Source organism: Biomphalaria glabrata, chromosome 6 (assembly GCF_947242115.1).
Source record: "Biomphalaria glabrata chromosome 6, xgBioGlab47.1, whole genome shotgun sequence".
Classification (NCBI taxonomy): Eukaryota; Metazoa; Mollusca; class Gastropoda; family Planorbidae; genus Biomphalaria; species Biomphalaria glabrata.
The window spans coordinates 54,090,834-54,235,012 of record NC_074716.1 but is presented as its reverse complement, the minus strand read 5'-3'; the positions used below and the strand labels follow the sequence as shown (position 1 = coordinate 54,235,012).

The window sequence follows — 144,179 nt, the reverse complement described above, 5'->3', positions numbered from 1 at the left end:
TATTTAGTAGTTTTAGTCAATTCATTTTCTGCATACAATAATTTATTAACTGCAGGAACATCAAGTACAACCTTTTTATAGCTTAAAACTTTGATGAAGCAGAGACATATAATAGATTCTAGTCTTAAGACTTATTATTGAGATCTATGTCTAAATTGACAAATTATAGATCTAAAAGCATTAGCATAATGAACTCTAGAAAAAAACAACATCCTAATCCATACCCTCCCTGACCAAAAAGTAAATAGACTGTAGGCCTAGTGTACTGTACATGTGTAGTCAATGATACTACAAGACTACCCTGTTTTTTTTTTTTCATTGCACGTTATGCAATTGTGTTTGCTTAATGTTGATTGGTCAAACAAGAAAATAACACACTGGCCCATGTTTAGTGAAAATAACATACTGGCCCATGTTTAGTCAAGCATGTTCGTAGATCTATCTTTACACTGAAATTTGTACACACCCTTCCTGCCCAAAAAGTAAACAGACAGTGATTTTGACAACCTGATCAGATAGACATAGACACATGTAGGCCTAGTGTACTGCAGTGTGCAGCCCATAGTGACAAGACCACCCCGTGTTTTTTTCTATGCACACTTTTAACGGTTATGCAATAGTGTTTTTGAGTGGTCAGACAAGAAAATAACACTCCAAAATTTTGTTTCTATATCTTTCGTTACTAGATCTAAATCTGAAATTCTAAATCTGTTATTTAATGAGATTTTAAACTTTACCGGTATAATAATAAGTTAACATAATTTTTTTTGTAAAAGTACCAGGTAAAGGTTTTAATTCAAGGCAAATATACAAGCACACATATTTATTTAGACATCTTTTTTTTTTAATTTTATTGTGCATTAACGTTTATGTAAGAAACATCTTCCTCAATACTGATTTTATTATGCTCTACAATGTTAAAAGAATTAGTTCAAGCCGCAGGCATAGAGTCGAATGATTATAGATAAGTCTAGATCCCCCCCCCCCCCCCAAAGTTATGAAAAGGTTTGTATGGTATGATTAATCTTCTTTAGTTTAGTTTAACTACATTTTGAAATTCATGATAAACTTTTAGTTTAACTACTTTTTGTTAGTTGAAACTTAGTTTTAGTTTAACTTTTTAAATTTAGTTTAGTTCCCATCACTAAGTACTGACCTTTCAAATTAAAGCTTTTGAAGTGTAAGTATGATTGGAGCCCAAGTCCTTAACCTTTAACATTTCTTCTTTTCTTTTACTTGAGTGTTCTTCAGAATAATGTCTGGAGTAGATGCCAAGTTCCTAGACAAGAAATAACCCAAAATTTTATTGCATGCCTTAATCCAGAAATACTGTTGTACAGTAGAGAGAATTACAGCTTTAAAGTAACTGACTTGTGTTGACAAAACTCAAAAAACTAACCTTTTCTTAAAAAAAAAAATCAAACAAATTAGTTGATTTGTCCCAACAAAATGACTTCAAAAAAAGAAAAATGACTTACTACAAACAAACAAACTAAAGCTCCAGTTTTGTTTCACCTCTGTATCCTACTGTTTATGACTCCATCATCACCTAAATAAGAACAAATTTGTGTTAGAGATCAAGTCAAATTAATTTTGGATATATGGACTTAGTAACAACTTAATTTTTTTATTTTCAAATAATTCTTAAAAAACAACAACATATGTACATGGAAATATAGTTGTTCATTACTGATTTAAACTGTATTCATAACACATTTTCAAATTAGTGCAAGCTGTTCCATGCACCCATGGCATTTGTTTTGTGCAGTCTGTTATTTAAGATCTCAAAAACTAAGACCACAATTAAAGAACTCATTCAAGATTCTATACTCTGTGTTTGACATGCTCTGTCAATGACCACATTCCCCGCCCAGCCCTGCCCCCACTCCAATATACAGTAAACATATGTAAAACACATTTCCTCACAGATTAAAACATTATTATTATTATGGTAAGAATAGTTTAATCATGAGAAGGAAAAAATTAATCTCTTTCTGTTTGCAACACTAATTCCTAATATCTACAGTACAAACATTACTGCTTATTGTACCTGGTTTGAAGTGACTGATGAGCTTCTTCCTAAATAAAATGAAAAGACTGTTGAAGGAACTTGAAATCAGCTCCTTTCAAGATGTCTGCTGCCTCATTCACCATCTTCAGCAGGAAAAACATAATTATGAATAATAACAAAATATTATTTTATGAGCTTTTACCACATACAGAAATAAAAAAAAAGATGAATAATAAAGAAACAACTCCCTATTCCAACTGTGTACTTACATCTTTGGACTGTGTCTGGGAAATAGCAGCACTTAAAAACTGGATCAAATGTGACCTTAATCTTTTAGCAGCAATAGAACTATTGACCTTGATTTGTTCTCTTAATCTAAAATCAACAAAGACAAAACAAAAGATTAGAAAATGACTTCATTGAAAGTGCATACTAATCAATAGACAGTATTTCAATGAAAGTGTGTGAATCTTTAATAATAAGAGATTTTAGAGCTACTTCACAAAGGATTTAGGTTTGTGGATAGAAAATAAAAATCATTTTGTAGCTTGACCTACTTTACAACTAGTTTTAATTTCACTAACATGTAAACATTCATCCACTTACTTATCAATCTGTTGGAAGCAGGAAGGAATGACCAACACAATACCAGGGACTTCACTTTCTATTCCATCTAAAATTTTGATATGAAACACACAGAAGATGAGATAGTATTAACAGTTTAGGCCAAGATTTCACTTAGGCTGTTATATTTATAAGAAGACTATATTGATACTTAATCGCTAATGAATTAGATTTATACTGAAAAAAATTACAAAAATTACCTTCCATCTTTCAGCATCAGAATTTTCCAAAATCTTGACAAAGTCCCCTTTTGCTAATGACACCTGAATGTATAAGAAACAAAAATCTTTACTATTAATCCCAACAAATACAACCACATTAAGAAGACTTAGCTACAACTAATCATTAATTAAACCTGCTCTGGTACCATGGTATCTAAGTGACAGCAAACCTTTTTGGAACATTTTTTTTTATATTACAATTAAAATATTTCATTCCACACAATTCCTTATGAGGCTTTCCAAATTTAAATATTGTCTGGTTATTTATTATTTAGGTCTTTGGTTGAACTTTATTTCAAGCATTTTAAAACTGTGACTATGATATGATGTTGGTACACATGGACCAGGGACAAGTCCTAACACAAGATATATGGATAAGCTCCCAACTATTTCATGAACAAACAGGAACAATACAATTATTGCACCTAACTTTTACTGACAATTTAAAATCAAGGAAACTCAATTTGGAATGATGAAAAAGAACAAGATCTTTGATAAGAACAATTGTATGTTTAAATGAGAATAATATTTTTATTTTTGTTTCAAAAACAGACTGACTTTTAATTGGGAATGAAGAAATAAGGACAACCTGCACCCATTAAACCCCTGTTACATAAGATCTGAACGAAGTGGTCATCTCCTTTCCATTAGGACTAAAACAGAAAGATTTAAAAATTCCTTTATCCCACTTTCGGTCGGAGTGTTACAAGATCAGCTGTCGTCATCAAGAAGTACATAGAAGTCAAATTCATAAAGCGCTGTGTTTCGTGTGTGAATGTTGTTCGAATTTTTCATCTATAATGTTATTGTACAGTAGTTACGCTGATGTTGTCAACTGTAAACTGAATTTCCATTTGATTGGATCAATAAAATTATCTTATCTTATAATAAAAGTGTATTACTACAAAGAAAAAAATTTGTTTAACACATGAAAATAAATCTTTGAACAGTGGCTAAATCATTGTGTCTTTTAGGGAATGGCTGATAATGCTGCTAACAAGGAATTTCTTGTAGAACTTCAAAGAATGTACAAAAGATAAATGATAAAGACATAATTGGCCCTAGCTTTGATCACTCTTGTGCCATTTAACAGTTTAAGTGCATCAAAGGTCATAAGACTTCAAACAAGTCCTTTGTAGCTGTAGAATTTTCATTGTACAAGATCAGGTTGATATTAGCAACTATCTGGTTAACCATTGAAAAAATCGTCAATTCAATGATGATAACTGGCTTTAGTTTATAGACACAGCTATACAGAACAAATTATAGATGCAACTTTGACAATTTGGTTCTCCTCCAGAATAATAAAGATTCATACAAGGAAACTGAATGAAAAAGTCCCATGGCAAACTCACATGTTTGTGCTGATATTGGACAAGAGCTCTAGCCTTCAAATTCCAACTGGGTGAATATCTCAACTTTGCTCTGTGAGAAGATCTAACTAGCCCTGATAGTCCAACAATTGTTTATTAACTGAAAAAAAAAAATTATTAGCAAAAGAATTATTTTCCTATTTGTGCATCAGCATCTGACACTTTCTTTCTTTATATTTATTAAACCTTCTCTAGTGCTGTAAAAAACCTGTACAATTTTGCTAAAGAGTAATCTTAACATGAAATATGTTGCTCTGAATATAAAAAAAAGTAATTAAAAAAAGGACATAATCTTGAACTACAATATGAAAAAAAAAAATTGTGTTTTGTTTATGATATATAATCTAAATCTAAACAAAGCTGAATGATAAATAATCTTACTCTGAAATGTTTTAACATGACATCAGGATCTGAAGTCTTGACTTGAGCTCTAACTGTTGAACTGTACATCCAAAGCAAGAATGAAAGCATGTCTTCTTCCAGGTGGCAAACAGCATGGTCGAACTTTGAGAACATTAGAATAGAAAAGTCTAATCATTAAGGTACTTCTATCAGAACATCTTGGTAGAACATTCAGAGCATTAGAATAGAAAAGTCTAATCATTAAGGTACTTCTATCAGAACATCTTGGTAGAACATTCAGAGCATTAGAATAGAAAAGTCTAATCATTAAGGTACTTCTATCAGAACATCTTGGTAGAACATTCAGAGCATTAGAATAGAAATGTCTTATCATTAAGGTACTTCTATCAGAACATCATGGTAGAACTTACAGAACATTAGAATAGAAATGTCTAATCATAAAGGTACTTCTATCAGAACATCATGGTAGAACTTACAGAACATTATAGTAGAAATGCCTAATCATTAAGGTACTTCTATCAGAACATCATGGTACAACATTCAGAACATTAGAGTAGAAATGTCTTATCATTATACTACATCTACAAAAACATCATGGTCAAAATATCAGAGCATCTTGGTACAATTAAGATGCAATTATTGTAGACATAGACCTGGTTTCATGTATGTCTTACTGATTGTACTAAGATGTTTGATTTAGTATTAAAATTGGCATGCAATTTTGGTTTTCTGCCTGTATTAAACTGTCATCTCGTTGTCCACTTCTACAGCTATTGACACTTTGGTTAACTACTCAAACTTTAGTGTCAGTTTCATTTACTTCTTTTGTAATAATGTTTCACTTGGTCTACTGCTTCTAATTAGATTTCACTTTAGTTTTCTGCATTTTCCAATGACCAGTTTTGAGCCCAGCTCATTTCATAATATTGCATTTTAAATGTTTCTTTTACCATATTTATTTTCTATTTCTCTGGTTCTATATAAGATGAAAGTCTTGAAATACTTATTTTTATTTTTAATCTATGTTGGCTGGGTGAAAATTTACTACACAATTATTTACTGAGAATCAATAACTTTTGATTCTAGCTAGCAATTTCTAATACACAAACTTTCACAAAGGAAAAGGAATAATATTTACCTGATGATAGTTAGCAGTATTTTCACTATGAATGCCTAAATATTCATTGACTGTTTGAATCCAAGACCAACTCTTATGCTTCGCTGAGACACAGTTCTAATTAGAACAGAAAGAAATTGTAAACAAATTGTCTTCTTTTTAAACACATTTTGACAGAGTAGCAAATATTATTTATTTGTAGGAACTGTTCTTTAAAGTTTTCCTCTAAGAACAATGGTATACTGACTTTCTTCATGCCTATAATCACTGGTATATAGATTTGTTATCCTAGAATGTATCTTGCACTAGACCTATTGTGACCCTTTGCTTATTTAATTCTATACATAAATTTTTTTTATAATTTAATAAATATTTATACTTACTTTATGAATTTTGGACTGAGCTGGAACATCTTGTCCTCTGTAAACACTGTCAAATACTAGTGGTCTTTGACTTAGATACAAAGCTCTGGCTTCAATATCTGACTCAACATTCTAGCGCAGAGTGAAAAAAAAAGGATTTATAGCATAAAACAGGTAAGTTGAAACAAAAAGGATTTACTTCAGTTTCTGCAGACTTAGTGTTCTGACACAAACACTGCACCTCAAGTAAGCATTAATGGCCAACCACTAGAAATTGTTGATCACTTTTGTTACCTTGGCTCCATCATATCCAACAACACTCTACTGGATAAAGACATAAACAACAGGATAGCCAAGGCAATGGCCACCATGTCACGGTTGCAGAAAAGAGTCTGGGACAACATATTGCTAACTAGCAGTACTAAAGCCCTAGTCTACCGGACCTGTGTGTTGAGCACCTTGCTATACGGAAGTGAAACATGGTCAACCTACTCATGGCAGGAAAAAAAGCTGATTGTCTTCCACCTACGATGCCTAAGGCGGATCTTTAAAATAAGGTGGCAAGATAAGATAACCAATGAGGAAGTGCTACATAGAGCAGGATGCCAGGACATCCGCTCTGTTATCAGCAGCAGACGCCTTGGCTGGCTTGGCCACGTTCGTAGAATGCCAGTAGGTCGACTTCCACAGGACATCCTGTATGGCGATCTAATAGAAGGCAGGAGAGCCACTGGTCGCCCACTTTTACGTTATACGGATGTATGCAAACGTGACATGAAGCTCTTCAAAATCGACACTGGCAACTGGGAAGAGGTGGCACTGGACAGATCCACATGGAGAGAGAGCATAAAGGAAGGGTCACAGATTGCAGATGTCATACACAACAGAAGCAGAAAGAAGGGTGAAAATGCAACGGCGCCTGATGATTATATATGCCCAACCTGCGATCGCAGCTGTGTATCAAGGATTGGCCTCTTTAGTCACACAAGAAGTTGCAAAGGGAAAAGATCGTCTCTCGAGACGTAAAATGCCACAGAGTGTTCTGACACTGAAAATGTGTAGTATGTAATTTTTTTTCCTAATAACTTTAAAAAATCCCAGAAAATGTTCATTTTTTTAACTCTTTAAATATTATCCTGCCTATTTTAATGAGTATAATGAATAGAAGGTGCTTATTTAAATAATGAAGTTGGTATCTAACCATGGATAATAAGTTATCAATAGCTAGTGATATTACAACATAGATGGCTATTTATAGTATTTTGACAGTAAGCAAACAGTATTGTAAATAAGGCAACTTGTACTATTGTGGTTTAGAGAGTAATCTTATAATAAGTGTGACAAAGATATGCAAGATAAAAATGTTATAAGTTGCAAGAAATATTGTTGTGGATGAAGCTTGTGTGTCTACATCCTTTAACATCTCAATAGATGATCTTTTCCCTTTGCAACTACTCATGTGCCTTAAGAGGCCAGTCCTAAATCCTAGATACACATCTGCAGTCACAGGCTTGGTATTTTTGATCACTAAACATTGCATCATACTCAACTGTGATCCAGGTCATTTCTGTTATGCTTGCTTTCCATGAGGGTCTATCCTGTGCTTTTGCTTTTTTTCTCCATGCTATTGGTGTTGATTTTGAAAAGCTTCATATGGAGCAGAGTGAAAAAACAACACCATGGATTTATGGAATAAAACTGTTAAGTTGAAAAAGTGTTCTATAAGATGAACCTTTGTCTTTATGACTGAAGGAGGCCAAGAATCATTTAAAAATGGAATAGAGAAGCTCTACAGCCCTCTATTTGATATGGACTAACCTCTCCATTACTGAGGAAAAATCTGCGCATAAAATGTGTGATTGCTGGGCTTTCCAACATCAGCACTCATCTCTCTTTCATGCTGACCAGATACTGATGTATCTTGTATTATTATAACATCACTGTTGATATCATGATGTAGGTAACTTTCAATATAATTACATCAATAGCTGATAATGTTATATTTTAGTAACATTAATAGCTGAAGTTATAAAATGTAGCTAAAATTATTGAATGATGTAAGTTGCTGATGATGTTGAGGCATCAAGAGCTAATGATATTATAACATTTATAAAGTTACTTGCTAAAATTGGTCTTCCAAGTATCTTTACAATCCTCAGACAACGACGTCTGAGCTGGCTTGATCATGTCTGCAGGACAATCATATACCAAGTGTTAATTTTATGGACAACTCACGACAGGTTCAAGATGAACTGATGGTCCCCACCCTTTGACATGTTGATGTAATCAAACAGGACCTCAAAGCAGTGGACAATGATGTTGACAACAGGAAACACAAGGCCCTACACCACACTAAGTAAAGAGATGGTGACCAAGAAAGGTATGGACAGCGAAAAAGATTTGCCTCAGTTCTGGAAAAAAAAAGCATGCCTAATGTCACCTTAACCTGGGACACATGTGGAAAGGAACATCTCTCTACAGCCACATTAATGAAAAAGTGTTCTGTGAAATGAATTATTAAAAGAGGTCCACTAGTAGATCCAAATGCGTTGAGCTAGTAATATTAAGAAGTAGAAGTAGCTGAGTGGTAAAGCACTTAGCTATCTGAACCAGGGGTCCCGGGTTCAAATCCTGTCAAAGACTCGAATTTCTAATTTTGGGATCTTTGGGTTTAGCGGTTGGTTGTTGTGCTGGCCTCATGACACCCTATTTAACCATGGGCCAGAGAAACAGATGAATTTTACATCATCAGCCCCATGGTCTGAAAGGGGAACTTTTTTTTTTTAATAATTATGTCAATTGGCTATGAAAACAATTTTATTCACATGACTGATGGGCCAATACATTTGAAGTAACTCTTTTTAAAGGGATCTGCTTAATATAATAAAGCAATCATAAAAACTGCTTATCTATTGTATCAATGAACAAAACTATACTTGCATACACTGACCTTTGGTGAGCATCAGCTGAGGCTTGTGCAGCCCACATAATTACCAATGAAAATACTTTTTTGCAGCTGTATGTGATGAATTTCATTCCCAGCATGCCTTCTATACGACTGCTGCCATGGCTCACCTGGTGTGGCATTGGAAGTAAGAAACTAATTAGATTATTCCAAGTCTTATAGAGTTTTATATTCTGGTGTTAGAGAGACACATTACAAATGTTAAATCAATTTCAGAATGAAATGTTTGTTAATCTTCATCTGCCGAGAGAGACAATATTTCTTTTCCAAGCTGCATTCCTTCATCACATTTACCTATCCCTTAGCATGTTAGACCATTGGGGCACCACAAAGATGTTGACCATCTTTCTACTTAGTTCCTTAGCTTTAGATTTTTTAAAAACATGGGATGCCCAAACATTATTGCCTCTCTATTGATCTTAACAAATGCCAAGCTTTACATTAGGCACCCACCCTATCCAGCAGCTGCCCAAAGAAATGACATAGTTGGTAGTTTAACTAGATACAGTTTTGATGAATGCCAGAAACAAAGAAAAATCTAGAATGAATAGTGCAATGCAATGAAAAATTGTTTTTAAAAACTTTTAAATTATTTGTTATATGTAGGGTTCTTGAGTTTATAAGGCTCATTTTGTCACCATTTTGTTCTAGAGTTATTTTAAAAGGAAGTTGAAAACTAAAACAGTCATAACTTAGGAATGTTTTAAAGTCAACTTACTGCTGAAAGTGTACCAGCAATAATACAAGTGTGGACAGTCCAGGATACAGACAGTTGTTGGCTAACAAAGCAAAGCTGAACTCATCTAACCTAACCCTAACCCATCTTTACGCACAATATGATCGGTGAAGTACAAACTTTGATGTCAAAATGTAAATATATTAATAACATTAATGATATTCTAACTCTATTTGAGTAAGGGCCTAAGAGTTTGGCCTGAACTGTGTGAAATTTGAACCAATCACTTGGCAGCCTCATCCGGGGGCTTCTTGTCCCAGCATTCAAATCTTTTTTTCCCAATTTATTGTTTTCAGAGCGTTAGTCTCCCCTTAAGTCATTATTTAGTTGAAGCTAACAAACTTAAGTTTATACCAAAAAGTAAAGCATTAAATGTATGTTAAGTTCCCCTTGCAGACCTTGCGGTCTATGTGGTAGATGTTGTTTCTGTGGCCCATGGTTAATGAGGGTGTCATGTGGCCAACACAATGATCAACCACCTTTACAATTCCCTAACTAAAGTCAGGTACCCATTAGAACTCTTTGAATCCTGAATTATTTTCCACATTTAGATGGAATTAATTTTTTTTTGCCATTCGGGGTGAAAAGAATGCTTTGATTAGACTTTTATAAATTTTTTGTTTATAATATAGCACAAAGCAATTATAATAAAACAAAAATTATTTTTATATTAATGTTTGAAAATTAAAAATAAACATTTACAGACTGCAAAAAAAGCCTCTAGGATCTAGATCTAGAGCAATATAATAAAAAATAAATATTTACCAACAAGTTTCAGATGAAATTTTATTGCCGGCATGGAAGAGGTAAAGATACTGACGACAGTCCGGTGCAAAGTCTTTCACATCCCAGGATCTTAAAATGGTATGACGATCCTTAAAATACAAATAAAAACTCCATGAGTCACAAACATCACAATTTTTGTTTATCTTTTAGCTCACTTGGTTACCTAAACTAGTCTATATCAATATACTTTTTATAAAGCTTTTATCAAGTCTGACTGACTTTTTGATAAAAATTGTGTACATGTTATTCTCCCACTTCCCATACTCAGATCAAGTTGAAACATAGCACTATTATTCATTGTCCTTAACAAAACATAATTAACCAAAGAGTTAAATGATTATTGGCTACATGTAATTTTAATTGGGGAAAAGTAAAGGCGGTTGGTCATTGTGCTGGCCACATGACACCCTCACTTACAATAGGCCACAGAAACAGATGACCTTTATATCATCTGTCCTATAGACCACAAGGTCTGAAAGGGAAACTTTCCTTTTGTATGTGTTGTTACAAACTGACAGGAGAAAGGATGAAAGGCGGAACACTGGCGCCTCAAAACCAGTTTAGCTTCGTGTTGATAGGGCACGTCAGCCTAAATAACGCAACCCATCTAGGAGAAGGAAAACTCTCCAAACCTCCACTCTGTGGCGATACTCCCCCGTGTGGGTATCGGGGCTTGGAAATGACCAAGAGAAATAAATAACCCCACTGCCTTTCCACTTGCATTTCACTAAGTGAATAATAGTGGACCTTCCCCCCCTCTAGGTGCTTGTTGACGGAGGTCTGGATTGCACTACACCAGACAGAGGTCCTTGTCTCACTACATTCTAATACTAGATATAAATCCATCATGAAGTGTTTTTTTTCTGGATCTGGTGAATGTGATATCGTGAAGGGGCCAGGATGTGACGATTCCACAGGGCATACCCAGGGCACAGTCCACTTTAAGCTTTCTACTGCAGAAAAGTTCCATTTGGAGAGCTCTATGGATGGCGGAGAATGGACCATTGGCCAACCCCACCTTGTCCCATGGATATTCCGGTTACAGTCTTCAGACCTAGATGTTTCCTTTTATGTCAGTATTGGAGAAAATTGCCAAGACCGAAAACTCCCTTAAAATGCGGGGACTATATATATTTATAGATTTTTAAAAAGCCTGAGGAAACAGCCAGCCTACACTAAATGCCAACGAATTTAACGAAAAATCCATACGAGCTCAGACGTCGCCTCGTAAAAGGTCTGCGCATGGCAGTTTCTTCCAGGACTGCCTGTGATAAGTCAGCTACTGAGCAGCAAACACCTAAACCTTTTGCAACTCAACATCTTAGGCCTACAAAACAAGACAACACATACTCAAGAAGCATGATATACACATAGCGCTATTGCAAGAAACACTACTGCCCAAGAAAAAAATAAACATCACAGGCTACACACAGTACAGATTCCTTTGCACCAAATGTCAGGGAATTATGACCCTCATAAGAAACAACACACAAGCCACAGTAAAACAAATACAGAACAATACAGACATCGACACGCAGGAAATACTTCTTTGGAGAGGAGGAACAACATCAAAAACTACTATTGCCCACCATCATCAACAGCAGAAATAGACATACAACTACCACACTACACAAGGACAATAATAGCTGGCAACATCAATGCACACACACCTTCCCTAGGCTACCCACACTACAACAAGCGTGGCAAAGAAATATAGGATGTAACAAATGCCTCTAACCTACAACTTCTGCAAAACAAAACTTCACCTCCAACTTTCCTCCACAGAGCACACAACACAACTAGCAGACCTGACCTAACTTTTATCTCTACAGACATTACCAACTCTTCTAAAATAACAGTACTTGAAGACATAGGTAGTGACCACAGGCCTATACTCCTCAATATTGGAATGCCAGGTAGATACCAATCCAACAAAACAACTAGATGGAACTATAAAAAAGCTAACTGGGCAGCTTTTTCACAAGAAACAGACACAAGACTATCAAGCATAATTGAGACAGACGTCAATTCAACCTACACAACTATAGTCTCCAACATCTTACAAGCAGCAAAAAAACACATCCCTCAAGGCCAACTTAAGAAATACAAACCTTTTTGGACACCTGAATTAGATAAATTAGAAAAAGAAAGAAACATGGCCAGGAAGACTATAGAAAAAAAAACTACTAGAGAGAAGAAGACAACGTACAACAAATTGACAGGGCTTATAAGATACAAAATTAAAACAGAAAAAAAGAAAAAGTGGACCACAACATGCGAACAACTAGATCTAAACAAGGATGGTCGAAAGGCCTGGACCCTTCTGCACCGGTTAACAGGAAAGAAACAAATAACAAACCCCCAACCTATAAAAGGCACTGACGACATAATAACAGAAAACCTTAAAAAGGCTGAAACCTTCAATAAATATTTTGCCAGCATTAACAAGTCAAAGCCAAGAAAACAACTGGACCAGGCCTTCAGTAATATCTTAAAGAAAGAAGAAAAAGCTCCAACAGTCAACTGTCAGATCTTTGACACTCCCTTCACCCTACATGAGCTCAATACTGCCCTCAAGCCTCAAGTCAAGAAAATCCCCTGGAAACGATAAAATAACAAATGAAATGATTCAGGGACTAGGACCACAGGCCCAAAACTGTATACTTAACTTTATCAACCAAACATGGAAAACTGGAGACATACCACAGGAATGGAGAACCGCAAACATAATACCCATTTTAAAGAAAAATAAACCACCTGGAGACTCAAAAAGTTATAGACCAATTTCTCTAACATCCAACACTGGTAAAATGGCAGAAAAAATGATCAATAACCGACTTTATTGGTGGCTAGAAAGTACTTGCTCACTCCACAATGCACAAGCTGGCTTTAGGAAAGTAGAACAGAAGACCACCTCTTTCGTTTTATCCAGGACGCAGAAGAAGGGTTTCATGAAAACAAGCACACTACAGCAGTATTTATAGATTTGCAGCAAGCCTATGATAGAGCGTGGAGAAAAGGTCTATTTTTGAAGATGAAAAAAATGGGCATCCATGGAAAAATGTACAGCTGGATCAGGGCATTCTTAAAAAACAGAACCATCCAAACCCAATTCGAAGGTGCCATCTCTAGTAAAAAAAGTTTGGAAGAAGGACTACACAAGGTTCAGCCCTTAGCTGCACTCTCTTTCTAATCTTCATGAATGACCTCCCGGACCTCATTTCGGTCAATAAGGCACTTTATGCAGACGACCTTTTAATTTGGACTACAGAGAAATATCCAGTGCTGACTAGATCCAAACTAAATAGAGCCCTCACAACTATCTCCACATATTCAAAATTATGGAAGATGGAAATAAACAAAGAAAAGTCAGTTTATTCAATCTTTAGCAACAGCAACAAAACAGCAAAAAGAAACTACATCCTAAAAATAGACTTTCAGCCAATAAATAAAGAAGAAAATCCAACATATCTTGGTGTAAAACTAGACCAAAGACTGTCTCTAAAACACTTTATGGCAGATTTAATAGAAAAGGCATCACTAAGATTAAACATAATAAAACACCTAGAAGGAACATCCTGGGGAGCTGATAAGAAAACCTTAAGACAGTTATACACTGGATATGTCAGATCTGAAATGGATAACTGTCTCTCCATACAAGTAGCTGCCAACAAAACCTATCAATCATCATTAGATACAATCCAAAACCAAGCCTTGCGGCTAATTAGTGGAGGTATGAGAACTACTCCCACAGCAGCCTGAGAAATAGACTCCAATATTGAACCTCTTAAGTTAAGGCGCAACAGAGCAGCATTAGAAGCTATTGAGAGATACAGAAGGTTGGAGGAAATATAGGAAAAACAACCAAAAAAGCAAAAGACTCTGAATTAACTTACTGATGAACTAGCCCTAAAACACCACCTACCCAATAACAGAGAAAAAATTACCAGGTTTTCAAACATTACGCCTGGACTAAACTACAAACAACCAACCATCAAAATACATTTACTAAATAACACCTTAACAAAGAATTAAATCCACTGAAGCTCAAAGTAGGCACGCTTGAAACAATCGAAAGCTATAAAAAAACAGCTTTCCATATTTATACAGACGGATCGGCTTTCAAAGCTACCATCAGTGCTGGTCTTGGTGCCTTCCTGGTCTTCCCTAAAAATAAACACTTTGAGATAAGCACACCCTGTGGCGAATACTGCTCAAACTTCCAAGGCAAAATTGAGGCAATTACCATAGCACTTCAGACAGTGGAAAACAAATTATATGAAGGAGTGCAACCACCATCAGATATTGTTGTCTTTACAGACTCCCAATCTACTCTGCAAGCACTTAACAGCAGCACCTCAAACATCCCAAGAGAGTTGACAACACTCATTGTGATAATCCACCAGATGATATCAAAATTAAATATCAATATCACACTACAGTGGATCCCTGGACACATTGACATCATGGGAAATGAAAAGGCAGATAAGCTATCAAAGGCGTTACCTCACCCTAAGGTCAATGTTAGTCAACAATCACAAAGAGGAGTGGCTCAACCAATGGGCATCAGGAAACACAGGCAGAGCCATGTACAGAGAAATGACTACGCCTAACAAACTGGACAGTATTAACTTCCTCCCCCGCAAAGAACAATCTACAATCTTCCAACTAAGAACAGGACACACACTACTATTAAATTACCACCTGAACAAAATAAACTCCATACAACTACCCCTTTGCAGACACTGCGCCCACCCCTTTGAAACCGTAAACCATATCCTCTTTGAATGCCCCTCCCTAATCCACCTTAGGCAGACCCTACTTCCACTACAGCCCAACATAACCAACACCCTGTATGGCAGTGCTGAACAACTGAAGAAAACGGCACACTTTTTTTCCTTGGCACAGTCTACAAAAGAGCTCACAGCAATAAAGCTGGCTAGAAGAAGAAGAAGAATGTGAAAAGTGAAATAGAACTAACAGTATTGAGATATGTGCCTGTAAATGTGCAGCTATTTAATAAGCTTTGTTTATTTTTTTATTTTGCTTGTTACATTTCTTTCTTATTAGAGGCTCAATGTATTGAGAAACTATATTGTGATCTTATATTTCTGTATTACAACATTGTTTCTTTATAAAATCAACTTGTCAGGATGTAACCTTATAAAATGAGAGCTTTAATTCATTCTTCTTCAAGCCACATTTATGTTGCTGACTTTTAGGCTCTTTAGCTGCCCACTTTTCCTCATTTAGACCTTGTGATCTATAAGACAGATGATGTATAGGTCATCTGTTTATGTGGCCCACAGTTAATGAGGGTATCATGTGGCCAGCACAATGACCAATGGCCTTTACATTTCCCCAACTATTTCCAGGTACCCATTACAGTTTTGTGGACTCAGGAGCGCCCTTAAAATCCTGAAATTAAAAACCCAGTCATCACTCGGATTCAAACTCGAGACCCCTCAGTTTGAAAGCCAAGTGCTTTACCACTTAGTCACCACAACCTGTCCCATAGAAAAAAATGTGCTGTTTACTTTTTAGCTGTTCTACACTGCCATACAGTCTTGGTTATTTTGTGGTAATTGGTTCTGTCTGCGATGAATTAACTTCTGTGAAATTTCCTTTATTAATTCACTTTTTGTGTTTATTATATTTCTAAGTAAAAAGGGAAAATGGTGTCAGATCATGTCTCAGTGGTTCAAGTGTAGTTACATAAATAATTTAGTGTTCTTGCTACAAGTCTGGAGCATAAAATTGAAAAAATTTCAGAAACTCAATAAAGTCTCATACAAACTAGAAAATCTTGATGAATTTTATTTTTATTTAATGTACATAATCCAGCTCAGGCTTTAGAACAGCCACAAAAACAGTGTTTCTTGTTTTAAGCACCAAAGAGTTCTTCTTCATCATTCTCATTGTTATGTTGGAGTGTTCATATGACTAGACCAATACATGAGATGAACTGTGCAGTGGTTTCCAAATCAGGGAGCTCTCCATATAGTTTTCTTTCTATTGGGGCGATTTGGGGCCAATGTCTTATACGGGCCTCTTGGTAGAGAGAGCAGTTTTGGAGGACGTGGTCGGCATTTTCTGGTGATACTCCACATGGGCAGATTTCACTGGTTCCAATTTTGAGCTTCCGGAACATGTGTTGTCGCATTCTGTTGTGTCCGGTCCTGAGTTGAAAGATTATATGTTGGTCTTGTCGGGATAGCTTATAGTAATCGTCATCTTTCTTGTGATTTGGATGAGAGCTCGTCCATTTCTCATTTATTTTGTCTACAATTAATTTCTTCATTTCTTCTGGATAGAGTGCAGAGTTTACTTGTGAGTTTGTTCTCCCACTCTTGAAGAGTGTGTCAGCCTTAGGTAGCCAACACAAACGTACTTAGCCTCTGGACCATGCTTCCCAACATATGTCAAGATCTGTAAGTCTGTTAATAAGAGTAATACTATGTGTACAGAAACAATCAATCTTTTGATCAACACAAACTCGACAGACCCAGATTAGACATATTATTGATCTAAATCAGACAATATAAATAATAATAACAATTGCTAGAGTTCTTAATGTCAAACGTGAAAAAGCTAATGAAAACATTGCTGCTTATGTAATGTGTCTAGAAGAAAGTGGAACTCTTGTTGTCAAGTTCTTGAGTTAGATGTGTTCTGTTGAGCAGTGTTTACAGAAGGCCTGTTAGAGAGAATCAGAATTACAATATACAAAACCAAACAAATATTTTTTTTTCCAATTAATATCGAGAGAAGATTCTCCCGACAGAATAATAATTGTTTTGCCATTTCTTCACTAAACATTGTGTAGGTTGATGCTATGTGTTCAAATTAATCCAAGTAATTTTCAAGAGTTTCCTCTTTGATGCTAAAGTTATGGAATTTGGAGATGTTTGTTGGGTCGATATATTAGGGTTTACTTTGACTGCTTCTACTTTTGCTAATTCTATCCATTCCTCACTTTCTTTTTGTTTGGTTTCTAATTGTTTTTGTTTGAGTTCTAAGTCTTTTAATTCTTTTTGATGAGCTCGTTGAGCTGCTCTTTCATCTCTTTCTCTTATTCCCCTATATCTGTTTCTAGTTTATCCCTCTCTTTCTTTTCAGCTTTTCTAATTCTAATTCAATAAATTGTGAGAAATTAGTGGAGGGATCAACAAAGGCTATGGCACCTTACCCGAAAATAAAGGCAGCTATCCAGAGAGATGAAAGGGGCAGTCCCCCAGAAGGTTGTGCGCAGGGCTAACTACTTTGTCATATAAAAAACAAATACTGTCCTGAAAGCTTCTACTCACAAGAAAACCTGGACAGATCTCAAAGGAAAACAGCCTTGGCCTGGAAAAGACATGATTTTTGTTTTGCAACATGGAACGTGCAAAGCCTTTATAGAGCAGGTGCGCTAGCCCAACTTACTGAAGTGTTAAAGAAATAAAGGATACCTCTTGTAGCCATACAGGAAACCAGGTGGAAAAACATTCTCAGTACTAAGGAGTATACTATATTTTATAGTGGTGGAAGCATTAACTTAGGTACAGGTTTTGCTGTAAAAAGAAAATGGCAGGTAATGTCATTGGACTTAAACCTGTAAGTGATAGACTCTGCTCACTACGTTTGAGAGGAAAATTCTTCAACATATTATTCATCAATGTCCATACCCCTACTGAAGATGCAGATGATAACACAAAAGAAGCCTTCTATGATGGACTGGAAAGAATTTATGATGAAGCACCAAAGCATAACATCAAAATAAATCCTAGGAGATTTTAATGCAAAAATTGGAAAAGAACCAGCATACAGGCCAACAATTGGCAAAGAAAGCTTACATGAATAGTCCAACAATAATGGCATAAGATTAGTGAGACATTAATAGTTATTCCAAGAATAATTTGTACAAAAAAATCTAAATCTATATTACATAGATCTACGATTTAATGTACTAAAAGAGGAGAGAGAGAGAGAGAGAGAGAGAGAGAGAGAGAGAGAGGGCAGTGACCGGGCGCGCTCTGCGCGCGAGCAGGTGAGGTCACGTCAGTACGTCATCATACGTGCGGATAGACAGCTGCCAAATAATTGACCTGAAAAACTAGGGTCCTGCGATGTAAAGTTTTACCGGAATGTCTATCTGCAACACTAAATTTTAACATGAGAGTATTCACAAGGTAACCTGGATCTCACTCGATTTAACACCCAGAATCAAATAGATCATATACTCATAGATAAGAGACATGGATCGGATATGCTAGATCAAAAGTGTGCAAATTACGGCCCACAGGCCACATGAGACCCGCCTAACTGTTTTATGCGACCTGCGCATACCTACAGAAATTAGGTGAGCTCATAGATTATACATATAAAGAATGCAAATATATAAAAAATAACTAATTTTAAATATCTATATAAATTATTGAAATTTCTGATTCTTATCAGTTATGATGAAGAGGTGAAAGAAATAGTCTCTACACATCATTCTAAAAAGCCTAAACTAAACCTAGCGTAAATTCTTATTATTTGCAATATTTTAAAGATCCAGTCAAAGATTGAAACTCAGAGAAGTACTTGAAGATTTGGAAATAAAACATTCCAATGATCGGTACCACAGTAGTGTCCGCTGGCTTAACATGGACAAGATATTGAGTAGAATATTGGATCTCAAGGAAGAAATTGTTACGTTCCTTGAAGGACATTGACTATGACTTTGCTACTAATATTTCTAATGAAGAGTGGAAGACTCAAACTTTTTTTTTCTTCGGAGGTATTGCACATGAAATGTATGTGCATGCTAAATCTTTTCAAACAAAACTTTCCCATTTTTCCAGGCAAGCAAGTGAAAACAGATTTTGACATTTTCCTTTGCTGAAAGGTAAAACTATTTCTAGTAAGACGGTTTAATTATTTGAATTATTTGATTGTGGAATGGGCTGAATACTTTTGAGGGGACAATGGAGAATATGAACTGCCACATTGGAGGACCAGATCCCTTAGTGAACCAACACTCATTGAAACATCAGAAATAATTAGGACCACAAAGAATCACAAAGCACCAGGAGAGGACCAAATTACAGCACAACTAATTAAATATGGAGGAGAACACTTAGATTCCCAAATACACAGACTAATATCAAGAATTTGGGAAGAAGAAGTAATACCAACAGAATGGGAAATAGCTCTTATAATCCCAATACACAAAAAAAGGATCCAAGCTAAAGTGCTGCAATTACAGAGGAATCTCTCTACTAAATGTGACTTCTAAGATCCTGTCTAGGCTTATAACTAAGAGGCTAGGAAAATACTCAGAAGAAATCTTAGGTGACTAGTAATCTGATTTCAGATCAGATAGATCCACAACTGTGGGTCCACAACCAACAGGCACGATATACAGCTAACCTCTACAATACCTTGCTTATGCCGATGACATTGCCTTATTGGGTAAAGAAACGTCTGACATTGCTAGTTTTTTCACACAACTAGAAGAAGCATCTCGACCAGCAGGACTTGAGGTCAATGACAGTAAACTTGAGTAAACCCAAGTACCCAAATATCACGTCATATAATTTAGATTATTTTAGATTAGATCTAGATCTAGTTGCCTTCCAATCTCCCCTTTCACTAGATCTATTCTAACATATATTCAATACTGGATCTACTCATGATCTAGCATCAATTTTTTTATTCATTTTCACTACTAAAAAAAATTGGTCTCAAATTTGTCAAATGTTAATGAGACAAATTCAACAAATTTATACAAATTGCTACCCAATTTGCTACTAGAAACTCTAGACCTAGATTAGTCTAGTTAACTCTAGTTCTAGATTTTTTCTAGATCTAGACTCTACTGTAGTACTGTCTCTACTGTAACTATCTAGATTCTAGTTTGTCTAGATTACTCGTCTCTAGAAACTCTAGAATACTCTAGATCTAGTACTAGTATAGTCTAGTCGTCTAGGTCTAGTCTAGATCTTGAATCTTCATCTAGTCTATCTCTATAGTCTATATATATATAATTTATTTCGTAGAGTTATTTATTATATAGTAATATACTTATTATATAGATCTAGATCTACTCTATAACTCTACTACTAACTAGATTCTCTAGATCTAGTTACTAGTAGTACTACTAGTAACTAGTAGTACTAGATCTAGTAGTAGTACTAGATCTAGTCACTAATGATAGAGTCTAGATCTTGAATCTTCATCTAGTCTATCTCTATAGTCTATAATTTATTTCGTAGAGTTATTTATTATATAGTAATATACTTATTATATAGATCTAGATCTACTCTATAACTCTACTACTAACTAGATCTAACTAGTAGTACTAGATCTAGTAGTAGTACTAGATCTAGATGTAGTCACTAACTAATCAAAATCACTAGTGTCTAGTCACGTCTAGTGACTTAAGTGACTAGTCTACTACTTCACTAGTACTTACTACTAGAATTACTTACCCCAATCATTATTTATATCCATATTCTACAGCTGAAACATTAATATTCCCATTAGAATCTTATTCATAAGCCTAAATATGTTTCATTTTGAAGGCTTTCAAAAAATCCATTCCAACATGCTGAAGAGATGAGATAATCATAAGCCATGATAAGCACCTAAAAATAGCTTCACTATCGCTCTTCTAGGTCAGAGTTAGTAAAGGTATAAATCGTTATTTAAAAACTAGCAGTGCGTGCGTAAACGAAACAACCCAAAATCGGCGACTAATCGGCGCCTTCGACATAGCGGTCACGCTCTAGTTGTCTACCTACAGTGAAGTCCAGAAGGGCGTAGGCGCCATTATCCCATTGGTGGTTAGAAAGGCTTTTATCTAACTACCAGTCCTGGACGTAGGGCTCTTCACCTCTGTCCTGTCTGAGGCAGGGGCGTAGCTAGGAATTTTTCATCGATTGGGGGCCCTGGGGGCTTGGCCTCTTTGGGGGCCCCTGCAGTTGCTTAATATTAAACTTTCAATGTAAAAAACACTCATTAGGGGGCCCCCCTCAAGTGGGGACCCGGGGGGATTTTGAAATGCTCCCCCCTCCTACCCCCACTTTAGCTACGCCACTGGTCTGAGGGCTCCCAACGGTAGACGGCCATATCGATTGACTGGGCCAGACCGGACCTAGACGTGTACACAGCGCACCGTCCCCGTTCCTGGGCCCCACTCGCTACAAGTGGCCGAGAACAGTGCTAACTTGGGGAGCTTGTCTCATATTCCTATACTGTAACCGCCACTGTTCCGTGCAAGGACCGCCACTCCAGCTAACGAGACACTGATGACGGCCCCCTTGTGGAACGGCGTGACGGACTTTTTGGACATTCGCAACTATAAATTTCAATATTGTAAAAGGAAAGTTTCCCTTTCAGACCTTGCGATCTATGGGGCAGATGATGTTAAGGTCATCTGTTTCTATGGCCAACTTTTAACGAGCAGGGTGTCATGTGGCCAGCACAACGACCAACCGCCTTTACTTTCCCAAATTAAGTCAGGTCACCATTAGATTTGGGTGGACCGAAATTCAAAATCCCAGTCTTCACAAAGCCGAGCGCTTAACCAATATGCCACCGCGCCCCCTCCCCAGTACAAATTTGTTAATTTTTTTTGTTATTGATTCATTTATTTTCTTCGCCAAAGAATAATTGTGCTAAAGTTTCAACTTGATCCAAGAATGGGAATGGGAGAAATGACGTGTTCAAACTTTTTACCAGACAGACAAGATTTGGTATACGCTTTGTAAAAAAACAGGTCTATTGTGTAAGTGATGTGGAATTTTTTTAAAAGTTTCGGACACTTCTTTCGAAATGAAGATCATTCATTCCAGGCCAAACCTCATGCGTGACGTCGGGGGATGACGTCATTGACGACGAGCATTGAAGTGCATATCACTCGAACAGGCGGCCACCAGGGGCGTAGCTAGGAATTTTTCATCGTTGGGGGGCCCAGGGCTTGACCTCTTTTGAGGCCTCCGCATTTTGCGTAATATTTTTTTTTATATAAAAAAACACACTAATTTGGTTGCCCTCCAAATTGGGGGGGGGGGGGTCGTGGGAATTTTCAAATACTCCCCCTCCCCATCCCCAATTGTTTTTACAAAGCTTATATCAACTCTGTCTGTCTGGTCAAAAAGTTTGTAGTTTTTTTTTTTTCTAAAAGTATTTTTTTTTTTAATTTTCTTGTTCATATATTAATTTTTAAGCGATGGGAATTTCAAGTCACTGTCCACTGAAAGAAAACCTAGATAAAAGTCAGCGCTATTGTGTTTCTAGTGCAATGTTTCCCAAACTTTTTCCTTAAAGGAACACTTCGCACGTTCTGAGTATTTAGCGAAACTTTTCGCTTATTTTTTTTTTCATTTGGTAGCCTTAATATGGATTGTGTATGTGTGTGTGTTTATATTGTTACGATCTTCTCTATCAGGCCTTTTGCAAACACTGCCAACAACACAACACATCTAAAACAACTTGACTACAAAAGCTTCAATAAACAAAGTGGCGGTTTAATGACAAATTACATCAACAACAGGCAATAAACACAATTGGCTACACTAACTGAAATGCTTTTCTTCACAACAGAACTGCCTAACTAATCCCTACAAGTCTCTCTAGCTCGCACAGCTACATCGTAGAGGACTCTCAAGGTACTGCACAGTCTTTCTCTTGCTGTCTTGGACTCAACTGTCTTTCTTTACACACGAGTCTCTCCCCCGTAAAGGCTATCTGTCACATGACCTCAGCACAGGTCATACTTGCGTGCACTAGCCCTTGACCTGTGTGATTGGCATGAGTAATGTATGTCAGTAGGCCGCACACACATTAACCCTTTCAGTCCGCCACTAAAGTTACTACAATATGGTGACGGTGGGAAGAGTTTAGCGGTTGTCCCTAATTAACATGCGTAACTAGATTAACACATGTATTTGATTGATAAGGACGTAATTATATTTTTGAGAAACGTCTGTAATTCATAAGATAAAATAAGAAGTATTCTTATAGCAACCCAATTCATTATAGTAGAAGTAAATAAGAGATTGTTACGTAAGACTTTGGTCCTTTTTATAAGATGTCCGGCTAGATTAGGGTCACTTTATACATGCAAGCCCAAGGAGCACAGAAAGAAGGACAAAGCCTTCAAAAGGAGGACAATGAAAATAAAACTTAAAAAAAAAAAGTTTTGCAACTTAGTTAATGAAACGTGTCATTCAATCTTAAATTGCAAAACAACTCATAGGTAGCCTACCCATTTCAGACCTTGCTATTGATAGGGAGGGGTAGATGACGTTAAAGCTCATCTATTTCAATGGCCGACTGTTTCAACGAGGGTTTTATATGACCAATACAACGGTCAACCGCCTTTACCTTCCCCAACTAATGTTAAGCACCCATTAGAGTTGGTTGGACTCAGCAGGGGCGTCCTAGGAATCCACGTAGAATGCAATTTTTCTGTTCTCTAAATGATTTGTGTAGTTCTGGTCACACACATGATTATATTTCACACCTATCTCCCATTCAATTCATCATTTGAGAGTGAGTTTATATGTGATTAAAGCAGAAGATATAAAGCAGTGGTTCCCAAACTTTTTTGTCTCGTAGACCCCTTGCCATTTTTTTCTGGTTTTCAGTAGATCCATTGCTTAACTTGCAAATTTTTTGCAAATTCATAAACATTTTTAAAAAATAATTTCTAAATGTTGTTAGTTGAAGAGTGAAAATTGTAAAACTACATATGAAGTCATATAGAACTATTGCTGGCTGCCTGGTCGTGCGGTTTGCGCGCTGGACTGTCGATCAAACCCTGCCCACTCCCATCCCTCGTCTTCCTGCGGTAGGTTTGGCTTACTTAGACTTAGACTTAGGTCCTCCCGCGCCGTTCGGCGCATTGGGCGGCAAGCTGTCTCCATAATGATCTGTCACTGGCAATGTCTGAAGCCTCTTCCCATCTGGTGTCCACTGTTCTGAGGTCCTCCATGAAGGTGTGTCGCCAGGTAATACGAGGACGTCCCTGTTTGCGCTTTCCTCGTTTTGGCTTCCATGTTATCGCAACTCTTGGTGTGCGTAATTCATTTTGACGTAGAACATGTCCCGCAAACCTCATGCGACGCTCAGTCACAACCTCACTAAGTGTTCGACTCCCAGTTCGGCAAAGGATTTCCTTGTTTGAGATCCGGTCTGTGTAACTGACTCCCAAAATCCGTCTCAGCCATCTCTGTTGAGCCACATTTAGTCTTTTCTCAATTTTGACAGATGACTTCCACGTCTCACATGCATATGTAGCAGTTGGAATGACGATTGTGTTGAGAAGGTGTATTTTTGTCTCGAGTCCAATGGCTTGGCTAGTCCAAATAGGCTGCAGCCTTTGGAAAATGCTCCCTGCCTTTCCTATTCGGCACGCTACATCATGGTAAGCATCTCCATCATTTGTTATGATGCTGCCAAGGTACGTGAACTTGTCCAACTCTTCAAGCTTTGACTCGCCAAGTCTGACGGGGACACCCTTTGCCTTATATCCCACTCGCATAATTTTAGTCTTATCCAAGTTTATGCGGAGGCCAATTTTGGGTGCCTCTCTGTCTAGGCTCTCCGTCATTTCTTGAATGCATTTATTTGTAGCCCCGAGTAGTGCAACATCATCAGCAAAGTCCAAGTCCGTCAATCGGAGTTGTTCATGCCATGGAATACCAAAGGCAGTCTGGTTCATTGCTCTCCTCATTATGTAGTCGATGGCTAGGAGGAAAAGGAAGGGAGATAAGATGCACCCCTGTCTCACACCTGTCTCGATTGTAAAAAACTCTGTTGTTCCCTCTTCTGTTTTAATGCAGCAACTAGACTGACTGTAAAGGTGTCGTAGGATCTGGACGAATTTTTCTGGTATACCGTATTCTCTAACTATTTTCCATAGTGATTCTCGGTGGACACTATCAAACGCTTTTTTGAAGTCCACGAAACTGATCGTTAGCCGTTGTTGGTACTCAAAACTTTGTTCTATGATATTTCGTAAAACGAAAATCTGCTCTGTACATGATCTGCCTCTTCGGAAACCTGCTTGTTCTTCTCTGAGCCTTTCATCTACAGACTGTTGAAGCCGTCTCAACAAAACAGTGCTGAAAACTTTGCCTGGGACAGAGAGGAGAGTAATGCCCCTCCAGTTGTTACAGTCTGCCAAGTTGCCCTTTTTTGGAAGCTTTACAATCACTCCCTTTTGCCAGTCCTCTGGGACTTTTGAAGTTCGCCAACAGAGATTTAAGAGATCAGTCATTCTGTTAACAATGCACTGTCCCCCATATTTTAGCATTTCTGCTGATATCATGTCTAGTCCTGGTGCTTTGTTATTCTTTAGCACTGCAATGGCCATGGTAACCTCCTCAGCAGTTATTGGGTCTGTCTTGACCTTGAGATCATTGTCTGGAGAGGGGTCCTTGAATATGTAAGTTATGTCTGGCGACAGTTGGTTAAGGGTCTCTTTAAAGTGCTCTACCCATCTTGCATCCTGTTCTTCTTTCGTTAACAAAGTTTTGCCTTGCTTGTCTTTTATTGGTGCCCCATGTCCACTCTTTGCTCCAGTGAGATCTCGGACAATACGATGGAGGGTTTTTGTGTCATTTCTGCTTGCAGCTGCTTGTGCCTCTTGTCCCTTCTGCTCAATCCAGTCCCGTTTATCTTGCCGACAGCTTCTCTTTACTTTCAGATCTGCTTCCCTATAGGCTTCTTCCGCTAGGCTGCGATCCTGTGTTTCATTTTTCTGATCTCGTCTACGTTTGGCCTCTTCAACTCTCAAGAAACATCCGAAACATATAAAACAAACATTTATATTGAAATTTAAACCAATTAAAATAACAATTTATATGTATTGCTGGAATCACTAAACACACTGGAAATGTGTTTTTTTTTTTAAGGCTTATCCTCCGTTGCTATGAATATAATGTTTCATATAGGAATTTGTTGTTCTATGAAGTAGTCCTTCCAACATTAAATATTAATTAGTTAATTTTCTTGAAATATCATTGTAAAAGGTTTCGCAAAGAGCAGTTTCTTATGTATTTCTTGATTTTCACGTGTGGCACAAATATTGAATCTGCGGAACTGTTTTCATTAACCTTGGTTTGCTACCCACCTAGCAGACGGAAAACAGAACTCAAACCTTTGCTGCCTTGCACCTATACCCAAACGTGGGAAAGGTTTTGTGGGTCACCCTGTGGAAAAATAAGGAGACGGCGTAGGCGACCATTAGGCAGTTTGTAGCACACAGCGCTACACTATATCAAACCTGTATAGGCCTACCAGTGGTTTGGACTTCTTTGGTGTGAGGAAATGTTTCAATCAGGTTTTTCGTAATAGTGGCAAGCCCTAATCACACTGCACACGTGCGTCGGTATGACTTCCCCCTCCCCTGCATTTTGATAAAATAATTGATGGTATTACTGCAATTGGGGGGGGGGGGTTCTTGTAGTCTCCTTTGTTCAAATGTTCAGTGTGTTCACGTGTTATTAGTGTGTTGGCAATCTTCTGTTAGTTTTTTTTCTCTTCTTGTTCATGTTAATAAAATGGAATTGTATCTTAAACATTTTTGGTTGTAATGGGGTTGTTCCGAATCTCGATCTACTTTTCAAAAAGTCACGCTGTGGCGTGTTTACAGAGGCTAGGCCTTGTTATTTCCATTACTTTTCAACTGCTAATATCATAATATATAACATGCTAAAGTCAACTGAATAAATGTATGAATAGTTCAATTATTTTAAGCGTATTAAAGAAGGAACAACTGCTGCTACAATTAGTTTTTTTTTTGTGTGGTATATCTCAATGTCACTTTACCATTGAGATGTAGGCAGTATAAGCCAACTAGCCTCTGTCAAAAGTACTGATGCAACAAACGATAGCATATTTGGTCTAAACACAGTTAATCTATTTGAATGGAAGTTCTTTTTTTTTAATTTTATTTTATTTATTTAAATTTTTTGTGAAATCTATATCCAATAAATCCAGAAATACGATGTTTACAAACGATCTTGCAAGATAAAAAAAAAGGCTGGTTGTAAACTACACACACACACACACAAAACACACAAATATATATATATATATATATATATATATATATATATATATATATATATTCGCGTGTGTGTGTGTGTGTTTTTCCGGTCCTATCCCCCTTTTTTTTTATAAACTTCAGCTATTAGTTCAACTTATGTATTTCATATACCGATAGTTCCTGATATATTATGCATATCAATGACATAATAAGAATTATTAAAATGTGTGTTGTATAGGCCTACATGTATTAGGCCCTATTATGTTTTTTAAGAAATTCAGTAAGTTACTTTATACGAAATGTTACAGCAAAGTTTAAAAAATGCGTAGACGAAATAGATCTAAAGACATTGTAGGCCTACTTGGCAAGTAACAATGAAAGGATGGGGTAAGACAAATTTGGCCTGTGTTGTAGTCGATCTATAATTATCCTTGACCTTCAGATGTGCTATTTATTCGCTAGACAATCAACCCTATTATGCACAAGGAGACGGCAGTCTTTTCATCATTACAGTTACAGCAACTAGTCGACATATCGAGACACCGACTACACGATAGACTAGGCCTATCTGACCAATCCAACACAAACTAATGGTCAACTCTCCACCGTTTAGCGATCTAGCCTGTTTATTTTAAGGCAGAAAGGGATGGGTGTGGGTGAAAGTGTTACTGTTTTTTTTTCTAGGTTTGATCACCTGAATGCTCTGAGCATATAGCTTTAGTAATGTCAGTGTATGACCTATATGACCTATAGACCAACGCTTCCGAACCATCTGTCAATTGTTTAACTATCTTTTTAAGTGAAATTATAAAATGATGTATATCTTAGATTTTCCTATTATTAAAATATTAACAAATTATAGTTTGGCGCTAATTAATTAATTAAAAATTAAAACCACTAAATATTGTCATAAAACGCTTCAGGTTCCCACTCTAAACAAACAACAACTAAGTACGGGGTGAGATGTAAACAACCACGACGTGACTAGGAAGAAACACCCCATTAGATCATAAGTGATACTATGGTCTATCATCATTATCATCTTTCCTTTGCGTTCCTCATGGAACCTAGGGCCTCAGTAAAAGCACACCACATCCACGGTCTCTTGCTAGTTTTTGATTGGCTTCCCAGCTCTTCCCGGTCCTCTCGGCTTCATCTAGTACACTGCGTCGCCACGACTTTTTTGGTCTTCCTCTACGTCTTATGCCTTGGGGGTTCCACTCTTAAAGCCTGTCTAGCTCTGTTGTTGGTATCTTTTGTAAGGCTGTGACCAATCCATCTCCACTTTATTTCTAAGATCTGCATATCTTAATTTCTCTGTCAACCAATCTCACACAGGTGTTTTTTTTTTTATTTTGTCGTACAGGTATATTTTTAAGATATTTCTCAGACATCTGTTGATGAAGATCAGTACATTTTTTTGGTTGATGCTTCAGTTGTTCTCCAAACATGGTTTATAGTCTATACTACTCTATACCATATATACAATTGCATTTTGTGTTTTCCAAACACTGTCAAAGCCTGTTACCGTTTGTTCAGAAGAGTGGTCATTCCGACGTGACAAACTAGCTATTGATCTGCACTGTCCACAGGTTGTGACGTTGCAGGTCAGTGTTGAGGCTTTTTATAACGAATGGCCTCGGTCATTCTCGAAGTTGAGAGAAGTAAAAAATTATATAACAAGTTCTAGGACACAGAGCAGGTTGACTTCACTTGCTGTTCTATCCATGAGCGATGTTCTGTTGTCACAGATAAATAAATAAAATACTGTAGACATTAATTATAACAATAATACTAACAGAAACTTTGTGTTTATACAAGTAGACATAGAAGACTTTCCTTTTTTTTTATTTCGTAATATCCTTTCCAGTACTTTCTCACAAAAACATTCACAACAAACATTGACGTAATATAAACATATTAGCACAAGCGAAAAACAGCAAACGTTTAGAAATAGATTCACTGGTTTCTGAATTATTTCATTAGAAGACCAAAAGAAAAAAAAGTAAATAAATGTTAGATTGATCTAATATTAATTGATAGACATTAAAATAAACATCGCTAATTATCAATGTAAACTAGTTTTAATTAACTAGATTGGTTAGATTTATTATTACACACAAGATAGATGGCTGCTCGGTCATGTTCTATGCGCTCCACACTGTCGTCTAGACTAGCGGTTCTCAGCCTTTTAAGCTCGGTGACCCCTTTTTACAATTCCTCACTTTGCCGCGACCCCTCCCCCCTTACACACACACAGCAATAGAAGAGTAGACAATAACAATCCATATTTTCGATGGTCTTAAGCGACCCCTGGCAAGTCGTCAATCGACCCCCAAAGGGGTCGCGATCCACAGGTTGAGAACCCCTGGTCTAGACGATCTTGGTCTCGAATCCTGAGACCACCAATCCCCCAGCCGTCACGCGTGAGACCATGACCTCCGTGATTCCATATCGAAGGTGCGGGGAGACAGAATTCCAGTAGTGAAGTTTCAACTTGATCAGAAAATAGGTGCTGGAGTAATAACGTGTTCAGATTTTTTTCCAGACGGACAGAGTCAATTTAAGTTTTGTAAAAAGCCTCTCCACTAGTACAGTATGTCGGGAGAGAGGGGTGTAAGATGTGAGACTGTGTGCAAGTTGTTTTTTATTGTGAGACATGAGAATTGTGTTGTTAACATTTTTTTTATTCAGGGGAGACTATGTGTGTTGGGCCAGAAGTTCGAGTGCTAAGCTGGTCTTTGTTAGGAGCGGGATTCTGTTTGTTTATAAAGAAGTGGTTCTCAAACTGGGTTTTTTTTTTGTTAGGAGCGGGATTCTGTTTGTTTATAAAGAAGTGGTTCTCAAACTGTGGTCCACATACGACCGTGGGGAGGTCCGAAAAAAAAAAAAGAAAATAGTTAACAATTAAAATAATTTCTTCGCTGATAGCCAGTTAATTCGATCGGATAATTCGAATAATAATCGACTCGCCCATCTCTATTGTTTATTGTCTTTTACGAACTATTTTATGACGACCTAGGCAACAGATTTGAAGACACTCTTCACCTGATATACCCTATTGGACTCTATTGAACTCTTTAGCGCGTAGACAAACTCTAGATCCCAATAACAGATTGTAGTGTAACTGAGTTGATTTTCTGCGTGCGTCCAGCGTGTCTGAAGGTCATGGCCATTGTGTATGTGTGTATAGACTGCATCAGTGGTATGCTAGACGTGCTGGTGTCATTCACTGTTTACTGTAGTCTAATTTTGTCGAATAAAGCCATGTTATTGGTATTCTAGTCGTTATCATTTCATTACACAGATCAATCCATACTAATGCAGGAGCAGCTAATTGAGATATCAACACACACACACAATAAAAACACACACACAAAAAGAGGAACTTACAACCAATGTTTGAACAATGATATGAAAGATTCTGGTTTCAAAAATAATTCCAATTTTATACCCTGCATTATGGATCTTTGTACAAAGTTGTTGGCTGATTTCCCGTCTTTTATTTGGATACATTGCCGCCAAGAATCTCATGACATTTAAAAAAAAAAGGACTTGAAATTTGCGGTTGCTATTTATAAAAACATTGACCCGGACACAAATACACTCCTAAAATCTCGTGACAGTTATCCAAGTATTTATTTTAAAACTTACTTTTAACAAAAGTTACAATTTCATAAATCAATCCTTCCCCTTTACTTTTTTTTTTCTACATTTTAAAAATTATCTTACTATGTAGTTCTGTAGCTTTGTCACTTTGAGATTCGAGGGCAAATTTTGACTATTCAAAGGAGTCCCCGGATCAAAAAAGTTTGAGAATCTCTGTTATAGAGTATGAAAGGGATATTATTTTTTCTCTTTTATTTAGTTTGGTTCTTGTTACTGGTAATGATTAGGTCTGTTGACAAATTGTTATACTTTAAAATATTATTACATAAATTGCAATATTAGCCTAGGCGCCCGAGTACTATGTGTGTATGGGTGTATTTACTATCTTGTTATCGGTTTTAATGAGATAGGCCTACTTGTATATGTGAATCGGCTGATCTGTAACTAAATCTAAGTGTGTACTCCATTGGGGAGTGTTGATATAGTCGTCGTTCACATTCAAGCAATCTAGAATGGTCAACCCATGTACCATCTCTTTCACATTTATATGTACTAACCGCTATCAGAATCCTACTCTTTATCCAGTGTGTTGTTGCATTCACCCACACTAAGCCATTTGTCTACACAATACACTCAGCCCATCCGCATCTAAACACACGCTTTAAGGACCAGCACCCGAATTGCTCTTTCTTTTTAAAAGATGAAACGAAGTTAAAATAAAAACATTTGTAATACATGAAATGTCATTTGGCTTGGTTAATAACAAAACATGGATTGATATACATGGCTCCTTCTGTCTCGTAAGACAATGGATGCGCCCAGATGAGTCACTGGCTTTGGTTACGTCTTGAGACGTGGCAGAATCTGGAGTGGCTGATCAAGCCAATTCTGGATCGGCAGAGTTTGCCACAGTTCGAGCATTTATATTCATCTGTCCTAGGGCTCACTGACAGGGCAGCTTTCTTTTTCTTTCTCTTGACCGATGCAGCTTCATTTCTTGTGCATTCAGCAAAGTTCGTACCAGCACGTACACTCTGTTTCCATGCTGTCCGGTCTTGGGCTATCTCTTCCCACATACTTTGGTCGATGCCCATGGCTCTCATGTCTCACTTGCAGACATCTCTGTAAGTTAGTCTTGGGCTATCTCTTCCCACATACTTTGGTCGATGCCCATGGCTCTCATGTCTCGCTTGCAGACATCTCTGTAAGTTAGTCTTGGGCTATCTCTTCCCACATACTTTGGTCGATGCCCATGGCTCTCATGTCTCGCTTGCAGACATCTCTGTAAGTTAGTCTTGGGCTATCTCTTCCCACATACTTTGGTCGATGCCCATGGCTCTCATGTCTCGCTTGCAGACATCTCTGTAAGTTAGTCTTGGGCTATCTCCTCCCACATACTTTGGTCGATGCCCGTGGCTCTCATGTCTCGCTTGCAGACATCTCTGTAAGTTAGTCTTGGGCTATCTCCTCCCACATACTTTGGTCGATGCCCGTGGCACTCATGTCTCGCTTGCAGACATCTCTGTAAGTTAGTCTTGGGCTATCTCTTCCCACATAATTTGGTCGATGCCCGTGGCTCTCATGTCTCGCTTGCAGACATCTCTGTAAGTTAGTCTTGGGCTATCTCTTCCCACATACTTTGGTCGATGCCCATGGCTCTCATGTCTCGCTTGCAGACATCTCTGTAAGTTAGTCTTGGGCTATCTCTTCCCACATACTTTGGTCGATGCCCATGGCTCTCATGTCTCGCTTGCAGACATCTCTGTAAGTTAGTCTTGGGCTATCTCTTCCCACATACTTTGGTCGATGCCCATGGCTCTCATGTCTCGCTTGCAGACATCTCTGTAAGTTAGTCTTGGGCTATCTCCTCCCACATACTTTGGTCGATGCCCATGGCTCTCATGTCTCGCTTGCAGACATCTCTGTAAGTTAGTCTTGGGCTATCTCTTCCCACATACTTTGGTCGATGCCCGTGGCTCTCATGTCTCGCTTGCAGACATCTCTGTAAGTTAGTCTTGGGCTATCTCTTCCCACATACTTTGGTCGATGCCCATGGCTCTCATGTCTCGCTTGCAGACATCTCTGTAAGTTAGTCTTGGGCGGCCCTTGGGTCTGGCTCCCTCTGCTAGCTCAGCGTACATGATGTCTTTAGGGATTTTTCCATCTGGCATGCGAGTGGATCTGGCATGGATTGATAACTATACAAAAATATTACGTTTTTTTTTTCTTCACTTGAAAAAGAAAATGACTTGCTCCACCTCCCCCATTTAGTCAAGAGCTCGCACCTCCTATCGCGAGCTCCGAATTTACGGCTGTGCTACACAAACTCACAAATATGTATATATTTTTTTTAAAACTAAAATTACACATTGAGTCACTATCTCTTCTGTAGAGGTCTAGTAGCAAGGTAATGTAGGTGTTATCCCCTGGAGTTACACATGAACAGGGCTAACGTAACACTAACGATTAACATGGCCAGGGGAAATGTCCCTTTAATGGGTGTGTGTGTGTGGACAATGAAAACTCTGGTTGGACCGTTATAATTTTTAAAAATATAATAATCTTACAATTAAACATTGCTTTTGAAGTTTTATTTTTAATACATGTTGTGGGAAATTACCGCAAGTATTCAAGAGTTGTATACATAAGAAACCATAAACATAATCTTTTGAGGAAATATAATTTACAGTGAAATCACAGATTTAATTACAAAATAATATTTGGACCGTTAAATTGAAGCATTTAACAAATAACCCTTATATTTTAATGTTTCCAGTGATATATAAATAAAATATAAATACAATTTTTAAGTAAATAATTTTATGTTAAGTCAAATTTTCGAGAAATTCTGGCTGTCATCCAATGGTCTGTAAAGAGAAAGTAGCAATGTTAAATTAGTCTAGTTCTTGAAATATTGATAGTAAAATTACGTTTATTTTATAGTTAAGTTGTTTTCAGTTCGTTTACATCGGTTATAAACTGAACAGCTTGCCAGTAGAGATCACAATAAAATAAGAAGACGTGTATTTCTATTGTAGACTGTGTGACTTAGAAGTAGTCATACACACCGCTTAGTTAAGCAGCTCGAGGTCATTCTTAATATGCATCAGGAAATTGTTTTTTCGAAGGATTTAAAATTTGAGTCGAATAGAATGGACCTCACTTCCCAATCGTAAACAAACAACATTTAGCCACGTGATAATATTGATAAAATATTGAAAAAACTGTCAGCCTGTGTGTATTACGTAAGTTGTATAGAAGAGATAGAGAATCACGTGGCTAAATATTGTTTGTTTACGATTGGCGAATAAGGTCCATTCCTTTAACTGAGCGCCCTAAGTTAGTTTGGAAACATTCTCATACACATGTATTCCCTTTGCCCATTCCATTATTCTATAAATGAGATTGGACCCTAGTGCACTAAGCATGTTATAACATTAAAAACGCGCAATGCAAAATTTTTTGTGAAGGTCTTTATAGAATAGTAATAGACATACTAAACAGTAGTAAGGGACGAGTCGATTATTTTTGAAGTTATCCTATTGTATAAACTGGTTTTTAGAGAAGAATTTATTTTAATTGTATAGTTTTTATCTTTGTATGGAACTTCTTTCGTCACGTGGAACCTTGAGATCCCGGGAATACAGTATGAAAAACACTGAGTTAAGTGTTATGTGAAATAACAATGCTTGACTAGTCACCTTTTTTGAAGTTTAATGTACAGCAACACAGCTAGTTTCTAAATGCTAGCCACGCGAGCGAAACTCGTGCACTAAAATCCTAGCCTATAGCACATAATAATAAAAACACGACCCAAAATACACGTGTCGACATGGCGACTTGAAACATTTGACCGTATAGGATCATCACACACATGCGCATAAACACAAATACAAACACACACACAGATACGAACAAATGAAATTATTTCTTATGAACAAAATCATGTTTTGGTTCTATGATGAACTAAGAGAGACAGAACAAAAATTGATAATTGAAGAGACCAAGCAGTACACGTGCCCTAGACTGTTGAACCGCTGGGATACAACACATGATCTGTCGACCATCTTTCTCCATTCCTCTCTATCTTTTGCCTTGGCTAGAATCTTTTTCAATTACAGGCCCGTCCATTCATTTACGTTGTCTTCCCAGAGTCTCATCGCTTTCTCTATCTGCTTTTTTCTTTTTTCCTGGTACTGTTTAATAAAGGAAGGTCTTTGCAAGAAATGGGACCTTGTGATATGGCCATAAAGTTTAGTTTGAGTTGTTGTTTTTTTTACAGTTGTAAGCAGGTTGTCTTGGGGTCCAATCGCCGTTGTGATCCTAATTCTTATCGGTTCTTTTGTGATGCTGTCTTTGTATGAGATGCCTAGGATCCTTGTATATTAAATGTTTACCATCTCAATTTCATTGATAGGAGCTTCCTCTCTAGTTCCGCAGTCAGCGTCCAAGATTCACACACATAAGAATGTGGCAGTGACCAGGGAGCGTGTCGGTCTGAATTTTTTTTGTTGAGGGCTATGCCTTTGTCTTTTTAAGTTGTTTCGCGTTTTTCAGATGCAGCTGCCATTTTTCTCCACATTTCTTCACATTCCCATATTAACATTCTTATCTTCACAATTTCATTTCCACATTCTTATATTCACATTCTCATATTAACATTCTTGTCTCCATTTTTTCATCTCTACATTCTTATCTTTGCTTTCTAGTCTTCACTCTACATTCGATGTTTTAGTTTTTAATACATGTAATAAAATGTGATTGAAAAGTTATTAACTTTTAATTTAATGTATCAACTGAACAAAATAAATAAGTATTTTAAAATCATTAATAATGCAATGCAATGCAACGCGCACTCTATTCAAACTCTTTCAGCATCCATTGGGATTCGCGTAGGCTACCACACTTTGGAAAAACTGTGTTAGAAGAGACAATTTGCTGGTCGAGTCTAAATGAAACATTGAGGAATGTGTATGACCATTTCAAAAAGTGTAACAATTACAAAGTTGTTTTTTTTTTTTTAGGGAGAGATCGTTGACCTTAACACCCTGTAGACTAGACACGTTAGTCACGTGATTTAACTTTTATTACACTGTGCTAAATGAGGGAAATAGGAAAGATGATGACATTGACCTAATTCGTGTTGGGGTGGGAAAGTATCACATAACAAGAAAAAATCACTTTAAAAAAAATAAAGCTTATATTTAGAATAAGTGTATCAATTGTTTTGTATTAGTCATGTAATCCAATTTGTAATAGATCTAGATTTTTCTAGACTAATAATAATAATAATTCTAAGCGATTAGAAATATATGTGAGAATTACGTGTGCAGGCTTTTTACCAGCAGACAGAGTTGATATAATCTTTAAAAAAAAAAAAAGAGTTGACCTTCCATCTTTTAACAAAGACATCCAAGTGGCTACACATTTTTTTCAAATAAATTTACTAATATCTAAATCTGCAAGCAATAAAATATATGTTTGAGAAAATATCTATCAGCATTTAAGAAGGCCTTTTGTGTGTCTATGACATTCGACAAATATAATATAATAATACAATAGATCTATAATTTTCATTTGGGGAGAGTTCTATTTTTAGAGTTCGAACCAAGTTTCTTAAATTTTGTTAACAGAGTATGACGTAGATAAATCAAAAGAGACTCAATCGGATAGGGAATTATCTAATTGGGAACAAGAAAAGGCGATAAAAATGGCATGTGTTAAATGAAAAGGGCTTTTGTTTGACTTATTGTTATAAAACTTTTTTTTGCTGTTGGTGTACTTGGTGATGGTCTTGGCTACCACACTGACAGCGTGCTTGGCCAACTCACCAGGAAGGAGGAGACGGGCCGCAGTCTGGATCTCAGAGATGTGATGGTGATGTGTTTGTTGTGGTGCGCCAAAGAGGTCATTGAGTTCATGAGGAGATATCATTTTTTATTGCTTCACTCTTACGGTGTCTGTTTAGCTTTGACACGGCCTAGTCCATAACTATATGACAGTCACTGGTACAGTTATATTTGTAAGGTGGTCCTTTCGAAGTAAGCCTATTTAAGAACGGAGGCCCCTTTGATTGAAGAACTATTCAAAATAGTGGTGACAACCACTGCTTGGTAGACGTCATTTATTTGTAGGCAGCATGAGTGAAAGAGGTACTTGCAAGACGATTATCAACTTCTTTAATGCATTGGTTCAGCAGTTACCTTCACATTTGTATTTAGCTTATTTATGGGCGACATGTAGCTTCTTTAATGCTACAAAGGAATACAAGACCTAGCTACCCCACCTAAATGTCATTGAATTACTTCCTAAAACATGGGATCTATTTTATTTTTAGAATGCACTTTTCTTAAATGAAACGAAAAAAAAAGACATCACAACTAAATTCAATCATTTCTAGTTTATTAGCTTACAGGCCTATTAGTTTATAACAAGTCAAGTTCAATGCCTAGAAACCCATCATTTATTAATGATTGTCTTTAGAATAATCATAAAAGATTTTAAAACCATATACACACATCACACAATACATAATAACCATTTGCAGCACTAATTGACAACAAAAACAACTGAATCATAGTCCTACAAATAACAAGAAATAAAATGATTGTAGGAATCAGGAGAACACAAAAGAGTTCTACTGTCAATGTACAAGTGTTTGAATGGATTAGTAACAATTATGAATAATAATGTAATATAATATATACAAAACTGTTTTTTGTTTGTTTTAATGTACTAATCACACAGCAAATTTAAAACTTACTCAACAAGAAAGGCTTTAGCAAAAAAAAAAAAAAAAAGCCAAAGAGTGCTACCAAATATAATTTGTAAAAAATAAGTATTAAACAGATGTTCACTCAGCTTGTTTGGTTTCTTCAGACTTATAAAATGAGAAGCAAGACAAACTAAATGTAAATAAAACAAACCAAAAAGCAAACATAAAAAAAAAATTAATTAGAGGTCCACAGAGGACATTTTTGTCCCCCCCCCCCCTTTCCCCTAAAATTTTAACAACAGTAGTAGATATGGCAAAAAAACCCAATTGTTTCATGATTTTCCTGTCATTAATGTTTTGTATATTTGAGAGTGCAAAAGTCAAACAAAAGCATCAAATAACATGAACTCTTTTCAATAAGAGGTAGAATCAAGGTGATAGTCCAGCCAGCGAAACCAATGTTTTGATGAAGCAAGTTTTATCCAGCAAAACTTGAGTTTGTCTAATGAATGGAATAGTGACAAAACTATGTGGCCAAATTAAACAATTATAATCTGGGCATGTATACAAATGTCACTGGTAAACCTTAAGACCAGTTCCAGACAAACGAAGCAATGTGTGTGTTAAAATAAATAAAAGGATCTATACAAAGAAATAAACACTTACAAATGTATGAAAGAAGAGTAATAAGACACAGAAAAACTGACATAAAAAAATTCATTAGTAAAAATCAATAAGATATTGTAATATACAATATTTAACTTTTTTTTTTTTTTTCAGGTTATGTAGTAATAAATGTTTCTATGACAAAATTTTTTTTTTTTCAGATTGAGAATAATTCAATTTAGAGATGATGACAATGAAAATTGATCTATTAAAAAAACAAAACAAATTTAAGTCTCAACAAAAAATATTTTTTTTTGTAGGACCGAATGCTGTATTTCTAATAACTAGAGGGCACCCCCCCCCCTCCCCGAAAAGAAAACTTGAATCTATTTTTTTCTTTCTGTTCTATCAACATTTTAAAAAGCCTACAAGTTTGTTTTTTTTGGCCTATCAAAAGTTGGTCAGGAAATAAAATCATGCATTGCTTAAGAAAAATGTGGACAAAACTCTCAAGGAATGATTTAGATCAGCGCTGCCCAACCTTTTCCAGCCTGAAGGCTGAATTTCTAATACAGGTCATGGGCCACATTTAAAAACAAAATGAAATTTGCCTCTGCAGTTTGATTATGCACTATGAGCAGAAGCTTCAAAAGCCAAACAGCACTGCACCATGGGCCCTATGCTGGGTATCACTATTTTGGATTTTGGATGCATACATGCTTTTAGGAATGCAAAAATAGACTTGAAAAAATGTGCATCTATTTTTATTCTTGTCTCGGAATGACAATAGTAGTTACCATGTTATAAGATACATAAAAAAACAACTTTTTTAAAAACGTGATATGTTAATTTTAAATTATTTTTGATATTTTAAAGATTTGATAAGATATTGTCATTAAATAAATAAACTTGAGCTAAACAAATAAATGTAAAATAAGCAAAGATGAAAATGAGGAGAAAAGAAGCAAAGAAAACTGCCAATGAAATCATTGTTTGTAGTTATTTAAGAGAACTCTTCCCCTCTTGAAAACATGCACTGGCTGAAAATCCCTTTCATATTGGCTGTTAGCAATAGTCATCAATAAATACTATTTTCCTGTGCTTTAGCTTATTACCAATATGCAATAGTTCCTTGTACATTGGCTAAGCCAATATAGCTACACTAAGTGCAGCAATCGGCCACGCAAACCTTGAATGCAATCAGGTTTTGAAAATGAGTCATCTTAAAGTTCAAAGGAAATTAAAGGAAATGCTCATTTTTTTTTAAAGAGACAAAAGTTCCTAGTGGCTGGCTAATCAAACAGAGCTCCCAATAAGCAAACAACGCCCAAGTGGACTTATTAGATATTTGAAATACAAACTACTGCACCTGGTTAAAATTCATACTGATGAATTCACTCAGTTTAATTTTTATTGTGTGTTTTGAGATCAAACACACACACACATAAAAAGTTGACTATTTTCAATAAAAAGAAAACCATAAAAACAACAAACAAACAAGCAGCTCTATAATCACAATTGAAACTTGTAACCAACTTTTGAAGAAGCCTATCACTAACTTCATCTTTTAACATACAGTATTTATGATTAACAGGTTACCTTTGTAAAGAGAAAGTAGGCCTCAATTTTGGTAGACATTTATGTTTTTCAAATACAATAATAACAAACTGTCTGTTTGTTATGTCAGCATTGAAATAAAGGTTTGGCACCACTGAACTCTTTCAAGTCTAATCAATAAAGGTTAGGCTTCAGTGATACTTTGTTGACACTCTTTCAAGTAGAAGCAGAAACTTTTGAATTCACTCAAGAACCTGAAGCTACAACAAATGGCTTTTATTTCTCCAAGGAAAATTTGATGCACATTTTTGAACTAAGTTTAATACTGATAGATAAAAATATGTATAATTGTCTTTTTTTTTATAATAGAAGAAATAGAAAAATCAAGATTTTACTAACATCCTACAAGATTGGCTAACATCTCATTCTACCAAGAAGCAATTATTTCATAGAATTTGACTATTAGTTTTTGACAATCTTCTTAGCATTTCAAACTGTGGTCAGGCCTAGATGTACATGTGGATGGTAACTTCTTCGCTGTGTCTTGAGTATTCTAACAATTAATTTCAACTAACCAAATGAACACAGAGGCAATGCCAACAATATAATGAGACAATCAAGTGTGTTGGCGGTTCAAACATTTAATCTAATAATGAAGGGAATCTGTCTGTCATCGCTGTCACTAACCAAATAATTAAGTCCAAAACTTCTTGATAAACAAAACTTGACTGTCTCCAAAGACACTAGCATTATGAACTGTTTTCATTTCATATCGAACTCTTTTGTTTTTACTATGACATTATTGTCATTATATAAAACTTACTCAAAATACACAAAACAAAAAAAAACTTAACTTTTATCTGCCTCATTTGATATTGTAAACAAGTGAAGCCTAACAAATTCCTTTGACATATCACTATAGAAGTAGTGAATTCAGCACTAAATGTTAAGACATAACAAAGAGCTTAGCAATAAAATACTCATGAGGGGAGAATGCCATAAAATTTGTGCTGATGTCAGAAATAGATGATTCTAAATCAAAGGAAAATATCACATTCCATAGCTTAAATGTAAACAAGAAAAGGAAGATAATCCAAAAGTAAAGAAAGAGAAAAAAAAGTGAACAAAGAGAGAAAATAAATATCTTTGTTTAGAAGTATCAGTCAATGCCTTTAGACAATAGAAGGAAGTTAGTGTATAAAAAAAGTTTGGTCTCATTTGGTCTCACTTTTAAAACAAAGTGCAATGAGAGACAAAAACACTCATGCAATTTCAGACAGCCATTCACACGACTGTTGAATGTATAATTTGTGACATCTTGCTAATGTTGTAAGACTTGATACAACTAACAATTTGTGTTATTTTTGAACAAAATGACTAGTATTAAAATGTTGTTGATGTTATAATCTATTTCTGCTGTTGGAGCTGATCTCTGAAGATTTGGTATTAATAATTACCAGACATATTAAGAAATTATTTCAGAAGTGAAGCCATTTAATAAATGACATATTGAATAGGATTCCCTAAGATGAAAGAAGTAATAAAACTACATAGTGGGGAAAGTGACTATAGAGATGGCCTACTTATAGATAGGTCAATCACAATGAATTGAAGCTAGACTGGGTTTAGCATAAGGAAATAAATCATTACTAGTTTACTGCTTGATTTAAACAAATGGCAAAACAGCGTAAATGGTAGTCTATCCAACTTGATGGATGTCCAAACAAAACATTGTAAATGGTTGTCTAACCATTTGTATCGATGTCCGAATGATGTTTATCTAGCACAGTTCACTGAACACACTAATTGTAAGTGATAGAACTGATGACTTCTGTCTGGAGGAAATAGAACTAAGAGAAAAACTACTACCAGTGCGTACTAGTTTCTAGAGATCTGGTTTTGTGTATAGTTGATGAGACAGTCATGTCAGAGCATTCATCAGAACTTGAACTAGTTTCTGTATCACATTTCTAAAATGAAATAAAAATATAGTGAGTAAGTGAAGCAGAATTAGAGTTACTTAGAGCTAATAGTGAATAATAAAAAATATTTGAAATTATTCATACTTTTTATATACAGCTATTTGACTGCAGAATTACTTAATTTTTTCCACGTTTACAGAGACAGCAGCTCATACATTATAGACCTCCCCCACCCCGCTGATGATGGGGCAGATAATGAAAAAAAAAACTACACTTGAATTGACTGGCAGAAGAGACAGATGTGATTAAATATCCACTGTTGAATCTGCATAACATGTAGTTCGCAATCTCAGAGTTTTCTTGAATCAACTGTATCTTTTGACCCACACATAATTCAGTTCTGTAAGCATCTCTGTCTGCAGCTGCACATATTGGGCAAGATTCTACCATATTTGACAAGTGTGTCAACAAAAAAGCTTGCTTTGGCATTCATACTTTTCTGGCTTAACTAATAAAATGCAATGCCAGCATGTAAAACTGATAAGTTGCAGTGAATTCAGAAACAAAACAACATGAGATTCTGTACACTCTAGAATACACTTGATTGGCTTTCTGTGAGTACAAGATCAACTACAGGGTGGCCATACTTTGTCATTTTTGAATTTAGAACAAAGATATGCTCTTGTACCTTAGTGAACTGATCACTCCATGTGACCCTCTAAGAGCCTTGCTTTGGGCTAAACACTTCTAGTTTTGCCAAGTTTCTTCCTCAAAAGTTGAGGGTTTTTTTTTCAGTGCATGCAAGCATTGACCTTAGACAAGCAACATGCTTCATTACACTCAAAAAGAAAATTTTGACTTGTCTGCTCAAACCTTTTAAAAAATTGGTTTGTCAATTTTAACTTTTTTCTTTAAGCCATGTTATCACAACACCTTGAGCCTACATTATGTGTGTTAACAGCGCTATAGAAATTGAAGATTTTTTTTTTCAAATGATTTTGTTCTACTAGATGCGCGTCTTTCATGCAATAGATAAACCTTGGAGGTGTGAGGCCCCTAAAACCACAAGGCCCTTGGCAGTCACCCACACTTTGAACCATGCTGGGGCAGATGATATAAAGGTCGCCTTGTTTCTATGACAGATGGTTAACAAGTGTGTTAAGTGGCCAGCACAATGACCAACTGTCTTCTGTTTAGAAGCCAAACACTCACTCTGCCACCATGCCCCCCAACCTATACTTTAGCCCTCTTAATTTTCTTTTCTATAACGAGGCAGTGTTTGCTTTTAAACTCTCTAATTAGTTGCATGAATGTTTTCCTTCTTTTCCCCACATTTCTTCTATTTTCTTTTGAGCAGTACGCTACAACAGACATAGCTGTACATCTTTTTAAGGAAAGTTTTCATGAAAGAGAAGTACAGATGGCACAAGTTAGTATACCCCAACCTTTCACATTTTAACATGTGCTTTTACTTGAGGAAAAATATGCAGTATATGTTCCAGGCCATTTCAGTGTAGCCTCTTGATGTTCAGAGATAATGCCTCTTTCTATTTTATTTAGTTTTTCAAATGTATTTATCAACAACTGGTTGGAGTGGAAAGCAGGGCTGCCTGGTCATGTGGTATGCGCCCTGGACAGTTATTCCAATAATCACTGGTTCAAACTTTGCCCGGTGCCATACCCCATCATCCTGCAGGAGGTTTGGAAAATAATCTTCAAATTTGAAGGTACATCCGAAACAAACAAAACTAATAGTTCCTACTTACTTCAAATATTCTGTCAGGGGAGTTGACTTTATTCCTCATCTTCCTGACAGTCTTCTCCCTGTCGGACAACCCATCAGGTATATTTGTAAACTTTGTCAACTCTGCTTGTAAATTTTCTGCACTACCCGTAGACAACAAGCCATTATCACCACTGCCATCTTGATGACCAGAGCGATTGCTAGTCATGTCCTCCTCAGACACCTTCAGAACTGAGAGTTGAGTGAGACTGATGACAGGGAGGGTGGCTACTTGATTCATCATCCTCACTAACGTCTCCTACTTCTTCTGAGCATGAATCTTCAGAGTGCTGTGGGGACAGTTCAAAATGGTGTGATCAAAACATACAGTTGTCATTTAGTTTGAAGTTATAATTACTGTGGATGAACTTATTTTTTTAACATTTAAACATTTGTCTTTAAACCTAATCTAAATTTTTCTTTAAACCTAATCTAAATTTGTCTTTAAACATAAAATCTCATCAGTTTTCTTCACAGATTTTATCTAAAGAGAAGAACTGACTCTCGTGTGGAGATTTTGATCTCCCATTGAGCGCCTCCCCAGGTGGCGGATAGGGGAATGCCCTCCAGATATGGTGGGTACCGGGGAAATAAAATACCCGGGGTGGACCAAAATCAAACCTGCTGCCTTGCAGGAAGTGGAGGGATCCACAAAGGCTAGGGCACCTTACCCGAAAATAAAGGCAGCTATCCAGAGAGCTGAAAGGGGCAGCCCCCCAGATGGTTATGCACAGGGCTAACAACTCTGTCATATAAAAAATACTGTTACGAAAGCTAATACACACAAGAAAACCTGGACAGATCTCAACGGAAAACGACCTAGGCCTGGAAAAGGACATGATTTTTGTTTTGCGACATGGAAGTGCTAAGCCTTTATAGAGCAGGTGCGCTAGCCCAACTTACTGAAGTGTTAAAGAAATATAGGAAATCAGGTGGAAAGACTCGGACATTCTCAGAACCAAGGAGTATACTATATTTTATAGTGGTGGAAGCACTAACAACTTAGGTACAGGTTTTGCTGTTAAAAAGGAAATGGTAGGTAATGTCATTGGATTTAAACCTGTAAGTGATAAACTCTGCTCACTACGTTTGAAAGGAAAATTCTTCAACATATCATTTATCAATGTTCATGCCCCTACTGAAGATGCAGATGATAACACAAAAGAAGCCTTCTATGATGGACTGGAAAGAATTTATGATGAAGCACCAAGCATGACATCAAAATAGTCCTAGGAGATTTCAATGCAAAAATTGGAAAGGAACCAGCATTCAGACCAATAATTGGCAAAGAAAGCTTACATGAAGAGACCAACAATAATGGCATAAGATTTGTGGATTTTGCATCAGGAAAAGGAATGTCTATCAGCAGCACAAAATTCCAAAAAAAGAATATTCACAAGGTAATCTGGATCTCACCTGATGGCAACACCCAGAATCAAATAGATCATATACTCCTAGATAAGAGACATGGATCAGATATACTAGATGTAAGAAGTTTCAGAGGAGTAAATGCTGACTCAGACCACCTAATAGTAAAAGCTAAACTTAGACAAAGAATAAGTACCATACACAATTACCAAAGAAAGAGAGCACAGCAATATGATAGTCAAAAACTCACAAAGGATCCACTTGTTGCAGAAACTTATAGAATGGCACTCCAAACGCAACTGACAACATTAGAAAAGGACTGCGAAAATAACATAAATGAGCATTGGGAAATAATAAAGCATGCTATCAAAAGAACAGCAGAAGAGGTAGTTGGACTTAAACCAAAGAACGAGAAAATAGGGTGGTATGATGATGAATGCAGACAAACTATAGAAGAGAAGAACAATGCCCGAATGATAATGCTACAGAGAGAAACCAGAAACACTAGACAGCAATACAATGAAGCAAGAAGAAGGGCCACAAAAGTTGTAAGAAAGAAAAAACAGGAATGGAAAAAGTCCAAGATTACTCAAATAGAGGAACTAGCAAAGGAGGGAGACATGAGAGGAATGTATATGAAAATTAAAGATGAAAAGAATGGATTTCAAGCTAGATCACACATGTGTGAGAACAAAGATGGTCAGCTTATTACAGAAAACAGCAGGGTCATTGAGAGATGGGCTGAATACTTTGAGGAGATCCTAAATACCACTGAAGATGGAGACAATGGAGAATATGAACTGCCACATGGGGGACCAGATCCCTTAGTGAACCCTCCAACACTAATTGAAACATCAGAAATAATTAGGACCATGAAGAATCACAAAGCACCAGGAGAGGACCAAATCACAGCAGAACTAATTAAATATGGAGGGAAAGACTTAGATTCCCAAATACACAGACTAATATCAAGAATTTGGGAAGAAGAAGTAATACCAACAGAATGGGAAACGGCTCTTATAACCCCAATACACAAAAAAGGATCCAAGTTAAAGTGCTGTAATTACAGAGGAATCTCTCTACTAAATGTGACTTATAAGATACTGTCTAGGCTTATAACTAAGAGACTTGGAAAATATTCAGAAGAAATCTTAGGTGACTACCTAAGAAAATACCAAGAAAATAATATACAAAACCATAATAAGACCAGCAGCAATGTATGGAAGTGAGACCTGGACATTGACAAAGACATCTGAAAATTTACTTAACACTTGGGAAAGAAAAATTCTTAGGAAAATCTATGGTGCCATACAGGATGAAACAGGGTGGAGGACAGCACTAACCATGAGTTATATCAATTATATGAAGACCCACCAATAGTGAACGAAATAAAAAAGAACAGACTACGTTGGGCAGGTCACCTTGAAAGAATGTCAGATAACAGAGGGGGGGAAAATCGTATACAGGCAGAAACCCAAAGGCAGGCGACCCAAAGGCAGACCCTGAATGCGATGGATAGATGATGTGGAAGCAGATCTGAAGCAGCTTGTGGTTAGGGCGTGGAGACGAAAGGCCCAGGAGAGATCTGAATGGAAGGATGTGTTAAAGCAGGCCAGAGCCCTCCATGGGCTGTAGCGCCACTGGGATAGATGGATGGAAGAACTGACTACTAAGTAAGTATGGCTTCTTAGCAGTGTGGTCTGTGCTTTGGTTGTCATTACAATGGCCCTGGGTTCAAACCTGTCATCCTGCAGGATGTTTGAACTAGGAGGTAATATGCTAAATTTCTGAAGAAAATATATATAAAACAAAACTAACCCAAGACTTATAATTTATCTAAATTATGTTAAAGATTTTAAAAATATTTCATCAAATAATTTCCTGGCTCAGAAAGTGGTCAAAACATTTTCTAAGTTGGCCCAGATTGTTAACAATTTGTCTTGTGCAATCCCAAGCTAGAGCTTATAAAAATAATGAATGATGATAACTAGAACAAAGTATTATGTGAATGAAATCTTACTTCACAGAAACTATCTGATATAAACTTTTCACAGGTAAATTATAAGTGAGTCTGGTGTGAATGTACATTTTGGTTTTCTATAGTTATAATGTTTTGTTTGAAGTAATGCACAAATTGTAAGACAAGTGTCTTTACAGATAACAAAGATTATTATTATTATTTCATATCCACTGTACATTGAACACTAAAACATTTGGCAAGAAAATATAGAATGTTTCATTTCTGACAATTTTTCTCACATAGCCAAATAATTGTGAGGTGGAAGGAAGCATCATCTTTAGGGTTTAATCCACAAAAGTGAAGGGGGGCAAGAGATCCTTTTTAATACCACCAGTTTGGAACCTACACATATGAGAAAGGCTCGACCCTTTAAAAGTCTTCAGAACAGGCAGCAGATCAACTCCAGCAGTAGCTCTAAAGTCTGACAATCACAGCCCTTAAACCAGACAAGCATGCAAGAACCATGTAAGCAACAGCTCATTGCTATCCCCAAACAACCAACTAGCATATCACCAGTTAGCCTGCAGAGGCCAGCGACTGTCAGATGTTTCACAATGTTAGCTCTTTTCAAAACATTCAAGAGGGTAAACTCCCTCAAGTTACCAGAAGGCACCAACTGGAGTTTGGCAGGCAATGTCCCCCATAGAGGAAGAAAGTAAATTTGCATACATTGCAAATACAATAATTATTCAAAGGAAGTATGTAATCATTTAGATTTGTCATGTTCAAATGAAAGTTTCTAGATACATGTCTTATAAAGACTGCTTCTCCTCTTGTTTGTTGGGTGGTGAGGGGCAAAGCCTACATACATTTGCAATAATTCGCCTTGATATCCCTGCTACAATTGAAAAGACATGGCAATGGATTTAATATTTAACAAATTAATCATATTTTCATAACTCATGAGGAGCATTTTCACCTTCAGTTTTTTTTTATTTCAAGTGTTGTTGTTTTTTACAAACCAGATGAAATAAGAAAAATGATACAAACATAAAAATCTATCATCTGTGATTTTATAAGTATCCCACTAACAAACCATATAGGCTGAAGATAAAAATTCATACGAGGTTGTATAACCTTACAGACTTGAGTGTTTAATCTGACCGCACCAGGAAATTATCATTTTGGTGCTAATAACTGGCTGGTCCAATTACACGGTGACTGGTTATTTCATCCCTCTCACTTTTGGTCAGATCATTCCCAATTAAAAATGTTTTTAGTCATTGTATAATTGTATAATTGTGTTGTTAAGGGTTTGCCTTTAAGCACTCATTTCATATAATATATAAATATTCTTATTTAGAATATTTTTTTTTTTCATGCTTTGAACATGTTATTATAGTGTTTATAGTGTTCCCCCTATATATTGTAATGCAGGGTTTGTATTTAGTTATATAGTTTCTGTTTGTTGTAGGGATGTCAATATTATCCTGTGCATATTGGGTGATGTAATGATAAAAGGCCAAGGCGTGGTGGAAGTGGGGAAAATCTTTTTAGAAATAGAAGTACAATTTGAATAATTATGATCAGGCCACTCTGCTCTCATAAATTATCATCAAAGGCCAAGGTGTGGTGGAAGTAGTGTAAATCTTTTGATAGATGAGAATAGTTAGAATACTTATGACCATACCGCAGATAAAGTATCACCTGACTGCCATCTTTCACTTTATCTTTCTTTGTCAAACTTTTTTTCTTCATTATGTGCGTGTCATTTCAAACCCTATTATATAACATTTTATTTATTCTAATAAACGCTGACTTCAAGACATATGCAACACTGGCCGAGAAATTAGGAACAATGTACAGCAATAGGAACCAAAAGATCTTCTTCTGTACCTACTATCAATAGCCTATCTTATTGATTTCAATTAACAAGCAAAAACAATTTTTATATTGACATTATACTTTATTCTTGTTTATTAATGTGTAATTATTATATTTATTATTATTATACTTATTATAATTATTATATTATAATGTGTAATATTAAAAATAAATATATGAAATATTGTTAATTTCATACTTTTATAATTTGATGGATTAGAGAATGAAATGACTAGCGGATGAAATGACCATGGGATGAAGTGACCAGGGGATGAAGTGACCTGGAACCAATTAAATGATTATTCTATGTGATACAAGAACACTTTGGCACTTCAGTCCTGATTAGTGGACTGGTGTTTAACCTTCGGTTCAATGAAATTTATATGGTTATGTCTTTTATTATCAAGATGGGGATTATTACCGCTGACACTGTGTGGAATAAATGAGTCATGATCAAACTACAACTTTGGAAGACTCCCACTGACACAGTGTGGATCAAAGTAACAGGGAAGTCAGGATTTTACTAAGATCAGTGTAGATAAGACCTACATAACTACACAACAAAAATGGTCATTTAACATTGATACAATATTTTACTATACTAACCTTTGTATTTCTAAACTTCTTCGGAGCATTGGTCTTCTCTGGTGACTCATTTCTTTTTTCTACTCCACTTTGGAAACAGTTGGTCTCTAAATTTCCTAGCGTATTGTATCCTCTAATGTTTTCATAACTCCTTCCCTCCATCAAATCAGATTCAAGAATCCTTCTGGAGGGGCTTCTATTCTTCTGTCCCCTCATATCCTGACTGCTATGTACACGTTTAAAGCCAGAGTTGACAGCCAAAAGTTGATTATTGACAGTTGTATTGTTGCACAGACTGTGTTTTGTTAGAGTTGGTAGTAGGACTGTCTTGGAGAGATTCCTCAAGTTGACCAGATGTTAAATGACAACTTTCAGTGGCTGAGCTATTGATTGGGTAATTTAAATTTTCATATGAGTCTTTTTCTCGCACCGGATTTGATTGATCCTCCAGTATGTCAGCAGGGGAGGTAACCGGTGAACAAGAACATGAAGCTGACCCAGTTTCAGGTCGGGATGAGAGGTCAATATCCGGAGAGGATTTTTCACTCATAGTTTCCAAGTTCTGTTTTGGGCTGGACAGAGGGGATTGGTCACATGTGCTCTCCACATCTGCACTGACCTGGGATGATCGTTTCTGCTACAAGTAGCATCACTGCAGCCACCATCACAGCCAAAGCAGACATCATTAATGTTATTGTCTTGATAGGATGAAGAGTTCTGATTTGATGCTGGTAAGTGTTTACTTACAGGTGAGTGTTTTGAGATTGGCGAGTGCCTGGTGGCAGAAGTGGATGAGTTTCTGCTACAACACTCCTGACGTTTCTTAATGTTGTTTTCCATATGAGTTAACCTTGTCTCTTGGCCATCAGCTTCATCTTCACTTCGATACTCCCCAATTGCAGTGGCAGGTCCCAAAAATTTAAATGTCCTAGGATAGGGTGCATGGTCAGTAGGATGAAGCCCTGCAGGGTTAAGTTTGTCTGATGTTTGGGTGTCCAGTGATGCTTCATATGTAGATTGAGATTTGAGCAGAGGTAATGTCTTTCATAGAACCTCTGCTGTTATTCCGACGATGACGAGACTTCCTGGTATGCAATTTCGTAGGAGACGGTGGTACCAGCTCAGAGCTAGTTGTAATGCTCCCTTCTGTGTTTTTCATAGAGTCTGGCCTAAAGTCAGAAGAGAAATAAAAAGTCTTTATTTTTATTATCTCATCTCCATCTCTTGTTATTCATCTTTTAAAAACCACATATATATTCTAAAATTAATTTCTTGTTTTCTTTTTCTAAATACCATTTTCATATAGGTCTAATGGCAGGTCATTTATCTGTACATAACTCAGCCTGTGCATCTTAATACCATTTGGTGAAGATATTCTTTATGATTGCTAGTTAATATTTACTTAACAGTGTTATAGATTACAAGTCTTTCCAGTTCCTCAATTAATGACCCTTACTTTGACATTATGTCTACCTTGTCATTTCCCTCTGTAAGATTGTGCCTTGTCATTTCCCTTTTTGTCCATAAATCTGTCTCTTTATTTCATTCTATACCTAAATTCTATCTTTTCATTTCTCTTTATGCTTTATGTCTACATGGCCAAGGATCCCTTGCAGTATGATAGTGGAGTGTGAGCTATAGATTGTGGATATAAAGATACACTCACACAACAAGAAAATTTACTTACGTCGTGACTTCAGACCCTGACCTATGTGTACATTTTTTACCAAGTCGATCTAACTTTTCTTGAGCTTTTATGATTGGTCAAACGATACTCTTTCTATGTTTATTGTACAAAGTCAGTTGTTGTTCTCGTCTGATAAAAAAAATATTTCATGATTAAAATTCAATGTTCGCCATGATACAAAATAATCATACAGAAAATATCAACATCATGCATAAGTAACAAGAGATAGTCTCAAAAAAAAAAAAAAAAAAAATGAATGAAGAGCTGAAAATGATCCAAAATTATTTTATATAACTTGAAATCAATCTTGGGTTCAAAATTCATTTTTAGCATTGAACTTACCAATACTGGGCCTGATTTAAATAAGATATGCACTTCAAGGACCCAAAATCATGTAGTCATTTTTTTTTTTTTTCATATTTTAACCCAATAGCTTCTATTTCCAGTTAGAAAAAAAAACCTTTCAAGGCCCTAATCAAAGAGGGATAACCCTGAATCCTAAAAAATAAATATTTTGAAAAAGTAATCAAACTTAAGATCTAATACTAAATAAACAAACAACTTTAAAAAATAGAACAATATGTCTAGTTTAAAAAAATATATACTTCTAATACCTTTAGAATATAAAAAAAGCTTCAAAAATACTAATTTTCTCTTGGGGGAGCTACCACCTTCTACCAAGCGCGTCCCCAGGTGGCGGATAGGGGAAAGACCCTTAGATATAAGGGTTAGCTGTGAATAGCAAATAAACAGCTGAGGACCAACTGGTTTGCAGTCATGGAGGATGAGGTGAAGTATTCCAGTGGTTAGAATATTTACTAAAAACATCTGAGAAATCCAGGGAAATGATTGCAAAAAGCAAGTATAGGGCGCTCTAACTCTAAACCCGGGTAGATGAAACCCGTTAGCTAGGGATAGCAGTTCATTTAGGAGAGAAAACTCAGAAAATAAACACCTGCTACCTTGCAGATGATCTTGGATGATCAAAGGCTATGGGAGCACACCCAGAAAGAAAAGCAGGCTGAAGTCGGAGTCAATGGGCCTCCTGGCGCATAACACATTGACAAGCAACTTCATCTATGTTGGAGTTCAGTAACGATTCTAATAGATGTGGCATCCTGCCGCGCAGGTAGGGGGCCGGGCTCTCCCCCTCGAAGGAGCCCACACAAGCGAGCTGGTGGTTCTTCTATCTCTGCCTGTGGAGCCAGGAGCAGGGACAAGAAAGTAAATATTACTGGCCAACACTCCAAGACCAAAAGTCTAAAAATCTTACAATGGAACGCAGAGGGCATCCAAAAGAAAAAACAAGCTCTAAAAATATTTCTGCATGAGAAAGAAATTGATGTAGCTTGCATCCAAGAAACTCATTTGAACAGTAATCTTCGTTTCTCCATTAGAGGCTACACCTGCATCAGACAAGATAGAGAAATCAGACCCAAAGGAGGAATCCCCACCCTCATTAAAAATGATATTCCTACCACAGACATAACTATGCCCAACTCCTCAGACTCAGAAATAATGGGAACTAAGCTAATTCTCCCAGATGGAAATATTTATCTATTTAACTGCTACTTCCCACCAGACAAGGAAATCGAGATTGACCACATACAAATACCTGACCAAGAAGACTGTCTAATCTTAGGAGATATGAATAGTCACTCTCAGAGCTTGGGATAGCCAGACCTAAATGCCAGGGGAGAAGAAATTGAAGAATGGCAAGCAGAGAACAGACTTATCTTGCTTAATAAACCTGAGGATAAACCAACCTTTTTCTCAAGAGCTTGGCTAACATCAACCACTCCAGATCTAGCCTTTGCAACTGACAACTTATCCAAAAAGTGCACCAGAGAAGTTGCAGACCAGCTAGCCACCAGTGACCACAGACCCATATTGATCAGTATCGATACCTCCTTCAAAATATCAGAAAACTCCACCATCCCCAGATGCAACTACAAAAAAGCCAACTGGCACCTATTCTCAAAGCTCACAGACCTATACACAACTTCAATAAACTGCAAATCAAATCAGGTTAATAAGTCATACTCAGCTTTCTCCAAAGCAATCCTCCTAGCAGCTAAGGAATCAATTCCTAGAGGAGCAAGAAAAGATTATATCCCCAACTGGTCTGATCACCTTCAACAACTCCTCAATGACACTATAGAAGCCAGAAAAAGTAGAAAATAACCCTTGTATAGAAAATAACATAAATCTAAAAGCAGCTAACGCAGTTTTCAGGAAAAATTACCTTTCTGCCTTGAGGAAAAGTTGGCATGAAAAAAGAGAACAACTAAACGTATATAGAGATGGTCACAAACTCTGGCGTATAGCCAAATGTCTCAACCAGGAAGAAAGCAGAACAACTCCTATAGTAATAGAAAAGGACAACAAACCCCTGAAAGGCCAAGAAGCAGCAAATGAATTCATTAAGTTTTTCCAAAGCGTAGGACAAATACAAATTAATGAAAGTAGAAATAAAGATGTAAACTCAGAAATCCCAGATAAAATTAAAGAAAACAATCCAGCTTACTCCTTGGGAATGACCACTAATCTTAAAATGAAGGAACTAGATGAATTCCTAAAAGTCCTCAAACCAAAACAAGCCCCGGGCTCGGACAAAATATCAAATGACATGCTTCTTCACTTGGGTCCTCAAGCCAAAAGAAAACTGCTACAAATATTCAATGCTAGCTGGAAATCTGGCAGAATTCCAAACATCTGAAAAAAGCCATTATGATACCTATACTAAAGCAAAGCAAACCAAGAAATAAACTGGATAGCTACCATCCCATCAGCCTCACTAGCTGTACTTGCAAACTGATGGAAAGAGTGATAAATAGAAGGCTGACATGGATCCTTGAGTCAAATAACCTACTCACTGAAGCCCAGGCTGGCTTTAGAAAAGGCAGATCAACAGAAGATCAAATTGCCTTCATCACACAAGTAATAGAAGACGGCTTTCGAGAAAAGAAACCAACAACAATTGTGTGGGTTGACTTAGAAAAAGCATTTGACAAAGTCTGAGAACAAGGTCTCTTGCTCAAGCTAATCCAGCATCACATATCCCAAAGAATGTACAATTGGATAAAGGAATACCTAAATAATAGAAAAGCCTTAGTTTGCATGCAAGGACAAAGAAGCCGCACAGTGGGTATAAAAAATGGCGTCCCCCAAGGAGGAGTCCTATCCCCAACACTTTTCCTAATATTCATAAACGATCTACCTAGAAAAGTTAAAAGCAGCATGTATGCAGATGACCTTGCCATAATTAGCACAGAAGAATATGTAGGAACATCGAAATTTCGATTACAAGATGCTCTTGATAAACTCAATAATTGGTCCAAAGACTGGGGCATGTCCATCAACACAAAAAAGACCACATATACCATATTCTCACTGTCAACAAAACAACAAACAATAAAATTAACATTAGATTTGGAAGCTTTAGAAAAAAATGACAGCCCTACTTATCTTGGAGTCACCTATGACCCGAGACTAACCTGGAAAAACCAAATAGATAAAACACAGAGTAAAGGCATCCAGAGACTATCCCTCTTGAAAAAATTAGCTGGCAAAGATTGGGGAGCTAATCACAACATCCTGAAAAAGACCTATACCAGTTATGTAAGACCTGTACTAGAATATGGTGCCACAGCATGGGGCTCAGCAGCCCAAACCAACCTAAGAAAAATAGACAAGGTTCAAAATATTGGTCAAAGGATAATGACAGGAGCAATCAAAACAACACCCATAAGAGCTATGGAGGAAACCGCTGCCCTGATCTCTCTAAATGAAAGAAGAGAAATAAAAATCCTTTCCCAATTCACTAAAGTTCCCCACCATAGTTTGCTTAAAAAATTAAAATATTTCAGCATTAATGGTCCACTGCATCAGTGGATAAAGGACTTTCTGATAGGGAGAGAACAAACTGTAATAATAAATGGCTCTAAATCAACAACGATAACAGTAAACTCAGGTGTACGGTACACTAGGCCTACAGTCTATTTACTTTTTGGTCAGGGAGGGTATGGATTAGGATGTGTTTTTTTTCTAGAGTTCATTATGCTAATGCTTTTAGATCTATAATTTGTCAATTTAGACATAGATCTCAATAATAAGTCTTAAGACTAGAATCTATTATATGTCTCTGCTTCATCAAAGGTTTAAGCTATAAAAAGGTTGTACTTGATGTTCCTGCAGTTAATAAATTATTGTTTGCAGAAAATGAATTGACTAAAACTACTAAATATTTACCTAACTTGCTAATCAGATTCCCACTATAAACAGACATTAAACACCAGAACATGATTTTAGAAAAAAACTCGGAACAACTCTATTCATAATATTGCATAAAAGCTTTTGGTAAACAAATGTTTAGCAACATTTAATACTACTGTTAGTTTCAAGTGCAGATATTGACTCACGGGTAACTTCTACTTTACCCTCTTCAAATGCAGACTGACAAAATAGTTGTTAACTGCATCACTCTTTGATAATCAAATGTTGTTGATATCACAAGACCAGAAAACTGGGATGTGCTTTTCAACTGCTACTACATGTTGAAAATTTTACAAATTTTAATTAAACATTTTAGTTTGTAACTAAAAAAAAAATATGATTATAACTAAACTATTTTTTTCTAGTTAAACTTGATGATTTTTCAAAAGGTTTAGATAATAGTGAACAAATAGATGCTATCTTACTAGATTTTTCTAAGGCTTTTGACAAAGTTCACCACCATAGTTTGCTTAAAAAATTAAAATATCTCGGCATTAATGGTCCACTGCATCAGTGGATTAAAGACTTTCTGATAGGGAGAGAACAAACTGTAATAATAAATGGCTCTAAATCAACACCGATAACAGTAAACTCAGGTGTACCTCAAGGAACAGTCTTGGGTCCACTACTATTTTTAATTTACATAAATGATTTACCAAATTGCATTACTTCAGGAACAAAAGTCAGATTATTTGCAGACGATTGCATAATATATAGAACAATAAAAACAACACAAGACACAGATATTTTACAAAGAGAATTAGATGAATTACAGAAATGGGAATCAAATTGGAGCATGTCTTTCCACCCAGAAAAATGTCAGTTGTTAAGAGTAACAAAAAAACTAAAACAAATTAATTCCACTTATCTTATTCATGGCAAACCAGTAACACAGACTAAAAACGCAAAATACCTAGGTGTTATAATAAATGAAAAACTGTCATGGAATCCACATATTGATGAAACTACAAAAAAATCAAACAAAGCATTAGGATTTATTAAAAGAAATTTCTATAAATCAAATAAGAACATAAAACTAAAATGTTATTTAACCTTGGTTAGGCCAATAATAGAATATGCATCCTCTGTTTGGGACCCCTCAACTCAAGAAAACATTAAGAAACTAGAACAGACACAAAATAGAGCAGTGCGATTCATAACAAACGAATATTCACATTTGACTAGAGTAACACCTTTAGTAAAATCACTAAATTTAGAAAGCCTTCAGGACAGAAGGTTCAAAAGTAAAGTAGCAATCATACATAAAACACTGAACCATAATCTTCAAATACAAAAACAAAATTTAATAAAATACTCTGAAAGACAAAGATAAAGGCACATTCCTCGTCCCATATGCTAGGACAAATTTGTACAAATACTCCTTCTTTCCTAGTGCTATTAGAGCATGGAATGGGTTGCCTGAGCTAGCCAGGAAAACCAGTGACTTGGCAGAATTTAAGTCATTGGTTAATATGCATGACTAAATGCATGACGCGTAGGACGTAATCATCTTCTTTTTTGAAGTAACGTCTGTATTATATAAGATAAGATAAGATAATTGGAAACCTTGAAGAAGCACCCACTCAGAACAAAAATCCACAAAACTGGCACAAAAAACCGTCTCAAAAGAACCAATTTCATACAGGAATCTCTAAGCCTAAAAAAGAAACACCAACTTGAAAAAATTACTCTGGAATCCTCGATACACTATAATGAATCTCCACCCTGGGACGAAGGCCCTCTTCCTACTATAAGGGACCATATTGAAAACATAAAAAGAAAATCTGATTACAGACCAACAGAGCTCAAGGAAATAGTGAACTGTTTTCTACATACCAATTACCCTAGCAATCAGTGGATCAGAGTTTACACGGATGGCTCATCCCATAAAGCCACCACAAATGGAGGAGCTGGAATACTTATCGAATGGCCAGATGGAGGAAAACTAGAAAAATCCATTGCAACTGGAAAGCTCTCTGACAGTCACAGAGCAGAAAGGGAAGCACTAGCACTAGCTGCTACCATGCTAGCAAATCATCCAAGTTCTCCTCACAGTCAGATTGTCTTTCTAACAGACGCGAAAACAACCCTCCAAAGCTTGCAAAACTCTGATTCCCCTTACATTAAAAACCTCAGAACAGCACTTACAAAGCTCAACAACAACAGCAAAAAAAAACTGTTATTCAGTGGATACCAGCTCACATACAACTAGCAGGAAATGAGAAGGCTGACACACTCGCCAAGAGTGGGAGAACAAACTCACAAGTAAACTCTGCACTCTATCCAGAAGAAATGAAGAAATTAATTGTAGATAAAATAAATGAGAAATGGACGAGCTCCCATCCAAATCAAATCACAAGAAAGATGACGCTTACTATAAGCTATCCCGACAAGACCAATGTCTAATCTTTCGACTCAGGACAGGACACAACAGAATACAACAACAAATGTACCGGAAGCTCAAAATTGGAACCAGTGAAATCTGTCCATGTGGAGTATCACCAGAAAATTATTATTATAGCTTTTATACAGCGCTACTTTCATGCTTTTAGCATGCTCAGAGCGCTCTGGTCCAATCTCATTTGTGGACCGGTGGGGGGGAGGGGGTATCTAGGAGTTGGTTTTCCGTGCTGCCTTTAGGCGCTCAGTAAACGCAACTCTGCCCGAGTCGGGTGTCGAACCTCTAGCCCCCTTCTAGGTAGCCGAGACAAGCCAAGTTCAAGCGCACTTAGCCCCTCGACCACGCTTCCCACAAAATGCCGACAATGTCTTCCAAAACTGCTCTCTCTACCAAGAGGCCAGTATAAGACATTGACCCCAAATCACCCCAATAGAAAGAAAATTATATGGAAACCACTGCGCAGTTCATCTCTAGTCATATGAACACTACAACATAACAATGAGAACGAAGAAGAAGAACTCATTTTCTCAGGTGGGGGCTTATACACTGGGGTTTATGGGCCATTTCATTTGAAAAATTATTTAAACAATAAAAATCTTCCAGATTTTACTAAAAATAGAATCGATAATCTTCACAATGATTTATAGTCATGCTTGCAACAAGACTAGGAGAAATCTTCTATTTAAAAAAGTTTAAAGCAAGTAGGCCTATGTTGAAAAAGGGGATTTTAGAAACGTTCTACAACAGTTTACGACAACAATGACAGGAGAAAACGTTTTAGATTGCAGAAGGAGCTAATGGGTTAATTATAATAACAGTTTATCTTAGCATAAATTCTAATACAAAACAGAAAGTGTTTTACAAATTATATATTTTACATGTAAGGAATATTCTACCTTAAAAATAAGATAAATATTCAGATAAATTTTTTTTCCAATGTGCAATATTTATATTCCAATATTTGGGAAACACTTATTTAGATACATCTATAATAGAATATACTGTGCTTATGCTGTGGTTCATACAAAACATCTATATCAATAGTAAAATAGTAAGGCTTTCCAAAGTGGTAGTATACGCAACATTAAAGTTACTTTACTTGTATCTAAATGTGTATCCATTGAAAAAGAACATTTACAACAAAAATTAACATAAATATAATATAAATAAATATAACTATTATATAATCTTAGTAAAATTTAATTGTACAATATAAAGTAATTTTATTAATACTGCCATAAGAAAGTTTAAAAAAAAAAAAGGGACCAGATATGTGACTGCTCCTTGTCAGCAATTGGTGGGAGAGAATTAGACAAAAGCCCATAGCCCAAGACATCACAAAGCCAAAGTGGAGCTGGATAGGACACACCCTGCGAAAACCAGCTACCAATGTTGCAAGGTACGAACTTGATTGGAATCCGCAAGGAAAGAGGAAAGTGGGCAGACCCACGCAAACCTGAAAGAGGTCAGTCATCAGTGAAGCTGAGGGTACTTGAATGACAGGCGAAGAAAGCTGCTCAGAACCGAGTTTAGTGGAGAGTTTGGTGGTGATTGTGGCCATATGCTACCCTGGGAGTGCACAGGAATAAGTCAAGTCCTTGTCAGCGGGTCCTTTTGTGATATGGCCCACAGGTTGAGAAAAGCACCCTTAAAACATTGTAAAGCATGACTAACATTAACACCAAAGAACATGTCCTTACTTGATGAGCTCCTGTTCTCTCTTTTCCAGTTGCAGAATACAAGCTGTTAATTCCATATACAAATTGTTAGCATGCTCCAACTTGCTTTCATAATGCTCTCTGACATCCTGTGCATGTCTAAACAAAATAATTAACATATTGAAACATAACAGTTAACACTTCATAGCAACAAATAATGGAAATATCCAAATTTACTATATGTTTAGTCAAGGTCTATATAGATACAAGTCAGGGCATGAGATAATTAAAAATTTATTGGCAAGCTTATTATGTCTTACTTAAAAATAAAACAAAGTACTTAAAAGTCAAATGAAAAAAAAAAATTCAGTTGCATAAATAAATGATCTTAATTTCATGAGAAAGAAAAAAAAAAAAACAAATACTCTCCATACAAAATACCTTAATTCTTCTTTTCTTCTTTTTATAAGCTCCTCTTCTAGCTGGAGTAAGTTGGAACCTTCAGCTTTCATTTTTTGGAAATTTTCACGAATCTCTTTCCTCCAAATTTCCTAAGCAAAAAAAGGTTTAAATATTTTCTTAACATTTTTTAATATATATAGTAGAAAAAAAAATGTATCATGAAAAAATATTTAGATAGGAATTGGTTCACTTTAAGAACTAATGACATTAGAAGATAAGCCAGAGCTGGAACAGAAAGGAGTTAAATTTGCTTTATTTCTGCATTAGGTCAAATTATTTCAACGTCATTCTTGGTCAGAATAAGAAGTTTGAATAGTCTGAAAGATGGTCACCATTACTACCATATAGCAGCAGGGATACTTGCAGTGTAAAAGCTTTTCTCTCTCAGAGTGTAAAAGAAGGCTAGAAAATAAGAGGCTGTCTCTTTTTTTTTTGTATGAAGAAAGCTTAGAAGCTTTGCATTGGTTGAAAAAAAGTTTTTTTTAATCATTCAAAGCACAAGTTCACTTTAGCATTGCTATCACACAGCTACATTAAGTACAAAGCCAACTTCTGATGACAAACCAAGATGCTGATACTAGAGAAATATCAATTCTTTGTACCCACCTAGGAGAAGGAAACTTCTGAATTGAAAGCTCTGCTGCCTTGCAGCTATACCGAATCATGGGAAAGGTTTTGAGAGTTGACCCTGAGAAAAAATCAGGAGACCGCAACCCTTAGGCAATTTGCAGAGCCTGCAACACCACTGATACCAAACTGTATCAGCAATTGCCACTCCTTTGGATACATCAGCTGCATGGAGAAAGCATGTGTACTGTTAAACGTTAAATGCCATAAAAAGACAAATTTTCTAGCAGAATATGACAAGTCAGGAAGCCATCTGCTCTTTACTCAAATAATAATGTACAATTATATGCATAATGCACAAAGGTAGGTTTTTCATCTGTATATTTTAATTGGGAAAATGAGAACACCTCAGATAATTTCTTAAGAGTTTCTTGTTGATAATGACAGAACCCATAGTGTCAATCAGTATAGGACTTACTTGAGATTCAGAAAAGTCCTCCAGACTGAACCGAAGTAATTCAGCAGAGGCAATCTCAATGTGCATGAGAATTAGTCTAAATGATGGTCTATTTCTGGGCATTGCACTCCTGAAAGAAAGAAAAAGATATTTTCCATTAAAATTATTCTTTGGTGATGACCCTTTTTTTTTTAAAGGAGTAGGTTGATGATTTATTTTTAAAATTTCATGTATATAGAGAGTGTGGTAACCTATGCATACAAATACCTAAGGTCAAGCCGCTAATTAGGTCACAAACACTAGGCATGATAGATATATAGATATGTTGTTTGTGTGTGTGTGACAAATACTAAGCGTGCTCTAAAATACGTTTTTTTTTTTGGTCAACCAGGTGGTTTAGGGAGGGCGGATCTATCTACATCTATAGGTAACACAGCTCGCAAGCTACCATAGCTTTTCAGCAACCCCCCCTTCCCCGCCCAGATCAAAAAATATCTAGCACTGACTTTTGGGCTGTTACATACACTGAGCGTGCTAGATCGGCGGCTAGTTCCGTAGGACCGCGTACTGTATGTTTTGTTTTTAGGTGAACCAAGTAAACTGTTGTGTCCTGCAATGACTTGGGGAGGATTATCTATTGGCTACCAAAGCTTATTAGGCTCTCCCTCAAATAGATAATATCTGGATTTAATTTATTAATGACCTTATGACTCAAAATAGCTTAGACCTAAATAAGTACTACGATAATGCGTTACTGGGCTTAGCACCGTCAGTTTCTAAGCAGAGCTGATCAGTGACAGATTATAGATTCCTTCGATGTGGACCATGTGGAAATGACTAAAATCTGTTTGTCTTGACATGGCGTAAAAAGAAAATGATATAAATAAAAAAAAATATAGATTATAACACTTTTGAAACACCATACTTTTCACAAAATTTTAAGATTATAACACTTTTAAACACCATACTTCTCATGTGTTCGATAAGTTCTTAATATGTTCGATAAGATAAGATAAAGGTAAAAAAAGTGTTCGATAATTTAAGCTTTTGAAATCATCGACCTGACTCACTTTAACATCAAATATAAGTTTAACTTTGAGTAGTAATAAAATAAAACATATCTACATTTTAAGAAAAATGGATGAGGAGTTCATAGATATAATCAGTTTTTTTCTAGGTCTAATTTTTACGGAGATACACAAATTCAAACATAAAAAATGTCTGCGAATGAGCTTAACTTGTTCGATAAACGTAAGTTACTGTAGATCTAGATCAGATCTAGAATCTAGTTACTACTACTAGAGTCTAAGAGTGCTACTAATAGTACTACTACACACTGACTTCACTGAGTACTACTCGGAGTACTAGTAGTAGTACTAGGCCTAGCTCAAGATCAAGAGACTCAAGACGTCAAGAGTTAGTCTAGAACTAAGAAATAAAGAATACTAGATCTATCTAGTCTAGTAACTAGATAGAGTCAGAGTAGTAGAGACAAAAGAGATGTCTAGACCTAGAACTTATTATCTTATACTTACTTATAGATCTACCTACCAGATTCATCTCATTGAAAGTATTTTTAACTATTTATAAAAATTTTAGGTTACCGAAATCGTCAGTTAGAATCTGTTTACTAATTTCAATTGCAAGAGAATCAACAGAATCATCTAGATCTAGACTTGATATATAGACATAATATGGGAATTTGAAATCTATCAATTTTCCCTCTATTTCTACGACAAACATTGAGTGTTGCCATTTCCGTGATTTCAAAACAAATGAGTTGACTGTCCGTAAGCTTAAAAAAGTTTTTTTTGAAAAGCCATGAAATCAAATAAACTAAATTATCAGTTACCAAGGATATTTTTCAGTTTTCTGTAGTTCTATTCTTCTTACATAGATTCTAGATTTATGGAGCAACTAGATCTAAATCTTCCCCACCCCCATTTTTTTTCCCCGCGGAATCGCTTCAAAGACCAGCTTAGGCGTCAACTTTCTTTGGCTTACAGATGAGAGCACCTGGTTGCATGCGGCCTCAGAACGAGACAGCTGGAGGTCACTTACGAAGGCCGCGGGATACACATTTTAAAACCAAAAGAAAATCTGCTGTCGAGAACAGACGGCGAAAAGAAAATCTAAATCGACCACCTGCGGACAATGGTTATGCTTGCCCTGGATGTGGCAAAATATGTAGGTCACAGCTGGGACTGCGCAGCCACGTGAAATACTGCATTCCTCACTGATCTTCGGACTCGAAGACTAGCCTTATTATTATTAGCAGGATCTCTAAAGAGTGGCCTTTTTTCGTTGTGCAGCCAACTTTGCTTTGGAGGACAATTTCTTTGTGCTCCCTTCAGTGCCTCTCGACTTTCGACCCATAAAAAATGTTTTGGATCTGCCTTTGAGCTGCTTACAAAATTAGTGCTGAATGTAAAGAAAGGATCCTGTTTTGAACATTTCGATTTCAGCAATGCCCATTGTCCTTTTCTTTTTAAAGCTATATTATAGGCAGCATTACTTAGGGAATTTAGGTGCCCTTACTACCAAGGCATCAGCATGCCTACTTTTCAATGTTTACCTGCAAGTGTTTTATATGCTTGTGAGTCTTGGACGCTGACTGCAGAGCTAGAGAGGAGGATCCTAGCAATGGAATTGAGCTGCTACAGAAGGATCCTAGGTATCACATTTAAAACCGCATCACAAAGATATTAGAGGCAGGGCTACTGCAGCGATTAGACCCCATGATGACCTGCTATCATAAAAAAACTTGAGCTAAAAATCTATGGCCATATTACAAAGTCTTCGAGGCTCGCTAAGACCTTCCTTCAGGGAACAGTACCAGGAAAAAGAAGAGGCAGACAGAAAGCGATGGAAAGATAAAGTACATAAAAGAATGGATGGCCCTGCCATTGAAAGAGGTTCTAAGGTAAAAGACTAGTGGAATGGAGAAAGATGGTGAACAAATCTTGCATGGTGCCCCAATGGTCCAACAGACTAAGGGATAGGTAAAGAGTTTTTTCAGCAGCAGGTATCAAAACTCTCATGTTTCAAATTGACTTAAATCTCTTTACATGTTTTACAACTAAGAAATGAAAATGAAGATTTATCATTCCTTTTTGTAAAATAAATCACAAAAAATACTTGATATTTGTCTGCATTTAAAGATTCCTTGCTTTGTGGTTCAAATATTTAATTGGTAAAATGAGAATATTACTTTCTCATTATGATGTAGGTATGAAATTTCAAAACATAAGTCCACTCAGGTCTAAGAGCTATTTGATCTTGATTATTCACACTGCACTGTCAACATAACCTACCCTGACATTCATTAACTATTAACCAGGTATTAATTTCTTAACCTCAAGAGAAGCATGGTATTATTTTTTTTTTAAAGCTAAATGATCAAGTTTTGTTTTATCTCAAGATTAGCTTTAATAAAGTCAGTCTGAGGGAACTTAAATTGTGTCTAAGCAGGTATGATTGACAGTTTCATAATGGTGGATCTATTCAAGTCTGGTCATCTATTTAAGAAAAATGAAACAACATAATGAGTTTAATATTTTGTATTTTATTCTCTATACCCATAACTGTTACATATGATCCCTTACAATACATCAAACATGTCCACGTTTTCTATGCTACTAACATTTGAGAAACAAATGACATCACTATTTTGAAAGTCATTGTTAGTCCCATTTTATTTCAGAGATTAAATATACATTGACTCTGCACCAGGTGTTTTTAGCAATGAACTTGTAAACATGTTTCTTGAATCTTAGCCACATTAAAATCAAATTAAGCATTATGCTCAGTCATTAAATAAAACATTATGTAGCACTGTCAGATGTTGATTGCAATTAAGAACATACACAATAAAAAAAGAGCAAAGTAAAAATGAAATGCTCTAAATGTGGTTAGTTTAAAAAATCTATAAATTTCTATTATGACTGGGATACTTTTTAGATTTCTAGCACTCCATAAAACACTCTAAGTGCAAGGTGGAGTACAATGGAAGTCAATGAAGGATGAGAAATGTTTACCAACAGCATAGAACCAATGTCTTGCATACCCCACCAACAAGAGACAATGTTGATATAGATATCACAAAACAACATCAACATATTAAGACAAACACTAACACACAAAAATGTTTTACATGTTTCGGATGTTCCTTCAGAGTTGAAGATAGTTTACTTCCTAGTCCAAACCTCCCGCAGGACAACGGGGGATGGGAGCGGGCAGGATTTGAACCCTCGACCATCGATAAATCCGAACGACAGTCCAGCGAGCAAACCGCACGACCAGGCAGCCATCCACAAATATTATGTGAGTACATGACATCAATAAAGTAGTACAAATATTTTGAACTTTCAAAGACTAGGTGATCATTCACTTTTGATTTCATTTTTCACAACAGACAAGTTGAATTTTTTTTTGTGTCAAAAACAAAATTGTTAAATGTCTCCACCAGATAAAAAAAAAAAAAAATTGATAAACCTTCAACAGCCTAAAAAATATAAGTAAAAAATAAAGGCTAGGGCTTAATGAAACTGTACATAAGTAAGTTTTGAAGTACTAATACAATACTTTAGGGGGACCATCACCAGTTGAAACAAATATCAAACCCATTTAATCTTACATTCTGATTAGTATAAGCAAATAGTATTTGAAAGAGATTAATAGAACTGCTTTAAAAAGTTAAGTTATTGACACAGTGCAGCATAGAAATCAAGAACAAAAGACTAAAGCAAAGGCAGACAATGGATTGATGCACTGAACTAGCAGTAAACAGCTTGTTTATCAATGTTTTTGATTTATTTAAAATTTTAGTTTGAATTCCAAAACTCTGCCTTTAAAGTCTAGCTGTGTCTACCATGCTATCATTTCCTCTGAGTGTCTATAAATCTTTGCAGAAGTAACATCAAATGGGTTTGAGTATAAATATAACTATTACAAGGAAAAAAATTCTGATCAACAGATTTAACTTGTGCTAATTTAAAACAAAAATTGGTTCAAATATATAAAGATCACACAAAAAATGATTAAGTTGTAATTTCACACAAACAGTGTATAATCAAAAAAAAAAATTTTTTTTAAACTTTTATCACAGCCCTTGAGCTGAAACTAAAATATTCAAACAGCAGATCATTTCCAGAAAGAAATCAAAAAATTACATAAATTAAATGCAGTTGCCAAAGATCAGGTGGAATATTTCATGATACAAATGATTTTAATAAAAAAAAGACATTAGTTCTTAGTACATGTATGTAAATACATAAATACATAAGTAAGAACTAAAAAAATGTGGGTTGAAATCTACATATGTATGCACTAGAACTTAATACCCTAAACATGTAGAAAATAAAAACAAAAACAACTCATAACATAACAAAAAGATTGTATGTCATAAATATAAATATCTGATAACCTCTTAAAATGTAATCAATTCATCTGAGGTGAAACAACAGTCAACAATCTTTAATTGAAATGATTTTCAGTTTCTGTGTTAAATTAAAATTATGTGATGCATTCAAAAGTTGCTAACATAAATAATTCTATTCAATATAACTGTAACTAAATTTTAAAAAAATACAATTTTTTTCATTCATAACATTTTTACTTTGTAAAAGTTGAAAAAGAATAAATAAATAAAACATAACTTTGATAAATTATGATACAATGAAAGAGAGAGAGATTAGCTATTTGTAGTTAAACCAAGCTGAGTTTTGTTGTCACATGAAATAGAACCTTACATCTGGTACATTCCACATTTCCAACAAATCTCAAAAGCAGGACCATTCACAGCATACAGTAAACCTCCTATAGAACAAAAAATGAGCTGTTTGACAATGCAGCAAACTACTGACCAAAATCTACAATAAAATATTGATGGTGCTATTGTAACATTTTTCTTTGTTTACAACATAATGAAGAAACAGTAGAAACATAGTTTGAACTTTATAAAACGCTGATAAGGGGAAAAACCTACCAAGCTAAGCACATTTATATAACCTAATTTATTTAGCTTAAAATCTTTATTTTGCTTTTTTTTTTAAGTTCTGGATGTTCCTTCAGAACTAAACATAACTATGTTCTAACCCAAACCTCCTGCAGGATAACAGGGGATGGCAGTGTTCAAACTCAAAACAATCCTGATGAGTTCGAAGTGCATACCACAAAATGTGGCTATTGAATACAATTCATATGGTATCTGGTTTTATAGTTTTATATCTAGTGGTATAGTTAGTGGAAAGAGTATTTGAGCTTTATATAAATGTCACAGTCTTAGCTGACATTGCATGATCTAAAGTTCACGTCATGTTAAGAGTTTAAAAGACACGTGGAATTCCTGATGTAGAAAACAGGAAGTAGAATGAATAAAGTTGACTTTGAAGTCAGTCAGTGAAGTCAAGCAGACAATTGAAGTCAAGTTAGAAGTCAAGTGTTATTCTTTGGACCGGGTGGTCAAGTAATATTTTAGTCCGGGATGGACAGTAGCGACTTAGAAAAGTCTGTAGTAATTTCAGTTAGAAAGTAACTTGTGGGCAGTTGTTGCCAGTGGTCTTTTGAGACATGTATTAGTTAATCTATATTTCTACACAGTGTTGCCCGCTGAGATGCGGACGTGATTTGTTGTTAACGTATTGGATACTTTTGATACCGCTGCTATGCGGATAGGATTGTTATTATTTCTTGACTTGTAGCACTAACAAGGAGTGCAGTATATTATTATTATTTTTGTAAAATAAACTTCATGTTGTCTGCTGAACGGACTTGAGTCAGTCGTATAGTGTTTGTCTTGTCACGTGTCTAGAGTACTTCAGGAAGTAAGAACTCAGTATTACATCATTCAACGTTCATTGACAATAAAATAAACAAAGCTAATCTAGCTGTTCATATACAAAGCACAGATAATGAACAGAAGGTAACCAAACCTATTTCTACAGACACATAGCCCATACATACCATGTGCAGGACAATATTCTAAAGCGAACAGTCGTGGACCAAATTCTGGGCGTTTGATGACCTGCTTGAAATTTCCATCCAGATCAAAACATTGTATGCGATTATTCTCTCTGTCAGCCACACAAACCAAATGACGCTCCTCTGACACAGTGATGCTATGAGGGATGTCAAATGTCACAACAGGAGGAGCTAAAGACAAAAGAGTTTTTAAAATTGTTATAACAAAACATGACTTGAGAATTAGGCACATCAAACTAAGAACTCATTTTAAATTGTTATCATGAAACATGACTTGAAAATCATGCCCATCAAACTAAGAATCAGATATATATTTAGGAAGTTACCTGCCACCAAACTGAACATTTCTTTTCCCAAAGGACATCAAAAAAGTTCCATCTTTCAGAACTCTGCTATTACAGTACCTGTTGTACAAAAAGTAGGTTTGTAATAAAACAATCAAGATTTTTTTTTATTTTTGCATAATTCAAAATACAAATGTAAAATATATTTTTTTAATGCCTAATTAGTATCAATGGACTCATTTATTTAAAGCAATATTTGCTGACACAATATATAATAACAATTAATTGCAAAGCCTAGTATTACCCATCAGATACAAAAAAACTCTCCAGACATAAGAACAGCTACATCAGTAGGTTTACAAAAAAGATTTGTATCTTCACCATGCTGGAACTTCTGTCCTAGTGTCATTTTTGGTTCAGTCTGACCTGGTGATGTTTTAAAAACCTAAAGAGAAACAAAATTATATTAATCACAATTTGAAAAGGTCACCAAGTAATTTTTTTTAGTTTCCCATGACAATGGTTTCAATTAAAACTAACTGCAAGAAATAGTTAATTTTTACAAACTATTACAAATTTACAGGGACACATTGAATGAAGTATTTAGATAAGTGAATGGACTAGTACTGACCTGTGGCCACTGAGGGTGTCTTTTGTCAATCTCATGGTAGGATCCATTATATTGGTAGCCTGCGATGTCTCGGCCTAACAAAATATGACAGTTAAACAAGAACAAGTATATTTAGAATTGTCATTTTAAAGATAACAAAATTTGACATGACTAAAAAAACTTAACACCATTGTGTCATTAGTACACACTGAAAACCTAAACCATGGGAATGTATTGTACACTAAAAACCAAGATATTCTCCTCTAAAACCATGGGCACATATTTTACACTAAAATCATAACTATATTTTTGCCTAAACTATTTATATTAGACTAAAAAACAAAGATATTCTCACCTAAACCATGTCATGTGGCTTGTAGGCAAATGGAAAAATACTTTTTTCTTTTGAAAATCTACAGCCCGACATCCACAGGGAAGGCTGTTAATAAATTTAATACAAATGTTACAGCCTTTTTTTCTATAAAAAATCTTAAATATTATTAAATTATTATTAAATATTTAAAAAAAAGAATAAAAGTTAACTGCAGGTCTCTGAGGGTTAAATGTTAACTGTAGGTCTCTTGTCATTTACTGTGGAGAACTGTGGGTAATTGTAATTGACTGAGTAAAGTAATTGTTGGGTCAAGGTTGTTTGAACTTCAACCATGTGGATAGCCTTGTAGAAATGTCAAAAATGACTAACAGAGCCTAAGAAATGGTATAAAACAGTGATCCTTCACTTTTATTTTTCAGCCGGGGGGGGGGGGGGGGGGGGGGGAGGAGGAGGAGGGAGGGAGGATTTACATTTCTTACAGAGGCTGATTAGCCTAAAAAATGGCATAAAACAATGATGAAGAACATTTCTGAGTCTTGTTTAATGCTGATATTCTACATTATGGGAGAAGTTTAAAGTGACCAGATAAAACCATGCCACTAGCGAGATATATTGATAGAGACACAACAAACTAGGCTTGTACTTACAGGAATGTCCTTGAGGTATCGTAAACGATGCAGATGCCAAGAAAAAAACTCCTGCAACATATGGCTGCCTGTGAAAACACAAAATGAAGTTTACAGCCAAGTTAGCTCTAAAAAAAAGTTCTAATTACAACAGCCTATAATTAATTATTTTTATCAGATTGACTTACTTTTTGTGTGTGACATAAATCTTCAAACCTGAGTGGTCTTCATCTTCAGCATCTGTTCAATTAATAAGAAAGACATTTTGGTTTTTGTTTTCAGTTATTTAACTAAGAAACAGAGAGTTGATAAAATCTCTTTACACCAAACAAAACAGTATAACTATACAAAATAAAAAGTATAGACAATACATGTTACAAAGTTTTCTATAGTGAAGTATATGGTTACATTCTCTTTCCTCACCAGTAAATATCCTAGCATAGTGAACTTGCAGTACTAATGTTTAGTAATGTTTTTAATGAATGTTATGTTGCCAAATCTCAAACCAACATCTAAGATAATACAAAGAACATTAAGTAACCAAAAAAAGTTTCAATTGAATGTATTTCTCTCAATACCAATAACTAATAATTAAAATAACAATGAGTTTATTAATGTACCTTTAGGCAAGATAGTTGGAGGAGCATTTTTAGCCCGAGCAAATAAAATCACAGGATGACTATTCTTGCACATTGAAGGACAGTTCCTAAAAGAAACATTTTAAAAAATCTTAATGAATAATGAACAGATATAACAGAACACCATTTCACCACCGTATCACAACCAATACACCACTACACCAACACACTACAATGACTATCCTTGCATTACCTATCATGCACAAATGAAAATATTTACCAAACTGGCTACTGATAATAGGCTTCACTTTCACATCCATACAACAGCATGTGATGAGCTCTGTTGGCATCAGCTACAGCTTCAAACTTATCTGAAATAAAAAGCACCAAACTCATAACAGTAACTACAGAGTTCCCAGAGTTAAAATAGGTCTTCAAAACTAACTTGAGGTATCAGCAAAAAAAAGGCCTATGACATAATGTACATAAGATCCTATATTAAGTATATACTTGTTTCAATTTTCGCTAAGAAAGATGTTTCCATTATACTTAAAAAAATAAGCTAGCAGTAGGTTTTGTCTGGACAAACAGCAACTTCAGGGCAAGCGATGATTTAAGCTCTTTACTATACAGAATACCAATAAATGTTTGTAAGAGAAGTTTTATCTTCTTGTTGAAGAAATGGGAATGATGGGGAGAAGGCTGGCTTCAGAGCAAAGATAAAAACTTAGGCACCCAAAAGTTAATGCAAAACAAGGAAAAAAGAAACATATACTTTGAACTCTATTTCAACAACAAATCAGACTTTATGCCTTCATCAATAATAAAAGTCAATTGCTTTCATCATGATTTTTTTTTAAATAACATTTTCTGTACTTAATAACCTTTCAGTCACTTGTTTGCTGTATTGCTTGACATACAATTTAGCCTATATTGTACTATATTAAATTAGTGAAATCTTCTAAAGAATAGAGAGAGGCTATGTTTATCATAAAAAAAATGTGGATTATACACTCACAAATATATGATTCCAAATCCTGTGCATGGTAAGCTGTGCATAAATAAGAATCCGGCTGAAAACACAATAAAGATTTTGTAGAAATATTTGTTTATTTATAAAGGCAGAAACTAAAAGTATGAAAATAGAAACTAAATTTGTTAAGATATTCAACTATTTCTCATTTGTTGACAACTCCTAACTCAGTTGTGAAATTACACATTTTGATTTCCTTATTCAATTTCTTAGTACTTAAGAGAAATATGACTAAATTGATCCAAAAGGTTATTAAAATAGAATCCTTGTAAGCATCTTCACTCTCTTCTTATGTCCATGAACAATTACAAAGAGTTTACCTTTCTAGGGCTTGCTCCCAGCATCAATATCTTTAATATCTGTGTGTCTTCAAAGTCAGCTACAGATAAAAAAGAATCAGAAATAGTGAACAACATTTTAAAATTTGCTCTGTTCATGTACAACACAAGCCAACAAACAATAGACTGAAAACATTACAAGACTATGCAATCTTATTGGAAATATTGTGTTTAAAGCTTTTGAGAAAAAATTTACCATTGGCTTCACCTGGATGATTCATGCCAGCATGATTATGGGATCCTATAGCTGCTTCTTCAAGGGCTGGATTGGGTGGAAGAGTAACGCTGACATCAATGGTAAAGTTTTTTCCAGTCAGCTGTGTAAGTTCATTGAAAGCACATTCTCCTGATGGGTCAGCCACAAAACTGTCTGTGTAGAACATGATGTAATAATTGCACATCTCATCAATGCCTGTTGACCTGCATCAGAAACTATCATCAGTAAGTGAACAATGCTAAATTGGTTTAATTGAAATAAATTAATCTTTCTTATGTTTAAAGTTAATATTAGAGATGAAGTTGTTCAACAAATATATTTTTCTTTACTTTTTTTTTTTAGTCAATTTTGTTTCTTTCTCCAATTGTTTATTAGGTGTCCATATTACAGATGAATGTTTTATTTAAAAAAAAAAATATGTTGCTGATGACAGAATTTGTAAACAGAAATCACATTTCAGCAATTTTGACTACTTTTAGTTAGTTTGTTTCAATTTTAGAGTTAAAAGCTAAACCTTCAAGAAACTCACCCAACACCAACAGGATGATCCATCAAGCTTGAGTTATAAGTGCATCTAACAGCCTGGAACATAAGTTACATTTCAAATTTAGACAAAAAATACCATAAGAGCTTTAATAATAATTCAGAAAAAGAAAAGCTGACATTACAGTTGGTAAATATTTATATCAGACTTACTAAAGCATCTCCTGGTTTGACTTCAATTACTTCCTTCACTGGATAGAAGGCCTTTAGATTTATTTCATATCATAAACATGTGGCACTTTAAGTGTAAGTTTGTATGAGATCATATAATGTTAGAATAATTTAATATCAAATATGGTAACTTTAAGACTTACTTGTGGCCATTGTGGATTTCCTTTACCGATTTCATGATACGTTCCATTGTATTGATAACCAGTTATGGCTGTACCTGAAGAACATTACAATTAATAACAATTAGAAGAGATATGATAAAATCTTAGACATTACAAAGAGATATTTTAAGACAGTGTTTTGTGTAAAGTTTAAGTCCAGAGTGATCTGCAGGTTCTGAGTCTGAAATATATTGAGTAATCTTCTCATTTCAACAATAGTATGCCTAACTCAAATTCTTCACAGATAAATCCCTCTGACCTGTCATCGTGTGATGATGATAATATAGAAGGACTACTGAGAGCTTATATCTGAGTTTCAGCATGCTTGTAATGTTCTTAGCCTAACATAGTTCTTGACAGGTCATTAACCTATTGTTAAACCTTTCCAGCTGGTTTTCACCAATTGCATTTATGCTTAGTACATGCCTCAGTGGCATAAACAAAAGAATGCATGTCTTGAATGCCACATTAAAAGTGTCTGTCTCAGGTATTTGTGCAAGACTCTGGAAATAAAATGGCAAGGCACAGTCACCAACACAAAAGTGCCAAGAAGAAAAAATACTAAAATGGTTTATCAAAGATCTTAGAATATTATGTAATCATTTTAAATTGTCAGCTTGCTGAAGAGAAATATAGCGTTTTTACAAAAATTATTTTGAAATTTATTTTATGCAGGTTTTTAAAAATGGACCATTACCAGGCTCTTTTAAGTCCATTTACTGTCAAAAACATAAGCAAAGATCCTATCTGAAAATCAATTTCAGGTACATAGAAAAAGATATCTAGGTTATAGTATTAAATTTTTAAAAAGTGTTACATATTGATGGGGTGAGAGGATATTAACATTTAATAACAAGTTCAGAAATGCAATTCCACCATCAATTAACAAGTGAATTGCTCAAACAGAAGTCTTCACTCATCACTGAATTTTGAAAAAACTTGTTTCTTTCTAGTCAGTTTGTTAAGCTTAAAACATGTCAACTGTTTATTTGTTACCTTTAGGCATAACTGTTGGAGGAGCATTCTTAGCCCAGGCAAACATTATTGTAGGCTGACCATTTTTACACATTGGTGGACAGTTCCTGAAAGAGAAAAAGTATAATTCTAATACAGCAAAAGCTGGAGGCCATTCTTATTTATTTTTAGCTACAAACTAGAAGGTCAAGCACTTTGTCACAAATAAAATATATTAATTATCTAGAATCATTTTATTACTATTTGAATTTTATTTAAAAAAAACAACAACTTTACCATTAAAAAATTAAAGCTTCTTACTTACCAGATGCTGTCTGTAGAAAAAGGTTCACCATCACATCCATACAGCAACATGTGGTGTGCAGTGGCAGCATTGGCCAGAGCTTCAAATTTATCTGATTAGCAAGATAATTGAATACCATTAAATATATTACATGATTTTTTTTTTAAATTAACTATTCAGTGTATGTCATATACACCACTGTAACTATAGTTTAGTCAACAAGACTTGTAGATGACTTACAAATATAAAGCTCCTCTTCTAGAACTGGATAGGTTGTACATAGATAGGTGTCAGGCTACAGGACAAGAGAAACAACATCATCTCACAAACACATTAATTGACTAGATTACTGACACACTTGTATTAATAATTTTTCATGGCTAGGTAGGACTTCATTGTTTATTTATTAAATACATTTATGTTTAAGCAAGTTTAATAAAAAATATTAATTAATATAACCCAATACTTTTATGATGAGAAATGTTCAGATGCTACTGTAATAAGTCTTTTAATTTAAACTTCAATATCTTGATTAAGAAAAAAATGTTTTCCAAAGTTAGCCCATGTTTTAAAAATTTGGTTTTGGATAAAGAATTGTTTAGAAATAACACAGGACTGAATATAAAAAATACCAGCAACCATCACAATATTTTCTTAGTACATCTAAAACTTGAATGTCAGCTTGTGGGATAAGCTTTTTTCTTTATATTTCATAAACACTTACTGTATTAGGCTTAGCACCAGGCATCAATATGTCTTGAGTTTTTGTGTCTTGGTACAAGTTCTCTGGAAAGTGACAGTGTATTCAATATATCACTTGTAATACAAATAAATGATGATTCTAATTGCTCAAGAAAAAAATCTATTTACAACAAAACAAAATTAAGGTTTAACAATGCAAAACAATTAATTGAATCGCTTCTATATGCTACAAAACTAACCATTGGCTTTATCTGGATGATTCATGCCAGAATGGTGGTGAGATCCTATGGCTGCTTCTTCAAGTGCTGGATTTGGTGGAAGTGGAACGCTGACATCTTTGGGAAAGTTATCTCCTGTCAGTTGTAGAAGTTCATTAGTGCCTTCTTCTTCTTCTTCTAGCCAGCTTTATTGCTGCTGAGCTGTGAGCTCTTTTGCAGGTGCCACATAGCCATGAAGGATTAGCCACAGAGCTGTTCGTGTCGAACATAATATAAAAATTGCACATCTCATCATTTCCTGTAGACCTGCAAAAGGATATATTTATTGTCAATAAGAATTTTAAATAGTTGGGTTTATTTAGTTTGCTTCTAATTATGGTATACAAACTACAATTTCAATAGTACTTATTAGTACCTTAAATTAATGATGATGACTGGAAAGAACAATTTACAAGAGGATCAGAAAAAATAAGGTCATGTGGCACATTTTTTTAATGAGTGAAGGAACTTAATGGTCTGTCAATCATTAGATTCATACAAATGCTACAGTCAAGTCCCTTACTAAGTTGTATATTTTCTGAGGACTAATTCTTTTAAGTTTTTCCTACATAAAAATGTAGTGCCTTTCAGACCTTGTGGTCTATAGGGCAGATGATGTAAAGGTCATCTGTTTCTGTGGCCTCTGGTTAACGATGGTGTTATGTGGCAAGTATAATGAAAACCGCCTTTATTTTTCCCCAACTAACAACAGGTATCCATTAAAGCTGGTTGCCCAAAGATCACAACATTAAAAATTCCAGTCTTCACCAGAAGTCAAACCTAGGATTCCCTGGTGCGGAAGTCAAGCACTTTATCACTCAGCCACCCTGCTGCCCCCTCTTTAGTTGTAAACCATAAATTAATGATGATGACTGGAAAGAATCCTTTCATGACTTGTTAAACACAGTATAATACATTTAAAAAGAATGAATAATAAAATAATTATTGAACTAATGGTTAAATTATTATCAGCACACATATTTAGAAAATAAATACAAATGAGGTGAAAATACAATACAAAGTCAATACACTAACCCAACACCCATTGAACTTGAGTTATAAGTACATCTAGCAGCCTACATAGGAAGTGAAAACAAAAAAGAAATTAGCAAATAAATATCACACATTTGTTTACCTATGAAAGAATGTGATGTCTTGGGAATAGCAATCATATTTTTTTATTTGATCATTCAATGTAAAAAAAAACACCAAAAATCATTAAAATGTGCAGTGCCTTAAAGTGTATACTCTCTAAAGAGATGGAATAGGTTGCCTAAAACAGTCATGAAAACCAATCACTTAGTATACAAGAAATAAAAAACTAGTTAAAGACATTGCTTAGTGAACTTTTCTTATAAAAATTCTTTAAAAAAAAACAATCTTACTTTTACCAATTTTCTAGAGAATGAATGTGATGTAATTTCTTAAATGATTAGGTCCAACAATTCAATTTTCAACAAATAAAAAAAACACATTAACTGAAAATTTCATTATCTTATCTTATATAATACAGACGTTACTTCAAAAAAGAAGATGATTACGTCCTACGCGTCATGCATTTAGTTATGCTTATTAACCAATGACTTAAATTCTGCTAAGTCACTGGTTTTCCTGGCTAGCTCAGGCAACCCATTCCATGTTCTAATAGCACTAGGGAAGAAGGAGTATTTGTACAAATTTGTCCTAGCATTATAGAATAATGAATGTATAACAAAAAATAAATGTAGTAGGAATTCTAAAAACATACCAAAGCATCTCCAGGTTTGACTTCAATAATATCTTTCACTGGGCAAAAAGCCTATACAAAGGATATAATAGACAGTGCTCGATATTGTCTTGAAAATATTGCTTAGTCTTTACATATAATTTCTTAATGTTAATATAATATTGTCAAGCTAACTCACTTGTGGCCATTGTGGATTTCCTTTGCCAATCTTATGATAAGAACCATTGTGTTGGTTAACCAGTGATGACTCGACCTGGAACAATAGTTAGGGTGGAAGAGAACTGAAAGGCACAAGGCTGTTACCTAGATCTAGTTTGAAGACCCTAATCCATTTTCTAGTTAGTGTGTGAGACATGAGGAAGTGAAGGAAGTGAAATAGTTTATCTTGAAGAGGAGAAAAGAGAGAAATTCTAACTCTTACCTAATCCATGAGCATGTGTTCTGTAGGTAAAGGGAAAGATACTCTTGTCCATTCTGAATGTACAGCTTATATATACAGGGTACACTGAAATTTAAAAAAAAATGTATGTCCTTGGGTGTTTATAATGTTTTAAAAAAAAGATTCAACTATTATTAAATTTCATTAAACAAAAAAAAAGCTTTTTCTTTGGAATAATATCTACTGAAAATAGTCTATAGAATTTAAGAATTCTTATAATTTACATGTGGTGGGATGGTGAAGCCAGCAGCCAACAAAAATATACCAGCAACATACTGGGGCTGTCACCTGATGCACATACCTTGCCGTGGTGTGACAGCTTGAGTGCCTCAATGACCCTCAGAGCTATACCGGCGGGAGCTCATCACTCCTGGCAGGTACTACCAAGCTGGCCAGGTCTGTTAGGAAAGAGGCCAGACAAAAGGTGCATCCCCCTCCCCGGGACACAGGGGTTGTGCGATAGGCTAAGAACCTGTCCATGGAAAAAAAATAGTGTTATAGAAACCAGAACAAAAGCACAAACACTAAACATTGTCAGAGGCGAAAGTAGAGCTCCACAAAGGAGACTTATGAAGCTATGCAGGGAAAGTTGAACGAATCCTGTGAGGCCGACCACTCTACTTAAACCAATGAAAAAGAAACACTTCCTTATTCAGAAGGCAACATTTAATTTGGGAACATGGAATGTCCGCACTTTACTAGAACCAGGTAGATGTGCACAAATTGCCAAGGAAATGGCCAACTACAAACTACAGATCCTGGGAATGAGTGAAGTTCGATGGAACACATTCGGTGAAACAAGACTGCAATCAGGAGAAACCCTTCTCTTCTCTGGAAAGGAAAAAGAAGATGACTTACATGAAAATGGTGTAGCACTACTACTAAACAAGGAAGCTTTCAAAAGTCTTTTAGAATGGGAACCAGTTTCAGAACGAATAATTAGAGCCAAATTTTTGTCTAAGTTCAAAAATGTTCACATCATTATGTGCTATGCTCCCACCAACCTTGCAAGTGATACTGACAAAAATACATTCTATGACCAACTGCAAAGTATAGTTGACAAAATACCTACAAGAGATGTTTTGATCGTCATGGGAGACTTGAATGCCAAAGTGGGAAGTGACAACAGAGAGAGAGAGAAAAGTATGGGCACCCATGGACTTGGCACCATAAATGAAAATGGAGAAATGTTTGCAGACTTCTGCACATTTAATGAATTAGTGAAAGGAGGCAGCATTTTCCCCCACAAAAAATGCCACAAAGTGACATGGGTTTCACCAGACAATAAAACAGAGAATCAAATTGACCATGTTACCATACGCGGAACTGGAGAAGCACATTACTAGATGTACGAAACAGAAGAGGAGCAGATATTGGCTCAGACCACCACCTAGTTGTTGCCAAACTAAAAATGAAGCTGGCCAGCAATAAAACAGAAAGAAACAAAAGGAAAAGATTTGACCTAGACAAGCTCCACAACACCCAGATTAAAAAGGAATTCCAACTATCCCTTCAAAATAGATTTGCTGTGCTACAACTAGATGAGGCCAAACAAAGCAATAAATCTTGGCAAAATTTCAAAGAAATTATTACTGAAACAAGCAATGAAGTACTAAGCCTTAACCCTAAGAAGAAAAAACAGTGGATTAGTGACGAGACATGGAAATTAATGGAAGAAAGGAAATGCGCTAAATAGGCAAAAACAAGAAACCACAAGCAACAATCAAAACAAGACTACCAAGCAGTTTCACAGAAAGTCACCAAAATGCTTAGAAAAGACAAACGATCATTTTACAATAATCTGGCAGAACAGGCAGAAGAAGCAGCAGGTAAAGGAGATATAAAACAACTATACAAAATCACCAAACTTCTCAGTACCAAAAAGGCTAATTGCAATGTTCCAGTCCGAGACAAATACGGAAAACTACTTTCTTCAATAAATGAACAACTTGAAAGATGGAAAGAATATTTTCAAGAAGTGCTCAATAGACCTAAACCACGAAATCCACCAGATCTAAATGCAGGACCAACACTAGACATAAACATGGAAGAAATAACAAAAGAAGAAATAAGGAATGCAATCAAACAAATGAAGACAGGTAAAGCTGCTGGAATTGACAACATACCACCCGAAGTCCTAAAAGGAGGAAGTGAAATAGTTGACCAAATGCACAAACTATTCAACAAAATTTGGTTAACAGAAACACCTCCGGGTGAGTGGAAAAGGGCTTGCTAATAAAAATACCAAAGAGTGGAGATCTATCACAATGTGAGAAATGGCGAGGCATCACTTTGCTGTCAGTACCAAGCAAGATTTTTAGCAGAATCCTACTAAACAGAATTAAGGGAGCATGTGATGAACACCTAAGGGAAGAACAGGCCGGATTCAGAAAAGGGAGATCTTGTGCTGACCAAATAGCTACACTCAGGATAATTGTAGAACAATGTGTTGAATGGCAATCTCCTCTCTATGCAACTTTTGTCGACTTTGAAAAAGCTTTTGATAGTGTCGACAGAGAATCTATTTGGACTGTAATGAGACATTATGGGATCCCCAATAAAATAATAACCATAATCAAGAACCTTTATGATGGTTTCACCTGCCAAGTAACCCACTGTGGCAAGCTGTCAGAGGAATTTCCAGTCACAACAGGAGTCAAACAGGGAGGAATCCAATGGACTCTCACACAAAAGCTGGAAGATCTGGAATTCGCTGATGACATAGCCCTATTATCACACAGACTACAGGATATGCAAGAAAAGGTCACAGCTTTAAGTGAAGTAGGAAAAAGAGTAGGCCTCAAAATAAACTATCAAAAAACTAAGTACTTAAAGTAAACAATAAACAAATCAGAGACATAGTAATGGATTCTCAGACAATAGACCAAGTAGAAAATTTTATATACCTTGGGAGTGTAGTCAGTATATCAGGTGGAACAGATGAAGACATTAAATGCCGTATAAATCTAGCACGTCAGACATTTACACAGCTAAAACCAACCTGGAAATCTCCTTACATCTCAAACAAGACTAAACTAAGAATCTTTAACTCTAATGTCAAGGCTGTCCTACTGTATGGTTCTGAAACATGGAGAACAACTGAAGCCACAACAAAAAAAATACAGACCTTCATCAACAGATGCCTGAGAAATATCCTAAAAATACACTGGTATGACAAAGTAGAAAACACCAAACTGTGGGAGATGAGTGGACAAAAAAATATAGAAGTGCAGATCTTAGAGAGGAAGGTTTAGATGGATTGGTCACACCCTTAGAAAAGATACCAGCAACAGAGCTAGGCAGGCCTTAGAGTGGAACCCCCAGGGAACAAGACGCAGAGGAAGACCAAAAAGAACATGGCGACGCAGTGTACTTGAAGAAGCAGAGAAGACCGGGAAGAGCTGGGACACCATCAAAAAGCTAGCAAGAGACCGTGGAGAGTGGCGTGTTTTTGTCGAGGCCCTATGTTCCATGAGGAACTCAAAAGGAGTGATGATGATGATGAATATACTGGGGCCTAGAAGTGAAGGTTGTAAGTAAGCATTGAAGAGTATATAATAAGATAAATAGAAAAAAATCCTTGATTAAATTAACTAGATTTAGAACAATTTAAATATAGAACTTTAAAAAGCAAAATGTTAATTATGCTAAGAGCCTTCAAATGCTAAAAGCGTTTAAAAATATAAAACAAGCTGTTGAAAGACTTCTGAAGATTCCAGCTCCCATGGTATCAACGAGGCGGCTCGGAAACATTTATTTTGTGGAAAGTGGATTTGCAAGCAACAGGTGAATATGGTCCCAATTGAGTTCAAACAAGCCACCACACTATTCCACAAAGAGGCTGCCATAAGAGAGAGCTAAGGGCAGGAAATTGCGCTAAACAAAAACAATAGGTAGAAATATTTCTAATCGCACAGACTTATTGTTAGTCTAGATCTATTACAAATTTAATTACATGACCGATCCAAACTAATTGATACAATTACACTTAATATAAGCTTGTTTTTTTTTTAAAAGTATTTTTACGTATTTTTCTGGTGTAATATTGTTTGTTACTTTACTTCTGAATTGTCTCCTAGTAACTTTACTCTTGGTATTACTCCAGTAATTGTAAACATTCAATTGTTTGAAACTAAACAGCTCTATTTTAGACCTAATCAACTTATAATGCTAAGATTAAATAGAATTTCAGTTGTATGTTCCTATTGGATTTCTAAAAATTTCTTTTAATAATTTTTAAGCTCTAATGATTTGTTTGATTTCTAAATTAATTCCATAATATGAATATAATATTATAATTCCAAGGTATTTTGAGCTTTGAGATATTGGTTTTGAATAATAAGGATAAGCAGTTTTCATTTGTTTTGGTTATCTCTATTAATAATAATAATAATAATAATAATGCCGAAAATGTGGAAATGTGGGCGAGTCGATTGAACACATTATGGCAGGATGTCCAGCCCTATCAGAATCGGCCTACCTGGGTCGCCATAACCAAGTTGCAAAGTTAATACACCAACACCTGGCTTTGACGTACAAATTGATCGGTAAGGACACTCCCCCTTATTATAAATACTCTCCGCAAGAGGTTCTCGAGTCTACTGAACATCTGCTGTACTGGGATAGGCCTATTCTGACAGACAAAACGGTAGATTTCAATCGCCCGGATCTGCTGTTCATCGATAAAAAAGAAAAAACCGCTACCATTATCGATATCGCCGTACCACTGTCTCATAATTTAAGAAAAACTGAGATAGAAAAACAAAGAAAATATGGGAACCTAGGCTTGGAGATTAAGCGTCTATGGAAATTGTCCAAAATAACAATATACCCCATTGTTATATCAACCGAGGGGATAATAACAACTGACCTCACAGACACCTTCAAGGCCCTTAACATTCCTAGGAACATCTTCGTTGCCTGTCAGAGGGCGGTACTGCTGCAAACCTGCCACATCACCAGAAAATTCCTCAGTGGAAACTATTAAAGGGACTACGATGAATTTTGTTTCTCTTTAGCGAAACTCGAACCTGGCAGCGCCAGAGAATGACTACTCGTTCATTTCTAACATAATAATAATAATCTTTATTGTCCGTATGGAAATTGGTCTTACAATTTGTGCATTACACCAAACAAAAACATTATAACTATAAGAAACCAAAGTGTACATTCACACCAGACTCACTCATAATTTACATGTGACAAAGTTTATACCAGATTGTTCTTATTTAATGATTTGATTGCCAGGGGAACAAAAGAGAGTTTGTGTCTGTTAGTCTTTGCTATCGGTGTCTTGTATCTCTTTTGTGATGGTAAAATCACAAAATCCTGACAAAAAGGGTGATTCTTTATTTCGAGGATCTTGTTAGCCTTTTTATAGATGTTTGTCTCAAACAACTGACTAAATGGGGTTTGTTTTTTGCCAATGATTTTACCAGCAGCATTTAGGATTCTATAAAGTTTATTTTTATTTTTAATGCTCAGATTGCCATACCAGGCAGTGATATTGAAACTTAAAATATTGCAGATATGAGCATGATAAAACATAGCCAAGGCCTTTTCGCTAACATTAAACGAGGACAGTTTTCTTAGTAATCATAATCTTTGCTGCCCTTTTTTGCTGATATAATCAGTATTTGCAGTAAAATTTAGTTTATTGTCTAGGATAGTACCAAGGTATTTAAAGGTTTGCACAATTTCAATAGTCTCTCCAGCTACAGAAACAACATCATTTTCCTTCTTTTCCCTGCGAAAATCGATCGATTTCTTTGGTTTTTTTTACATTTAATAATAAAAAAATATCTTTACAGTATTTTTCAATGTGTTCTATTTCTTTGAAATACTCATTTACGTCTGAGCTCTCTGAGAGCAGGGCAAGAAGAGCCGCATCATCAGCGAATTTTGTGAAGGAGCAAAAAGGACTATCGGATTGAAAATCATTGGTGTACAAAATGAACCACAATGGCGATGTCACAGCCCCCTGGGGCGCACCTGTGTTAACTATGCATTCATTTGAAATAACATTGTTTACCCTCTGAGATCTCTGGGTCAAAAATTCATTAGCCCATAGTATTATGTATGGACTAATCTTCAACGCTTTCATCTTTTCAATCTCTCCCTAGATATAGCTTTTGTTTTTTAAACAGTAGTAGGTAGGAAAGTACACATATTGAAATTTCTTACTTCTGATGTGTTGTGTAAAATTTTAGTGCAGAGTGATCTTCAGGTTCTGAATCTGAAATCACAAAAGTAGTAAAGCAAAAAACTATCTTGACTTGATATAAATATCAGTATATCTTTATTCTTTACTAAATGTTCTTTAAAAACAAATTCAAACATGTAAACACAAAATTTAAAAAATCATCAACAACTCAGTGACTTAAACAAAAAAAATTCAATTTACATTAACATTAGAAAATGAAATGTACCTTTAAAAACTTTAGCATAATGTACTTACACAACAATAGTTTGAATGGAAGTTTTACTGCCAACTCTCAGACCTACACCTAAATAGAAAAAAAACAAACTTTGGCATAATTTACTTATAAAACAATAGTTTTAATTTACTTATTAATAATAATAATAAAGCTTGTCTTCGAGTCTGAAGATTAGTGAGGAAGTTTTACTGCCAACTCTCAGACCTAAATATATTTTTTTTAAAAATTCTATTATAGCTCTATTTTAATTTCCTAAACATTTTTTGTTTATTTTAAGTTCACATGGCACTAAGAAGCTGCAACACATATCAATGCATCAGTAAAGCAGAAAAAAAAAATCCCACACATTCTGGTCTTCATGCACCAGTTTATCAAGTAGCAATCAAATCAAAGGTGTAGAAAATAAAAATATTAATACAAGTTATTACTGTTATATTATATAAGGGTCTTTAGTTAGATGATGACCTGGAAGTAAAGAAAATGTTGCCTTAATGATTTCAATAAAAACATGTAGATAGCTAACTATAGAACTAAGGAATAGTCTTATGTATGGTTACTATTCCTGGCTAGCTTAGACCACTGAGCTATGAATGTTTTTGTGGCAAAACCAAAGCTGTAAATATCAAGTTGTCACTCTAAATTAGTTAAGTCTGATAAAAAGAATTAGCGTATTGTTAAAGGGTTTAACATGTATAAATAAATGGATGGATTATAAGACCTCAGTCAGTCTTCCCTTGTTCAATTCATACAAAATGTGGTTTGATAGAGCACATTGGCATTAATAATTAACTAAATAATTCATCAACACAAATATTTATTTTAAATTTTCCTTACCTTTGGGCATGACAGTTGGAGGAGCATTCTTAGCCCAGGCAAACATTATTGAGGACTGACCATTTTTACACATTAGTGGACAGTTCCTGTTGAGTAGAGTAGAATAGAAACTTAACATCCACCAAACTTTTCTTTCTAAAGATTATTTCTTTTATATTTAAAACTTTTACATTATTCAAATAAGTCAGACTAAAAAAATAATAGTTGCTCTTAAAGTATGGAGAGCTCATTTCACAGATGAATTTTACATAAGCATTGCAATGGTTTGAAATGAATACAAAAGATTTGCAAGACCATCAAATAGCCCTTTAAATTGACTTTTTGATGTTTAGTTTTTATGAATAGTTTATGGAAGTCTCAAGGAAAAAAAAAAGTGCCATTTAATAATGTCCACCACTTAGAAAGCCAACTATGTTCCAGTAGGGGGATTTATATCTATAAAAGAGAAATATTTCTTTAAAGACAAATAAAGGTAGACTAACTAGGAGAGAAAAAGACATCTTAAGATCATGTCCATTTTTGTAAAAACATTGTTGAAAACAAAGTTCTGTTGATTAATTGTACATTTTTGTTTGTATTATTATTTGTATTAAAGAGTGTTGGTATTTTTTGTAAGAGTGTTGGTATTTTAAATATCTAGAAAATTGCTCAAAATATTAAGAAGTCAATAAGCCTTTCAGTAAGTCTCTTTTACTGAGCTATGCCATTGAAAGAATCCTCTTAATGTCTCCAATGTATTCAGCTTCTCGAGAAGAAGACTCAACTCCAAGATCTTTGTGTGCAAATAAATTACATCAAGTTCATCTTTTCTTAAAGGAGAAAGCTTCATTCTTTTATAAATTGCCTTTATATAGTGCTTGGAAAGCATGCTTAGTGCACTACTGTCAAATTTCTTGTATGGACAAAAAGGGGGGGGGGGAGAGAGAAGGTATTATGGAAGTTTTCATGCTGCCTTTAGGCAGTCAGCAAACACAAAGCTCAGTTGGGATTCAAGCAGACACTGCTAAGATATTAATCAATAAAATCCAACTGACCATTGTTTTGTTCTGGGGGATTTACTCCAGGATGGTTGTGAGATCCTATGGCTGCTTCTTCAAGAGCTGGATTGGGTAGAAGTGGAACACTAACATCTTTGGGAAAGTTATCTCCTGTCAGTGGTGTAAGTTCATTGAATTTACAATCTCCTGATGAGTCAGCTACAGAACTATTTGTGTAGAACATGATGTAATAATTGCACATCTCATCATTGCCTGTTGACCTGCATCAGAAACTATCATCAGTAAGTGAACAACTCATCATTTCCTGTTGACCTGTACAAGATTAAAAGAAAAAAATGTTTTGAAAATCAACAATAATACAATTGAGAAAAAAAAAGTGTTTACTTAAGGTTTAAAACTGAAAGAGTTTTATCCTCATTATTTCTTTTCTTTACCAGATGTTTTGAGACTATCAGATATGGAATCAATTTAGACTGGTTGAAAAATGGAATAGTAAAATAGAGAAATTTGTGGAGTTCCCACTAAGATTAAAACTGTTCAAAGGGTTTGGATTTATATTTGTAAACTTGTGATAACTTTATTTTTAAAGAAGTATCATTGTGGGCCAATAGAATGTAGACAAATGAAACTCCTCTTTAAATACATGAGGCTAAGATGTAAAAATCGATCTAAAAAGGAAAACTTTTTAAACAATAATTTTTTGTTAATTTATAACCTAAAAAACTGCTATTGCAAAAAAAAAAAAAGCAGCAAATTAATATGTGGATTCATTTTTTTGTTTTTAGTATCCAATTTTTTTTAGTGGTTTTTGTTGAATATTTAAAAAAAAAAAGCAACTTTGTATTTTAAGAATTATGACTAGAAAGTAATTCAACCTCATGTACTAGATAAAGAAGTAAGAGTAGCTTCTTCAGCCATAATGATCTTTCTTAGAACCAAAGCTATTCAATAATGATAATAATAATAATAATAATAATTTTATTTATAAAGCGCTGTTAACAAACAAAATGTAGGCTCAAGGCGCTGTAATAAGATTACAAACACAAACATGACAGCTAAAATGACAGTTAATCTAAAAAAGTTTTAAACATATAGGTCTTAATGTTCTTCTTAAAAGTGGTGTAGCATGTTGTCTGTCTGAGATCAATGGGGAGTGAGTTCCAAACCTTTGGTCCGTGAACTGAAAAAGCCTGCAGACCGTAGCTTTTGAGGGAGAAACGTGGCACTATTAAAAGCGTTGAGTCCATTGAGCACAGGGCTCTCTGGGGGACATATGGAGTAATCAGTTCGCTAAGGTACAAGGGCATCTTGTTGTTATATATACACCGATGACAAAGTGTGGGGACCTTGTAATCGATTTTCGCTTTCACAGGAAGCCAATGGAGCGTGCGAAAGAGCGTAGTAGTAGAATCTTGTCTAGTTTTTTTAAGGACTATTCTAGTGGCGTTGTTCTGTATACATTGCAGCTTGGCTATTTTGTCATCAGGTATACCTGCTAGCATGGCGTTGCAGTAGTCAAGGCGGGAGAGTATGAATGCCACAGCTAGCGTTTTTGTTGACTCCGTTGTTAAATATGGTCGGATCTGGCCTAATCTGTGCAGCTGCAGATAAAGACCTTTGCAGAGCTGACTTATGTGTGGGTCGAAAAATAGTGTTGAGTCGAAGAAAACTCCAAGATTCCGCACTACATGGACAAAAGGAACATGGCAGTTCATGATAAAGAGAGAATCTGTGCTTTCAACTTTTGAGACATTGTTCCTAGTGCCAATCTTAATTATTTCTGTCTTGTCTTCGTTCATCTTGAGTTTATTTTCAACCATCCAATCGCTCACCCTTGCAACGGTACCACTGATTTTCTCTGCCAGATGCGACACCTCTGAGGGTACTGATGAATCATATAACTGTGAGTCATCGGCAAAGAAATGGTATAAGATGCCGGTTGGCTGTATGACATCGCTGTAAGTTTACACTTGCAGACTTTTGTAAGTTTACACTTGCAGAAAATAAATCAAACTAATGCTGGTGTCACTAGTAGTGTCAATATTAGAACTAACTCACTTGTGGCCATTGGGGATTCCCTTTGCCTATTCATGATAAGTCCCATTGTATTGATAGCCTGTGATAACTTTGCCTAAGTTTAAAAATAAAAATATTTAAGTTTAAATATTTTTTATTTTGGAGTTTAATTGTTTTAGGTTAAAAAAAAAGATAATCCATGTGTAATAGACTAAAACAACACGAGCTTCAATAAACACAATGATTTTATTCGTCCATCTTTATGCTCTTTACTCCAGCCACTTGTTCTCTATACTCTGACTTCCTTTTACACACAGTTCCTGACACACTGCTGTTCACTCAAGCATGTACACTCAAGGTCCACTGGTCATTTCATACACAGGCACACACACTGCACTACCAGCCACGCAAAACACATACACTTACTATCACATCTCCCTCCTTAAAAGCTTTGAGATATCAATTGACTATACAAATGATTTCTGTCTCACTATAAACAAATGAGTAAACTGAATACATGTTTAACACAACAGAATGTTCAATTGTTAATATTATCAATAGTAACAATATAAATTATAAAATGTGTAGTAAAAAACAACAACAACAGTCTAGGTTTACAAATAGACATTAATTATATACAAATTGCATAATAATAAAAAGATATATATGTATCTAATTATCTGCGTCAGGGTAATGTACTTGTGGCCGAACTTGCCTACCATATCGAGTTATTACAGGCGGCAGATTGGTAGTGTTAGTCTGTTCCTGTTGCACTTTTGTATCGCTCACGTTCTCTGGCTGTGTGGTTTGACCATTAATGACTGTCTCTGGGGTGTCCATTTAAAAAATATCAGGCATGACCCTTGATTTTGTACATGTGTCTCTTAACATCCTTCTATTTCTTCAGTGTTTTTACCCTGTATGATCTCGGGGTCTCTGCTTCTGAGATGACCACTGCTGGTTCCCATAAATCGCCAGGCTTCTTTTGCATCCACACTTTGCTCCCAGGCTGAATGTGTGGTCGCTCGGTGCGCCTCGCTGTTTTGTTGTAATATTTTGCTTGATTACTTTTTCTTGTTTTCCAAGCATTTTCTTTTTTGTCTGGGATTTGAGGTCTGAGATAGGCCTCCGTTGTCGGAAGATTCGTCCTCAGACGGCGGCCCATGAGCAGCCGTGCAGGTGAAGGTCCATCAGGGCATGGAGCATTTTGAAATTGCAAGAGGGCCATATATGGGTCTTGACCCGACGTTCTAGCTTTATTTAGAAGCTGTTTCACTGTTTGTATGGCCCGTTCTGCCATACCATTAGATTGTGGAAATCTGGGGCTAGACGTAATGTGCTTAAATCCCCAGCTTTTAGAAAATTTCAGAAATTCTTGACAAGCAAATGAGGGTCCATTGTCACTAATTACTTCCCTTGGAATACCATGTCGAGCAAATTGTGATTTCATATGTATGATCACATCTGAAGCCTTTAGTGTTGGGATAAGATTTATCTCAAAAAAATTACTATAGTAATCTACAAGTAGCAAATAGTTTTTACCGAGATACTCAAAATTATCAGCTCCAATTTTTTCCCAAGGAAGTACAGGAGTATCATGTGGTAACAATGGCTCCTTTTGCTGGGACTTCTGGTGTTCGTTACACACTGCACATGTTGATACCATGTCTATAATCTGCTTAGACATTCCAGGCCAGAAGAACACCTCCTTAGCTGTAACAAGACATCTATCTCGCCCAAGATGACCTTGGTGCAGTCTTTGAAGCATTTCTTTTTGCAATACTTTTGGTACTATTAATCTTTCTCCTTTAAAAAGTAAACCATTGCTTTCACTAAGTTCTTCTTTAAATCCTGAATATGCTCGAATTTCTTGTGGAATTTCAGCTCTCTTGTTTGGCCAGCCTATCATAATATTATTCTTTAACAGCCTTAAAACAGCATCATCTGCAGTGGCCTGCTGAAAAATGTTCATATATTCATCTGACATGGGTAAACTATTGACGATCAGATGAACTTGTGCATCCCAGTCATCACTTGAGGGATGTTTGATTGGTAGCGATGCTCTTGACAGTGTGTCTGGAATAGACATTTCTTTGCCTGGCTTGTATTCCAGCAGTATTTCATATTTCATTAGTCGAAGAAGCATCCGCTGAAGCCTAGGGGGTGTAGATGCCAAAGGCTTTTTGATAATCGCTTTCAAAGGTTTGTGATCTGTTTCAACCTTTATTGGACGTCCATACACATAGTAATGGAAATGTTCAACTCCGAAGACAATGGCAAGCATTTCTTTTTCTATTTGTGCATATCGTTTTTCACAGTCTGTAAGAGATCTTGAGGCGTAAGCCACTGGCCTTTCATTCTGCATTAATACTGCTCCAAGTCCCTCCTGTGAAGCATCCACAGACAACTTGACTGACTGTGAAACATCATAAAAGGCTAAAACTGGGGCGGTTGTGATCAAACTCTTTAAATAATCAACAGCCTTCTGATGTTGTTCCAACCATATCCACTCATTGTCTTGTTTAAGTAACTCTCTTAATGGGGCAGTTATTTCTGACAAGTTCTGTAAGAATTTACCAAGATAATTAATCATACCCAAAAATCTTTCTAGTTCCTTGCGATCTGTAGGGTATGGCATGGATTGTATTGCTTCAATCTTTAAGTCATCAGGCTTTATACCACTATCTGTAATGATATGTCCTACAAACTTGACTTGTCGTACTCTTAGGCTACATTTAGATGGCTTCAGTTTGATTCCTTTCCTTCTTGCTATGTCAAGAACTTGCCTAAGTCTATCATCATGCTCTTCTATTGTTCTACCTGCTATCAGTATTTCGTCCATGTATGTCTCAACCCCTTGTATAACGTCGAAAGCTTGGTGGAAACGTTTTGCAAATACTTCTGCAGAAGAGTTTAGCCCAAATGGTAGACGAAGGAACTTGTAGCGACCAAAAGGTGTGTTAAAAGTTGTTAGATCTGTACAGCTCTTGTCTAATTTAATTTGCCAAAAGGCAGAGTTGGCATCTAATACCGTGAACACTTGACTGCCACTTAGTCGACTAGCTATTTCTTCTATAGTAGGTAATTGATAGTGTTCTCTTTGAATGGCTTTGTTGAGGTCTCTAGGGTCTAGACATATCCTTAATCCGCCTCCTTATTTTTCAACAATAACAAGTGAGTTGACCCATGCAGTGGGATGATCTACTTTTTCAATGACACCCTCATCTTCCATTCTTCTCAATTCATTTTTTAATTCCTCACGTAGTGCCGCTGGGACTTTCCTTGCTGCGTGTACAACAGGTTTAATGTTGGAATTGACCTTTATAGTATATTCCTCTTCCATGCAGCCTAAGCCAGTAAATACATCTGCGTAGCCTGAGAGTGTATCGTCCTCTATAAAGTCAACTCTTCTGATTAAATTCATTTGTTGGCAGCCTGGTAGACCCATAATTGGCTTTGAAAGTGTCTCCACATATGAAATTCTATTATGGCTGTCTTACTTTTAACAGTACATTTAATGTGTGCTTTGCCAACAACCTTCAATCTTTCTCCACTGTAAGTAGTAAGTTTGGATGTTGATTTGAGAAGTTTCTTTCTTTTTAATTGCTTAAAGATTCTGTATGGGAGAATATTGACTTGTGCTCCAGTATCCAACGTGAATGTGACTTGTTTGTTTTCAACAGTAATGAGTGAGTTCCATTCGTTGCTTAGACTATGGGAGCCATTACTGCCGATGAAAAATGTTTCCTCAACGGAGTCATCTCGACCTTCTGACTTCACTATACTTACAGGCTTTGATCTGCACACTGATGAAAAATGACCTTTTTTATGACATCTGTGACAGGTTTCCCCATAAGCTGGGCACTGACGTGGTCTGTGTTCCTTGCCACAATAGCTACAACTCACATTTCCTTTTGTTCTTTTAAAGCTATTGGTAGCTGAATTCACAACGTGTACCCCACTTTCTTCATTCATGAGTTTAAGCTGCCATTCAGTTGCCTCAGCTGCCCGACATATATTTTCTGCCTTGTTAAGGTCTAGATCTGGTTCTCTCAAAAGTCTTGCTAGGGTGTTCTCATTCCTTATGCCACCAACTATCCTATCCTTTATTAGGGAATCTTTAAGCAAATCAAACTCACATGTCTTTGCCTTGAGTTTGATGTCAGTGACAAAGTTGTCAAATGACTCTCCTTCATGTTGAGAACGCTGGAAAAAAACATGTCTTTCAGTGGTAACATTTTTTCTTGGTAGACAGTACTTCTCGAACTTATTAAGAATGCAGTGAAGTGTATTGAAGGACTTGCTAATCTCACATTCATTACATTCATTGTCCGTCCATTGGAAAGTGTTATAGACTTGCACTGCTTCTTGGCCGATCACATGCAATAATGTCATAGACTGTACTTCTCTGCTTTTTGTATCCAGTCCACTTGCTATCGAATATATCTGAAAGGATTGTTTGAACCTTTTCCAATTTTCTGCTACGTTGCCATTTAATTCCAGCGGTTGTGGCGGGTGGAGTCGGTCCATCTGACACCATGTAATAGACTAAAACAACACGAGCTTCAATAAACACAATGTTTTTATTCGTCCATCTTTATGCTCTTTACTCCAGCCACTTGTTCTCTATACTCTGACTTCCTTTTACACACAGTTCCTGACACACTGCTGTTCACTCAAGCATGTACACTCAAGGTCCACTGGTCATTTCATACACAGGCACACACACTGCACTACCAGCCACGCAAAACACATACACTTACTATCACAATGAGCATGTGTTCTATATGCAAAGGGGAATATACTTTTCTCTTTTTGGAAAGCACAGCTGATATCTACAGGATATGCTACAATATGCTATAATATACAAAGAATAGCAAACAGTTTACATTTCTCAACAATTCCAAAAGCCCAGATATTAGGGCTCTTACATTTTATGGTCAATAAATAATTTTGAAAATTATGATTACTTCCCTTACATTTAATCATAGACATATCTCTCTTACAGTGCTATCACATACTTCTCTAACACTTAATCATATATCTCTCTTACAGTGCTATCACATACTTCTCTTACACTTAATCATATATCTCTCTTACAGTGCTATCACATACTTCTCTTACACTTAATCATATATCTCTCTTACAGTGCTATCACATACTTCTCTAACACTTAATCATATATCTCTCTTACAGTGCTATCACATACTTCTCTTACACTTAATCATATATCTCAATTACAGTTTCATCACATAGATCTGTTACACTTTATCATATATCTCTCTTACAGTGCTATCACATACTTCTCTTACACTTAATCATATATCTCTCTTACAGAGCTATCACATACTTCTCTTACATGGTTCTCTTATAATGTGCATGTCTGTTGAACTGTTACATTGTTACCATTAAATGTCAATACTTACATGACACTTGGGGTGGAATTTGAAACCAGTAACTAGCCAAAAGAAATATTCCAGCCACAAACTGAGGCCTAGAAGTTGGAGCAGAAAGAACGGTTGTAATAAGAGTGTTGACATTTCAATAGAAATGATTACACAAATTAAAATACAAGAGTAAGGGTTTAAAAACTTACTTCTGAAATGTGGTGTATATCTTAAGACCTGAATGATCAGTAGGCTCAGAATCTACATAAAATATTAAGAGTCAAAGTCACAACACTACAGGCTATATTAAGTAGATAGAAGGTAATTATAATAATAAGTCCAAAGATGAAGGAAGAATGCAGTATTTCATGAGACAGAAAGAAAGTGACATTCAAACACAATACAAAGTAGTTGAGTAGTAACATCAATCAACAATCTTTTAGTTAGGTGAACTTTTAGCTTTTGTAGCCATAGTGTAGTTATATAATATGAATATTTATCTAGTACTCCCAATTCCAAACAAGCTGCAGCAGTTTCAAGCCACAAGAGATTGAGGGAAAATCCTGAGAGGACTCTATAAAACTTAAGAACTAACTATGGTATTCTTTACAACAGTTTAAGTTATATTAGCATGACAGGTGCTGGACTTGGTTGATACAAGCTATTTAGGATGTAGTAACAAATTTGTACAAGTGCTTCTTCTTCCTAGTGCCATTAGAGAATGGAATGGGCTGCTTGAATCAGCCAGGAAAACCAATGACTTGGCAGAGTTTAAGCCATTGATTAACATGCATGACTAAATTTACACCTAAAATGCATTGGATTCTTCAACTTCAACTTGTTTCTTCAACTGAATTGAGATAAACATTTCTCAGAATAACACTTGCAAATTCAAAAGAGAGACAGTGAGCTATAAGATCTGTTTAGATCTCCTGTCTTAGAATGAGTCAGGCATGCATATTACAGTAATATATTAACATTGTCAACACAAAGTAAAAGTGTGACTGACTTACAAATATAATATTCCTCATCTTCAACAGGATAAGCTGTACATAAGTAGGCATCAGGCTATAGGGAAAAAAAAATTAAACAAATTTAAACTATGCAAACAATATTGGAATGTGAAGGTCACATGACTTTCATTATTATTATTATAAAAAATTATTTTGTTTTTGCAAGAAAATAAATCAATATAGAATAACAATCATCATGTTTTATTTATTATTATCTATATATAGTTATAACCCTGCCATGCACACCACCATTCAAGTAGTGCAGTAGGTGTGCACTGTTAGAGACTAGACTGAGAAGGAATGTTGACATTGAAAAGAAGAGAACCAAGTCCCCGCCCCCCTCCCTCCCCAAGTCTAGGGCTGATGAACAACCTATGCTCAAGACATATTGTTATTATGTGTTTGTGATGTCCTGTGAATTAACATGTGAGCAGGTCAGGAGGCGCAAGAGAGACCTTTTCTCTCTGCTCAACATTAAATTTTATAACAGTAGGCAGATGTTAGCGCTACTGGGTGGGCTCAATCTGTGCACCTCGGTCTGCGACCAAGGGGCTAGAGTCGCCTAAGTAACCAGACAACTAGACTACACTAACTAAATTTAAAATGAAAGCAAGAACAAAAACTTTACTTGAAATACTAAAAATAAAACGATACTTTATTTACATGAAAAATAAATCAATAATAAAATATAATATATATTATATATACACTAACCACTACAACTGAACCCAGAAATTAACTAAAACCCTCTAAATCTACGCCACTACCAAACACCAACAAACTAACCAAACCAACTATCTACAAACTGATAAAACCAACTATCTAACTAAATCACTACAACTACTGTGTACTATACTAGACCTAGATACTAGATCTACTAGACACAAACACACTACAATAAACTAGTCTAGATCTACAATATTCTACTACTACAACCAACCCATAACACTAACACTAAAACAAGAACACCTTAGTTAGGCTTAGTACCTTAGCCTTACTATTAATAATAGTATTACTTCACTAAGACTAAGAACAAACTTAAGTTACAGTATAAGCCACTAAGCCGACTAAATCCTTTTTTTTTTCCTGACAATCCATTCAGATCAGATCTAGTCAATTCTAGTCTAGCTAGATCAGATAATTAGATCGATCTTATATTATAAGAATATTAGACTGTCTAGTCTATATAGATCTAGAATCTAGGTCTACCATCTAGATCTAACAGTGAGTAGGCCTAGTCTAACCTGTTTCTAAGAAAAAGAAAAGGATTTTTAAAAATACGTTTAAATCATAGCATGATAGTAAAGTCTACTATAGAATGAGATCTAGATCTAGATCTATATAATCTAGATCTACGTATAGATTATAGTCTATATTAAGTATATAGATCTAGATAATCCCGCCCTCCCCTAGGCATTCGAGGACACATTAGTTTACCTGGTTGACCTAAAAACAAAACATGCGCTGATCTAACTTACTCTAAGTATCTTTAATCTATGCAGTCTATTATCTCTATAGTCTATATATAACACAGTCTGACAAAAGAAAAAGGCCCCAAAGTCAGTACTGAATATTTTTTCCGGGGAAGGGGCTAAAAAGCTATGATAGCTTGTGAACTGTGTTACCTATACATCTAGATTCTAGATAAATTCCGCCTTCTCCAAGCCACCTAGTTGACCAAAAAAAAAACGTATCTTAGAGCACGCTCAGTGTCTGTTGCACACACATACAAAAAGCATCAACGTACTAGCATGCTTAGTGTGTGACCTAATTAACGGCTTGACCGATCAATAATTGGCTCCTCCCCCTTTTCTCTCATCATTGTTGTCAATAAAACTAGAGCAATGTTTTGGGGCTGTGTAGATGGCCTGGTATACACCTGTGTGTTGTGCTATTAATGAACTTTTTCTAATGTGTGTTGGTCTGATGGCTGTGATTGGATTGAGTCTTGAGATTTGTTACTTGATAGTATCTTCCCCTCACCCAAAGAAATTTTAAAATACCATATCTACATTCTATATCTCCCCCTTTCTTTTTATTTTAAACTAATTTAAAAAGAGAGAACTATAGTATTTGGATATAATTACTATTATATTGATTATAAAATAAATACTAGATTCATTATTAATTTATTAACATATAAAAAACGAGACCTATTGTTATAGCGATAAAAACGATTGGTCTTTTTTAAACCTCTATGCGTCATGCATTTATTCTGCAACCCATTCCATGCTCTAATATCACTAGGGAAGCTGGAGCATTTGTAGAAATTTGGCCTAGGAATGTGCCTCTATTGTATCTAGATATAATCTACTGTAAGGTGTAGTGATTTGAAGTAATGAGCAATGATGATTTGAATATGATCACCTAAAATTTTGGCCGCAAATAATAGACATTAACAACTACACGTGCTTCTAGAGTCTGCCTAACTTGAAAGCCTAGGAAGATTTGATTGGTTAGTCTGTGAAACACGCCTTCCGATTTAGCAAAAACATCACAAGGTGTTCTGTGCATTTTAACCTCCGTGTATGTCGAAGGCGCCGTTTTAACGCGGAATACGGCAACTTTTTACTCCGCCCCACTGTGTAGTCAATTGTGCTGGTAGGAGGTGCTAACAAAGGGGAAATGCGTGGTCTTTTTTTCAGGACGCAAAGTTTTTTTTTTAATGCGTATTTTATTTTTTAAATCAGTTATAATTATACAGTTTAATAATAAATAATTATCTTATAGTCAATATTAGAGCGGTATTATTAATAGCTTATATTAGAATAGTCACAAGTAGATCTGAAATTTACAAAAATCCTACACACACGTAACTGGTGCACGCTAGATCCATTTTTCAAAAATAGGGCGGGGTAAGACACATTTCACCTGTGTAAAAGTGTTGGCCTCATTCAGTCGTACAACGACTAAGGTTAATCTCGCAGAACACTTTTTCGTGTATATAACTGTAGAGCCCTATTGTGGAGAGACATTCTAGTCCACATTTTACGCATTAACAGGTGGCCTATTTCGCTTTATTGGTCTATCTAGATGAGCTGGACATTTTTCGTATGGCACGCTTTTTCTTCCAGAGCTGAGGCCCGTGATTTTTCACTGTCCATACATTTCTTGGTCACCATCTCTCTCCGCGTAGTGTTCTAGGGCTATGTCTTCCCAGTATCAATGTTCACTGTTTTGAGGTCCCGTTTTATCTTATCTTATATAATAATACAGACGTTACTTCAAAAAAGATGATTACGTCATACACGTCATGCATTTAGTCATGCATATTAACCAATGACCTAAATTCTGCCAAGTCACTGGTTTTCCTGACTAGGTCAGGCAACCGTTTTATTACACCCAGATCTAGATTTTTCATTGACAGATGTGTTATTTGATCGCTAGACAACTCAACGCTATTAGTATTACGCACAAGGAAAAATACCGCCTTTTCATCATATATAGCAACTAGTCGACGTATCGAGACATCGACTATACAAGCTAGGTCTATCTGACCAATCCAACACATTAATTGTTTACTGTCCAACTTTTAGTGTTCAGTCTAGGGCAGAGAGAGGGGGGATGTGAATGAAAGTGTTACATTTTTTTCCCCTAGGGTTGATTACCCGAATGCTCTGATAAAACAAAAAATTACAACACACTAGCTATTGCAAACACGAAACATTCAAATTGCTGCAGTTAAAGTACACATAGCATCGAAGCAGTAAAAGGGATGACTATTGATATAAAGTAGCTAATTGGACTACTGTCAGTTTATCAATCAGGGCTGCATGTTGTATTTGAGAAATATCACTATTTTTATGTTTCTGGCTTAGCTTAAGCCTTCGCTCACTGATTGTCAATGTACATTGAAAATACACTTCCACTGGCAGTAAGCCTATTTATGGCAGGAAGGGTTAGGTTTTAGCAATCAACTCAAGAAAACATTAAGATAAGCTGAATTGATATAAGCTATGTAAGAACACTTACAGTTACAAATGATGATACATAAAGTAAGCTTAAAATAGTTTCTCAATTTTTTGAGATGACAAAATAGTTTTAATCGACTTTGATTTGTTTTGCCTTAAAAAAAAGTGGTTTATTGTGCTGTTATTCATAGTATGCGAATAGTAGAATATATGCATCTGTTTGGAACCCCTCAACTCAAAGAAAGTGAACAAACTGTAACAGACACAAAATAGAGCAGCGAGATTCATAGCAAACGAATATTCTTATTTGATTAGACATCTTTTGTAAAATCACTAAATTTAGAAACCTTTAGGATAGAAGACTTAAAAGTAAGTGCTTTCCTTGTGCTATTAGAGCATTGAATGGGTTATTTGAGTCAGTCAGGAATACCAATGACTTGGCAGAATTTAAGTCATAGGATAACATGCATGACTAGATTGACACGCGTAAGATGTAATCATCATCTTTTTTTTTTTTTAAGTGACGTCAGTAATTTATAAGATGAGAATCAATGCCATCGTCAGGATCTTTTGCTCTCTTTGTAATGCAAATAATTGTCGAATTCATGTCTCGTGTCAATAATGTACTATAATAGAACAATAAGCATTTCACAATGAAGGAATCACGGCTTTTTTTTTAATTAAAAAAAAAATAGGTGCCGGTACTGAGTGATTGATTGCCTAACTTTTAACTACTAATAAATTAATAATATAGATCTACGTTAAAATACAAGAAAAGTAATAATTTTTCCCCCACATTCCAAAAAGGTGCCGGTACTCCGTAGCGATGCCTTCCGTCACAAAAAAAGCCCTGCGTATATAGATCTATATTGTTATGTCTCTCCTACTGTTCAGGCTCTCTTCTAACTGCACCTTACGACACAACGAACTTAAAGAACCTCACAACTCAGTGCTCCAAAGTATCAGATCAGTCAGTTTAATGACAAATACATCGCAATTGGCAACATTACAACATTAACACTGTCTTTACAAAAACCTAGTCTTGTTACGCCTGACTTCACACACCGTGCTGGTTCTCGCCTCGTACTGGTCACATTGCGAGGTAACGTGAAGTCAAGTCTTTCTAACACACTCGCTCTTATATAGTGTCTCTACTGGCCTACTCGAACCTTCTTGACCACTCCAGTTGATCACTTTCGCCGTGACTTGCGTGCGTAATATTTACACACAGGTCGTTGCCGAACTGGCGAGTACTGTCACTGGTTACAGTTGACCGCTCTTCCTGCGCTGGACAGTGGCGATTTGGGTAGGCTAAAAATACACAGCACTACCTCCATCTGTGTCACCACCAGGTTTACAACAATATATTTATTGCTTTATATAGGCCTATACATAGAAAGAGAGACAGAGACATTTATACAGTATTATTATTTTTTCATTATTTGTAAGTTGTCTTTTTTATATGGACTTAGGCCAACATTTTTTAATAGATCTTTTCATGAAGTTGGATGTTCATGTCATTTCTTTTTTCTTCTAAGAAAAAGAATCTTACCTTTGCGTAATAAATAATCCAAACTTTGCCTGTAATACCCGTATGATTATAATAATCCAATCTGTTGAAGAATCTAATTATTCCAATATCTGAACTTCACTGAAGCACATTTCTATACAAAAAGTAAATGATCGAAAAGAAATAAGTGCGCGCATGAACTGTAATAACACGTCTGCTTTCACTAAAAATAGGTCAAACTTTTTTTTCCGTGTCTGAAACAATTCATGTAAAAATCAAACTAACACATTAAGAAACCCGGTCAATACAATGTTTGGTATCTCTTGCATGAATGACCTTTATTGTAAATTTACTATAAATATAGAATCTACTACCAAAAACTACTGCTACTAGAATCTACTACCAAAACATCTGGCACAGTGAGTACGCGATGCCGTGTGTAGGATAGGCTACTATCTTGGATCGGATGCCTTCCAAGTTACTATTTTGAACCAACAGCATGAGTCTCAAAAGAGTCAAATCAGATACAATGGTGACATATCAGCTTATTTCTCTGTAAAGAATGGCGTGAAGCATGGCTGTATACTTGCTCCAAAGACTCCAACCATCTTTCATCTTACCAAAAGATTGCCTTTGGCATACGGTCGTCCCCAGTACGATATACGTGCCCTGCCCAGCGTCGCTGTCAAACTATTATAAGATATCCCTCTATCATGTCCATATCGCATTCACAAGAACAATACTGCTCTTGCCAGCGTATGTTCCTGGAAGAGCGCAGAAGTCATTGGGAAAAGCGTTCAAGAAGTATCTGCTTTCTGTATAGTACCCATTTCTCCGATCTTTATAGAAGAGTTGGGAGAACCACTTCTTGATAGACACTGATCTTTGTAGGCAGCCAGGGCGATTTATTCCATTTCCGTCACACTCTCGCTTGGAGGCGTCCAAAAACATACAAAACATTGAAAAGGATCATTTTTTAAAAGACATAATAAATGAAAATGTATAATGATTCAAATACATTTAGCACAAAAATGTCCGGTGTCACAACGTTCTGCTTCGCACGAACCGAGGAATAACACTAACAATGAAACTGCAGTAAAACACACACACAGAGATGACGGTGGCAGGGCATTTTCTTGAAAAAGCAACAAGCTGAAAATTATCGCTACAGCAACCTAACAGACTTGAATCCGCAAATTGGGTATTGGCCAGGGATTCCCCGGCATTTTGCGAAGTGGCCGGCCAAAGTAGAATAAACACTTTTAGTTACAAGTGCATCGAGTAATGACCACACACCTGAACTGGCCAGTTTTAATTTTGGCCGAGTTGTGAGGTCCTTTACAGCTGGTACGCTAAGTTTTTTTTTTTTTTTTTTTTTTACTGTTTTTGTTCAGTCCCTCCTAAATTTCATGACATTTTGTTTTCCTATTCGCTGCTTCGCTTTTTTATTTAGTATCATACATTTTTACTTGCTATATCTAGATTCTATATCTCTATTTATTAATTCTAAATCTAGACTTTTCTAATTTGATTATTATTATAATACATGATTCTTAAAATGCAATCTATAGACTTGTAAAAAAATTTCAACTATCTTCAGGCATAATCAATTGTTTTTAAAGAACTACACTTAGTCTAATGGACCGTTGGGGCACCATGCAAGATTCTTCGAACGTCTTTCTCCATTCCTCTCTGTCTTTTGCCTAGATTAGGTATTTAGTCGAATCTAGGCTTAGATCTATTTTCTAGAGTACGGTATGACTCATGTTGTACTGACTAAAAACTGACTTGAACTTTTTTTGTTTAGTATCCTACATTTCACTTGCTGGTCTTGCTAGATCTAGATTCTATATCTCTATTTATTAATTCTAAATCTAAACTTTTCTAATTTGATTATTATTACATGATTCTTAAAATGCAATCTATAGACTTGTAAAAATTTCAACACTCTTCACGCATAAACAATAGATTTGTAAAGAACATTATATTTAGATGTTTACTTTCAGACAATTGAATTATTTCTTTTATTAACATTTTATATTTCTTTTTCTAGATTGCAGCCCTGTTTTGAATACAACTAGATCAACAACTTCTGAAACTCCAATAATACTACCTGCAAGTGCTGCTGAAAGAAAAATAACCCTAACAGCCTTTAAATTTACTACATAGATTCTAATGCTGACAACATCATTTAGATCTAGATGCTGCCTGAAGATTTCATGTCTGTGGCATTTTACGTCTCGAGAAAAGATATTTTGCCTTTGCAACTTCTTGTGTGGTTAAAGAGGCCAATTGATACACAGCTGTGGTTACATGTAATCACCAGCAACCATTGCATTGTCACCTTTCTTCCTGCTGCTGTTGTGTATGGCATCTGCAATCGGAAACCCTTCCTTTATGCTCTCTCTCCATGTGGATCTATCCAGTGCCACCTTTTTCCCAGCCGCTAGTGTCGATTTTGAAGATGCACACTATGATAAACTCAATGCAGTTGACTACAATAATCTCCATGACCACATTGTTTCAACAAGAACCTGTGTGCATCACACATTGTAAGGGTCGAAATTGAAAAAAAAATATTTGTAAGCTATGTGCCAAAAATGCTCCTAATATTCAATGATGAGCTCTGACCAGGATAACAATCACACATTGTGTCCGGATGGCACTACATCTGGGTATCACTTCAAAATATCATAGCACAAGAGCAGCCATAACAAAAAAAAGTACAACCAGACCATTACTATTATTATGGATACAGTGATGGTCAATACTGTTGTTGTGTTTTCAATAATAGTTTAATTGCTTTTTAGTTAGTTACAATGCTATTAATATTAAAAGGTATTTTTGATCATTTTTGTTTTTTATATTAGAGATAATGGTAGGCCATTATTTGCTACTAGTAGATTATGTAATTTGTTGAATGCTATTAAAGAGCTTCCATATAAAATATGTCTTAACATAATTCTTTAGTTTTTATTTCATAACACTATTACTACTATTAATAATAACACCTAAAAAACAAACTATCTACATTGGATTCTAAAAAAATAAATTATACTCGCTATAGCTTTAAAAATATTTTACTTAGTTGTTTTTTTTACAGTGACCAATTAAGGTGTAAAATAATATACAATACAGTACTAAAAAAGACATTGTCATCTTGGCGTAAGTAGGACTGGTTCATTGAAGTATGTCATTACTGCTAACTGTTGATCATTGTGCAGGCCATATGACACCCTGCTTATTAACTAAAGTGTGCTTCAAGATTCTGCAGGCTTTTCAGGACTTTGCTTATTTGTCGTGCAATAGTAGATCATTAGCGGAACTAAGAACACTGATCTGGAAGCAGTCAGATACTTGTTCTATATCAGCAGCATGTACATTCCTTTGATCTAAAAAAAAATAATGATAAAATAAAAATAAAAATTACATTTTAAAATGCAAAATATAAAAAGTATAATGCAGAAGTTAAATAAATATAAATGATGGTATCCATATCTTGAGTCCCCACTTCCCCATTAATGTCTTGTCAGCTACCCTTATGAAACTTTAAACTGCATCCTCTTTGAATGCCCTCTACAAGACAAAGATGATAGTGCCTAACATTTGGTTTGGCAGTTTTTTGGATAGCAGTCAATCTTGGTACTGATGCCAAGGTGGCTGGCTGATGACATTTCTCATCATAAACTATTAGCTGGTTCAACATTGTTTTTTTTTTAAATACATTGACAAAGTTTAGTTTGTCTTTCCATTTTTCTCTTTTCTAGAAGTCAGCATATTTTTATATTTCTATAAGTATGAGGGAAGAGGCTTCTGCCAATGACAGATCTTTTTGGAGGCAGCTTGCTACCCAATGCGCCAGAGGGAGAGGATCTAAGTCTAAAAGTATAGTTATTGTTTATTGAGGGTTTGTTTTGCTGCTATACTTGCAACTATGTCCCTTGTATCGGTGGGCTGAAATCAATCACAACTGAATTTAATGTCTAGCTTTGTTTTAAAAACAAATTATTTTATATAAAACTTTTGAGGAGTACACATATTGGGGCCAAGAATATTGACTGATTTGGAAGGGTGGCTAACTTGGAGCTGTCTTCATATACACAGGAGCACCTGGCTGACAGCTGGTACATTGATGATAAAATAAGTTAGTTTGGGATTATCTGCGATAGAAAGTAAATGTACATAGTTATTTTAACCTGACCCTGTTTTCTAGTTTAATTGCATAGATAACTGAACCAATTAACAGCACCTAAAATTTGTTAAAATAGTAAAAGACTGATTTATAGCCAGTAACATATTCAGTTAACATTGACTAGCAAGAGTGTCATGTGCTAAGCATAATGACCTGCCACCTTTACTTTCAACAACAAATGTCAGGTACGTATTAGGGCTCGGGGTCATTCTAGAAATTCCATCCCAGTCTTCGAACCCAAGACCCTTAGATTCAGAAACCAAGCCCTTTAACAATCAGCCAACCTTTTGAGAAGAATACTGAAATTATTACAGTATAAACCTTATTCATTGAGCCAAAATATCAAACTACAGCCTATGGGAAACAAAAAAGTAAACAGAGATAGAACAAGAAATCAAATGATGCACATGGGGATGCATTGGGCACAATGAGAAGAACAGCAGACAACATCACAAGACTGGACTGGAACCCAGAGAGGAAGAGAAAGTCTGGTAGACCCATGCAAACTGTCACGGATGAATGTGTGTATGTATGTATAATCTATTTTTACAATCTGAGCGAATGACTGGAAGTGTGTTGGTTGTTAGACAGAGACCAGCGTGTGTGATATGCAGTAAAGCTGATTAAAGTTTATGTGTTTGATCTAGTGGTTTCATTGTTTTATTTCGTTAACTAGAATTGAACCAGGGACACCTAGACGTATTGAGAACTAAGGTAGATTCTATAGAGCTATTATTATAAATATAATAAGGAATCTGTGACATATTTGGAGGCTCGTTTATCTAGTTACTTGCGGTTCGCCATTGTTAAAAGGTCAAGGACAAAGAAGGCTGTGAAGTCGTGAAGAGTGTGCGCTCATGTGCAACGGCGGGAAAAAAACTAAGTCAATCAGCCGAGACGAAACCAGGTCAAACACAGTGATAAAACTATTTGTGTTGTTTATATTGTATGCTAGAGATACAAACAAAATGTCAGAGAGATTAACACAGTTAATAGCTGCTGGAAAAGAGATGGGATTGTCAGGGACAGCTCTACAGGAGTGGTTGAAAGAAAGAGAAGTCAAGCTGGAAAAGAAAAAGAAAGAGAAGACAGAGAGCGTGAAGAAAGAGCTAAAGAAAGAGAGGTGGTGGAGAGAGCTAAAGAGAAAGAAGCTGAGGTAGAAATACACAGATTGAGAGTCAGAGAGTTTGAGCTTAGGGAGCTTAGGGAGACGATAGGAGAAATCAAAGAGCATATAAAACCTGTGTGGAAGCCAAAGTTGCCACCTTTTAATGAGAACGTTGATCAAATGGATGCATATTTGGCTAGATTTGAAGTGCATGCTCAAGCTACAGAAATACCTAAAACTCAGTGGGGAAGTCATCTATACACATTGTCACAGGGAAAGGCACTGCAAGCTTGTATCAACTTTTCTAAGAAAGATTTAGAGGAATATGACAAGGTGAAAGAAGTATTAATGAAAAGATACAACTTGACAGATAATGGGTATAGAGAGAATTTCTATAAAGCTAAACCAGAGATAAACCAGCCATTTCATGAATTTTGTTGAGGACATTAGAAGATACTTAATGCATTGGATAGAAATGTATAATACTAAAAAGACATTCGAAGGTCTCATTGATCTTTTCATCAGAGACAAGATCCTCACATTTTGCAATCCTCAGTTAGTGGCTTTTCTACATGAAAGGAAACCGAAAGATGTGCCAACAGCAGTCAAGTTGTGTCAGCACTATATTACTGCACATCCAGAGAAGACAATTTGCTGCAAAGACTTATGATAACAGAAGTCGATTTAAACAAGAATGGAGACAGGACCGTCTGCAGAAAAGAAGTGTTGGTGAAAAAAGAAAATGTTTTAAGTGTTTCAAAACGGGTCATTTAGCATTCCAATGTAGAAACAAAAGCCCCTTAAGACGAAATGAAACTATGGGTTCAAGCAGAAGTCAGGAGTTTAAAACCAGCAACAGGGGAAGACCAACTGGACATCCACACAATGCGTCAGTTTGCATAGACTATCAACATGGTGAACAACTCCATGAATCTGATCAGATCCAGATGGCTGGAGCTGTAACTTGTGACGCCGGGAAATTAAAAATGTATCCTGGATTCGTTGGGAAGAAATCTATTTGGGTCTTGAGAGACACAGGAGCGACCACAATTGGAGTGAAGAGACTACATGTGCACCCTCACCAGTTGACGGGTAAGAAAGTCCAATGTATGACATTTGGAGGAACAATTGAAGAATATCCCACAGCTGTCATTGACATTGATATGCCATTTTTATCTGGGAAAGTTGAAGCATGTGTGTTGGAGAGGCCTGCAGCTGACTTGATTCTAGGAAACGTGACTGGCATAACTTAGCCTACCATCACAGATATCTACAAGTGGCAAAGGTCAGCAATGTCAGAAGTTACTATTGCGGTAACTAGATCTCAATCTGGTGTAATAGAAAAACATGGGACAACCGATCCTACATAGATTGAACAGCCAGAATCAGAATTAACATCCAGTTATGCATTGAAACAAAAGGAGGACCAAACATTGGTTAAACTTTTTGAATTGGCGAAGCGTCCCACCAGTAAATTTAAAGTGAAAAATGGACTTCTGATGAGACAAGATAACAAAGAGAAACTACAGCTAGTCATCCCTGCCGCCGAAAGAAAAAGAATTTTGGAGTTAGGTCATGACTTACCTTTTGTGGGTCATATGGGGACAGCACGAACAAAGATACAGCACAGTAGAAAGAGAGTGCTTGGCAGTTGTTTGGGCAGTAACCAAGTTGGCCAGATATCTATTGGGCAGAACATTCATACTCCACACAGATCACGCACCCTTACGCTGTTTAAACACAAGTCGGTGGATTCCAGGGTAACTCGCTGGGCCCTGATGCTTCAGGACTTTCAGTTCGAAGTGCAGCATATTCCAGGTAAAGGAAACATCATAGCGGACATTCTGCCACGCTTATCATAGATATAAGCCTACGTGGCTTCTCACAAGCATGTGTTGCTTCATCAAAGACTTTGTGTCTTCAACAGTTTAGACTTTGTTGCTTGATGGTAGACTTTCTGTCTACAACTAAGACTTTGTGTCTTCATCTTTTAAGACTGTGTGTCTTCAGCTTTTAAAACTGTGTGTCTTCATCTTTTAAGACTGTGTGTCTTCATCTTTTAAGACTGTGTGTCTTCATCTTCTAAGACTGTGTGTCTTAACTATAGACTGTGTGCCTATTGCATTGCTCTGTGTGACTACATCAAAGTCTGTGTGACTATGTTCAAGTTTGTTTGGATACATAAACGCCTGTGTGGCATATTCAGAGACTTTGTGGCCTATCGAACGAACGTTTTTGTTGTATTCTGGTGTAATGTTTGATATTTGTTTTATAATCGTTTTATTTAGTAATCTTTGTAAAAATCGATTATAATTTTAGGAGGGGCGAGATGTCACGGATGAATGTGTGTATGTATGTATAATCTATTTTTACAATCTGCGCGAATAACCGTGTGTTGGTTGTTAGACAGAGACAAGCATGTGTGATATGCAGTAAAGCTGATTAAAGTTTATGTGTTTGATCTAGTGGTTTCATTGTTTTATTTCGTTAACTAGAACTGAACCAGGGACACCTAGACGTATCGAGAACTAAGGTAGATTCTATAGAGTTATTATTATAAATATAATAAGGAATCTGTGACACAAACATAGATCAAACCTGCAGACCAAGAAGGAAAATTGGCAGGATGGAAATGGATGGGGAATAGCCCAGAACAGAGTCAGAATGTAAAGCACTGATGCGGCTCTATCTAATTTCTTATGTTGCCTATTTTTTTTTATTATGCATTCATTCAAAGATAGAAAGTTCTATTTAAAATAGCTATACCATAACCGTAGGCCACAGAAACAGAGATGACTTTACATCATTTGCCCTTTGGACCACAAGGTCTGAAAGGGAAACTATATCATAATGCTTTAAAAAATCTACTTGCCATGAGGAAGAATAAAAACAGGCCATCTTTGCTGCAGTTCTTTGTTTTCTATCTGTTCCTAAAATATGGTTTCATTAAACTGTGAGCAGCTCCTAATTCTTGATCACCAGGAAATTCTCTGCATCATTATCTGAAAAACATTTACAATTAATGACCTAGACAAAGAAGATTAGTGTAGACACTGGAACTGAAAGCTATTTTTTTATATAGTTTAATCAAATTAGTACTTAAAAAGAAAGTTTTAGTACAAAAAAAAAATAATTAGAAAGTTAACTTAATTTCCTGAATTAACCTGTAAGTTTTAGCTAACCTATTATGTATTATCATATTCACCTATCCCTTAGTTGTTTGACCATTGGGGCACCACACAAGATCTGTTGGCCATATTTTCCATTCCTGTCTGTAATATTATCCAAAAGAAAAAAAATTTGATGTAGACTTTATGTTTTGCCTGTAACTCATAGGAGATTATTTCATTAGTCTGTATGCTGATCTAATTTGGAGAACTTGGTCTGCATCTTGATCAGAACAATTGTTAATGAGATAATGAAGGGATTCAGCTGAAAAATAAAAGATAATGTGTTTAAAGTCTTAGTGATAGGGGAATTCTTGTGTGTATTAGCTTTCGTAACAGTATTTTTTATATAACAGAGTTGTTAGCCCTGTGCATAACCATCTGGGGGGCTGCCCCTTTCAGCTCTCTAGATAGCTGACTTTATTTTCGGGTAAGGTGCCCTAGCCTTTGTGGATCCCTCCACTTCCTGCAAGGCAGCAGGTTTGATTTTGGTCCACCCCGGGTATTTTATTTCCCCGGTACCCACCATATCTAGAGGGCATTCCCCTATCCACCACCTGGGGAGGCGCTCGATGGAAGATCAAAACTCCACAACGGAAAACGACCTAGGCTTGGAAAAGGACATGATTTTTGTTTTGCGACATGGAACGTGCTAAGCCTTATAGAGCAGGTGCGCTAGCCCAACTTACTGAAGTGTTAAAGAAATATAGGATACCGCTTGTAGCTCTACAGGAAATCAGGTGGAAAGACTCGGACATTCTCAGAACCAAGGAGTATACTATATTTTATAGTGGTGGAAGCACTAACAACTTAGGTACAGGTTTTGCTGTTAAAAAGGAAATGGTAGGTAATGTCATTGGATTTAAACCTGTAAGTGATAGACTCTGCTCACTGCGTTTGAAAGGAAAATTCTTCAACAAATCATTTATCAATGTTCATGCCCCTACTGAAGATGCAGATGATAACACAAAAGAAGCCTTCTATGATGAACTGGAAAGAATTTATGATGAAGCACCAAAGCATGACATCAAAATAGTCCTAGGAGATTTCAATGCAAAAATTGGAAAGGAACCAGCATTCAGACCAACAATGGGCAAAGAAAGCTTACACGAAGAGACCAACAATAATGGCATAAGATTAGTGGAAAAGGAATGTCTATCAGCAGCACAAAATTCCAACATAAGAATATTCACAAGGTTAACTGGATCTCACCTGATAGCAACACCCAGAATCAAATAGATCATATACTCATAGATAAGAATCATGGATCAGACATACTAGATGTTAGAAGTTTCAGAGGAGCTAATACTGACTCAGACCACCTACTAGTAAAAGCTAAACTTAGACAAAGAATAAGTACCATACACAATTACCAAAGAAAGAGAGCACAGCAATATGATAGTCAAAAACTCACAAAGGATCCACTTGTTGCAGAAACTTATAGAATGGCACTCCAAACGCAACTGACAACATTAGAAAAGGACAGCGAAAATAACATAAATGAGCATAGGGAAATAATAAAGCATGCTATATTACAGAAAACAGCAGGGTCATTGAGAGATGGGCTGAATACTTTGAGGAGATCCTAAATACCACTGAAGATGGAGATAATGGAGAATATAAACTGCCACATGGGGGACCAGATCCCTTAGTGAACCCTCCAACACTCATTGAAACATCAGAAATAATTAGGACCATGAAGAATCACAAAGCACCAGGAGAGGACCAAATCACAGCAGAACTAATTAAATATGGAGGGAAAGACTTACATTCCCAAATACACAGACTAATGTCAAGAATTTGGGAAGAAGAAGTAATACCAACAAAATGGGAAACGGCTCTTATAACCCCAATACACAAAAAAGGATCCAAGTTAAAGTGCTGTAATTACAGAGGAATCTCTCTACTAAATGTGACTTATAAGATACTGTCTAGGCTTATAACTAAGAGACTTGGAAAATATTCAGAAGAAATCTTAGGTGACTACCAATGTGGTTTCAGACCCAACAAATCCACAACCAACCACATCTTCACACTAAGATGTATACTAGAAAAATGCCATGAATACAACATACCAATCCACCAACTCTTTATAGACTATAAAATGACTTATGACAGTATCAGAAGGAAATACCTATAAGACACTCTACAGGATTTTGGAATACCCAACAAGCTGACAAGACTTATACATATGACATTAAACAACTCAAAAAGCAAAGTCATAATACAAGGAGAAGACTCACGGGAATTTAGGATTAAACAAGGATTAAGACAAGGAGACGCACTTTCCTGCATGCTTTTCAATTTAACACTGGAGAGAGTTATAAGAAATATACACATAAACACAAGGGGAACTATTACTAACTACTTCAGGAGAGAAAACACGGGTCCACAACCAACAGGGATGATATACAGCCAATTTCTACAATACCTTGCTTATGCTGATGACATTGCCTTATTGGGTAAAGAAACCTCTGACATGGCTAGAGCCTTCATACAACTAGAAGAAGCATCTCGACCAGCAGGACTTGAGGTCAATGACAGTAAAACCAAGTACATTACAATGACAAGAGACAATCAAACAGAGGGACAAAATATCAAAATCAAAGACCACGAATTTGAAAACGTCCAAACTTTCAAATATCTAGGAAGTACTATTAATTTCAAAAATGACCTACTAACAGAAATAAAGGAAAGAATAGCAGGAGGCAACAGGGCATTTTATAGCACCCACCATTTACTTAAAAGCAAAACGATTTCAAGGAAAACCAAGAAAATAATATACAAAACTATAATAAGACCAGCAGCAATGTATGGAAGTGAGTCCTGAACACTGACAAAGACATCTGAAAATTTACTTAACACTTGGGAAAGAAAAATTCTTAGGAAAATCTATGGTGCCATACAGTATGAAACAGGGTGGAGGACAGCACTAACCATGAGTTATATCAATTATATGAAGACCCACCAATAGTGAATGAAATAAAAAAGAACAGACTACGTTGGGCAGGTCACCTTGAAAGAATGTCAGACAACAGAGGGGTGAAAATCGTATACAGGCAGAAACCAAAAGGCAGGCGACCCAAAGGCAGGCGACCCAAAGGCAGACCCCGAATGCGATGGATAGATGATGTGGAAGCAGATGTGAAGCAGCTTGGGGCTAGGGCGTGGAGACGAAAGGCCCAGGAGATCTGAATGGAAGGATATGTTAAAGCAGGCCAGAGCCCTCCATGGGCTGTAGCACCACTGGGATGGATGGATGGATATGGGAATTCACACTAAACTAGTTTGGACACAACTGAATATATCAAGCTCTAGAAATCTTATAAGAAGAGAAATATACCATATATATATAGAAATATATATATAATTACAAAAATATATGGACAATGTTTGACATGCCAGTTCTACAGACTAACTGGATTTCACTAAAGCTGCACCATGTAACAATATAAATAGAATCTTAAATTCTACCAAGTCTTGGTTTTACTGACAACCAGTCGACAAATGCAGTTAACAATATTTATTAAACCTGTAGCTTGTCTTTATTAAATTCAAAAGAGCATTTTGGCCTACTTCAAATACCTAGGAGCTATTGTCTCAGATGAGGGAACGAAACCTGAACTACTGACAGTCCACAGCAGCCCTTTCAAAACTTAAAATAATATGGAAAGACAAAGGCTTAGCCCTAGGCACCAAAATCAGACTGATGCGCTCTCTGGTCATGGCCACATTTTTATATGCTTGTGAGTCTTGGACGCTGACTGCAGAGCTAGAGAGGAGGATCCTAGCAATGGAATTGAGATGCTACAGAAGAATCCTAGGTATTACAACTGAAGAATCCTAGGCATTACATAATAATAACAATAATAATAATAATTTTATTTATAAAGCGCTGTTAACAAACAAAATGTAAGCTCAAGGCACTGTAACAACATTACAAACAAAAACAATTATTTTTTAGATAGACATAATGAAAGACAGACAAACATACCCATACATGTTTAGCCAGCAGAAAAACATCTTTCTCTATAATTCTAGTCTGGCTGCAAGTCGTCCATACATTGAGTATAGTTGATAACTTCTTTAGTGTCTTGTAAATCTGTGCATAGCAAACAAACAAAAAATATTTGTAGAATCATAGTAGTTACACATAAACTCGATTTTTTAACTGAATAAAGCTTAGCAGGATTTAATTTGTAGAATTCAAAGTATACCATCTTGATCCTTTCTCTTTCTTCTCAAACTTCATTTTGTGTACATATCTGAGGGCACGTGATGCATGATTACCTGATTAGGGAATAAATTCAAAAGATAACATTGCAATGTCTGTGAAGATTTACCATTTCTAAATACAACAGCAAACATTCATCTTAAAAAATATTATGGTGTTAATTTCTTTAAACAATATTTAGACAAAATACAAAAAATATTCAAATAAAGTTAAGTTTCTATGTAGTGAGTGGATGGCCAAATTCTCGTGCTCAAGAAAAAAATATTTCCTGTGTGGTATTGGATAAAGCTGAAATATAGCCTACTGCATTTTGTCTGTTTTTAACCTAATATTATAGAATTTTAACACTGAAAGTCCTATTTCATTCAGCCACTGGGCCTTTGTATAATTCTTAGGCACTAAAATCACTTAATTAAGAAAGCCTTCAGGATAGAAGACTTAAAAGTAGCAATTATACATAAAACACTGAACCATAATCTTCAAATACAAAAACAAAACCCAATAAAATACTCAGACACAAAGATAAAGGCACATTTCTTGTTCCATACGCTAGGGGCAAATTTGTATAAATGCTCCTTCTTCCCTAGAGCATGGAATGGGCTGCCAAAGTGAGTCACAAAACCTAAGAATTGGCAGAATTTCAGTCAATGATCAACATGCATGACTAGATTGACCTAGAAACATGCATAGGCCTTAATCATCTTCTTTTTTAAAGTGACATCTGTATTTCATAAAATTAGATTAATTTTTACCATTTCAATTAGACCGATTTCTTAAAATTAAAGGAAATAATGGCGATACTTTTTCTAGTATAATGAAAAACCCATTGCAAATAAATCCCTTCCTACATTGAAAAGAGATAATATATACCTTAATATGAAATATACTTCAAAGAACTATAGAAGGTCTATGGAGAGACTGATACACAGGGAATGCGAGATTAGTGAAGCAATCTTATGCAATAGCTATTTAAGGAACAAAACCATTTCTATTTCTTATGACATTCTCTTTCAATGCAATGCAAAAACAATAATAAGAAGAAGAATTCAATATGCATTTTCAGCATTACTTATAAAAAATGCATCTACATAATAGTAGTAATTTAATTTAATCAGCTTTGTGTAAAACATGATTTAGGCTAAATTAGAGCAAAACTGACATAAAACAAAGAAAAAAATAACATTTTAAATAAGTTTTAAACAAGAAGGTCATCATTTTTCTCAACTTGGTGAAAGAAAATTATTTTCCCTTTTGGATTTCAGTAAAATGTTACTATCATTCAATTTTGTTTTCTTCTGTTTTACCTGGGCAGTGAAAAGTGAAACAAATCCTGTTAAAAAGATGTTGAATGTGATTCTTCCTTTGCCCTGATTTTAAAAATATTATGAAAAAATTATTCCATTTACTTAGGCTACTTCAAAAGATTGGTTTAAAACAGTTTGACAAGGAAGATTGTTCTACTCTTAAAAAAACTTAGTCTGAAAGATAAAAGCCAGTATTGAGAAAATTCATTAAAATTATGTAATACTATACATACATTCTATTTATTATGCTACTTTAATTTGTTCAAACTCCAATTTGCATTGCAGTAACTAAACAACAAAATGAGACAATCCATTTCAGTCCAAAAGAGAACATCATTTTGCATGGCTACCTTTTTGTAAGAATACTTTCAAATTGAAATAGAAATAAACTTAAAGAAAAATTTAGTTTTTGTTTTTTAACAAATCTGAACTAGTTATTGCAACATGTGTTAGTATTTTGTAAAGAATTAACTTGATATTGATTTGATTCAAACTAAAACTTTCTCTTGTAAATGACTAAGAAAATAATGTGAACATTGATAGTAGAACTATATTTAGAAAAAGGAATGAAATAAAATTGCATGTTTTACCCACTTAATGTTTATTTGACATAGTGTCCATGTTCAATTAAAATTTTATTTACCAACAGAGCTATTTTAGTAACAGTAATAAACAAACTTACCGATTGATAAGAAATACAGTCCTGAGACCTTGAAATAGTCTCACCACAGCTATAGGTGTTGGAATGATATCAAAAGGTATTGAGAGTGTTGTCCCTTGCTCTATGAAAGAAATCCAAAGCTTGGCTCTGGCAAACTTCCACACACAGTCTTCACTTTTCTGAAAAACATACAACTTAGTAAATAGATGGCAACATAATGGAGAAAATGCAACAATCAATAATCTGTTGTACCACAACAATGATAAATATCTAGCAGTCATAATCAAACATCATCCATAGCTAATGGCAGGGAGACTCAAATCATAGTGAGAATTCTTGCAATTTTTAAAACTTTTCCAACTATAATGAATCCTCGAAAATAAAGAGCTGGCAATGCAAAGACCAACAAAATAAAGTCAACTACATTAGAGTTACCTGTGGCAATGTTTATGTGCCTCTGACAAACAGTCAAACTCCTGGCCTTCATGTGTGGCTCAGATATTGAGTCTGGCGGAACTGTTCTCATTAACAGGAGAAGGGGCAAAGGTGAGTAACTGGCGCCATAACCAGTAAGCTTCGAGCAGGAGAGGCTCATTAGCCATGGCTGGCTACCCACCTAGGAGAAGGAAAACTCTGAATTCAAACCTGTGTTGCTTTGCAGCTATACCCAATCATGGGAAAGGCTTTGGGAGTCAAACCTGAGGAAAAATCAGGAGCTGGCAACCTTAAGGCAGTTTGCAGCACCCAGTGCTACACTCTGGCAGAACCTGTAAGGCCACTGACCCCAAACTGTATCGGCACTGCCGTTCCTTTGGATACATCAGCTGCGTGGAGTGGGGGGAACTGATGTGTGGGCGACATCGTTCCAACCATAACTAATGCCCAGGCATTCATCTCATTTCCATGAGATGATCCATAGTCGCTTCGCCACTAAAGGAGGTCATATATACATACTATTTCTAATGTGACAATACATACCAGGTTTGATGTGACAACATATATGTAGTGTATATTTATTATTAATTTTCTGCATGAGTCCAGTGTGCCAGAAGGTCATGTTCAGTGTGTGTGTCTATAGTATTTCAACAACTAGAGATGTACTTATATTTGTTCATTGTTGGCTGTAGCTTAATCTTGTTGAATAAAGCCAATATAGTGGTTTTCTAGTATTGGTTATTTTATTACAATATACTAGACTATTCTGCATAATTCTGGGGCTATGATGAAGATGCTGTCATTCATACAGATGGTGGTGACTGATATTACCATTCATTCAGAATGTGGTGACCGATAGTGACATGCAGATGGTGGTGACTGATAGTACCATTAATGCAGATGGTGGTGACTGATAGTATCATTCTTAGCAATTATACATTAAACACAGAACCATACAGATGGTGGTGACTGATAGTATCATTCATACAGATGGTGGTGACTGATAGTACCATTCATAAAGATGGTGGTGACTAATAGTACCATTCATAAAAATGGTGGTGACTGATAGCAGCATTCATACAGATGTTGTTGACTGATAGTACCATTCGTACAGATGGTAGTGGCTGACAGTACAATTCATACAGATGGTGGTGACTGATAGTATCATTCATGCAGATGGTGGTGACTGATATTACCATTCATTCAGAATGTGGTGACCGATAGTGACATGCAGATGGTGGTGACTGATAGTACCATTAATGCAGATGGTGGTGACTGACAGTACCATTCTTAGCAATTATACATTAAACACAGAACCATACAGATGGTGGTGACTGATAGTATCATTCATACAGATGGTGGTGACTAATAGTACCATTCATAAAGATGGTGGTGACTAATAGTACCATTCATAAAAATGGTGGTGACTGATAGCACCATTCATACAGATGTTGTTGACTTAAAGAACCATTCATACAGAAGTTGGTGACTGATAGTATCCAGGGTTCCCCCACCATTCTGAGATCAGGATTTCTGGAGATTTCCATGAGTTTTTCAGGAGAAAATATTCAATTTCAGGAGCAGAAATAAATATTGAATTACCATATACATGTATAAAAATGTATTTTTTTTCCTTTTCAATTTAGCAAATTCAAAAGTAACTGATTAAAGAGTAAAAAAGTATTTGTAAACCAATAAGCCTATTTGCACTACTCTCTCTATATATATTAGGAATTAATTAAAATCTCTAAAAACAAATTGCAATGTATAACACATTATCAATATCAGTTACCTATTTCAGCGGATATCACTTTCATTGATTGTTTTTATTAACAATAGCTGTCTTTAAATCTATAAAATCTAGCTCTGAATCATACACCTAGAAGTGAATTTGAAAGTAAAACCATGAATAGTTTAATTTTATATAGCAGCTTATACTCTATAGACCATATTACACTATACTCGAAGCCCCATCTACTTCACAATCTAGCTAGATTTATAAAACTAAAACTAAGAGAGAGATTCCAGAATCTAAGTAGATCTTCTATTAGATCTAGAATTCTAGAAATATAATCTATACCATATATCATATATAACATACTCTAAGGCCTCCACCCTAAACTAAAGACAGTAAAGTAGAATAGTAGGCCTTATAGTATATTCAATAATATTCAGTATATTGGCTATATCACTATCTATATATCTGTCTCTAGAGTCTATCTAGATTCTATCTCTATCATTAATAATCATACACAAATCTAGATCTGACAAGAGAACTACTAGTAGTATTACTACTACTAGAAGTCGATAATTAGATTTAGATTGGCTATATCACTATCTATATATCTGTCTCTGGAGTCTATCTAGATTCTATCTCTATCATTAATTAATAATCATATCTAGATCTGACTAGAGATCTACTAGTAGTAGTAGATCAGCCAGTACAGGAAACCCAACCACTTAGCAGAGTTTAAGTCACAGATTAACATAAATGACTAGAAATGTGATGAATTTAATTATCTTCTTTTTTGAGATAACATCTGTAATCTATACAATATGATGTAAATCACTACAGTCTGTAAATGTCAAGCAGAGATTAAGAGTATTACTAAATAAGAAGGTTAATTAACTTAGGACATTTTATGAGCCTAAGAGACAGTCTCTGGATTTATCCTAAGTTAATCAACTTGACATACTTTTAGATCAATTATTTCAGACCTTTGAAAGCTTTGAAATTGATCCGATTCTTTTTTTATTTTCTTGTCTATGTGTTGATTCTTTTAGCAATCTTTAAATCTGATGACAATAATTTATAATTATTAATTTGATATTTACCTGTGTTTAACTGTTGTGGTCAGCTTTATGTCCAGAAGAACTTGAATCATATACCTCTAGGTTGTCCACTGACTGGGTTCTGTAGATAGCAAATGGTACTTGCCTACCTGTCGACATAAGTCTTCGTACAGGTGACCATACATCTGGTACTTCCTGACAGTAGCTTTCTTCACTAGAATCTGGGGATAAAAAGTTCAGGCATGACAGATAACAGCCATGGACCTAGAGTTGTTGTTTTTTAAATTTGAATCAGAAAATTTCCTTTGAGTATTTTTTTGTTGAAGAAATTCAAGACAGATCATTATGTTGATCAAATGTCACCTACATCAGTAACAGGTTAAATAGCTAGCTAGGGAAACTGTAGGCATAGTTAGTCAAATTAATGAAACATCGATATAAATGATTTGCATAACCACAAGGACGGAAGAATTGATGACGCGCGGTGGTTGAGTGCATAAGCACTAGGGTCCTGGGTTTGAATCCCAGTGAAGACTGGGAGTTAGAATTTCGGGCACTCATGAGTCCACACAACTCTGATGGGTACCTGACTTCAGTTAGGAAAAGTAGAGGCGGTTGGTGCTGGTCACATGACATCCTGCTCTTTAACCATCATCTGCCCTATAGATCACAAGGTCTAAAAGGGGGGAACAATAAATAAGTCATCCCATCTCCAGTAGAACAACCTTGATGCCACCTCCAGAGAGAGTTAAGTATATTAAAACTACAAAAATAAGGAATTTAGAAGGAAAAATAAGTGCCCCTTTCAATTAATAAATGACTAATGCTATATATAGTAACTTTGACTTTGAATAGTCATAAAGAATATTGGTTAAGCTAATTTTTATATAATGTAGGTTTGAAAATATTTCATTGGTTGAATTCAAACTTGAATTTTATTTCAAAATGTATGCAGCCTTTGAGTTTGTTTATAGTTCAATTACTCATCACCGCGGAAGCGCATAACATATATCACAGTACTGTAGTCTGGACTACTGTCTTTTAATGTTGCCATGTCTGGATCTGCATCATCAAGCTAGAATTTTATACACTCTAGATTAATACTTGGGCTTAACCAGGATTTGTTTAGGTCAGAGTGAATAGAATAAACAAGAAATAGACTCATCTGAGTCACAAGAAAGACAATGCCTATTCCAAAAATATCAACGTCTAGTCTTTCACTTCAGAATCAGACACAACAGAATGAGACAACATATGTTTCAGAAGCTAAAAAGTGGAACTATCAAAATCTGCCCATGTGGAGTATCACCAGAGAATGCTGATCATGTCCTTCAAAACTGCATACTTTATCAAGAGGCCCAATCAAGACACTAGCCCCAAAACACCCCTATAGAAAGAAAACTATACAGAGAACTCCCTGATTTTGAAACCATTGCGCAGTTCATCTCACATATTGGTCTAGTCATCTGAACGCTCCAACATAATAATGAGAACAAGGAAGAAGTTTTGGTGATGTGCATTGAAAAGGGGGGGGGGGGTAAATTGTACTTTTTAAAAATCTATAACTCATTAGTTATTAACTTGGGGGAGTTACCACCTTCTACCAAGCGCGTCCCCAGGTGGCGGATAGAGGAAAGACCCTTAGATATAAGGGTTAGCTGTGAATAGCAAATAAACAGCCGCGGACCAACTGGTTTGCAGTCATGGAGGATGAGATGAAGTATTCCAGTGGTTAGAATATTTACTAAAAACATCTCAGAAATCCATGGAAATGATTGCAAAAAGCGAGTATAGGGCGCTCTAACTCTAAACCCGGGTAGATGAAACTCGTTAGCTAGGGATAGCAGTTCATCTAGGAGAGAAAACTCCGAAAATAAACACCTGCTGCCTTGCAGATGATCTTGGATGATCAAAGGCTATGGGAGCACACCCAGAAAGAAAAGCAGGCTGAAGTCGGAGTCAATGGGCCTCCTGGCGCATAATACATTGACACGCAACCTCATCTATGTTGGAGTTCAGTAACCATTCTAATAGATGTGGCGTCCTGCCTGTGGAATCCCGCTGCGCAGGTAGGGGGCCGGGCTCTCCGCCTTGAAGGAGCAGGGACAAGAAAGTAAATACTACTGGCCAACACTCCAAGACCAAAAGTCTAAAAATCTTAAATGGAACGCAGAGGGCATCCAAAAGAAAAAAGAAGCTCTAAAAATATTTCTGCATGAGAAAGAAATTGATGTAGCTTGCATCCAAGAAACTCATTTGAACAGTAATCTTCTTTTCTCCATTAGAGGCTACACCTGCATCAGACAAGATAGAGAAATCAGACCCAAAGGAGGAATCCAAACCCTCATTAAAAATGACATCCCTACCACAGACATAACTATGCCCAACTCCTCAGAATCAGAAATAATGGGAACTAAGCTAATTCTCCCAGATAGAAATATTAATCTATTTAACTGCTACTTTCCACCAGACAAGGAAATAGAGATTGACCACATACAAATACCTGACCAAGAAGACTGTCTAATCTTAGGAGATATGAATAGTCACTCTCAGAGCTGGGGATACCCAGACCTAAATGCCAGGGGAGAAGAAATTGAAGAATGGCAAGCAGAGAACAGACTTATCTTGCTTAATAAACCTGAGGATAAACCAACCTTTTTCTCAAGAGCCTGGCTAACATCAACCACTCCAGATCTAGCCTTTGCAACTGACAACTTATCCAAAAAGTGCACAAGAGAAGTTGCAGACCAGCTAGCCACCAGTGACCACAGACCCATATTGATCAGTATCGATACCTTCTTCAAAATATCAGAAAATTCCACCATCCCCAGATGGAACTACAAAAAAGCCAACTGGCACCTATTCTCAAAGCTCACAGACCTATACACAACTTCAATAAACTGTAAATCAAATCAGGTTAATAAGTCATTCTTAGCTTTCTCCAAAGCAATCCTCCTAGCAGCTAAGGAATCAATTCCCAGAGGAGCAAGAAAAGATTATATCCCCAAGTGGTCTGATCACCTTCAACAACTCCACACTGCCACTATTGAAGCCAGAAACACAGTAGAAAATAACCCTTGTATAGAAAATAACATAAATCTAAAAGCAGCTAACGCAGTTTTCAGGAAAAATTACCTTTCCGCCATGAGGAAAAGTTGGCATGAAAAAACAGAACAACTAAACGTAGATAGAGACGGCCACAAACTCTGGTGTATAGCCAAATGTCTCAACCAGGAAGAAAACAGAACAACTCCTATAGTAAAAGAAAAGGACAACAAACCCCTGAAAGGCCAAGAAGCAGCAAATGAATTCATTAAGTTTTTCCAAAGCGTAGGACAAATACAAATTAATGAAAGTAGAAATAAATATGTAAGCTCAGAAATACAAGATAAAATTAAAGAAAACAATCCAGCTTACTCCTTGGGAATGACCACTAATCTTAAAATGAAGGAACTAGATGAATCCCTAAAAGTCCTCAAACCAAAACAAGCCCCGAGCCCAGACAAAATATCTAATGACATGCTTCTTAACTTGGGTCCTCAAGCCAAAAGAAAACTGCTACAAATATTCAATGCTAGCTGGAAATCTGGCAGAATTCCAAACATCTGGAAAAAAGCCATTATGATCCCTATAATAAAGCACGGCAAACCAAGAAATAAACTGGATAGCTACTGTCCCATCAGCCTCACTAGCTGTACTTGCAAACTGATGGAAAGAGTGATAAATAGAAGGCTGACATCCTTGAGTCAAATAACCTACTCACTGAAGCCCAGGCTGGCTTTAGAAAAGGCAGATCAACAGAAGATCAAATCGCCTTCATCACACAAGAAATAGAAGACGGCTTTCAAGAAAAGAAACCAACAACAATTGTGTGGGTTGACTTAGAAAAAGCATTTGACAAAGTCTGGGAACAAGGTCTCTTGCTCAAGCTAATCCAGCATCACATATCCCACAGAATGTACAACTGGATAAAGGAATATCTAAATAATAGAAAAGTCTTAGTTTGCATGCAAGGACAAAGAAGCCACACAGTGGGTATAAAAAATGGCATCCCCCAAGGAGGAGTCCTATCCCCAACACTGTTCCTAATATTCATAAACGATCTAAATCAAAACCTACCAAGAAAAGTTAAAAGCAGCATGTATGCAGATGACCTTGCCTTAATTAGCACAGAAGAATATGTAGGAACATCGAAATTTCGATTACAGGATGCTCTCGATAAACTCAATAATTGGTCCAAAGACTGGGGCATGTCCATTAACACAAAAAAGACAACATATACCATATTCTCACTGTCAACAAAACAACAAACAATAAAATTAACATTAGATAAGGAAGCTTTAGAAAAAAATGACAGCCCTACATATCTTGCAGTCACCTATGACCCGAGACTAACCTGGAAAAACCAAATAGATAAAACACAGAGTAAAGGCATCCGGAGACTATCCCTCTTGAAAAAATTAGCTGGCACAGATTGGGGAGCTAATCACTACATCCTGAAAAAGACTTATACCAGTTATGTAAGACGTACTAGAATATGGTGCCACAGCATGGGGCTCAGCAGCCCAAACCAACCTAAGAAAAATAGACAAGGTTCAAAATATTGGTCAAAGGATAATGACAGGAGCAATCAAAACAACACCCATAAGAGCTATGGAGGAAACCGCTGCCCTGATCTCTCTGGATGAAAGAAGAGAAATAAAAATCCTTTCCCAATTCACTAAATTGGAAACCTTGGAGAGGCACCCACTCAGAACAAAAATACATAAAACTGGCACAAAAAAACGTCTCAAAAGGAACAATTTCATACAGGAATCTCTAAACCTAAAAAAGAAACACCAACTTGAAAAAATAACTCTGGAATCCTCGATACACTATAACGAATCTTCACCCTGGGACGAAAGCCCTCTTCCTACTATAAGGGACCATATTGAAAATATAAAAAGAAAATCTGATTACAGACCAACAGAGGAAATAAAGAACTGTTTTCTACATACCAATTACCCTAGCAATCAGTGGATCAGAGTTTACACGGATGGCTCATCCCATAAAGCCACCACAAATGGAGGAGCTGGAATACTTATCGAATGGCCAGATGGAGGAAAACTAGAAAATTCCATTGCAACTGGAAAGCTCTCTGACAGTCACAGAGCAGAAAGGGAAGCACTAGCTGCTACCATGCTAGCAAATCATCCAAGTTCCCCTCACAGTCAGATTGTCTTGCTAACCGATGCAAAAACAACCCTCCAAAGCTTGCAAAACTCTGATTCCTCTTATATTAAAAACCTCAGAACAGCACTTACAAAGCTCAACAACAACAGCAAAAAAACTGTTATTCAATGGATACCAGCCCATATACAACTAGAAGGAAATGAGAAGGCTGACACACTCGCCAAGAGTGGGAGAACTAACTCTCAAATAAACTCTGCACTTTATCCAGAAGAAATGAAGAAATTAATTGTAAACAAAATAAATGAGAAATGGACGAGCTCTCATCCAAATCACAAGAAAGATGAAGCTTACTATAAGCTATCCCGACAAGACCAACGTCTAATCTTTCTCAGGACCGGACACAACAGAATGCGACAACACATGCACCGGAAGCTCAAAATTGGAGCCAGTGAAATCTGCCCATGTGGAGTATCACCAGAGAATGCCGACCACGTCCTCCAAAACTGCTCTCTTTACTAAGAGGCCCATATAAGACATTGGCCCCAAATCACCCCAATAGAAAGAAAACTATATGGAGAGCTCCCTGATTTGGAAACCACTGCGCAGTTCATCTCATGTATTGGTCTAGTCATATGAACACTCCAACATAACATTGAGAACGATGAAGAAGAAGAAGAAGAATTAGTTATTAAGAGTTACGAGCAAAGTAATCATTCTTACAAAAAGTTGTCAGCTTCATAAAGGAGGAATTGTCTTTTTAAACTTTTTTTTATGTTACTTGCATACTTAGAATGAGAACAATAAACTGACCTAGACAAGAATAGTGAAAGAAAGAGGGACAGAAGGAAAAAACAAGAGAAACATAGAGTGAGGACAATGGAAAATTCAAGCTAAACTAAGCAACAAGACCTAAAAGACAGTGGTCTATGTCTAGCAGAATAGAACAAACTAAATGTTGATGACTAGCGTGTGCCTGTGATAAGTCAGCTACTGGAAATAAAAAACAGACCAGCAGCAAACACCTAAACCTTTTGCAACTCAACATCTTAGGCCTACAAAACAAGACAACAGAACTCCAACACATACTCAAGAAGCATGATATACACATAGCGCTATTGCAAGAAACACTACTGCCCAAGAAAAAAATAAACATCACAGGCTACACACAGTACAGATGCCTTTGCACCAAATGCCAGGGAATTATGACCCTCATAAGAAACGACACACAAGCCACAGTAAAACAAATACAGAACACTACAGATATCGACATGCAGGAAATACTTCTATGGAGAGGAGGAACAAAGTACACCATCAAAAACTACTATTGCCCACCATCATCAACAGCAGAAATAAACATACAACTACCACACTACACAAGGACAATAATAGCTGGCGACGTCAATGCACACACACCTTCCCTAGGCTATCCACACTACAACAAGCGTGGCAAAGAAATATAGGATGTAACAAATGCCTCTAACCTACAACTTCTGCAAAACAAAACTTCACCTCCAACTTTCCTCCACAGAGCACACAACACAACTAGCAGACCTGACCTAACTTTTATCTCTACAGACATTACCGACTCTTCTAAAATAAAAGTACTTGAAGACATAGGTAGTGACCACAGGCCTATACTCCTCAATATTGGAACGCCAGGTAGATAGCTAAGATACCAATCCAACAAAACAACTAGATGGAACTATAAAAAAGCTAACTGGGCAGCTTTTTCACAAGAAACAGACACAAGACTATCAAGCATAATTGACACAGACGTCAAATCAACCTACACAACTATAGTCTCCAACATCTTACAAGCAGCAAAAAAACACATCCCTCGAGGCCAAGTTAAGAAATACAAACCTTTTTGGACACCTGAATTAGATAAATTAGTAAAAGAAAGAAACATGGCCAGGAAGACTATAGAAAAAAAACCTACTAGAGAGAACAAGACAACCTACAACAAATTAACAGGGCTTATAAGATACAAAATTAAAACAGAAAAAAAGAAAAAGTGGATCACAACATGCGAACAACTAGATCTAAACAAGGATGGTCAAAAGGCCTGGACCCTTCTGCACCGGTTAGCAGGAAAGAAACAAATAACAAACCCCCAACCTATAAAAGGCACTGACGACATAATAACAGAAAACCTTAAAAAGGCTGAAACCTTCAATAAATATTTTGCCAGCATTAACAAGTCAAAGCCAAGAAAACAACTGGACCAGGCCTTCAGTAATATCTTAAAGAAAGAAGAAAAAGCTCCAACAGTCAACTGTCAGATCTTTGACACTCCCTTCACTCTACATGAGCTCAATACTGCCCTAAAAAGCCTCAAGTCAAGAAAATCCCCTGGACCCGATAAAATAACAAATGAAATGATTCGGGGACTAGGACCACAGGCCCAAAACTGTATACTTAACTTTATCAACCATACATGGAAAACTGGAGACATACCACAGGAATGGAGAACTGCAAACATAATACCCATTTTAAAGAAAAATAAACCACCTGGAGACTCAAAAAGTTATAGACCAATATCTCTAACATCCAACATTGGCAAAATGGCAGAAAAAATTATCAATAACCGACTTTATTGGTGGCTAGAAAGTACTTGCTCACTCCACAATGCACAAGCTGGCTTCAGGAAAGCAAGTAGAACAGAAGACCACCTCTTTCGTTTTATCCAGGACACAGTAGAAGGGTTTCATGAAAACAAGCACACTACAGCAGTATTTATAGATTTGCAGCAAGCCTATGATAGAGTGTAGAGAAAAGGTCTATTTTTAAAGATGAAAAAAATGGGCATCCATGGAAAAATGTACAGCTGGATCAGGGCATTCTTAAAAAACAGAACCATCCAAACCAGATTCGAAGGTGTTATCTCTAGTAAAAAAAGTTTGGAAGAAGGACTACCACAAGGTTCAGCCCTTAGCTGCACTCTCTTTCTGACCTTTTAATTTGGACTACAGAGAAATATCTAGTGCTGACTAGATCCAAACTAAATAAAGCCCTCACAACTATCTCCACATATTCAAAATTATGGAAAATGGAAATAAACAAAGAAAAGTCAATTTATTCAATCTTTAGCCACAGCAACAAAACCGCAAAAAGAAACTACATCCTAAAAATAGACTCTCAGCTAATAAATAAAGAAGAAAATCCAACATATCTTGGTGTAAAACTAGACCAAAGACTGTCTCTAAAACACTTTATGTCAGATTTAAAAGAAAAGGCATCACAAAGATTAAACATAATAAAACACCTAGCAGGAACATCCTGGGGAGCTGAAAAGAAAAACTTAAGACAGTTATACACTGGATATGTCAGATCTGTAATGGATAAGGGTCTCTCCATACAAGTAGCTGCCAACAAAACCTATCAATCATCATTAGATACAATCCAAAACCAAGCCTTGCGGCTAATTAGTGGAGGTATGAGAACTACTCCCACAGCAGCCTGTGAAATAGACTCCAATATTGAACCAATATTGAATATTAAAGCGCAACAGAGCAGCATTAGAAGCTATTGAGAGATACAGAAGGTTGGAGGAAATATAGGAAAAACAACCAAAAAAAAGCAAAGGACTCTGATCCAACTTACTGACGAACTAGCCCTAAAACACCACCTACCCAATAACAGAGAAAAAATTACCAGGTTTTCAAACATTACACCCGGACTAAACTACAAACAACCAACCATCAAAACACATTTACTAAATAACACCTTAACAAAAGAATCAAATCCACTGGAGCTCAAAGTAGGCACGCTTGAAACAATCAAAAGCTATCAAAAAACAGCTTTCCATATTTATACAGACGGATCGGCTTTCAAAGCTACCATCAATGCTGGTCTTGGTGCCTTCCTGGTCTTCCCTAAAAATAAACACTTTGAGATAAGCGCACCCTGTGGCGATTACTGCTCAAACTTCCAAGCCAAAATTGAGGCAATTACCATAGCACTTCAGACAGTGGAAAACAAATTATATGAAGGAGTGCAACCACCATCAGATATTGTTGTCTTTACAGACTCCCAATCTACTCTGCAAGCACTTAACAGCAGCACCTTAAACAGCCCAAGAGAGTTGACAACACTCATTGTGATAATCCACCAGATGATATCAAAATTAAATATCAATATCACACTACAGTGGATCCCTGGACACATTGGCATCATGGGAAATGAAAAGGCAGATAAGCTATCAAAGGCAGGTTCATCTATGGAACAACCAGATAGACCTGTTATCTACCTCACCCTAAGGTCAATGTTAGTCAACAATCACAAAGAGGAGTGGCTCAACCAATGGGCATCAGGAAACACAGGCAGAGCCATGTACAGAGAAATGACTACGCCTAACAAACTGGACAGTATTAACTTCCTCCCCGCAAAGACCAACCTACAATCTTCCAACTAAGAACAGGACACACACCACTATTAAATTACCACCTGAAAAAATAAACTCCACACAACTACCCCTTTGCAGACACTGCGCCCACCCCTTTGAAACCGTAAACCATATCCTCTTTGAATGCCCCTCCCTAATCCACCTAATCCACCTTAGGCAGACCCTACTTCCACTACAGCCCAACATAACCAACAGCACACTTTTTTTCCTTGGCTAAGTCTGCAAAAGAGCTCACAGCTCAGCAGCAATAAAGCTGGCTAGAAGAAGAAGAATGTGAAAAGTGAAATAGAACTAACAGTACTGTAAATGTGCAGCTATTTAATAAGCTTTGTTTATTTTTAATTTTGCTTGTTACATTTCTTTCTTATTAGAGGCTCAATGTATTGAGAAACTATATTGTGATCTTATATTTCTGTATCACAACATTGTTTCTTTATAACATCAACTTGTCAGGATGTAACCTTATAAATTGAGAGCTTTAATTCATTCTTCTTCTAGCCACATTTTTGTTGCTGAGCTTTAAGCTCTTTAGCTGCCCACTTTTCCTCATTTAGACCTTGTGATCTATAAGTCAGATGATGTATAGGTCATCTGTTTCTGTGGCCCACAGTTAATGAGGGTATCATGTGGCCAGCACAATGACCAATGGCCTTTACATTTCCCCAACTATTTCCAGGTACCCATTACAGTTTTGTTGACTCAGGAGCGCCCTTAAAATCCTGAAATTAAAAACCCAGTCATCACTCGGATTCAAACTCGAGACCCCTCAGTTTGAAAGCCAAGTGCTTTACCACTTAGTCACCACAACCTGTCCCATAGAAAAAAATGTGCTGTTTACTTTTTAGCTGTTCTACACTGCCATACAGTCTTGGTTATTTTGTGGTAATTGGTTCTGTCTGCGATGAATTAACTTCTGTGAAATTTCCTTTATTAATTCACTATTGTGTTTATTATATTTCTAAGTAAAATGAATGGTGTCAGATCATGTCTCAGTGGTTCAAGTGTAGTTACATAAATAATTTAGTGCTCTTGCCACTAGTCTGGAGCATAAAATTGAAAAAATTTCAGTAACTCAATGAAGTCTCATACAAACTAGAAAATCTTGATGAATTTTATTTTTATTTAATGTACATAATCCAGCTCAGGCTTTAGAACAGTCATAAAAACAGTGTTTCTTGTTTTAAACACCAAAGAGTTGTTTTTTTTAATATTTGGCATGTTCAATAGAAGTGGAAGAAAGAGAGAAAGAAAAATATTGTGGGGTAATAGGTTGAACAAATTAGCTTCTTTAATTCTTAGTTATTTTTTTGTTGCCAGTTTCAACGTGACGCTAAATGCTGAAACAATGAACAATGCATACATATAGCATATGTGAAGCACTAGGGTCCACATTTTTATAAGAGAAATTAGTGAATTATATAAACACAATAAGGGACTGTAACAAGCAGGGCAATAACCAGTAACCCCAGAAACAGTCTTTATATATGCAATATATATATGCATCATTCAGTTTCGAAGAGAGACTGCAATCTGTGTTTTCAGTTAACCAGGAGATTATTGCAAGCTTCATTCAAAGACCAATGTCTGAGTACCACTCATGGAATCAAAGTTTTAGACAGTTGTACTTACATGAGGTTGAGTGAAGAAACATGAAGTCAATCTTAAAAAGAAATTTAAAACAAAAATCTAACATAAAATGGAAAAAAATCTTACAGTCTGTACTTTGTCTTGTGTTAAACGAACAGCCAAAAGAAGCAAGCAAAAGCTTCATCAGCTTGACACCACATCAGGTCCACATCTTTTAGTGCTGATCCCTTGATGTACATGACTCTATCAGACCTCTATTAGAAGACTTGCTTTCTGGTTTCCAACTCACGGGGACACAGCAGAATTACATCTCTATTCTTGAAAAAAAAAAAGGTATATAAGGTTAAGCATTCTGATAGCTGAATTGAACATTTTTAAGTTTCTTGGGTTAAATTTTTTCTTTACAACTAATCAAGTTTTCAGTCCAATTTCTTTTGAAATATAGACAAATGGTCAACATCTTAACAAACTATATTTATTACAACTGTTTCTTATTGCTTTAAACTCAGATCTCAAAAGTGAAGTTTAGGAGATAGGTACTTGCAATCTATGAGAGATGATATAAAGCTCTTCTGTTTATGTGGTAATGGTTAACAAGGGTGTCATGTGGCCAGCAAAATGACCAACTTATTTCAGGTACCCATTAGAATTAGGTGGATACCCCCTTTTGCCAGCACTGCTGAGGAAATGTATGTATTCCTATTCATTTTTTATTGATAAATTCTTAAAGTACAATGAGTAAAGAAGTGAATACACTTAAAATAAAACCAAAACCTTCCACTTTAATTTTTGGCCTAAAGTTTTTGTCAACAGTACTGGAGAAACACTCATATTTTATATATAAATAACATATAGTTCGTCCATCGTGATTCGATGATGACCACTTTGTCATCCAGGGGCTGAGGGCTTTGCACTGGGGTTTTATGCCTCCTCATGTGGCTGGTGAGACCTATGTGAGCCCGGAATATTCGGACGCACACTGGGCAGGTTATTCCAGTTGGAGCTAGTGTCGTTTGCCTTGCTTTTCTTTTCTGGCGTTTTTCTTCTGCCAGCGTTGTTCTTTTTTTCTTAGCAACCTGTGCGCCAGTTTTCACAGCGCGACGCCATGATGCTCTGTCACGTGCCTCTGTCTCCCAGGTGCCTGGGTCTATGCTGAACGCCTTCAGAGAAGCTTTGAGGGTGTCCCTGAAGCGCTTTCTTTGACTACCTTGCAAGCGCTTTCCTTTGCTTAGTTGGCCATTCAAGAGTCGTTTAGGGATGCGGTGGTCTTCCATTCTGTAGATGTGACCTGCCCATCGCAGCTGGGACTGCATCAGGATTGTGTGGATGCTTTGCAGACACACTCTTAGAAGAACTTCTGTATCTGGTATTTTGTCTTGCAATTTGACATTTAGTATTTTTCTGACATGTCATGTGGAAGTGGTTCAGTTTCTTTGCATGTTTACTGTACACTGTCCATGTTTCTGAGGCATAGAGCAATGTAGGGAGGATGACAGCTCTATAGACCCCTAGCTTTGTGTTTGTGGTGAAGCCATGTCTGTTCCAGACAGTTTTATTAGACAGTCTGCCATAGGATGCACTGGCCTTGGCGATACGCAGATCGATTTCACTATCGATTTTTCCATTCCTGGAGAGTGTGCTGCCAAGATATGTGAATTTGTCCACTGCGTTTATATCCTGTCCATTTATAGTGATGCTTGGATCCAAGTAGGCTTTCCCAGGAGCAGGTAGATATAAGACTTCAGTCTTGTTCGTATTGATGGTAAGGCCGAAGTCTGAGCATGCTCTTGAGAAGTCACTGACGATGCTCTGCAGATCGTTTTCAGAGCAGGCATTTAGGGCACAGTCGTCAGCAAATAGCAAGTCTCTGATTACTGCTGCATTTGTTTTTGATTTTGCTTTAAGCCGCCTCGGGTTGAATAGGCCACCATCAAATCTGTATGATATATTTATCCCGTTGTTTTCTCTATTTGTGAATGCATCTGTCAGCATAGCGGAGAACATGATACTGAACAAAATAGGTGATAGGACACAGCCTTGTTTTACCCCGTTTGATACTTCGAAGGGCTTATATATATATATATGTTCCATCAAAAGACAAGATAATTACTTTGCAATTCTTATGTCAATCTAGTCGTGCAAGTCAATCAGTGAATTACTCTGCTAAGTCATTGGTTTCCCTTGCTGATTCAGGCAACCCATATGAGGTAGGCATTAGAGTTTAGTGGACTCTAAGGCATCCTTGATTCCAGAAGTTCAAAACACAGTCTTCACCTGTATTTGAACTCAAGATCCCTCAGTTTGGAAGCCAAGCATTTTACGACTCAGCACCCATGCTCCCAGGTATGTTTGTAACTAATTTTTATTTCATGGTTCTCTGGTCATATGTTATGCACTCTGGGATCCCCACCACCCTAGAGGAGGTTTGGATTACTACATAAACTTCATTTTTCAAGGAACATAAAAAAAAACTTAAAAAGAAACACTTTTTTTGATAACTAAAATCAAATTTTTCAACTAAATAATTAATTTATTTATTGCTTTTATATAGTGCAACTTTCATGCTTATAGCATGCTCAGAGCGCTTTGGCTCAATCTCATTTGTGGACCAGTAGGGGTTAGTTATCTGGGAGAAGGTTTTCCGTGCTGCTTTGATAGGTATTCAAGCCAATCTCAAGCGTACTTAGCCTCTAGATCTCACATCTAAAGGCAAATATTAGTTTTAAATACTGATGAAAATAAATATTTATAATGTCAAATGGCCAAGTCAAATACATGTCCATGTGTACCTGTCTAGATTATTTGTGTATAGTTAAAGAACAATGTATAACTTAGAGACATTACAAAATATTATTAACTTAGCTTCATAATGAAATATGTATACGATTGAATAATAAGATTATGAAACACATTAAGATTATTTATTTGATAATGCCTAACTATATAACATTACATTGAGACATGGTGACTGAGTGGCTTCTGAACCAGGGGAGGTTTTGGGTTCAAATCCTGGTGAAGACTGGGATTTTTATTTTGGGATCATAAGGCACCTATGATTCCATCCAGTTCTAATGGGTACCTGACATTAGTTGTGGAAAAGTAAAATCGGTAGGTCATTATGCTGGCCACATATTACCCTCATTAACGATGGGCTACAGAAACAGATGACATTTACATGATCTTCCTTATAGATCACAAGGTCTGAAAGGGGAACTATAAAATTACACAGCAAAATTATGAAATAACTGTAAAAATACTTAGCTAGATTTCTAATCCTAAAAATACTTAGACTAGATTATGAGACTTGAGTATGATTACCTGGCTAGGTATAAAAACAAATGCCAGGGCAATGGTTAGAATCATTAAGAGTCGGCCCAGCCAAATGTCAGAGGAAACATCTCCATAGCCAACAGTGGAGAACGTGACAACAGCAAAATTGAAAGACTCAAAAATTTTGAAGTTTGAGCAGCTGCTTCCTCTCTGAATGTGTTGAATAGTGCAGATACTTGAAGGAAGGAAATCAAAAAGAAAACTTAAGTTAACTCATGTAAACCTATGTATATTTATGTTTATTACTGACAAAGAAAATAAGGCAAGCTATTAACTCAAGAAACTGGGTCAGAGAATACATGGTCACTTAATTATAACTAATTATTTATTCAATTTAACTCACACTCTGTCAAAAACTAACTCTACAGCACAATTTCTAGAGGCTATATTTTAGATTCTGATAAAAACAATATTTAAGCTATATTACATTTTACACAGCACTATATCTAGTCTAGGCTACATAGCACATAGACACACACACACAGAGATTTATTTATTATTGTTCTTTGGAATATACATATATATTATAATCAATAATAATAATAATAGCTTTTATATAGCGCTACTTTCATGCTTATAGCATGCTCAGAGCGCTATGTTCCAATCTCATTTGTGGACCAGTGGAGGGGAGGGGGTATCTGAGAGAAGGTTTTCCGTGATGCCTTTAGGTGCTTTGCTCAAGTTGGTTGTCGAACCTCGAGCCCACTTAATAGGTAGCCAACACAAACGTACTTAGCCTCTGGACCATGCTTCCCAACATATGTCAAGATCTGTAAGAGTAATACTATGTGTACAGAAACAATCAATCTTCTGATCAACACAAACTCGACAGACCCAGATTAGACATATTATTGATCTAAATCTGACAATATGAATAATAATAACAATTGCTAGAGTTCTTAATGTCAAATGTGAAAAAGCTAATGAAAACATTGTTGCTTATGTAATATGTCTAGAAGAAAGTGGACTCTTCTAATAAACTTGTTCTGAAGCAAATAGTCAAACAAGTTTGTGATACTCGCTATAGCTCTGCATCAGCAATTGTACACAAAATAAAACTAAATGAATCTGAAAATTGACACAAAGAGATGCAGTGATAAAGGAACTGCAACATCAACAAAATACAGATGACATCATATGTAGCATCCTCTTGAGTGATAGTTAAAAAAAAACAGATTAGATTTTGCTGTGTTATTAGAGATCACATTAATGTGAGACACTAGAGACTTATTTAAAGAGATAGGCAACTCATTTATTAAATGTTTTTGAGTTTAATTATTGTGCTTTGCAATATGTGCTTTGTAGCCTAGATATAGTGCTGTGTAATATATATTCTGTTCTACAGAATCTAAAATATAGCCTAAAAATAGTGCTATAGGGTTAGTTTTTGATATATTATATTGAATTGAATACTAGAAATACAGATGGATGCCTGACTGTTCATATGGTAATCGATCAGGCTGACTGTGTATTTTACATGTTTCTGATATTCCTTCAGATTTGAATTTTAAATGTATTTTATCCAAGCCTAAGGATTGCAGGAGATCATGACAGGCTGAGTTTGAACCCAGGACCATTAAGACCAGCAACCAGGCAACCATCCTGTCATCTAGATGTTGTTCCAAGTTTTAACCAAGCTCATCCTCTGCCATCCAGCGAGAAGTTTGGGCTTGGTTGAAGAAATGGTTATTTCTGAAAGATGCGATAGGGTTAACTGTGTGTGATAACCTGACAAATGTGACCCAGGCCAGTAAAACAGTTCAGCATACTGTGTTGGTGTACAAGGGACAGTACTGGTATGAATGTTACACATAAATATGTCCCATGTGATTTTTGGGGACCAAACTGTCAGTCTACTGTGAAGTCGGTCTAGGGACAGTGAATCCTTGAGTGAAGCAGTCACAAGTCCAGAATGAGATAGAGAGATAGTTTGTTATTAAAGTACCACATTATTTTGGAACTCTTGTTGTCAAGTTCTTGAGTTAGATGTGTTCTGTTGAGCAGTGTTTACAGAAGGCCTGTTAGAGAGAATCAGAGTTATTACAATATACAAAACCAAACAAATATATTTTTTTTCCAATTAATATCGAGAGAGGATTCTCCAGACAGAATAATTATTCTTTTGCCATTTCTTCACTAAACACTGTGTAGGTTGAAGCTATGTGTTCAAATTGATCCAAGTAATTTTCAAGAGTTTCCTCTTTGATGTTAAAGTTATGGAATTTGGAGACGTTTGTTGGGTCGATATATTAGGGTTTACTTTGGCTGCTTCTACTTTTGCTAGTTCTATCCATTCCTCACTTTCTTTTTGTTTGAGTTCTAAGTCTTTTAATTCTTTTTGATGAGCTCGTTGAGCTGCTCTTTCATCTCTTTCTCTTATTCCCCTATATCTGTTTCTAGTTTATCCCTCTCTTTCCTTTCAGCTTTTTCTAATTCTAATTCAATAAATTGTGAGAAATTAGTGGAAGGATCCACAAAGGCTATGGCACCTTACCTGAAAATAAAGGCAGCTATCCAGAGAGCTGAAAGGGGCAGCCCTAACTACTTTGTCATATAAAAAACAAATACTGTTATGAAAGCTTCTACTCACAAGAAAACCTAGGAAAACCTGGACAGATCTCAAAGGAAAACGGCCTCGGCCTGGAAAAGGACATGCAACATGCAACTTGCAAAGCCTATATAGAGCAGGTACGCTAGCCCAACTTACTTAAGTGTTAAAGAAATAAAGGATACCTCTTGAGGCCATACAGGAAACCAGGTGGAAAGACATTCTCAGAACTAAGGAGTATACTATATTTTATAGTGGTGGAAGCATTAACTTAGGTACAGGTTTTGCTGTAAAAAGAAAATGGCAGATAATGTCATTGGATTTATACCTGTAAGTAATAGACTGCTCACTACGTTTGAGAGGAAAATTCTTCAACATATTATTCATCAATGTCCATACCCCTACTGAAGATGCAGATGATAACACAAAAGAAGCCTTCTATGATGGACTGGAAAGAATTTATGATGAAGCACCAAAGCATGACATCAAAATAGTCCTAGGAGATTTCAATGCAAAAATTGGAAAGGACTCAAAAATTAAAGTCATGATAAAGGAGAACACTCACTGGAATTTAAAATTAAAAGAGGATTAAGATAAGGTGACTCACTTACTTGCATGCTTTTCAATTTGACACTGGAGAGTTATAAGAAATAAACACATAAACACGAGGGGAAATATTACTAACTTTTCAAATACTTCAGGAGAGAAAATATGGTTCCACAACCAACAGGGATGATATACAGCTAACCTCTACAATACCTTGCTTATGCAGATGAATTGCCTTATTGGGTAAAGAAACCTCTGACATTACTAATTTTTTCACACAGCTAGAAGCATCTGGACCAGCAGGACTTGAGGTCAATGACAGTAAACCCAAGTACATCGCAATGACAAGAGACAATCAAAAAGATAGGACCATATATTAAAATTATAAATCACAAATTTGAAAATATCAAAGCGTTCAAATATCTAGGAAGTACAATTGATTTAAAAAATGACCTACTAAACAGAAATAAAGGAAAGAATAGCAGGAGGCAACAGAGCATTTTATAGCACCCATCATTTACTTAAGAACAAAACAATATGAAAAAACAAGAAAATAATATACAAAACCATAAGACCAGCTGCAGTGTATGCAAGTGAGACCTGAATGCTGACAAAGACAACCGAAAATATACTAAATACTTGGGAACAAAAAATTCTTAGGAAAATCTATGGTGCTATACAAGATGAAACAGGATGGAGGACATGTACTTACCATGAGATATATCAATTGTATGAAGACCCACAGATAGTGACGGAGATAAAAGGCTAAGGAGAGATCTAAATGGAGGGATGTGTTGAAGCCAGCTAAAGCCCTCCATGGGCTGTAGTGCCATTGGGATGGATGGATGGAAAGTGTTTCCTGCAAAATGACTGAAAAATAATGACAACATTAAAACAAAAAAAATATTTGCTCTATTCATATTTTACGATGTCTTAAGTATTTCTTTCAAAATAACTATTTTGTATTAAATAGGCTAAATAAGATCTAGATGTAGTGATAAATCTCATCATCTTGACATCATATATGTGATAAATATACATGACTTGATCATCATATACATAAATCATACAGGAATGGACTGGATTTCTAGATGCACTAAGATTCTACATCATGCAACAATACAGGATTACAGGCAGCACTTTGGCTTTCTTACTGTCACTAATACTGTAGTCTAACTGTAATACTTGATCTAGATTCAGATCTAGACTCTAGTAGACTGTCACTTAGTTTACTCATAGTCATAGTCACCATATAGATCTAGATATCATAGTTTCGGTCAGACGTGAAGACCTCTCGCAGGAGGACGGGGAATGGTAGTGGGCATGGTTTGAACCCATGACCATCGATAAATTCAAACGACAGTCCAGTGCACAAACCGCACGACCAGGCAGCCATCCACAAATACTAAATCTAGAGATATAAATATATATAGAGAGAGATAGATCTAGAAACTAGAATCTATATATACTAATAATGTAATATAGATCTAATATAATTATATAGAGAGTAGTTTATTTATTTACATGAATTCGGACACTTGCTGTTTTTGTGGTCATTAAATCTTTATTTTGATATTTAATATGAAACTAGCATGTCCATTTCCAATGATTCTGACCCAATTTCCTTCCATTTAGCTGTCTTTTATGTAAGAAAAAAGAATTTCAAATGTCTACATCAGGTTTTTGTTTTTCCCTATGTTACCCGGAGGACTTTACCTCTTCCTAGGATTAAGAGAATATTTTTTGGGTTGGCTAAGTCTAGTCTATGCTAATGAGCCCGGCAATACTTATTCTTTTTTTTGGAGCTGTTTTATTTGATTCATAAGCCAAGTTGTTTGATTTTATACAACAAAAATAATAGGGTGTTTGAATTAAATTACGATTTTCGGTCATACTAAATAAAATTATAATATAGTTAATGGACCTTATTCACTAATTGTAAACAAACAACATTTAGCCACGTGATTATCTATATCCTCTATTACTATACAAAGTATGCCATCCATAGTGGCTGTCACGTAATACATATTTTTTTTTTGTTTTATCAATATTACAATATAATGCCGTGGCTAAATGTGTTTATTTACGATTGGTGAATGAGGTCCATTAATATTATTTATACTATATTTTTATATTATATATAGTACTTATAGAGTATACTTTATTAAATTATTATAGTATTAAATTATAGTTACACTACTAACTAGTTATAGATCTAGACAATGTAGTCATCTAGTCAGTAGATCTACTTATACACATTATAATAGTATTATACCATTTAGTCAGTTTAGTATAGATTTCTATAGATCTAGATCTAATCAATCTAATCTATCTCTAGAGATCTATAATCTATATATTATTATATTTTAGATCTAGTCTATATTAACCCTTTCACCACTGGCACTAAACAGTTGTCAGAAACTATCTATCACCGAAGACAGGCTTAGAGAAGGGATATATAACTATAACTCTGATGTATCAGTTATTTTTAAAAATCAATTTTATGACTAATTTCACAGGAAAAAACTAATTAGATCTAATAAAACCTAACAAAAATGTCAAAAACATTCTTTTTAATTTTATAATAGAAAAAAATACAATAGACCTAGGGTTCACATTCAGCATCATTGAATGATATTATTATTAGATCTAGATCTAATTATCATCATAAATACTAAAATAGGCCTGCAGAGCTCAAAAACATTAAAATATCATGTCATATTTAGATCTAGATCTAGATCTAGTTGCCTTCCAATCTCCCGTTTCACTTTCACTAGATCTAACATATTCAATACTGGATCTAGATCTAAATCTAATCTAGCTGCCTAGCATCAATTTTTTTTATTCATTTTCACTACTAAAAAAAATCGTTCTGAACTCAAATTTGTCAAATGAGACAAATTCAACAAATTTATACAAATGGCTCTAGAAACTCTAGATTAGTCTAGATCTAGAATCTAGATCTAGTCTAGACCCTGAGTAGACCTAGCCTAGTCCTAAGTGACTAAGTCAATACTAAAGTCTAAAGTTAAAGTAGTCGAGACCTAAAACAGTAAAACTTAGACACTTAGATCTACATCTAGATCTAGATCTAGTAAAACTCTAAAAAATTCAATTGAAATTCTAAATTAGTAAATTAAGTAAATTACTTACCCCAATCATTATTTATATCCATATAAACATTAATATTCACATTAGAATCTTATTCTATTAAAGCCTACACATAAGCCTAAATATGTTCCATTTTAAAGGCTAGCAAAAAAAAGTAATTTTCAAAAAATCTTAAAAATCCATGCTGAAGAGATATAGTCTAGATAAACATCTAAAAATAGTTCACTATCGCTCTTCTAGGTCAGAGTTAGTAAAGGTATAAATAGTTATTATTTAAAAACTAGTAGTGCGTGCGTAAACGAAACAACCCAAAATCGGCGACTCTAGTCGGCGCCTTCGACCGTGAGGTCACGCTCTAGTTGTCCAGAAGGGCGTCGGCGCCGTAGGCGCCATTATCCCATTGGTGGTTAAAAAGGCTTTTTTTCTAACTACCAGGCCTGGACGTAGGGCTCTTCACCCCTGTCCTGTCTGAGGGCTCCCAATGGTAGACGGCCATATCGATTGACTGGGCCAGACCGGACCGTGACGTGTAGGCTACACAGCGCACCGTCCCCGTTCCTGGGCCCCACTCGCTACAAGTGGCCGAGAGCAATGCTATCTGAGGGGAGCTTGTCTCATATTCCTATACTAATACTGTAACCGCCACTGTTCCGTACAAGGACCGCCACTCCAGCTAACGGGACACTGATGACGGCCCCCTTGTGGAACGGCTTGACGGACTTTTTGGACTGGGTTCCGGGCGTTTTTTCCATCCCAACCCCCGAGTGAGAGAAAAAAACAAAACAAAAGCTCACCCAGGGAAGCCCGACCGGGCCTGGTTCGCTACACGTACTTAGACTATCTGTAACATAATATGTACATTTGCACACTAGCGCGTCAGTGCAACACCGCTTGTGTTTACGTAATAAATGGAGTTCCTAAAATGTCTTCCCTCTTAAACACTAGTTTGTTATTTGTGTAATACAAATATTCTACATGGTGTCAGAATAAAACTTGAAAAGCTGTCCAGACAAAGGTTTTTATTAATCTAATAATGGCTTCTTTTTATTTTGAGCAACCAATCTTGAATTGGAATGCTAAAGATCTGTATCAAGAGTTTCTAAGGTTTCAACAGCAGGTGAGCTTTTGTTTCAAAGGACCGTTAGCTGGTGCCGATAGTAAACAAAAAGCCGGATGGCTGGGAATGTGGATAGGTCAACAAGGCCGTGAAGTTTACAAAACTCTAAATATTACTGATAGTGAAGAGGGAGATCCGCAATTTCTATTAAAGAAAATAGAAGACTACATAAGGCCTAGACAAAATAAAAGAGTGTCTAGATTTAGAGCACATCAGAGAAAGCAGGTAGAAGGAGAAAGTTTTGATAACTTTGTTAAAGACCTAAAGCTTCTCATTATGGACTGTGAGTATGACAACCCAGACGATATGCTTATTGATTTGATTATTAGTGGAGTCATACACGAAAAGGTACAATTAAGACTACTTGATCAGGGACAGAAGTTGACCCTTAGCAAGGCTATTGAAATTGGACAACAATATGAGATGTCGCAAAGCCAAGTGAAAATGTTTAGGTGCCAAGAAGTTCTAGCAATCAAGAGACAGTCACACAATGTACTGAAGCAGAAGTCTAAAGATAACTCAGATAAATTATGTAGTAAATGCGGCAAGAACCACGAAAAGGGAAAATGTCCAGCAATAGGAATCACATGCAATTTCTGCAAAAAGAAAAACCACTGGTTTCAAATGTGCAGAAAAAGACGCAACGTCAATCTAGTAGAAGATGACAGTCACAGTGATGAAAATATTATACCTGTTAGCACTGCAAGTAGCCAGTATAGAAAGGGTAATATTGAGAACATCAATGTCGTCGAAGAAAAGTGGACTGTAAAACTAGTCGTGCATGGCAAGACATTAATTTTTCGTATCGACACTGGTGCAAGATGTAACATTCTTGTCAAGTCAGAGTTTGAAAAGCTCAAAGACAAAGTAAAACTTGCTTATTCAGCAAAGTCGCTCAAGTCTTACTCTAATCATGTTATTAAGACTTTAGGAGCAGTAGTGCTACCTTTGAAAAATAATATCCAAGAGGTGAAAGCAAGGTTTGAGGTAGTAGACATTAGTCAAGAGAACATTTTGAGTGGTGACACAGCAGAATGTTTAGGACTACTACAACGGATAGACAGCATAGAATCCAAGGCAGAAGACGAGTTACAAAGAGAATTTCCTGAAATGCTGAAAACAACTGGAACACTGCCAGGAGAATACAAGATTCAGTTACAGGAAAATGCTAAAGGAGTTATTCATCCACCACGTCGCTTAGCAGCATCTCTACGCAATAAAGTTGAAGAAAAACTTAAAGAAATGCAAGCTGATGGATTTATTACTGCCGTACATGAACCTACTGAATGGGTTAGCTCCATGGTTGTTTCGTTCAGGAATGACAAAGTTAGAATATGTATTGATCCAAAAGATCTCAATAAAGCAATCAGAAGGGAACATCACCCGATGAAAACTATTGAAGATGTGATCACTAATATTCCAGATTCGAAGATATTCTCAGTTCTCGATGCCAAGTCAGGGTTTATGCAAATAAAGCTTGAAAGAGAATCTTCATTTCTCACAACTTTCAACACACCTCTGGGAGGATATAGATGGTTACGATTACCTTTTGGTATCAAATCAGCGCCAGAAATTTACCAAAGAATTATGGATGAAATGCTTCAAGGAATTGAAGGAGCATATGTCATCATAGACGACATTCTAGTAGCTGGTAGAGATGTTGAGCATCATGATCACATTTTGAAACAAGTCATGCAAAGAGCAATGAAGTACAATCTAAAGCTGAACTATGACAAGTGCAAGATAAGGCAAAACAGAGTACCTTATATGGGCCATATCTTGTCAGAGAAAGGTTTAGAACCAGATCCAGCAAAGATAAAGGCAATTATTGACATGCCAGCTCCTCAAGACAAAGATGGAATCAGAAGATTTCTAGGTTTAATTCAGTACCTAGCAAAATTTATTCCTTATCTAAGTCAAGCAGATGCTCCAATACGAAAGCTTCTAAAAGATGATATAGAATTTCAATGGAATCATGAACAAAACAAGAGTTTCAAAGAATTGAAACATCTTTGTACAAACCCTCCAGTTTTAGCATATTATGATGTCAACAAGAACGTAGAGATAGAATGTGATGCAAGTAAAGATGGACTGGGAGCAGTATTACTCCAGGAAGGTCGTATAATTGCATACGCATCAAGAGCTCTCACAGATACAGAAACAAGATATGCTCAAATTGAGAAGGAAATGCTCTCAATTGTGTATAGTACAAGCAAATTTCACTGCTACATATTTGGTAAAGAAGTAACAGTTTATAATGATCACAAACCTCTGGAGCAAATCTTCAAGAAACCTCTATTGTCAGCACCAATGAGAATACAGAAGATGCTAATAAGACTGCAGTGGTATGATCTGAAAGTCTGTTACAGAAAAGGCAAGGAAATGTTTATCTCCGATACACTTTCTCGTGCACATCTACCAAATACTGATACACAGACATGTGAATTTACAGATGATTCAGTGCATATGATCTCTGTAAGTGATTCAAAATACAGTGAAATTAAAGACTGTACAAGCAAGGAACTTTCAATGCTTCTGGAAGTAATTATGACTGGTTGGCCAGACACAAGAAGCGAGACTCCAATTGAAGTCAGGCCGTATTGGGATTCAAGAGACCAGTTATCAACTTCGGATGGTATTATATACAAAGGTCTGAGAATAGTCATGCCACCAAGCTTACGTAAATACATGCTAAATCTGATTCACAAGTCTCACTTAGGAATAGTCAAGTGTAAGCAGAGAGCCAGAGAAGTCATGTATTGGCCAGGCATGAATGCAGACATTGAAGTGACAGTTAGGGATTGTAGCAGGTGTGCTGAACATCAGAATCAAAATGTGTCAGAACCGCTGATGCCTACCAAGACACCAGACCTTCCATACAGCATGGTTGGGTGTGATCTGTTTAACTTTGAGGGTAAAAAGTATGTGCTTCTAGTTGACTACTTCTCAAAGTTTATTGATGTCAAAGAACTGTCACAGGAAACTACATCAGATATCATCGAAGCAATGAAGAGTATATTCGCATGCCATGGAATACCTAGAAAGTTAAGGTCAGATAGCGGGCCACAGTTCTCTTCAAGGGAATTCCTGAATTTCTGTAAATCATACGGAATAGAGCATGAAATGTCGAGTCCTCATTTTCAGAGTTCTAATGGTGAGGCTGAAAGAGCTATTCAAACAGTGAAGAAACTTTGGAAGAAAAGCGAAGACAAATTTCTGTCGCTATTAGACTACAGAACTACTCCACTGAGTAATATTAATTTGTCGCCAGCACAATTACTCATGGGACGCCGACCCAGAAATTTGTTACCTTCTAGCGAGGAAATACTCACACCTAAGACACCAGATCTCAAGGTGGTGAAGAAACACTTTGACTCCGAGAAACAGTCTCAGAAACATTATTATGATAAGAGGAATGGAGTTAAGAGTCATAATCCACTACAAGACGGAACAGCAGTCAGAATGCAACTTAATTCTAAGTGGAAACCAGGAACAGTAGTTTCGAAGCATTCTAAGCCTAGATCATATAATCTCAAAAGTGGAAATAAGGTCTACAGAAGAAACAGAAAACACATCAGAAAGTCTTCTGAGAAAGCAAACAGATTTGACAATAATTATGACTTTCCAGATGACATCTCAGAACAACCAGAACCACTAGATCTAGAGAGTCCAAGATTACAAACTACACTAGATTGTGAGCCGCCACTACACACTGCTTCTTCTAACACCTCTAGACCACATGAACCTTATGTAACACGCTCAGGCAGAATAGTTAACAAACCCAAGAGACTTGATTTGTGATGAACTGATTAGACTTTTTAGTTGACTAGTTTGTTAGTTATTCTGATAAATAGATTTTCTAAATTAAAGAAGAGAGATGTAACATAATAGTATTATATGTACATTTGCACACTAGCGCGTCAGTGCAACACCGCTTGTGTTTACGTAATAAATGGAGTTCCTAAAATGTCTTCCCTCTTAAACACTAGTTTGTTATTTGTGTAATACAAATATTCTACACTATCTAGTTTCCACCACTAGACGTTTCCTCCGGAGGGCCACGCTGTGGCGACGTGTAGCTGGAATTTCCTCCGGCTAGTTGACTACCAGTAGCGGCGTATCCCGGCCACTCTAGTTGTCAAATGGTTAAATATTGACTCTATAGCTTGCCATGTTTGTGTTTCAGACGTCAATAAGATAAACTTCTTGCAGAAGTAATCTTTTTTTGTAATTCGTATTTATAATTTTAAGTTCTCACTTTCTGGTCTTCGCTTTAAATGCTCTAAATTTTAAATTATCTCGAATTATGTAATTTGAGATCGATCTAAGTAAGAAGGAATACTAATAAAACAAATATTGATCAATAGTCTAGGCCAGGCCCTAGGCTATGCTGACATAGTTTGAACGTAGAATTTGTGTACGCTATTAACTTACCCACATTTTAACATGTTCAGATGATTCGTTTAAAAATATTTTTTCATTGAAAAAGTCATTGTGATAGATAAATTTAGATACAGGAATTTAAGTTTGTAATGAACATATTGGTTTTCAGAATACGCACATAGATTACTTTGAGTGATCTTGCTCCTCGTCAGCAATGCAAATTACCTGGAACAAAAAGGTCTTTCAGAAGTACTGGATACACTATCTGGACAAGAATAGGAACATAAAAAAGGCAAAATATGAAAATACTTTTTAAAAAGCTTTTCTATGGTATGGGGAAGAACTCCACATTCGCAACTATAAATTTCAATATTGTAAAAGGAAAGTTTCCCTTTCAGACCTTGCGATCTATGGGGCTGATGATGTTAAGGTCATCTGTTTCTATGGCCAACACTTAACGAGCAGGGTGTCATGAGGCCAGCACAATGACTAACCGCCTTTACTTTCCCAAATTAAGTCAGGTCACCATTAGATTTGGGTGGACCGAAATTCAAAATCCCAGTCTTCACCAAGATTCGGACCCAGGACCCAAGGTTTGGAAGCCAAGCGCTTAGCCAATCAGCCACCACGCCCCCAGTACAA

General features: G+C 36.0%; 2 protein-coding genes, 1 long non-coding RNA gene and 1 pseudogene across 21 annotated transcripts; all 4 read right to left on the bottom strand.

Moving 5' to 3' along the window:
• Window positions 1–17,192: 17,192 nt before the first annotated feature.
• LOC129926773 (uncharacterized) lies at window positions 17,193–22,122 on the bottom strand. The gene is made up of 2 exons (XR_008778511.1): window positions 21,016–22,122; window positions 17,193–17,905 (listed from the first exon to the last, which is right to left on the bottom strand). It is a non-coding gene; the product is annotated as an uncharacterized LOC129926773 (long non-coding RNA).
• A 15,456-nt stretch (window positions 22,123–37,578) lies between these two features.
• LOC129926894 (mitogen-activated protein kinase kinase kinase 13-B-like) lies at window positions 37,579–63,042 on the bottom strand (annotated as a pseudogene).
• A 1,583-nt stretch (window positions 63,043–64,625) lies between these two features.
• Window positions 64,626–138,252, bottom strand: LOC129926757 (peptidyl-glycine alpha-amidating monooxygenase B-like). Of its 19 annotated transcripts, none has more exons than XM_056032590.1 (36): window positions 138,080–138,252; window positions 94,024–94,078; window positions 93,220–93,271; window positions 93,050–93,117; window positions 87,666–87,738; window positions 85,644–85,919; window positions 84,610–84,695; window positions 83,767–83,844; window positions 83,522–83,573; window positions 77,640–77,810; window positions 77,321–77,404; window positions 77,078–77,152; window positions 76,921–76,971; window positions 76,209–76,249; window positions 75,156–75,440; window positions 74,939–75,000; window positions 74,455–74,509; window positions 74,236–74,326; window positions 73,953–74,038; window positions 72,939–73,012; window positions 72,778–72,828; window positions 72,611–72,663; window positions 72,061–72,284; window positions 71,847–71,905; window positions 71,512–71,566; window positions 70,774–70,864; window positions 70,536–70,621; window positions 70,339–70,427; window positions 70,104–70,155; window positions 69,937–70,004; window positions 69,311–69,394; window positions 68,977–69,050; window positions 68,650–68,790; window positions 68,388–68,465; window positions 68,044–68,232; window positions 64,626–66,897 (listed from the first exon to the last, which is right to left on the bottom strand). In XM_056032590.1, the coding sequence occupies exons 15-26, from the start codon at window positions 75,178–75,180 to the stop codon at window positions 70,782–70,784; spliced, it is 918 nt and encodes a 305-aa protein (XP_055888565.1). In that variant the 5' UTR covers window positions 75,181–75,440; window positions 76,209–76,249; window positions 76,921–76,971; window positions 77,078–77,152; window positions 77,321–77,404; window positions 77,640–77,810; window positions 83,522–83,573; window positions 83,767–83,844; window positions 84,610–84,695; window positions 85,644–85,919; window positions 87,666–87,738; window positions 93,050–93,117; window positions 93,220–93,271; window positions 94,024–94,078; window positions 138,080–138,252; the 3' UTR covers window positions 64,626–66,897; window positions 68,044–68,232; window positions 68,388–68,465; window positions 68,650–68,790; window positions 68,977–69,050; window positions 69,311–69,394; window positions 69,937–70,004; window positions 70,104–70,155; window positions 70,339–70,427; window positions 70,536–70,621; window positions 70,774–70,781. The 19 variants fall into 19 exon arrangements, with proteins under 19 accessions (XP_055888565.1, XP_055888563.1, XP_055888560.1 ...); XM_056032588.1 differs by lacking the exon at window positions 138,080–138,252 and adding an exon at window positions 99,487–99,866; XM_056032585.1 differs by lacking the exon at window positions 138,080–138,252 and adding an exon at window positions 95,649–96,280.
• LOC129926893 (uncharacterized) lies at window positions 91,044–92,018 on the bottom strand. The gene has a single exon (XM_056033370.1). It carries the CDS (start codon window positions 92,016–92,018, stop codon window positions 91,044–91,046), a length of 975 nt encoding a protein of 324 aa, XP_055889345.1.
• Window positions 138,253–144,179: the final 5,927 nt, after the last annotated feature.

What these genes read in the sequence shown, in the direction of transcription:
- LOC129926757 (XM_056032590.1), bottom strand. Translation starts at nt 75,180, where the DNA reads ATGAATCATCCAGATAAAGCCAATG. An exon ending in TTTTCTACAGACAGCATCTG is followed by an intron (nt 74,039 to 74,235) that starts GTAAGTAAGAAG and finishes TTTCTCTTTCAG; the next exon opens with GAACTGTCCACCAATGTGTA. An exon ending in GAAATCCACAATGGCCACAA is followed by an intron (nt 72,829 to 72,938) that starts GTAAGTCTTAAA and finishes ATAAATCTAAAG; the next exon opens with GCCTTCTATCCAGTGAAGGA.
- LOC129926893 (XM_056033370.1), bottom strand. Translation starts at nt 92,018, where the DNA reads ATGACATTATTGCATGTGATCGGCCAAGAAGCAGTGCAAGTCTATAAC.